Source organism: Ranitomeya imitator, chromosome 1, assembly GCF_032444005.1.
Source record: "Ranitomeya imitator isolate aRanImi1 chromosome 1, aRanImi1.pri, whole genome shotgun sequence".
NCBI lineage: Eukaryota > Metazoa > Chordata > Amphibia > Anura > Dendrobatidae > Ranitomeya > Ranitomeya imitator.
Window position 1 is genome coordinate 450,198,359 of NC_091282.1, and position 144,179 is coordinate 450,342,537.

Genomic DNA, 144,179 nt, shown 5'->3' on the forward strand with positions numbered 1-144,179 from the left:
TGTGGAAACATGTGCGGACCAAGCACGTGGTGGAGTTACAAAAACACACTGAAGACCTGGGCCAAACAACAGCGGCACCTACCACCTCTTCAACTCGTGTTGTAGCCTCTTCCTCCAGCTCACACACAGCTGGTTCGGCTTCCTCCCAGGATCGCCATGGAAGAACCTCTGGCACTGTTGTCAAGAGACCCAGTGTAATTCCACCCACAGCACCATGTTCCCAGTCATCCTCACACTTCCAGCCCAGTCTACAGCCATCGGTAGCACAGGCATGGGAGAAAAGGCAGGCATTCTCGGCAAACCACCCCTGAGCACAGGCTCTGAATGCTGGCATTGCAAAACTACTGTCCCTTGAAATGCTGTCATTCAGGCTGGTGGAGACTGACAGCTCATGGCAGACAAAATGACTAGTGATAAAAAATTCCCCATTAAATGTCACCTGCTTAACCCAGCAGAAAGTACATCGGCGTCTAAAAATCACTAAAATTGACAAATCTCCGGGCCCGGATGGGATACATCCCCGAGTACTGCAGGAATTAAGTATAGTCATTGATAGACCATTATTTTTAATCTTTAAAGACTCCATAATAACAGGGTCTGTACCACAGGACTGGCGTATAGCAAATGTGGTGCCAATATTCAAAAAGGGGACAAAAACTGAACTCGGTAATTATAGGCCAGTAAGCTTAACATCTACTGTGGGTAAAATCCTGGAGGGCATTCTAAGGGATGCTATACTGGAGTATCTGAAGATGAATAACCTCATGACCCAGTATCAGCACGGGTTTACTAGGGGTAGGGATCTTTCATGTCAGACTAATCTGATCAGCTTCTATGAAGAGGTAAGTTCCGGACTCGACCAAGGGAACCCAGTGGACGTAGTGTATATGGACTTTTCAAAAGCTTTTGATACGGTGCCACATAAAAGGTTGATACATAAAATGAAAATAATGGGGATAGGGGAAAATATGTGTGGGTTAAGAGCTGGCTCAGGGATAGGAAACAAAGGGTGGTTATTAATGGAGCAAGTTCGGACTGGGTCGCGGTTAGCAGTGGGGTACCACAGGGGTCAGTATTGGGCCCTCTTCTTTTTAACATATTTATTAATGACCTTGTAGATTCAGAGCAGAATTTCAATATTTGCAGATGACACTAAACTCTGCAGGGTAATCAATACAGAGGAGGACAATTTTATATTACAGGATGATATATGTAAACTAGAAGCTTGGGCTGATAAATGGCAAATGAGCTTTAATGAGGATAAATGTAAGGTCATGCACTTGGTAGAAGTAATAAGATGTATAACTATGCGCTTAATTCTAAAACTCTGGCAAAAACCGTCAATGAAAAAGACCTGGGTGTATGGGTGGATGACAAACTCATGTTCAGTGGCCAGTGTCAGGCAGCTACTACAAAGGAAAATAAAATAATGGGATGCATTAAAAGAGGCATAGATGCACATGAGGAGAACATACTGTAATTTTACCTCTATACAAGTCACTAATTTGACCACAATTAGAATACTGTGCACAGTTCTGGTCTCCAGTGTATAAGAAAGACATAGCTGAACTAGAGCGGGTGCAGAGAAGAGCGACCAAAGTTATTAGAGGACTGGGGGGTCTGCAATACCAAGATAGGTTATTACACTTGGGGCTATTTAGTTTGGAAAAACGAAGACTAAGGGGTGATCTTATTTTAATGTATAAATATATGAGGGGACAGTACAAATATCTTTCTGATGATCTTTTAATCATAGACCTAAGACAGGGACAAGGGGGCATCCTCTACGTCTGGAGGAAAGAAGGTTTAGGCATAATAACAGACGCGGGTTCTTTACTGTAAGAGCAGTGAGACTATGGAACTCTCTGCCGTATGATGTTGCAATGAGTGATTCATTACTTAAATTTAAGAGGGGATTGGATACCTTTCTTGAAAAGTATAATGTTGCAGGGTATATATACTAGATTCCTTGATAGGGCGTTGATCCAGGGAACTAGTCTGATTGCCGTATGTGGAGTTGGGAAGGAATTTTTTCCCCAAAGTGGAGCTTACTATTTGCCACATGGGTTTTGTTTTGCCTTCCTCTGGATCAACATGTTAGGGCATGTTAGGTTAGGCTACGGGTTGAACTAGATGGACTTAAAGTCTTCCTTCAACCTTAATAACTATGTTACTATGTTACCTTCCGTAACTTGATGGCATTGGCAGTCCCACAATATAACGTGCCCAGCCGCTTTTATTTCAGCAGGCAAGCCGTCCCTGACCTGCAAAAGCATGTGGAGGGAAACATTAAACATACGCTACTAAACGCCGTCAGTAGCAAGGTCCACCTCACCACTGATGCATGGACCAGTCAGGGTCGATACCAACAGGGACGATACCTGTCCCTCACTGCCCATTGGGTTAATGTTGTGGAACCGGGTACAGATCTTGCGAGTGGCGCTGTACGTGTTCTGCCAACTCCAAGGATTGCAGGAATCCAGTCTGTACACATTGCCTCCTCCTCATACTCTAGTTCCTCAGAATCATCGCTGCAGGAGCCGTCACGGTCTACCTCCACCTTGACCTGTGAATGCTTACCTGTTATGATCGATATGAGCACAGCCGTGGCCAAACGTCAACAGGCCGTACTGAAATTAATTTCTTTGGGGAATCGAAGCCACACAGCGCAGGAGCTCTGGAATGCCATCAAGCAGGAGAGCGACGTGTGGTTTGTGCCAGCGAATCTCCAGCCAGGCATGGTAGTGTGTGACAATGGCGGAAATCTGGTGGCAGCTCTGGCCCTAGGCAACCTCACTCACATCCCATGTTTGGCACATGTGCTCAACTTGGTCGAGGTTTTTGAGGGACTATCCGGATCTTGATGCACTGCCGCACAAGGTCCGCTTAGAGTGTGCTTACTTGCGGCGTTCCAGCATGACAAGATCGCGCATTGCAAATCTGCAGCGTCGATTCCGCCTTCCGGAACATCGCATCATATGTGACCTACCCACCAGGTAGAATTCAACGTTACATATGTTGGAGCGGTTGTGTGAGCAGCAGCCAGCAGTAATTAAGTACCAGCTGCATCAGGCACAAAGAAGTCACACTGCGCGCCGTTCAGACTTCACAACCACTGAGTGGGGCCACTATGAAGGACATCTGCCAGGTTTTGCGTGCCTTTGATGATTCCACGCGGATGGCGAGTGCAGATGATGCACTAGTCAGCATGACTGTCCCCCTTATCTGCCTGCTTGAAATAACACTGCAAGTGCTAAGGGATGATGTTGTGGAAGAGGTGGAGGTTGAGGAGTCACAAATGCCATCTGCTTCTGGACAGTCTGCGCGACGTGGTTCCTCGCAAAGGCCAGGGCAGGGGACACTTTGTGAGGAGGATGAGGAGGAGTCAATGGAGGAGGAAGACATCTCTCCAGAGGAGGGAGTTAAACAATTCTCCAGTAGTCAGTCATGCTGCAGTGCCTGAGAAACGACCGCCACATCGCCCACATTCTCAACACGGCTGATTATTGGGTGTACACCCTCCTAGATCCTTGCTACTGGGACAACTTTCATAGCCTCATAACACCGTTGAACCGGGAGCGTAAAACGCGGGAGTACCAAGACACACTGGTGCAGTCCATCATCTTCTCCAGTCCAATCGAGAGGAGTTCTGCTAGTGCTTTACAAAGCAGCTCTGTGCGTCCAGGCAGTAGAGGAAGCTCAGCACAAACAGGGAGCAGAAGCAGTAACTCAGCACAAGGCAAGACCAGTATGGCCCAACAGTGGCAAAGTTTTGTGTGCCCGCCACAAATGTCTACACCATCACAGACGGCTCCAGTCAGCAGGAGGCAGCGTTTCCATCAGATGGTAACAGACTACATGGCTTGCCCTCTCGGTGTACTCCCAGACAGCTCTTCCCCCTTCAAGTTTTGGGTCTCTAAGCTGGATACATGGCCAGAGCTTAGCCAGTATGCATTGGAGGTGCTGGCTTGCCCTGCTGCTAGTGTATTATCGGAACGCATCTTTAGTGCCACAGGTGGTGTACTAACAGACCTTACTTTTCTGAAAATGAACAAGGCCTGGATCTCGCAGGAATTTGCCACTCCTCTTCCAGATTAAATACTTGGTTGGCAACAGTATCCAGGTCTCCTATTGTGTTCATGTTTCTACCACCTGAACTCTAATCCCTGGGCTCTAACACCACCAGTTGCTGCTCAGAAGTGCCATCTGCACAGTCAACACATGACCCAGTGTTATTGGGTTTCAGTGACGTCAGCTGATCCCCTGCTGTGTATCTGGCAATTTCTCCTGCTTCGTCCACACTCACACTACTTCAGATATTAAACTTGCTCCTCCGCCTACACCCTGATTGACCTTAGGCTCCAACACCACCAGTTGGTGCTCGGAAGTGCTGTCTGCACAGAGAAAAACACTAGCTCCTGTATTAGTGGGGTTCAGCAACATCAGCTGCTCCCCTGCTGTGTGTGCAGCAATAGCTAAAGTCTGTTCCTCCTGCTTTCCCTGGGCACAAACACCGCCAATTGGTGCCCGGAAGTGCTGTCTGCACAGTCAACAGTCACTCCTCTGTTATTGGATTTCAGCAATGTCAGCTGTTCCCCTGCAGTGTGCGTGGCAATAGCTAAAGTCTGCTGTTACAGAACCCCCGGCACCAAAAATATGTTATGCAGTATATATTATGTATAATAGGTTCCATGTGAAATGCATCAGTCCACAGGCTGCGCCCCTGGACAAGATATTCTCTTTCTGACCTTCCCCCACCTTTGTAATTCCCACAGTAAATAGCGGCAGGCTCCGGCCCCCTGCGGCTATTGTAATGTATGTCTGGCCAGCTGTTTTCCTATAGGCCTGCCCTGTGTATCTGTGTTATATATTCTGTGTGCTGTAAATAAAGGTTATTCTTAGACTGGAAATATGTGGGGTAGCAGTCAGCTTTTATATGCTCTCACGTAATCAAGGAAGTCCAGCCAGCATCCTTCATTCAGAATCCAGCAAAAGCAGATTGGACCTCCTGAAACACGGGGTGGTACTGAAAAAGGTACCCCAGCTTGGTAGACCCCGTTACACTGGTGGCAGCAGTGGGATTTGAACCCACGCCTCATCTCTACTGCAGGGTTTGGGCTATAGAACGCCAGTCTGTTCTTTTCCTCCCTCTGGAATTCAGTCTCCTCCACGTTCACATTGGGGGGCGCTGCACTGTCGTGTTCCATGATGGCTGCTATCAAATCCGCTTTTGTTTTGTTGCTGGCGATTAACCCTCGGGCTTCCACCAGATCTTTTAATGTAGTCCTCTTTAACTTCTGGTAGTTGTCTTCCATTCATTCCTTTCCTCCTGTAGAAGGGGTATCTATTGTACCCTATTGTACCCTATGTGCTAGAATTCCGGGACCGCCTAAGGAGCTGACCTAGGCTGTACGTGGGAACATGCAGGTGGCCCAGCAGCGCCAGTGCGTATGGTACGATCGGAGGGCCAGAGAGCGCACCTTGGAAATAGGGCAGAAGGTCCTGGTGTTAGAGCCCACTAGGCAGAACAAGTTCCAAGCTGCATGGCAGGGGCCCTACCAGGTAGTGGGGAAAATAGCCGACACCACCCCCGGGTTATCCGCATGTTCCACGTGAATATGCTGAAGCCCTATCGGGAGCGCCCTGAAGAGGTAGTGGCCATCTGTGCACCTGAAGCAGAGGATTTAGTCGGACTTCCCTTGCCTGATGTTTTAGGGGAGAGGACTCAGTCTAAAACATGGGACCAGGTACACTGGGGTGAAGACTTCGGTCCCCGGGAGAGACAGCAGGCGGAGGTGTTGTTGAGGCAGAGACAGAGGATGTTTTCGGAGAAACCCGGGTACACTCACCTGGCACAACACAAGGTTGAGACCCAGGATCAGACCCCCCTGCGACAACCCCCCTTCCGCGTCCCTGAGTCTGTACAAGAAGGGATGCGACAAGAGATACAAGATATGTTGCTTTTAGGGGTCATTGAAGAGTCAGATAGTCCCTGGGCATCCCCTGTAGTGTTAGTGCTCAAGAAGGATGGGAGTACACGGTTTTGTGTAGACTATCGTAAGCTCAATGAGAAAACAGTGACGGATATGTATCCCATGCCGCGTGTGGATGACTTGTTAGACTGGCTGGCAGGGGCAAAGTATTTGACCACCATCGATCTATGCAAAGGCTACTGGCAGATTCCCCTTAGTCCTGATGCTATTCCCAAGTCGGCATTTGTCACCCCGTTTGGCTTATTCCAGTTTCGAGTTATGCCATTCGGGATGAAGACTACCCCGGCGACCTTCCAGAGGCTGGCTGACCGGCTTCTGGATGGTCTCCAGGACTATGCATGTGCCTACCTGGATGACATCGCCATCTACAGCGCAACATGGGAAGAGCAGCTAAATCACCTAGAGACAGTATTAGACAGGATCCACAAGGCTGGAATCACCCTGAACCCAAACAAGTGTCACGTGGGCAAAGCAGAGGTTCAGTATTTAGGGCATTGGGTGGGAAGTGGGAAACAGAGACCAGAACCAGCCAAGATTGAGGCCATAGCCAAATGGCCCACCCCACGCACTAAAATCCAGGTCATGGCGTTTCAAGGGACAGCGGGGTATTATAGGAAATTCGTTCCCAATTACAGCAGTGTGGCCAAGCCCCTCACTGATCTGACCCGTAAGAACCAACCCCGCCAGGTAACCTGGACCCCAGAGTGTGAGGAAGCCTTCCGCCAGCTAAAGGACGCCCTCACCAATACCCCTGTATTGGCCGCACCCGATCCAACTAAACGTTTCCTTGTCCACACAGATGCTTCTATGTTTGGATTGGGGGCAGTACTAAGCCAAGTCGGGCCGGACGATCAAGAACACCCGGTAGCTTACCTGAGTCGGAAACTACTGCCCCGTGAAGTGAGCAATGCGGCCATCAAGAAGGAGTGCCTGGCAATAGTATGGGCACTCAAAAAGTTACAACCATATTTGTATGGACGACAGTTTTCCCTCCTAACGGACCATAATCCCCTAGTCTGGCTTAATCGGGTCTCCGAAGACAATGCCAGATTACTGCGGTGGAGTTTAGCCCTACAACCTCTGGCCTTCACCATCCACTACAGACCCGGCAAACAAAACGGTAATGCCGATGGACTAAGTCGACAAACGGAACTCGTACCAACCCCATAAACTTCGGTCATCCCCAAACCGATCCGTCAATGATCAGACTGTGTATGTCGATCGCGTCGCTGAAAAGGGGAGCCGTGTTACAGAACCCCCAGCACCAAGAATATGTTATGCAGTATATATTATGTATAATAGGTTCCATGTGAAATGCATCAGTCCACAGGCTGCGCCCCTGGACAAGATATTCTCTTTCTGACCTCCCCCCACCTTTGTAATTCCCACAGTAAATAGCAGCAGGCTCCGGCCCCCTGCGGTTATTGTAATGTATGTCTGGCCAGCTGTTTTCCTATTGGCCTGCCCTGTGTATCTGTGTTATATATTCTGTGTGCTGTAAATAAAGGTTATTCTTAGACTGGAAATACGTGGTGTAGCAGTCAGCTTTTATATGCTCTCACGTAATTAAGGAAGTCCAGCCAGCGTCCTTCATTCAGAATCCAGCAAAAGCGGATAGGACCTCCTGAAACAAGGGGTGGTACTGAAAGAGGTACCCCAGCTTGGTAGACCCCGTTACATCTGCTCCTCCTGCTTTCCCTGGGCACAAACGCCGCCAGTTGGTGCCCGGAAGTGCTGTCTGCATAGTCAACAGTCGCTCCTCTGTTATTGGGGTTCAGTAACATCAGCTTTTCCCCTGCTGTGTGTGTGGCAATAACTAAAGTCGGCTCCTCCTGCTTTCCCTGGGCACAAACACCGACAGTTGGTGCCCAGAAGTGCTGTCTGCACAGTCAACAGTCGCTCCTCTGTTACTGGGGTTCAGTAACGTCAGCTGTTCCCCTGCTGTGTGTGCAGCAATAACTAAAGTCTGCTCCTCCTGCTTTCCCTGGGCTCCAACACCGCTAGTTGGTGCCCAGAAGTGCTGGCTGCACAGAGAAAAACACTCACTCATGTGTCAGTGGGGTTCAGTAACGCCAGCTGCTCCCCCGCTGTGTATCCGGCAATGTGTCCAGCGACCGCCACGCTGGCACACCAACAGACATTAAACTGCCTCCCGTGCAGGCCTCGGCCTACACTCTGCTCCTCCTGGATTCCCTGGGCACAAACACCGCCAATTGGTGCCTGGAAGTGCTGGCTGCACAGAGAAAAACACTCGCTCATGTGTCAGTTGGGTTCAGTAACGCCAGCTGCTCCCCTGCTGTGTATCTGGCAACATGTCCGGCGACCGCCATGCTGACACAACATCAAATATTAAACTGCCTCGAGTGCAGGCTTTGGCCTACACTCTGCTCCTCCTGCTGTCCCTGGGCTCCAACACCGCCAGTTGCTGCTCAGAAGTGTCTTTGGCACTTGTACCTTCTGCTCTCCATCCTGGTTTTTAGTACCGTCAGCTGGTTCCGGGCAGAGCATTTGGCTTAGGTGTCTCCTTCTGGGTATCCGAGTTCCACCAACGTCAGGTGGTCCTTGGTAGTGCTTTCTAGCTTGGGTACCTCCTGCTTAGTAATCGGGTTCCAGTAACGTCAGCTGGTCCTTGGTTGTTCCATTGGCTCTTGTACCTTCGGCTAGCCATCCGGGTTCCAGTACCGTCAGCTGGTTCTCGTCAGGGTCTTTTGCTCTTGTACCTTCTGCTCCCCATCCTGGTTCCAGTACCGTCAGCTGGTTCCGGACAGAGCCTTTGGCTTAGGTGCCTCCTTCTGGGTATCTGAGTTCCACCAACGTCAGGTGGTCCTTGGTAGTGCTTTCTGGCACGGGTACCTCCTGCTTAGTAACTGGGTTCCATTAACGTCAGCTGGTCCTCGGTTGTTCCATTGGCTCTTGTACCTTTGGCTAGCCATCCGGGTTCAAGTACCGTCAGCTGGTTCTCGTCAGGGTCTTTTGCTCTTGTGCCTTCTGCTCCCCATCCTGGTTCCAGTACCATCAGTTGGTTCCGGGCAGAGCCTTTGGCTTAGGTGCCTCCTTCTGGATATCCGAGTTCCACCAACGTCAGGTGGTCCTTGGTAGTGCTTTCTGGCACGGGTATCTCCTGCTTAGTAACCGGGTTCCAGTAACGTCAGCTGGTCCTCGGTTGTTCCATTGGCTCTTGTACCTTCGGCTAGCCATCCAGGTTCCAGCACCGTCAGCTGGTTCTCGCCAGGGTCTTTTGCTCTTGTACCTTCTGCTCCCCATCCTGATTCCAGTACCGTCAGCTGGTTCCGGGCAGAGCCTTTGGTTTAGGTGCCTCCTTCTGGGTATCTGAGTTCCACCAACGTCAGGTGGTCCTTGGTAGTGCTTTCTGGCACCGGTACCTCCTGCTTAGTAACCGGGTTCCAGTAACGTCAGCTGGTCCTCGGTTGTTCCATTAGCTCTTGTACCTTCAGCTAGCCATCCGGGTTCAAGTACCGTCAGCTGGTTCTCGTCAGGGTCTTTTGCTCTTGTACCTTCTGCTCCCCATCCTGGTTCCAGTACCATCAGTTGGTTCCGGGCAGAGCCTTTGGCTTAGGTGCCTGTTATGATAAGGTAATTCAGTACCACAATGGACATAGAGGTCAGAGCACATACAGTGACCTGACAATAACCCAAAAACATAGAACGAGCTCTGAGACGTGGGAACTCTGCTGACCGCAATCCCTAATCCTCACCAACCACACTAGAGGCAGCCGTGGATTGCGCCTAACGCTCCCTATGCAACTCGGCACAGCCTGAGAAACTAGCTAGCCTGAAGATAGAAAATAAGCCTACCCTGCCTCAGAGAAACACCCCAAAGGAAAAGGCAGCCCCAACACACAATGACCGTGAGTTAAGATGAAAAGACAAACGTAGAGATGAAATAGATTTAGCAAAGTGAGGCCCGACTTTCTGAACAGAGCGAGGATAGGAAAGTTAACTTTGCGGTCAACACAAAACCCTACAAAAACCACGCAAAGGGGGCAAAAAGACCCTCCGTACCGAACTAACGGCACGGAGGTACACCCTCTGCGTCCCAGAGCTTCCAGCAAGCAGAAAAAAAACAAATAGACAAGCTGGACAGAAAAAGACAGCAAACAAAATAGCAAAGCGGAACTTAGCTATGCAGAGCAGCAGGCCACAGGAACGATCCAGGAGGAAACAGGTCCAATACTAGAACATTGACTGGAGGCCAGGATAAAAGCACTAGGTGGAGTTAAATAGAGCAGCACCTAACGACTTCACCACATCACCTGAGGAAGGAAACTCAGAAGCCGCAGTACCACATTCCTCCACCAACGGAAGCTCACAGAGAGAATCAGCCGAAGTACCACTTGTGACCACAGGAGGGAGCTCTGCAACAGAATTCACAACAGGTGCCTCCTTCTGGGTATCCGAGTTCCACCAACGTCAGGTGGTCCTTGGTAGTGCTTTCTGGCACGGGTACCTCCTGTTTAGTAACCGGGTTCCAGTAACGTCAGCTGGTCCTCGGTTGTTCCATTGGCTCTTGTACCTTCGGCTAGCCATCCAGGTTCCAGCACCGTCAGCTGGTTCTCGCCAGGGTCTTTTGCTCTTGTACCTTCTGCTCCCCATCCTGATTCTAGTACCATCAGCTGATTCGGGGCAGAGCCTTTGGTTTAGGTGCCTCCTGCTGGGTATCCGAGTTCCACCAACGTCAGGTGGTCCTTGGTAGTGCTTTCTGGCATGGGTACCTCCTGCTTAGTAACCGGGTTTCAGTAACGTCAGCTGGTCCTCGGTTGTTCCATTGGCTCTTGTACCTTCGGCTAGCCATCCTGGTTCCAGTACCATCAGCTGGTTCTCGTCAGGGTCTTTTGCTCTTGTACCTTCTGCTCCCCATCCTGGTTCCAGTACCGTCAGCTGGTTCCTTGCAGAGCCTTTGGCTTAGGTGCCTACTTCTGGGTATCCGAGTTCCACCAACGTCAGGTGGTCCTTGGTAGTGCTTTCTGGCACGGGTACCTCCTGCTTAGTAACCGGGTTCCAGTACCGTCAGCTGGTTCTTGTCAGGATCTTTTGCTCTTGTACCTTCTGCTCTCCATCCTGGTTCCAGTACCGTCAGCTGGTTCCGGGCAGAGCCTTTGGCTTAGGTGCCTCCTTCTGGGAATCCGAGTTCCACCAACGTCAACGTCACCATCTATGAAGAAGATGAAGAAGTTGATTATGAAGAAGAATAATAGTTGAATAAAAAGAATATGAAGAATGTAAAAAAATAATAATACGAAGAAGGTGAAGAAGAAGAAGAAGATGAATAAGGTGAAGGAGAAGTTGATGGAAAAGATGCTGCTGCTGAGGATGATGAAGAACAAAGTGTGGGAGAAGTTAAAAAGAAGGTAAACAGCATGGAAGTAGTGAAACATAACTATCTGACAAAATATAAAAAATCTTAACATAGTCAATATCTTTGTAACTCCGAACGTCTTAAAAAAAAAAAAAAAAATTCCTGCTATTCCATTTGATTGGGCTAAACCCCTATGCCTTTAATGTCTCCTCCACCTCCCCCAATACATCCCACATTAGGGCAGTCCCAGACGTCCAGATAATTCCGGTACCGGAAAAATCGGTACCGGAATTATCCGTGTCCGTGTGCCCGTGCGTTTCTGTGGCACATCAGTGTGGCACACGTGCGGCACACGTGTGCCGCCCATGTGCCCACTGGGTACCACACGCACCGTGCAGGAGACAGCGCTAAAATTTAGCGCTGTCCCCAGCATCTGGTGCTGAATCCGTGATTCATATCCTCTCTGCAGCAGCGTTTGCTGTAAAGAAGATATGATAAATCTAAGAATAAGGCTGGTTTCACACGTCAGTGGCTCCGGTACGTGAGGTGACAGTTTCCTTACGTACCGGAGCCACTGACACACGTAGACACATTCAAATCAATGCATCTGTGCAGATGTCATTGATTTTTTGCGGACCATGTCTCCGTGTGCCAAACACGGAGACATGTCAGTGTTCGTGGGAGCGCACGGATTACACGGACCCATTAAAGTCAATGGGTCCGTGTAAAACACATACCGCATTCGGACGTTGTCCGTGTACAGTCCGTGTGCCATGCAGGAGACAGCGCTACAGTAAGCGCTTTCCCCCTATAGGTATTGGCCGGCACTGCTTCCTGTCCTGGCCGCACCTTCTCCTGTATGATCGGTCACGTGGGGCCGCCGATTACAGTCATGAATATGCGGCTCCACCTCCCATAGGGGTGGAGCCGTATAATCATCACTGTAAATGAGCGGCCTCACGTGACCGCTCATACAGTAGAAGGTGCGGCCAGGACAGGAAGCAGCGCCGGCCAGCGAGGGAGCCGGGTGAGTATTTTAAGAACAGCGGGCAGGTGCACAGTGGGTGGGAGGGGGGTGGGGACATGGACCTTTTTTTTAAACACCAGAAACACAAAAAAAAAAGATTTATCATATCTTCTTTACAGTAAATGCTGCTGCAGAGAAGATATGAATAGCGGATTCAGCACCAGTGGGGGGGACAGCGCTTACTGTAGCGCTGTCTCCTACACGGCACACGGACTGCACACAGACAACGTCCGTGTGCGGTACGGGTTTTACACGGACCCATTGACTTTAATGGGTCTGTGTAATCCGTGCGCTCCCACAAACACTGACATGTCTCCGTGTTTGGCACACGGAGACACGGTCAGGAAAAAAAATCAATGACATCTGCACAGATGCATTGATTTGAATGAGTCTACGTGTGTCAGTGGCTCCGGTACAGTACCGGAGCCACTGACGTGTGAAACCGGCCTTATTCTTAGTTGTTTTCCTTCATGTAGAATTAACCTACAAGGAAAGAAAGGGTTTATTTTAATTCCGATATTTTTGTCCCATTGACTTGCATTGGTATCGGGTATCGGTATCGGCGATATCCGATATTTTTTGGATATTGGCCGATCCAATCCAATACCGATACTTCTGGATATCGGAAGGTATCGCTCAACACTGGCTACAAGTTCTCCTGAAATGATAGGTCCTCTTTAACCCCTTCATGACCAGAGGTATTTTTGTTTTTGCATTTTCGTTTTTTGCTTCCCTTCTTCTTAGAGCCATAGCTTTTTATTTTTCTGTCAACATGGCCATCTGAGGGCTTACTTTTTTTGCGGGATAAGTTGTACTTTTGAACACCAGCATTGGTTTTAACATATTGTGTACTGGAAATTGGTAAAAAAAAAGTGTGGTGAAATTGCAAAAAAGTGCAATTCCACATTTTTTTTCCATTTATTTTTTACCATATTCACTAAATGCTAAAACTGACCTGCCACTATGATTCCCCAGCACATTACAAGTTCATAGACACCAAACATGTCTAGGTTCTTTTTTATTTAAGTCGTGAAGAAAAATTCAAACTTTGGTAAAAAAAAAAATGGTGCCATATTCCGAGACCTGTAGCATCTCCATTTTTTATGATTTATGGCTGGGTGAGGTCTTATTTTTTGCATGCTAAGCTGTCGTATTTATTTATATCATTTTTTTGTGTAGATGCAATCTTTTGATCGCCCATTATTGCATTTTATTGCAATGTAGCTGTGAACAAAAAAACATAATTCCGGCGTTTTGAATTTTCTTCTTGTTACGCTGCTTACCGATCTGGCTAATTCTTTTTTTATATTAAAAGAACCGGACATTCTGGATGTGGCAATACCAAATATGTGTATGTTTGATTTTTTTTTTTATAGTTTTATTTTGAATTGGGCGAAAGAAGGTGATTTGAACTTTTATATTTTTTTATATTTTTAAAAATAATTATTTTAATTTTGCATTCTTCAATAGTCTCCATGGAAGACTAGAAGCTGCAATTGTCTGATCAGCTCTTCTACATACAGATGATGATCAGATTGCTTGTGTGTAGCAGAAATGCTCACTTGCTATAGCAATCCGGCTATGACAACCACAAAGGTCTGTTCCACCGAAGCCCTCATTTCCCTGTCATAAAACTCGCGATTCCACCCACGGCTGTTAGCGGCACATGTCAGCTGTTCAAAACAACTGATATGTTCTGGGAAAAATGTGGGCTCAGTGCCAGAGCCCACATTAAAGGGAGAGATTCTGACGTGGCCTTACTATTACGCCCAACGTCGGAAAGGGGTGAAAGTACAACTTTCACCATTAGGGATGGGCAGCCCTCTGGATTTTCAGGTTCGGTCTAACTGTAGTCCAAATACCAAAGGCATGGCTATGATGGCTCCAGAAGTGCCTACAGCCAAAAAGCTTGTTGACTAGCTGCGCTGCAGCCTATCTACAAGCTTTATTCGACACCAAACCCGAACAGTAAAGCGAATTTCTGGAAAAAAGTCCATGTTCGCAGTTTGGCACAAGACACCAGCTGTCCGGAACAAACCCCAAAGTTTACAATTCAGATTCGCTCATCCCTTGTCACCATGTCAAAAGTGGACAGTTTGCGCTCTTATATTAACCTGGTTCTCTCCTGAGGATGCCTTCTTGATTTTTTTTTTAATCTGCCATATAGTTCCAAAGATATGGGCCTCTTTATTCAGTGTTGCTTTTTATGGTTTTTATCAAGGGGGTGAAGCTTACAGTGTAATAATGCAGAGCAGCCTAAAGACGAGCCCCCAAGAAATACTGTGAACAATGCCCCATTAAAGACAATAAAAATTGGCACGAAAGAAAAAGGCCATATTTGTGGAACTGTATGATAGATTTATCCCTTCAAGACTGGGCAATTTTTAGTTTTTGAACTTTTATTTTTTGCTCCCCTTATTTTCAGAACCATAACTTTTAGATTTTTCCCGTCGACTTAGCAATATGAGGGCTTGTTTTCTGCAGGACAAATTGTACTTTTGAATGACACCACCCATTTATCGTGTGGCATAATAGGAACAATACAAGCCCAAAACATCACTGCTTTAAGAGGAGATCTGCATGGAGGAATGGGCCAACATACCAACAACAGTATGTGCTAACCTTGAGAAGACTTACAGAAAATGTTTGACCTCTGTCATTGCCAACAAAGGATATATAACAAAATATTGAGAATGGCGTAGCTAGGGTTTTAATTCGAGGGTGGGGGTGAAACTTCTGAGTGGGCCCCTAACAAGGTAACCTTCATTACAACTCGGTGACACGCCCTAATAGTGGGGGAAGACCTCAGCAGATGACTGCACTATTATTAAAGATAATCTCTATATAAAGACCAATACTGATATTACTGCCTTATAGTCAGTGGTAAATACCAGCCCCATAGAACATATAAGAGATCACAGCACAGCTACAGATAGTGACTTACCGCTGACGTCCTTTCTGATGGAATCGTTCACTTTTCCTGTCTTTTCCATCTGGCCCAGACCGACATGACAACTTCTTTCAGCCACGACTCGGCTGCAGAGAAAACAACAAAGACACTTCTCATTAGTGATGAGCGAGCATTAAAATGCTTGGGTGCTTGTTGCTCGGGTTGAGCAAATTGGAATACTCTGGTACTCGACCCGAGCAACGAGTCCAATGTAAGTCTATGGGAGACCCGAGTATTTTTACCTCGATCCCCCGGGGGTCCTTTTAAGGTCTAAAAACGTCTGAAAATGATGGAAACACTGCTCAAATGACACATTAACCTCATGGGGATCGCCCCTGGAAGCATTCCTGACTCTTAGTTCACAGTTTTGACAATTTTTTCCGAGATTCATGCCATTTTTCCCGATGCCACAAAAAACACACTAAAATGAAACAAAAATGGATTTTGCTGGGTAATATGTTAAGGTACATCCTTTGCAGGTTAATGACTTGCCTGTAAGGCCAAATAATTAACTCCAGACCAAAAATTTCCTCCCCCACTTGGGCTTAGTTCAAACACAGCGTTTTTGAAGCATTTTTCAACTTTAACATTGCTTTCAACCACTACAAATGCATTCACTGGGAAATGTCATTGTAACATTCAACACCCCTATCTGGCCATGTGGTGTGTGACACATAAGCAGACACATCTTGCTTCATTTATGAAGGAGGGGCTCTTTAAGTCACAGAGCCTATTTTTACCGGTGCATCAGGTGGCATTAATCTTCTTAAAGGGCCATTATTAAACAGTGGGTCTCCTAAACTGTTGTAGCTTAGGCTGTCAGTGGATGGGCTGCCAAGAATTACAACGCACCACAATACACCCTTTCATAAGATATCAAGGAATGCAAGGCCTGCCCTGCTACCAATTCATATGCACCCCAATAAGCCTTTGAACCCACATACTGGATGGGCCCTTGCAAATCCACTTCACAATATTCATTTTATGCTCCATACTCCTTTGTTTTACACATTGGCAGGAAGGCGAGCCCTGCTGAATAGTCATATGCACCCCATTACGCCTTGGAACCCACATACTGGATGGACCCATGAAAATCCACTTCACAATATGCATTTTGTACTCCCGTACTCCTTTGTTTTACACATTGACAGCAAGGTCGGCCCTGCTGCATAGTCAGTCATATTAATCCCAAGATCCGACATTTAATTGGCAATAGCACTTCAAATATACATAATTACCAAAACTTACCTAAAAAGGTATTGACACAAGGAGTAGTGAATAAAACAATTTTTTTTATTAACATAATGTTAAAAACAACTTATTTAGTATAAAACAGACAGAGAGATGGAAAGGAAATTATAGGACCTCCAAGGAAAAATCAGGATGTGACACAACCACATCCTTCTACTGTATTCCCTTTCAGCCTCTTGACCCAGGTAATTATTGATTATACCTTTGCTGCTCTATTACATCTTGTTTCATTCCATATCCTTTACTTTCCATGCATCGCACATCATTCCATACGTGCCTGCCACCTGGTGACTGTTTCTTGTAATTACAACCCAGGACCCTTCCATGTCATAATACAGACTGTGATTTGTTCTACTTCTGTTTTGAGCGGTTTTCAGCAATCGTAATGTAATGTGAATATAATACCTGTGGTTACTACTTAGGCTTCTTTTGGTTTCTGTTCTCTTTGGGATAGGGGACTAAGAGGTGAAATTCTGAGACGCTGTGACGTCCATCACCTTCTTTAAATATACCCTTTAATCTCCTTCAGGGAACATTCTCCACAAGCAGACATATTAACAAAAAAGTGCTATCCTCTTGTGTCACACCGGAGGTCCTACAATTTCCTTTCCATCTCCCTGTCTGTTTTATACTAGCAGCCCTGCTGCATAGTCAGTCATATGCACCCCATTACGCCTTGGAACCCACATACTGGATGGGCCCATGAAAATCCACTTGTATTTTTTAATGGTATGATGGTTCCCTCTTTGCAGAATTATTTACCGGAGAATTTGGCAATTTTATTTGACATGTTTTTAACACTAAGGTTCAGATACGGCTTTAAAGAAGGCTAATACTTGCAATACAAGGCAATTTTATTGAAAAGTACAAAATTCAAGGAATAGTATGATTGAATAGTGTGAGTGTGTATACTTTTCTATATGTTAACATACAAAGGTTAATAAGTATATACAGTACAGACCAAAAGTTTGGACACACCTTCTCATTGAAAGATTTTTCTGTATTTTCATGACTATAAAAATTGTAAATTCCCACTAAAGTCATCAAAACTATGAATTAACACATGTGGAATTATATGTCTTATATTCTAGCTTCTTCAAAGTAACCACCTTTTGCTTTGATGACTGCTTTGCACACTCTTGGCATTCTCTTGATGAGCTTCAAGAGGTAGTCACCGGAAATGGTTTTCACTTCACAGGTATGCCCTGCCAGGTTTAATAAGTGGAATTTCTTGCCTTATAAATGGGGTTAGGACTATCAGTTGTGTTGTGCAGAAGTCTGGTAGAAACACAGCTGATATTCCTACTGAATAGACTGTTAGAATTTGTATTAGGCCGGTTTCACACGTCAGTGGCTACGGTACGTGAGGTGACAGTTTCCTCACGTACCAGAGACACTGACTCACGTAGACACATTAAAATCAATGTGTCTCTGCTAGTGTTGAGCATTCCGATACCGCAAGTATCGGGTATCGGCCGATACTTGCGGTATCGGAATTCCGATACCGAGATCCGATATTTTTGTGATATCGGGTATCGGTATCGGAAGTGTAAAATAAAGAATTAAAATAAAAAATATTGTTATATTCACCTCTCCGGCGGCCCCTGGACATCAGCGGGAGGATCCGGCGTCCGGCACGGCTTCTTTCTTCAAAATGCGCGCCTTCAGGACCTGTGGAATGACGTCCCGGCTTCTGATTGGTCGCGTGCCGCCCATGTGACCGCCACGCGACCAATCAGAAGCCGCGACGTCATTCCTCAGCTAAAGTCCTAGAATGAGCGCCTTCTAGGACCTGAGGAATGACGTCGCGGCTTCTGATTGGTCGCGTGGCGGTCACATGGGCGGCACGCGACCAATCAGAAGCCGGGACGTCATTCCACAGGTCCTGAAGGCGCGCATTTTGAAGAAAGAAGCCGTGCCGGACGCCGGATCCTCCCGCTGATGTCCAGGGGCCGCCGGAGAGGTGAATATAACAATATTTTTTATTTTAATTCTTTATTTTACACTTTAATATGGATCCCAGGGCCTGAAGGAGAGTTTCCTCTCCTTCAGACCCTGGGATCCATGAGGATACATTCCGATACTTGATGTCCCATTGACTTGTATTGGTATCGGATATCGGTATCGGCGATATCCGATATTTTTCGGGTATCGGCCGATACTATCCGATACCGATACTTTCAAGTATCGGACGGTATCGCTCAACACTAGTCTCTGCACATGTCAGCGTGTTTTCACGGACCGTGTGTCCGTTTGAAAAACACGGAGACATGTCAGTGTTCGTGGGAGCGTACGTATTACACGGACCCATTAAAGTCAATGGGTCCGTGTAAAACACGTACCGCACACAGATGCTGTCCGTGTACAGTCCGTGTGCCATGCAGGAGACAGCGCTACAGTAAGTGCTGTCCCCCCAGCGTGGTGCTGAAGCCGCCATTCATTTCTTCTCTCCAGCAGCATTCGCTGGAGAGAAGATATGAAAAGTCTTTTTTTTTTGTCTTTTTTGGTGTTTAAAAAAAGATCCCTGTCCCCAACCCCCTACCCCCCCCCCCCCCTACCTCCCCCGCTGTGAATAAAATACTTACCCGGCTCCCTCACTGCTTCCTCTCCTCGCCGCAGCTTCTCCTCTACAGCCCATGTAGTATATTGCCCAGCCACATAGTATATTGCCCAGTGACGTAATATATTGCCCAGTGACGTAGTATATTGCCCAGTCACGTAGTATATTGCCCAGCCACGTAGTATACTGCACAGCCCTCGTAGTATATTGCCCAGCCACATAGTATATTGCCCAGTTACGTAGTATATTGCCTAGTGACGTAGTATACAGCACAGAGCCGCGTAGTATATTGCACAGCCCACGTAGTATATTGCCCAGTCACGTAGTATATTGCACAGTCACATAGTGTATTGCACAGCGACGTAGTATATTGCCCAGCCACGTAGTATATTGCCCAGCCACGTAGTATATTTCCCAGCCACGTAGTATATTGCCCAGTGACGCAGTATATTGCCCAGTGACGTAGTATATTGCCCAGCCACGTAGTATATTGCACAGCCCACGTAGTATATTGCCCAGCCACATAGTATATTGCCCAGTTATGTAGTACTAGATTGTGGCCCGATTCTAACGCATCGGGTATTCTAGAATATGCATGTCCCTGTAATATATGGACAATGATGATTCCAGAATTTGCGGCAGACTGTGCCCGTCGCTGATTGGTCGAGGCAACCTTTATGAGATCATCGTCGCCATGGCAACCATTATGACATCATCGTCGCTGTGCCTGTTGCTGATTGGTCGAGGCCTGGCGGCCTCGACCAATCAGACGCGGGATGTCTACGTCCTTTATGACATCATCGTTGCTGTGCCCGTTGCTGATTGGTCGAGGCCTGGCGGCCTCGACCAATCAGAGACGCGGGATTTCTACGTCGATGCTGTGCCGGTCTCTGATTGGTCGAGGCCTGGCGGCCTCGACCAATCAGAGAGCAGGGATTTCCAGGACAGACAGACAGACAGACGGAAAAACCCTTAGACAATTATATATATAGATATTGCCCAGTTACATAGTATATTGCCCAGTGACGTAGCATACAGCACAGAGCCACGTAGTATATTGCACAGCCCATGTAGTATATTGCCCAGTCACGTACTATATTGCACAGTGACGTACTATATTGCCCAGTTACGTAGTATATTGCCCAGCCACGTAGTATATTGCCCAGTGACGTAGTATACAGCATAGAGCATATTGCCCAGCCACGTAGTATATTGCTCAGTTACGTAGTATATTGCCCAGTCACGTAGTATATTGCCCAGTCACGTAGCATATTGCTCAGCCACGTAGTATATTGCCCAGTCACGTAGTATATTGCCCAGTCACGTAGCATATTGCTCAGCCACGTAGTATATTGCCCAGTCACGTAGTATATTGCCCAGTGACGTAGTATATTGCCCAGCCACATAGTATATTGCCCACCGACGTAGTGTACAGCACAGAGCATATTGCCCAGTCTCGTAGTATATTGCCCAGTCACGTAGTATATTGGCCAGTCACGTAGTATATTGCCCAGTCACGTAGTATATTGGCCAGTCACGTAGTATATTGGCCAGTCACGTAGTTTATTGCCCAGCTATGTAGTATATTGCCCATCCACGTATGTCACAGGTTAAAAAAAAAAAACACATATACTCACCTTCTGAGGGCCAGTTGTATTTCGATCACATGACTGTGACGTCATGGCAGGTCCTTGTTGTGCAGGACCTGTGATGACGTCGCGGTCACTTGACCATGACGTCATGGCAGGTCGTTCTCGCGCAGGGCCTGTGATGACGTCGCGGTCACATGACCGTGACGTTGTGGCAAGTCCTTCTCACACAGGTCCTTCTCCCATACCACCGGAACCTGCCAGTTGCATGGAGCGGTCACCGGACCATAGCCAGGAGCGGGAAAGGCGGCGGAAGGTGAGTATATAATAATTTTTTATTTTTTTAATTATTTTTAACATTAGATGTTTTTTCTATTGACGCTGCATAGGCAACATCAATAGTAAAAACTTGGTCACACAGGGTTAATAGCGGCGGTAACAAAGTGAGTTACCCGCGGCATAACGCGGTCCGTTACCGCTGGCATTAACCCTGTGTGAGCGGTGACTGCGGGGAGTATGGATCAGGCGCCGGGCGCTGACTGCAGGGGAGGGACTAATCGGAGTGTGGCCGTCGCTGATTGGTCGCGGCAGCCATGACAGGCAGCTGGCGAGACCAATCAGCGACTTGGATTCCATGACAGACAGAGGCCGCAACCAATGAATATCCGTGACAGACAGAAGGACAGACAGACAGACAGAAAGACGGAAGTGACCCTTAGACAATTATATAGTAGATGTGAGGTGGGGATAGGTGTGGGTGGGGTACATAGCAATCTGCATTGTTTATGGTTCCTTATGTATTGTTGTGATATTTTACCTTTTCTATGAAAAAATAAAATGATATGACTATTTTTATTAGATATAATTAGTTTGCTCCTCTTGTCCCCCTATTATCGCACTATATGGGTATACAGCAGGGTGTGTACATATATATACTGTACATTATATGGGTATACAGCAGGGTGTGTATATATTACATAGGTATGTAACATGCTGCACAGGAGCTGGTGGATGGAACGCCACACAGCACAGGATGATGTCACGTGACTGTGATGTCACAATAGACTCCAGAGACCGGAACTCAGAGATAACGTGACGTGACATCACAGGAAGTCAGAACACAGAGACCAAATGACCAGGACAGCAGCTCAGGTAACAGAGGGATGAGAGTAAGCAAGGTAAGTCCACAGGAGATTCTCTGAGACAGATGGTTCCCATGACAGGAGCTTGTGAAGTATTGGACAACTAGTGATGGGCAGTGTGGATTTCTGGCAGTCTATGTCAGCCGCAGACAGCAACTATTTTAATCCTATATATTTTAAATATATATATTTATAGTGATATACAGCAGAGTGTGTATATATTACACAGAAGTAAAGCATGGGGCGTAGATATATATACACACATTATAGGGGTATACAGCAGGGTGTGTATATATTACACATGTATACAGCAGGAGGTGTACATATATATACATTATAGGGATATACAGCAGGATGTATATAAATTACTCAGGTATATAGCAGGGGGTGTACATATATATACTGTATATACATTATAGTGGTATACAGCAGGGTGTTTATATATTACTCAGGTATATGGCAGGGGGTGTACATAAATATACTGTACATTATAGAGGTATACAGCAGGGTCTGTATATATTACTCAGGTATATAGCAGGGGGTGTACATATATATACTGCACATTATAGGGGTATACAGCAGGGTGTGTACTGTATATATTAGTCAGGTATAGAGCAGGGGGTGTACATATATATACTGCACATTATAGTGGTATACAGCAGGGTCTGTATATATTACTCAGGTATATAGCAGGGGGTGTACATATATATACTGCACATTATAGGGGTATACAGCAGGGTCTGTATATATTACTCAGGTATATAGCAGGAGTGTTCATATATATATATATATATATATATATATATATATATATACATTATAGGGGTATACAGCAGGATGTGAATATTTTACTCCGGTATATAGCAGGGGGTGTACATACAGTACAGACCAAAAGTTTGGACACACCTTCTCATTTAAAGATTTTTCTGTATTTTCATGACTATGAAAATTGTAAATTCACACTGAAGGCATCAAAACTATGACTTAACACAAGTGGAATTATATACTTAACAAAAAAGTGTGAAACAACTGAAATTATGTCTTATATTCTAGGTTCTTCAAAGTAGCCACCTTTTGCTTTGATGACTGCTTTGCACAATCTTGGCATTCTCTTGATGAGCTTCAAGAGGTAGTCTCCGGATATGGTCTTCCAACAATCTTGAAGGAGTTCCCAGAGATGATTAGCACTTGTTGGCCCTTGTGCCTTCACTCTGCAGTCCAGTTCACCCCAAACCATCTCGATTGGGTTCAGGTCTGGCGTAGCACCCCATCACTCTCCTTCTTGGTCAGATAGCCCTTACACAGCCTGGAGGTGTGTTTGGGGTCATTGTCCTGATGGTCCAACTGAAGTCCTAAATGATGGTCCAACTAAATGCAAACCGAATGGAATAGCATGCCGCTGCAAGATGCTGTGGTAGCCATGCTGGTTCAGTATGCCTTAAATTTTTAATAAATCCCCAACAGTGTCACCAGCAAGGCACCCCCACACCATCACACCTCCTCCTCCATGCTTTACGGTGGGAACCAGGCATGTAGAGTCCATCTGTTCACCTTTTCTTTTCTTGATGGTTTTTGCAACTGCACTTGAGGACACTTTCAAAGTTTTCCCAATTTTTCGGACTGACTGACCTTAATTTCTTAACGTAATGATGGCCACTTGTTTTTCTTTACTTAGATGCTTTCTTCTTGCCATAATACAAATTCTAACAGTCTATTCAGTAGGACTATCAGCTGTGTATCCACCAGACTTCTGCATAACACAACTGATGGTCCCAACCCCATTTATAATGCAAGAAATCACACTTATTAAACCTGACAGGGCACACATGTGAAGTGAAAACCATTTCCAGTGACTACCTCTTGAAGCTCATCAAGAGAATGCCAAGAGTGTGCAAAGCAGTCATCAAAGCAAAAGATGGCTACTTTGAAGAACCTAGAATATAAGACATATTTTCAGTTGTTTCACACTTTTTTGTTAAGTATATAATTCCACATGTGTTAATTCATAGTTTTGATGCCTTCAATGTGAATATACAATTTTCATAGTCATGAAAATACAGAAAAATCTTTAAATGCGAAGGTGTGTCCAAACTTTGGGTCTGTACTGTACATATACTGTACATTATATGGGTATACAGCAGGGTGTGTATATATTACTCAGGAATAAAGCAGGTGTGTACATATATACTGTACATTATAATGGTATACAGCAGGGTGTGTATATATTACCCAGGTATATAGCAGGGGTGTACACATATATACTGTACATTATATGGGTATACAGCAGGGTGTGTATATATTACTCAGGCATATAGCAGGGGTGTACATATATATACTGTACATTATAGTGGTATACAGCAGGGTGTGTATATATTACTCAGGCATATAGCAGGGGTGTACATATATATACCGTACATTATATAGGTAAACAGCAGGGTGTATATATTACTCAGGCATATAGCAGGGGTGTATATATATATATATACTGTACATTATAGTGGTATACAGCAGGGTGTGTATATATTACTCAGGTATATAACAGGTAGTGTACATATATATACCGTACATTATATAGGTATACAGCAGGGTGTGTATATATTACTCAGGTATATAGCTGGGGTGTACATATATATACTGCACATTACATGGTGTGAGGCTGTGGCCTCTGATACAGCTAGGGGGCGCTGTTTGTTCTCCCCAGAATGTGCATGCAGACGGATGAAGTCCATAGGTGTGCATGAGAGTCACGGATCTCTGGTCTGGGTTTTCCAGGTGGCTGAAGGCCACAGGTTTGTGTGTGTTTAAAAACCCTGCAGTAAGGGGTATGGTGTGTCAGGTGTCTGGCCAGGTCAGGCCAGGGTTGCGAGGTGCACATCAGTGTCAGGCCGGCTTCACACTTGCGAGTTTTACGGACGTAAGAGCGCAGAAACTACGTCCGTAAAACTCGCAAAACATACGGCACAATTATTCTCTATGCCCCTGCTCCTATCTGCCGTATTAAACTGATCAGTATTATACGGCTTTCTACGGCCGTAGAAAATCGCAGCATGCTGCGTTTGTCACCGTATTGCGCAAATAAAACGTCAATGAAAGTCTATGGAAGCCTGAAAAATACGGAATACACACGGACCAGCAGTGTGACTTGCGAGAAATACGCAGCGGCGTTAGCGAGAAAAGCCGGTAATTCAGTGCAGTGTACAGTAAAATCACACTGACAGCTTACAGTAGAATAAGTAGAATAAATGTGTACACATAGAATAGGTATATATATATATATATATATATATATATATATGTCAGTGAGACACATATATGTATATATATTAATATTTCTTCCAGCGCTAGACAGCTTTAAAGCCGGTAATTCAATTACCGGCTTTTGCTTTCTCCTTCTTAAACCCGACATGATATGTGTTGTGAATTCTGTGGCTGAATTCACTCCTGTGGTCACAAGTGGTACTGCAGCTTCTGAGCTTCCTCCCTCAGGTGTTCTGGTGAGCTCGTTAACTGCTTCATTACTTAACTCCGCCTGATGCTGCTATCCTTGCTCCTTGTCAATGTTTCAGTGTTGGATCTGAGCTTCTCCTGATTGTTCCTGTGACCTGCTGCTCTGTATAGCTAAGTGCTTTTTGCTTTTTTGTTGCTTTTTTTCTGTCCAGCTTGTCTTTTGTTTTGCTGGAAGCTCTGAGACGCAAAGGGTGTACCGCCGTGCCGTTAGTTCGGCACGGTGGTTTTTTTTGCCCCTTTGCGTGGTTTTGCTTTAGGGTTTTTTGTAGACTGCAAAGTTCGCTTTACTGTCCTCGCTCTGTCCTAGAATATCAGGCCCCACTTTGCTGAATCTATTTCATCCCTACGTTTTGTCTTTTCATCTTACTCACAGTCATTATATGTGGGGGGCTGCCTTTTCCTTTGGGGAATTTCTCTGGGGCAAGTCAGGCCTATTTTTCTATCTTCAGGCTAGCTAGTTTCTTAGGCTGTGCCGAGTTGCCTAGGTAGTTGTTAGGCGCAATCCACAGCCGCTTTTAGTTGTGTTTAGGATAGGATCAGGTGTGCAGTCTACAGAGTTTCCACGTCTCAGAGCTCGTTCTTGTATTTTTGGGTATTTGTCAGATCACTGTGTGCGCTCTGATCGCTAAGCACACTGTGTTTCTGGATTGCCTTCATAACACCTGTCATTAGCAAACATAACAGTACAAGGAGCCAAAACTAATGATTCTCAATAGAGGGAAAGAAAAAGTTCTGACATCATTTTTTTTTTTTTTTTTTCTGCTCTGTGTTCACTTTTTCTTTTTCCCCTAGACATTTGGGTGATTCTGGACACAGGTGTGGACATGGATATTCAGGGTCTGTGCTCTTCAATGGATAATCTCGTTATAAATGTACAAAAAATTCAAGATACTATTGATCAGAAATCTATGTTACAACCAAGAATTCCTATTCCTGATTTGTTTTTTGGAGATAGAACTAAGTTTCTAAGTTTCAAAAATAATTGTAAGCTATTTCTGGCCTTGAAACCTCATTCTTCTGGTAATCCTATTCAACAGGTTTTGATTATTATTTCTTTTTTGCGCGGCGACCCTCAAGACTGGGCATTTTCTCTTGTGCCAGGAGACCCTGCATTGAGTAGTGTCGATGCGTTTTTCCTGGCGCTCGGATTGCTGTACGATGAGCCTAATTCAGTGGATCAGGCTGAGAAAAATTTGCTGGCTTTGTGCCAGGGTCAGGATGATATAGAAGTATATTGTCAGAAATTTAGGAAATGGTCAGTACTCACTCAGTGGAATGAATCTGCGCTGGCAGCTTTGTTCAGAAAGGGTCTCTCTGAGGCTCTTAAGGATGTCATGGTGGGATTTCCTATGCCTGCTGGTTTGAATGAGTCTTTGTCTTTGGCCATTCAGATCGGTCGACGCTTGCGCGAGCGTAAATCTGTGCACCATTTGGCGGTACTGCCTGAGGTTAAACCTGAGCCTATGCAGTGCGATAGGACTATGACTAGAGTTGAACGGCAGGAATACAGACGTCTGAATGGTCTGTGTTTCTACTGTGATGATTCCACTCATGCTATTTCTGATTGTCCTAAGCGCACTAAGCGGTCCGCTAGGTCTGCCGTCATTGGTACTGTACAGTCCAAATTCCTTCTGTCCATTACCTTGATATGCTCTTTGTCGTCGTTTTCTGTCATGGCGTTTGTGGATTCGGGCGCTGCCCTGAATCTGATGGATTTGGATTATGCTAAACGTTGTGGGTTTTTCTTGGAGCCTTTGCGGTGTCCTATTCCATTGAGAGGAATTGATGCTACACCTTTGGCCAAGAATAAACCTCAATACTGGGCCCAGCTGACCATGTGCATGGCTCCTGCACATCAGGAAGTTATTCGCTTTCTGGTGTTGCATAATCTGCATGATGTGGTCGTGTTGGGGTTGCCATGGCTACAAACCCATAATCCAGTATTGGATTGGAATTCCATGTCGGTATCCAGCTGGGGTTGTCAGGGGGTACATGGTGATGTTCCATTTTTGTCGATTTCGTCATCCACCCCTTCTGAGGTCCCAGAGTTCTTGTCTGATTATCAAGATGTATTTGAAGAGCCCAAGTCCGATGCTCTACCTCCGAATAGGGATTGTGATTGTGCTATCAATTTGATTCCTGGTAGTAAATTCCCTAAAGGTCGATTATTTAATTTATCCGTGCCCGAACACGCCGCTATGCGCAGTTATGTGAAGGAATCCCTGGAGAAGGGACATATTCGCCCATCGTCATCACCACTGGGAGCAGGGTTCTTCTTTGTAGCCAAGAAGGATGGTTCGCTGAGACCGTGTATTGATTACCGCCTTCTTAATAAGATCACTGTTAAATTTCAGTATCCCTTGCCATTGTTATCTGACTTGTTTGCTCGGATTAAGGGGGCTAGTTGGTTCACTAAGATAGATCTTCGTGGTGCGTATAATCTGGTGAAAATCAGGCAAGGAGATGAATGGAAAACTGCATTCAATACGCCCGAGGGTCATTTTCAGTATCTAGTGATGCAGTTCGGACTTGCCAATGCTCCATCTGTGTTTCAGTCTTTTATGCATGACATCTTCCGTGAGTATCTGGATAAATTCCTGATTGTTTACTTGGATGACATGTTGATCTTCTCAGATGATTGGGAGTCTCATGTGAAGCAGGTCAGAATGGTTTTTCAGGTCCTGCATGCTAACTCTTTGTTTGTGAAGGGATCAAAGTGTCTCTTCGGTGTGCAGAAAGTTTCATTTTTGGGGTTCATCTTTACCCCTTCTACTATCGAGATGGATCCAGTTAAGGTCCAAGCCATCCAGGATTGGATTCAGCCGACATCTCTGAAAAGTCTGCAAAAGTTCCTGGGCTTTGCTAATTTTTATCGTCGCTTCATCTGTAATTTTTCTAGCATTGCCAAACCATTGACCAATTTGACCAAGAAGGGTGCTGATTTGGTTAATTGGTCTTCTGCTGCTGTGGAAGCTTTTCAGGAGTTGAAGTGTCGTTTTTGTTCTGCCCCTGTGTTGTGTCAGCCAGATGTTTCTCTTCCGTTCCAGGTCGAGGTTGATGCTTCTGAGATTGGAGCAGGGGCGGTTTTGTCACAGAGAGGTTCTGATTGCTCAGTGATGAAACCATGTGCTTTCTTTTCCAGGAAGTTTTCGCCCGCTGAGCGTAATTATGATGTGGGCAATCGAGAGTTGCTGGCCATGAAGTGGGCATTCGAGGAGTGGCGTCATTGGCTTGAAGGAGCTAAGCATCGCGTGGTGGTATTGACTGCTCATAAGAACTTGACTTATCTCGAGTCTGCCAAGCGCTTGAATCCTAGACAGGCCCGTTGGTCGTTATTTTTTGCCCGCTTCGACTTTGTGATTTCGTACCTTCCGGGCTCTAAAAATGTGAAGGCGGATGCTCTGTCTAGGAGTTTTGTGCCCGACTCTCCGGGGTTATCTGAGCCAGCGGGTATCCTCAAGGAAGGAGTCATTGTGTCTGCCATCTCCCCTGATTTGCGGCGGGTGCTGCAAAAATTTCAGGCGAATAAACCTGATCATTGTCCAGCAGAGAAACTGTTCGTCCCTGATAGGTGGACTAATAAACTTATCTCTGAACTTCATTGTTCGGTGTTGGCTGGTCATCCTGGAATCTTTGGTACCAGAGAGTTAGTGGCTAGATCCTTCTGGTGGCCATCTCTGTCACGGGATGTACGTACTTTCGTGCAGTCCTGTGGGATTTGTGCTAGGGCTAAGCCCTGCTGTTCTCGTGCCAGTGGGTTGCTTTTGCCCTTGCCGGTCCCAAAGAGGCCTTGGACACATATTTCGATGGATTTCATTTCTGACCTTCCCGTTTCTCAAAAGATGTCAGTCATTTGGGTGGTCTGTGATCGCTTTTCTAAAATGGTCCATCTGGTGCCCTTGGCTAAATTGCCTTCCTCCTCTGATTTGGTACCTTTGTTCTTTCAGCATGTGGTTCGGTTGCATGGCATTCCTGAGAATATTGTTTCTGACAGAGGTTCCCAGTTTGTTTCAAGGTTTTGGCGAGCCTTTTGTGGTAGGATGGGCATTGACCTATCCTTTTCCTCGGCTTTCCATCCTCAGACTAATGGCCAGACCGAACGAACCAATCAGACCTTGGAAACATATCTGAGATGTTTTGTTTCTGCAGACCAGGATGATTGGGTGTCCTTTTTGCCGTTGGCTGAGTTCGCCCTTAATAATCGGGCCAGCTCGGCTACCTTGGTTTCTCCATTTTTTTTGCAATTCTGGGTTCCATCCTCGTTTCTCTTCAGGACAGGTTGAGTCTTCGGACTGTCCTGGTGTGGATTCTGTGGTGGATAGGTTGCAGCAGATCTGGACTCAGGTAGTGGACAATTTGATCTTGTCCCAGGAGAAAGCTCAACTTTTCGCTAATCGCAGACGCCGTGTGGGTCCCCGACTTCGTGTTGGGGATCTGGTTTGGTTATCTTCTCGTCATATTCCTATGAAGGTTTCCTCTCCTAAATTTAAACCTCGTTTTATTGGTCCGTATAGGATTTCTGAGGTTCTCAATCCTGTGTCTTTTCGTTTGACCCTCCCAGACTCCTTTTCCATACATAATGTATTCCATAGGTCGTTGTTGCGGAGATACGTGGCACCTATGGTTCCAACTGTTGAGCCTCCTGCCCCGGTTTTGGTGGAGGGGGAATTGGAGTATATTGTGGAGAAGATTTTGGATTCTCGTGTTTCTAGACGGAAACTCCAGTATCTGGTTAAATGGAAGGGTTATGCTCAGGAAGATAATTCCTGGGTTTTTGCCTCTGATGTTCATGCTTCCGATCTTGTTCGTGCCTTTCATGCGGCTCATCCTGGTCGGCCTGGGGGCTCTGGTGAGGGTTCGGTGACCCCTCCTCAAGGGGGGGTACTGTTGTGAATTCTGTGGCTGAATTCACTCCTGTGGTCACAAGTGGTACTGCAGCTTCTGAGCTTCCTCCCTCAGGTGTTCTGGTGAGCTCGTTAACTGCTTCATTACTTAACTCCGCCTGATGCTGCTATCCTTGCTCCTTGACAATGTTTCAGTGTTGGATCTGAGCTTCTCCTGATTGTTCCTGTGACCTGCTGCTCTGTATAGCTAAGTGCTTTTTGCTTTTTTTGTTGCTTTTTTTCTGTCCAGCTTGTCTTTTGTTTTGCTGGTAGCTCTGAGACGCAAAGGGTGTACCGCCGTGCCGTTAGTTCGGCACGGTGGGTTTTTTTTGCCCCCTTTGCGTGGTTTTGCTTTAGGGTTTTTTGTAGACTGCAAAGTTCGCTTTACTGTCCTCGCTCTGTCCTAGAATATCGGGCCCCACTTTGCTGAATCTATTTCATCCCTACGTTTTGTCTTTTCATCTTACTCACAGTCATTATATGTGGGGGGCTGCCTTTTCCTTTGGGGAATTTCTCTGGGGCAAGTCAGGCCTATTTTTCTATCTTCAGGCTAGCTAGTTTCTTAGGCTGTGCCGAGTTGCCTAGGTAGTTGTTAGGCGCAATCCACAGCCGCTTTTAGTTGTGTTTAGGATAGGATCAGGTGTGCAGTCTACAGAGTTTCCACGTCTCAGAGCTCGTTCTTGTATTTTTGGGTATTTGTCAGATCACTGTGTGCGCTCTGATCGCTAAGCACACTGTGTTTCTGGATTGCCTTCATAACACCTGTCATTAGCAAACATAACAGATATGAGACCTGGTTTACATACAGTAAACCATCTCATATCACCATTTTTTTTGCATTTTCCACACTACTAATGTTAGTAGTGTGTATATGCAAAATTTGGCCGTTCTAGCTAGTAAATTAAGGGGTTAAATGGCGGAAAAAATTGGCGTGGGCTCCCGCACAATTTTCTCCGCCAGAGTAGTAAAGCCAGTGACTGAGGGCAGATATTAATAGCCTGGAGAGGGTCCACGGTTATTGCCCCCCCCCCTGGCTAAAAACATCTGCCCCCAGCCACCCCAGAAAAGGCACATCCGGAAGATGCGCCGCCTATTCTGGCACTTGGCCACTCTCTTCCCATTCCCGTGTAGCGGTGGGATATTGGGTAATGAAGGGTTAATGCCACCTTGCTATTGTAAGGTGACATTAAGCCAGATTAATAATGGAGAGGCGTCAATTATGACACCTATCCATTATTAATCCAATACTAGTAAAGGGTTAAAAAAATTCACAAACACATTATTAAAAATTATTTTAATGAAATAAAAACATAGGTTGTTGTAATATTTTATTGAACGCCCATTCCAATCACTGAAGACCCTCGTTCTGTAACAAAAAAACATAATAAACCAACAATATCCTTACCTTCCGCAGATCTGTAAAGTCCAACGATGTAAATCCATCTGAAGGGGTTAAAATATTTTGCAGCCACGAGCTTTGCTAATGCAACATTGCTCATGTCTGCAAAACCCCGGAGAATGTAGGTAAAGTAGGTCATTGACCTATATTTACCTGCATTTGCGGTGAGGCGACCTCTGCTGGCTGTTCCTAGATCGTGGGAACTTTCCTAGAAAGCTCCCAGGCTCGAGTTCATATGAGGACAACCAGCAGAGGGCGCCTCTTATGATCTCGATTTACATCATTGGACTTTACAGATCTGCGGAAGGTAAGGATATTGTTCGTTTATTATGTTTTTTTTGTTACAGAACGAGGGTCTTCAGTGATTGGATTGGGCGTTCAATAAAATATTACAACAACCTTTGTTTTTATTTCATTAAAATAATTTTTAATAATGTGTTTGTGTATTTTTTTAACCCTTTACTAGTATTGGATTAATAATTAACCCTTCATTACCCCATATCCCACCGCTACACGGGAATGGGAAGAGAGTGGCCAAGTGCCAGAATAGGCGCATCTTCCAGATGTGCCTTTTCTGGGGTGGCTGGGGGCAGATGTTTTTAGCCAGGGGGGGGCCCAATAACCATGGACCCTCTCCAGGCTATTAATATCTGCCCTCAGTCACTGGCTTTACTACTCTGGCGGAGAAAATTGTGCGGGAGCCCACGCCAATTTTTTCCGCCATTTAACCCGTTAATTTACTAGCTAGAACGGCCAAATTTTGCATAGACACACTACTAACATTAGTAGTGTGGAATATGCAAAAAAAATGGTGATATGAGATGGTTTACTGTATGTAAACCAGGTCTCATATCATGTCGGGTTTTAGGAAGGAGAAAGCAAAAGCTGGTAATTGAATTACCGGCTTTCTGCTATATCGCGCTGGATGAAATATTAACATATATATATATATGTGTCTCACTGACATATATATATATATATATATATATATATATATATATATATATATATATAGACAGTATATATGTTTGTTTGTTTTTTACACATGGATCCCTTGTATAGCCGTATGTCGGTTTTGCAAGCCTGCGATAAAAACACGCAGTACGGATGACATACGGATTACATACGGAGGATGCCATGCGCAAAAAACGCTGAAACACCCTGCCTACGGAGGAGCTACTGACCACTATTTTCGGGACTTTTCAGTGTATTACGGCCGTAATATATGGACCGTATTTTCATACGCTGAGTGTGAAGCCGGCCTCAGTCTGGTGTGTGCTGGTCTGCAGAGTGCATGGAGGCCAGCAGAGCCAGCACCCAGGGCAGCTGAATAGCCTGGCACCCGCAGCATACACAGAGATGCAAGTCGTCCATGGTACTGGTCTCGGATGTGGACAGTCCTGTGCCCAGAGGAGTCGGATGTGGACAGTCCTGTGCCCGGAGGTGGATGTCCTGTGCCCGTAGGAGTTGGATGTGGACAGTCCTGTGCCTGGAGGTGGATGTCCTTTGCCCGAATGAGTCGGATGTGGACAGTCCTGTGCCCGGAGGTGGATGTCCTGTGCCCGAATGAGTCGGATGTGGACAGTCCTGTGTCCGGAGGTGGATGTCCTGTACCCGAAAGAGGACTAGCATGTGCAACGATTGCAAACAGGTGGATATGGTGCCCAGCTGCTATCCGGAGGATATCCTGAACTGTGTACGACTGTGTGAGTAAAGAGTCTGTAAAGAGACTGTGATACAGCGATGCAGGACACCCACGAGAACTAGTCAGAGGAGGGCTGGCATGTGTAGTGTCTGCAACATATGAGGCTGTGTGTATGGAGACGTATAGAAACTGTGAGATGGCGTGCGGTCGCCCAGGGAAACTGGACAAGGGAAGTCTGGCCTGTTTAGGGACCACAAATCTAAAGTCATGTGATATGTATTGCTTTGAACTGGTGTAAACTGGTCACTGATAATATCCACTGAAGTTATATGCATTTATGTGAATTGGACTTTAATGCTGTGAAGAAACACATTAAAAGAGACTTTTGTGTTTGAATTTGTGGGTCACTGCTTCTTCACTGCGTACGATGCTACTGTAGCTTTACAATGGGTATACAGCAGGGTGTGTATATGTTAAAACAAAATCCAGCTCACCATACCGACATTCCCAAGAGCTCGGAGCACGGAGCCGCTGTGTCAGGGCGTAGACGAACAGGAAAGAGAAGGAGATCCAGCTCAACGAAATAGTGAAAAATCCATAGTTTATTTCACTTAAAATATAGTGAAAGGACAAAACATCAGCATACAAAAAAATATTTTAAAACCAAGGTCAACGCGTTTCCGGTGACTAAGCACCCTTAATCATGTGTATATGTTACATAGGTATATAGTAGGGGTGTACATACTGCACAGGAGCTGGTGGATGGAACCCCACACACAACACGGTATGATGTCACGTGACTGTGATGTCACAATAGACTCCAGAGACCGGAACTCAGAGATAAGGTGACGTGACATCACAGGAAGTCAGAACACAGAGACCAAATGGCCAGGACAGCAGCTCAGGTAACAGAGGGATGAGAGTAAGCAAGGTAAGTCCACAGGAGATTCTCTAGGACAGATGGTTCCCATGACAGGAGCTTGTGAAGTATTGGACAACTAGTGATGGGCAGTGTGGATTTCTGGCAGTCAGTTTCATCAGCCGCTGACAACAGCCATTTTAATTCCTATGAGACTGCAAGCGGCTTTTACTGGGTCGACGACACTCATCGCTCATATATATATTTATAGGGGTATACAGAAGGGTGTGTATATATTAAACATGTATACAGCAGGAGGTGTAAATATATATACATTATAGGGGTATACAGCAGGGTGTATATATATTACTCAGGTATATAGCAGGGGGTGTACATATATATAGATATATACACATTATAGAGGTATATATTAGGGTGTGTATATATTACTCAGGAATATAGCAGGTGGTGTAAATAAATGGCTTCCAATAATAGAGATAAAAAAGGAAAACAGCACAAAAATTAAAGAAAAATGGGCTTTAATGCCTGAACGGCGTGGCAACGTTTCGGATATGGTATCCTAACAGAGGGATGAGAGTAAGCAAGGTAAGTCCACAGGAGATTCTCTGGGGCAGTTGGTTCTCATGACAGGGACATGTGAAGTATTGGACACCTAGTGATGGGCAGTCCGGCCATTTTTTGGAGAGATCGATCATTTGGATTCCAAATGGATCCCAATTTATTACAGTATATGCTAATCTGTGTATAGAAATTATGGTAAAATCAACAGAATCAAAAGTTGATGAAACCCTTCCACCTACAGTCAGCCATTAGCAGAATTATTCAGGATGGATTTCTACATTCAGTTTCATCAGTCACGAACAACAGCTATTTTTGTCCCCATGAGATTGCGAGCAGCTCTCACTGGCTCGCCAGCACCCATCACTATGGCCAACCAACCTCTTTAAGCTTCAGAAAAATGTGACTAAGGCTCCTTTCACACTAGCGTCCGAATCTCCCCGTCGCAATGCGTCGGGGAGAGATTCCGACGCTAGCGTTTGCTGCATTGCACAATGGGTGCAACGGATGCATTTTTCCGGCGCATCTGCTGCCCCATTGTAAGGTGCGGGGAGGTGGGGGCGGAGTTCCCATGCGCGGTCGGAAAAAGCGGTCCGTCAGGAGAAAAAAACGTTATATGTAGCGGTTTTTTCTCCCGACGGTCCGCAAAAGCTCGACGGATGCGACGTGTGGCAATCCGTCGCAAATGCGTCGTCAATGCAAGTCTATGGGGAAAAAACGCATCCTGCAAGCACTTTTGCAGGATCCGTTTTTTCTGCAAAACGACGCATTGTGACGAATTGCAGAAAACGCTAGTGTGAAAGTAGCCTATATTGACTTTAATATGGATGGATGTGTCCTGGTAATATAGTAGTGTGTCCGATACCAGACTCACAGGAGTCGCTCAGGTCTGTGCACTCAGTATAAAGAATTCCTCCATTACTGGTGATCCCTGTGCAGGATCCAGGTTACAAAGTGTGAACACAAAGACATCACTGATATTCTGCTCCAGATGCCAAAAAGGTCTTCTCAGAAGCTGAAGTTTTCTCTGCAAGATTAAAGGGGTTTTCCACCAACAAAGTACATTTTAATTAAAAGATCTTGCAATAGTAATAAGTTCCACAATTGGATTTGTTAATAAAATGTTCCTGTGCTGAGATAATCTTATAAATGTGCCCCTGCTGAGTACTGTGTAATGGCCGTGTCTTAAGGTACTGTCACACTAGACGATATCGCTAGCGATCCGTGACGTTGGAGCGTCCTCGCTAGCGATATCGTCCAGTGTGACAGGCAGCAGCGATCAGGCCCCTGCTGGGAGATCGCTGGTCGGGGAAGAAAGTCCAGAACTTTATTTCGTCGCTGGACTCCCCGCAGACATCGCTGAATCGGCGTGTGTGACACCGATTCAGCGATGTCTTCACTGGTAACCAGGGTAAACATCGGGTAACTAAGCGCAGGGCCGCGCTTAGTAACCCGCTGTTTACCCTGGTTACCAGCGTAAAAAAACAAACAGTACATACTTACATTCAGCTGTCTGTCCCTTGCCGTCTGGTTCCTGCCTTGACTGCTGGCCATAAAGTGAAAGCAGAGCACAGCCACAGCGGTGAGTCACCGCTGTGTGACTCACCGCTGTGCTGTGCTTTCACTTTCACTTTGCGGCCAGCAGTCAGTGCAGGAACCAGACGGCAAGAGACAGACAGCTGAATGTAAGTATGTACTGTTTGTTTTTTTACGCTGGTAACCAGGGTAAACAGCGGGTTACTAAGCGCGGCCCTGCGCTTAGTTACCCGATGTTTACCCTGGTTACCGGGGACCTCGGGATCGTTGGTCGCTGGAGAGCTGTCTGTGTGACAGCTCTCCAGCGACCAAACAGCGACGCTGCAGCGATCCGGATCGTTGTCGGTATCGCTGCAGCGTCGCTAAGTGTGACGGTACCTTTACCGTGCAGGAACCATACCACATCATACCACAGCTCCTGGGCAGGGGAGGAAGCAAAAAAGTAAAAAGGCATTACAGCACGGGATCACAGCTGATTCTTTCTGTGGGGCAAAATATTTTACTGCCTATTTTTAACCCCTTAGTGACAGAGCCAATTTGGTACTTAATGACCGAGCCAATTTTTGCAATTCTGACCACTGTCACTTTATGAGGTTATAACTCTGGAACGCTTCAACGGATCCCGCTGATTCTGAGAATGTTTTTTCGTGACATATTGTACTTCATGTTAGTGGTAACATTTCTTCGATATTACTTGCGATTATTTATGAAAAAAACGGAAATATGGCGAAAATTTTTAAAATTTTGCAATTTTCAAACTTTGTATTTTTATGCCCTTAAATCAGAGAGATATGTCACAAAAATAGTTAATAAATAACATTTCCCACATGTCTACTTTACATCAGCACAATTTTGGAAACAAATTTTTTTTTTGTTAGGGAGTTATAAGGGTTAAAAGTTGACCAGCAATTTCTCATTTTTACAACACCATTTTTTTTTAGGGACCACATCACATTTGAAGTCATTTTGAGGGGTCTATATGATAGAAAATAACGAAGTGTGACACCATTCTAAAAACTACACCCCTCAAGGTTCTCAAAACCACATTCAAGAAGTTTATTAACCCTTTACGTGCTTCACAGGAACTGAAACAATGTGGAAGGAAAAAATGAACATTTAACTTTTTTTTGCAAACATCTTAATTCAGAACCATTTTTTTTATTTTCACATGTGTAAAAACAGAAATGTAACCATAAATTTTGTTATGCAATTTCTCCTGAATACGCCAATACCCCATATGTGGGGGTAAACCACTTTTTGGACGCACCGCAGAACTTAGAATTGAAGGAGCGCCATTTGACTTTTTCAATGCAGAATTGGCTGGAATTGAGATCGGACGCCATGTCACGTTTAGAGAGCCCCTGATGTACCTAAACATTGAAACCCCCCACAAGTGACACCATTTTGGAAACTAGACCCCTTAAGGAACTTATCTAGATGTGTGGTGAGCACTTTGAACCCCCAAGTGCTTCACAGAAGTTTATAACGTAGAGCCGTGAAAATAAAAAATTGCTTTTGTTTACACAAAAATGATCTTTTCGCCCACAAATTCTTATTTTCACAAGGGTAACAGGAGAAATTAGACCACAAAAGTTGTTGTGCGATTTCTCCTGAATATGTCGATACCCCATATGTGAGGGTAAACCACTGTTGGGGCGCACCGCAGAGCTTGGAAGAGAAGGAGTGCCGTTTTACTTTTTCAACGTAGAATTGGCTGGAATTAAGATCGGACGCCATGTCGCGTTTGGAGAGCCCCTGATGTGCCTAAACAGTAGAAATCCCCCACAAGTGACCCCATTTTGGAAACTAGACCCCCCATGGAACTTATCTAGATGTGTGGTGAGAACTTTGAATGCCCAAGTGCTTCACAGAAGTTTATAATGCAGAGTCGTGAAAATAAAAAATATTTTTTTTTTCCACAAAAAAGATTTTTTAGCCCCCAAGTTTTTATTTTCACAAGGGTAACAAGAAAAATTGGACCCCAAAAGTTGTTGTCCAATTTGTCCTGAGTATGCTGGTACCCCATATGTGGGGGTAAACCACTGTTTAGGCGCACGGCAGAGCTCGGAAGGAAGGAGCGTCATTTTGGAATGCAGACTTTGATAGAATGGTCTGCGAGCATTATGTTGCGTTTGCAGAGCCCCTGATGAACCTAAACATTGAAACCCCCCACAAGTGACACCATTTTGGAAACTAGACCCCTTAAGGAACTTATCTAGATGTGTGGTGAGCACTTTGAATGCCCAAGTTCTTCACAGAAGTTTGGAATGCAGAGTCGTGAAAATAAATTTATTTTTTTTTTTTCACAAAAAAGATATTGTAGCCCCCAAGTTTTTATTTTCACAAAGGTAACAGGAGAAATTGGACTGCAATAGTTGTTGTCCAATATATCCCGAGTACGCTGATGCACCATATGTGGGGGTAAACCACTGTTTGGGCGTATAGCAGAGCTCGGAAGGGAAGAAGCGCCGTTTTGGAATGCAGACTTTGATAGAATGGTCTGTGGGCATTATGTTGCATTTGCAGAGCCCCTGATGTACCTAAACAGTAGTAACCCCCCACAAGTGACCCCGTTTTGGAAACTAGACCCCCCAAGGAACTTATATAGATGTGTGGTGAGAACTTTGAATGCCCAAGTGCTTCACAGAAGTTTATAATGCAGAGTCATAAAAAAAAAATTAAAAAAAAAAAATTCCACAAAAAAGATTTTGTAGCCCCCAAGTTTTCATTTGCACAAGGGTAACACGAGAAATTGGACCCCAGAAGTTGTTGTCCAATTTATCCCGAGTACGCTGATGCCCCATATGTGGGGGTAACCCACTGTTTGGGCGCACGGCAGAGCTCAGAAGGGAGGGAGCACCATTTGACTTTTTGAGCGCAAAATTGGCTGTCGTGTTTGGAGACCCCCTGATGTACCTAAACAGTGGAAACCCCCCAATTCTAGCTCCAACCCAACTCCAACACACCCCTAACCCTAATCCCAACCTGATCCATAATCCTAATCACTAACCCTAACGATAATCACAACCCTTACCCCAAAACAACCCTAATGTCAACCCTAACCATAACCCTAATCAAAACCCAAAATCCAACACACCCCTAACCCTAACCTCAAACCTAACCCTAATCCCAATATACCCCTAATCACAACCCTAACCTTAACCCTAATCCCAAACCTAACCCTAATCCCAAGCGTAACCCTAATGCCAACCCTAACCCTAATACCAACCCTAATCCAAACCCTAACCCTAATCCCAACTCTAACCCTATCTTTAGCCCCAACCCTAGCCCTAACTTTAGCCCCAACCCTAAGGCTACTTTCACACTTGCGTCGTTTGGCATCCATCGCAATCCGTAGTTTTGGACAAGAAACGGATCCTGCAAATGTGCCCGCAGGATGCGTTTTTTGCCCATAGACTTGTATTGCCGACGGATCGTGACAGATGGCCACACGTCGCGTCTGTCGTGCACTGGATCAGTTGTGTTTTGGCGGACCGTCGGCACAAAAAAAGTCCAATGAAACGTTTTTTTGTACGTCGCATCCGCCATTTCTGACCGCGTATGTGTGGCCGTAACTCCGCCCCCTCCTCCCCAGGACATAGATTGGGCAGCGGATGCGTTGAAAAACTACATCCGCTGCCCACGTTGTGCACAATTTTCACAACGTGCGTCGGTATGTCGGGCCGACGCATTGCGACGGCCCCGTACCGACGTAAGTGTGAAAGAAGCCTAACCCTAAATTTAGCCCCAACCCTAATCCTAAATTTAGCCCTAGCCCTACCCCTAACCCTACCCCTAACCCTACCCCTAACCCTAGCCCTAACCCTAGCCCTAACCCTAGCCCTAACCCTACCCCTAACCCTACCCCTAACCCTAGCCCTAACCCTAGCCCTAACCCTACCTGTTGTGAATTCTGTTGTCGGGCTCCCTCCTGTGGTCATGAATGGTACTTCGGCTGGTTCTGTCCATGGACTTCCTCTGGTGGGTGTTTCTGAGTTTCCTTCCACAGGTGACGAGGTTGATTCGTTAGCTGGCTGTTCTATTTAACTCCACTTAGATCTTTGCTCCATGCCACCTGTCAATGTTCCAGTATTGGTCTAGTTCACTCCTGGATCGTTCTTTTGACCTGTCTTCCCAGCAGAAGCTAAGTTCCTGCTTGTTTTTCTTTGGTTTGCTATTTTTCTGTCCAGCTTGATATTTTTATTGTTGTCTTGCTTGCTGGAAGCTCTGGGACACAGAGGGAGCGCCTCCGCACCGTGAGTCGGTGCGGAGGGTCTTTTTGCGCCCTCTGCATGGTCTTTTTGTAGGTTTTTGTGCTGACCGCAAAGCAACCTTTCCTATCCTCAGTCTGTTCAGTAAGTCGGGCCTCACTTTGCTAAATCTATTTCATCTCTGTGTTTGTATTTTCATCTTTACTCACAGTCATTATATGTGGGGGGCTGCCTTTTCCTTTGGGGAATTTCTCTGAGGCAAGGTAGGCTTTATTTTTCTATCTTCAGGGCTAGCTAGTTCCTTAGGCTGTGCCGAGTTGCATAGGGAGCGTTAGGAGCAATCCACGGCTATTTCTAGTGTGTGTGATAGGATTAGGGATTGCGGTCAGCAGAGTTCCCACGTCCCAGAGCTCGTCCTTTATTATCAGTAACTATCAGGTCATTCCGTGTGCTCTTAACCACCAGGTCCATTATTGTCCTGACCACCAGGTCATAACACCTAACCCTAGCCCTACCCCTAACCCTACCCCTAACCCTACCCCTAACCCTACCCCTAATTTTAGCCCCAACTGCTGTTCTCCTACCGGCCAGCAGATGGAGACAGATGGCGGGCGCACTGCGCATGCGCCTGCCATTTTCTTTTCCCCGGCAGCCAGGAGGAGCAGCAGGAGGACCCAGGGACACAGGTGAGTATGCTAGGGTCCCCGAATCCCCCTATTTCTCTGTCCTCTGATGTGCGATCACATCAGAGGACAGAGAATTACACTTTACTTTTTTTTTATTTTGCGGTCGCCGGTAAACAGTTAATTACCGGCGATCGCAAACAGGGGTCGGTAAAACCGACACCGATCATGTTCTTTGGGGTCTCGGCTACCCCCGGCAGCCGAGACCCCAAAGATTCCCCCGGTGCCGGCCGGCGGACGCACTGCGCATGCGCCCTCCATTTTGAAGATGGCGGCGCCCACCGGGAGCCACGAGGAGCATCGGGGGAGATAGGTGAGTATTGGGGGGCTACCTGGGACCCCTTTTCTCTGTCCTCCGATGTGCGATCACATCGGAGGACAGAGAAATTAAAAAGAGATCGCGTTTTTTTTTTTTTTTTGCGATCGCCGGTAAACGGTTAATTACCGGCGATCGCAAATGCGGGGTGGGTAAAAAAAAACCTGAATCATGTTCTCTGGGGTCTCGGCTACCCCAACGGCAGCCGAGACCCCGGAGAAAATCCGACTCTGGGGGGCGCTATTCACTTTTTCCACAGCGCCGTTAATTAACGGCGCTGTGGTTTAAGTACCATTAGCGGCCGCCGTTAAAAGGCGTATCGGCGGTCGCTAAGGGGTTAAGCAATGTTTTACCTCAAAGAAAGAGTCAGCTGTGATCACCGGCTATAATGTCTGTATACTCTTTTACTTCCGCCCCTGCCCAGGAGATGTATCATGATCAGACTATGTCAGTACATAACAGGGGCACATTTATATGATTATAATATGATTAACATTTTTTTAAACACATCCAATTGGGGAAATTATTATTATTCAAAGCTGTATTAATTGAAATGTTGATTAAAATTAACTGTTGATGGGAAAACCCCTTTAAATAATTCCTGGAGGGGAAAACGATAAAGAAAAAAAGTCTGGAAATGCTATTCAGTATAGAACAAATGGGTTCCAGTATCTGTGTTGGTGTTTGCCCTCCACCCCAGCCTATGTGTGTTGATTTACCCAGCACCTATGTGTTGGGGAAATTATTATTATTCAAAGCTCTATTAATTGAAATGTTGATTAAAATTAACTGTTGGTGGGAAAACCCCTTTAAATGATTCCTGGAGGGGAAAATGATAAAGAAAAAAAAAAAATCGTGAAAAGCTTTTCAGTGTGGAACAAATGGGTTCCAGTATCTGTACACCAACACCAACGTTTGCCCTCCAGCCCAGCCTATGTGTGTTGATTTACCCAGCACCTATGTGTTGGATTCTGGCCTCCTACTCGTAGGGTGCCAGAGGTCAAACCCCAACTTGGAGGGTAGCGGAGCTCACACCTCAGCTTGGAGGGTATCGGAGGACATTCTCCAACTCATAGAGTACCGTAAGCCAAAACCTAACTCGGAAGATATTTGAGGCCAAACCGCAGCTCGTAGAGTACCAGAAGCCAGACCTCAAGAGTCCTCACCCCCAACTCTTATGGTATCGGAGGCCACACCCCAATTTGGAGAGTACTCAAAGGCCAAACCCCAATTTGGAGGGTACCAGATGCCACACCCCAACTCGGAGGGTAAAGGAGGCCACACCCCAACTCGGAGGGTAAAGGAGGCCACACCCCAACACGGAGGGTACTCGGAAGCCACACCCCAACTTGGAGCGTGCCCGGAGGCCACATCCCAACTCGGAGGGTATTGGAGTCACCACAACAACTCAGGGTATTCAGAGGCCACACCCCAATTTGGAGGGTACCGGAAACCCCACCCCAGCTCGGAAGGTATTGTAGGCCACACCCCAGCTTGGAGGGTATTAGAGGCCACACCCCAATTCGGAGGATAATCAGAGGCTACACCCCAATTCAGAGGGAACAGGAGGCCACACTCCAAGAGGCCATGCCCCAATTCGTAGGGTACCTTAGGCCACACCCCAACTCGAAGGGTACCAGAGGCCATACCCCAACTCAGAGGCTAACGGAGGCCACAACCCAACTCTGAGGGTTTTCTGAGGCAACACCCCAATTCGGAGAGTACAGGAGGCTACACCCCAATTTGGAGGGTACCAGAGGGCATCACCACAATTGGGAGGGTACCGGAGGCTACTCCCCACACATAGGGTACTGGAGGGCATCCCCCATTCTGGAGAGTACCGTAAACAACACCCCAACTCCGAGGGTATCGGACGCCACACCCCAGCTAGGAGGGTAGTGGAGGCTACACCCCAAGAGGCCACACCCCAATTCAGAGGGTACCAAAGGCCACACCCCAACTTGGAGGGTACGAAGGCTACATCCCAGCTCGGGGTACTGGAGGCCACACCCCAACTCGGAGGGTATCGAAGGCCAAACCCCAACTCTGAAGGTAGCGGAGGCCACACTCCAACTCAGAGAGTATCTTGAAGGTACTGGAGGCCACATCTCAACTCGGAGGGTATCGAAAGCCACACCCCAAGAGGCCATACCCAAACTCAGAGAGTACTGTAGGTCACACCCTAACTCGAAGGATACCAGAGGCCACATCCCAACTCTGAGGGTATTCGGAAGCCACACCCCAATTCGTAAGGTACAATAAGCTAAACCGCAATTTGGAGGATACCAGAGGTCACACCACAATTCAAAAGGTATCGGAGGCCACACCCCAATTCCGAGGGTACCAAAGGCCACACCCCAACTTGGAGGGTGCCGGAGGCCACACCTCAACTCCGTGGATACCGAAGGAAACACCCCACCCCAGTATTTGGAGGCCACACCTCAATTTGGATGTTACAGGTTGCTACACCCCAATTTGGAGGGTACCAGATGTCACACCCCAATTTTGAGGGTCCCGGAGGCCACACCCCAACTTGGAGAGTACCGGAATCCACACCCCAATTCAGAGGGTAGCAGAAACAACACCCCAAGTCGAAGGATATTGGAGGTCACACCCCAAGAGTCCACATTCCTACACGGAGGGTACTGGACACCACACTCCAATTCCGAGGCTAATCGGAGTCCACACCCCAATTCACAGGGTACCGGAGGCCACACCCCAACTCGGAGGGTAACATAGGCCACATCCCAACTCAGAGAGTAGCGTTGGCCACACCCCATCTTGGAGGGTACCGGAGGAAACACCCCAACTTGGATGATACGAAGGCTACATCCCAACTCAGAAGGTATCGGAGGCCACACCCCAAATCAGAGGATATCGGAGGCCACACCCAAATCAGAGGATATCGGAGGCCAAACCCCAACTCGGAGGATAGTGGAGGCCCTACCCCAACTCGTATGGTACCAGAGGCCATACCCCTACTCGGAGGGTACTGGAGGCCACACCACAGCTCGGAGTGTATTCGGAGGCCACACTCCAATTCAAAGGGTACCAGAAACCACACCCCAACTCGGAAGATATCAGAGGTCACACCCCAGCACGGAGGGTATTGGAGGCCACACCCCAGCTCAGAGGGTATTAGAGGCCAAACCCCAAAAGTCCTCACCCAACTTGGTGGGTACTTGAGACCACACCCCAATTCAGAGGTTAATCAGAGGCCACACCCCAATCTGGAGGGTAACGGAGGCCACACCCCAAGAGGCTACACCCCCAACTCGGAGAATTGCAAAGGCCACAACCCAACTTGGAGGGTACCAAAAGTCACACCCCAACTCGTAGGGTATCGGAGACCACTCCCCATCTTGGAGGGTACGGAAGCTGCAGCCCATTTCGGAGGGTATCAGAGGTCATACCCCAGCTTGGAGAGTATCGGATGCCACACCCCAAGAGGCCACACTCCAACTCGTAGGGTATTAGAGGCCACACCCCAACTCAGAGGGTATCGGAGGCCAAACTCCAGCTCAAAGGGTACCGGAGGCCACACCCCAAGAGGCCTTACCCGAACTCAGAGGGTACCGTAGGTCACACCCTAACTCGGAGGGTACTAGAGGCCATACCCCAACTTTGAGGGTATTAGGAGGCCACACCCCAATTCTGAGGGTACAGGAGGCTACACCGCAATTTGAAGGGTACCAGAGGTCACACCACAATTTGGAGGGTACCGGAGGCCACACCCCAACTCAGAGGATACCGGAGGCCACACCAAATTCAGAGAGTACCGGAATCCAAACCCCAACTCAAAGGATATCAGAGGCCACACCCCAGCTCGGAGGGTACCGGAGGCCACACTCCAAGAGTCCACACCTCAAGTCGGAGGGTACTGGAGGCCACACCCCAATTTGGAGGGTACCAGAAACCACACCCCTTCTCGGAGGGTAACGGAGGTCACAACCCAAGACGCCAAGCTCCAGCTCGAAGGGTACCAGAGGCCACACCCCAAGAGGCCATACCCAAACTCCGAGGGTACCGTAGGTCACACCCTAACTCAGAGGGTACCAGAGGCCATACCCCAACTCGGAGGGTACCGGAGGCCACACCCCAACTCTGAGGGTATTAGGAGGCCACACCCTAATTCGGATGGTACTAGAGGCCACACCCCAATTTGGAGGGTAATCGGAGGCCACACCCCAATTCAGAAGGTAGCAGAGGCCACACACCAAGAGGCCACACCCCAACTCGGAGGGTATCATTGGCCACACCCCAACTCGAAGGGTACCGGAGGCCACACCCCACCTTGTAGGGTACTGGAGGAAATACTCCAACGTGGATGGTACGGAGGCCACACCCCATCTCAGGGTACCAGAGGCCACACCCCAACTCAGAGGGTATCGGAGGCCAAACCCCAACTCGGAGGATAGCGGAGGCCCCACCCCAACTCGGATGGTACCAAAGGCCATACCACTTCTCGAAGGGTACCGGAGGCCAAATCCCAATTCAGAGGGTATCGGAGGCCAAACTCCAACTCGAAGGGTACCAGAGGCCACATCCCAACTCTGAGGGAATTTGGAGGTTACACCTCAATTCGGATGTTACAGGTTCCTACATCCCAATTTGGAGGGTACCTGAGGTCACACCCCAATTTGGAGGGTACTTGAAGCCACACCCCAATTTGGAGGGTACCAGAAACCACACCCCTTCTCGGAGGGTAACGGAGGTCACAACCCAAGAGGCCAAGCTCCAGCTCGAAGGGTACCAGAGGCCACACCCCAAGAGGCCATACCCAAACTCCGAGGGTACCGTAGGTCACACCCTAACTCAGAGGGTACCAGAGGCCATACCCCAACTCGGAGGGTACCGGAGGCCACACCCCAACTCGGAGGGTACCGGAGGCCACACCCCAACTCGGAGGGTACCGGAGGCCACACCCCAACTCTGAGGGTATTAGGAGGCCACACCCTAATTCAGAGGGTACTGGAGGCCACACCCCAATTTGGAGGGTAATCGGAGGCCACACCCCAATTCAGAAGGTAGCGGAGGCCACACACCAAGAGGCCACACCCCAACTCGGAGGGTACCATTGGCCACACCCCAACTCGAAGGGTACCGGAGGCCACACCCCACCTCGGAGGGTACTGGAGGAAATACCCCAACTTGGATGGTACCGGAGGATACACCCCAACTTGTATGGTACGGAGGCCACACCCCATCTCAGGGTACCAGAGGCCACACCCCAACTCAGAGGGTATCGGAGGCCAAACCCCAACTCGGAGGATAGCGGAGGCCTCACCCCAACTCAGATGGTACCAGAGGCCATACCACTTCTCGAAGGGTACTGGAGGCCAAATCCCAATTCAGAGGGTATCGGAGGCCAAACTCCAACTCGGAGGGTACCAGAGGCCACATCCCAACTCTGAGGGAATTTGGAGGTTACACCTCAATTCGGATGTTACAGGTTCCTACACCCCAATTTGGAGGGTACCTGAGGTCACACCGCAAATTGGAGGGTACTTGAAGCCACACCCCAATTTGTAGGGTACCAGAAACCACACCCCTTCTCGGAGGGTAACAGAGGTCACAACCTAAGAGGCCAAACTCCAGCTCGAAGTGTACCGGAGGCCACACCCCAAGAGGCCATACCCGAACTCCAAGGGTACCGTAGGTCACTGTTGTGAATTCTGTTGTCGGGCTCCCTCCTGTGGTCATGAATGGTACTTCGGCTGGTTCTGTCCATGGTCTTCCTCTGGTGGGTGTTTCTGAGTTTCCTTCCACAGGTGACGAGGTTAATTTGTTAGCTGGCTGCTCTATTTAACTCCACTTAGATCTTTGCTCCATGCCACCTGTCAATGTTCCAGTATTGGTCTAGTTCTCTCCTGGATCGTTCTTGTGACCTGTCTTCCCAGCAGAAGCTAAGTTCCTGCTTGTATTTTCTTTGGTTTGCTATTTTTCTGTCCAGCATGCTATTTTTATTGTTGTCTTGCTTGCTGGAAGCTCTGGGACGCAGAGGGAGCGCCTCCTCACCGTGAGTCGGTGGGGAGGGTCGTTTTGCGCCCTCTGCGTGGTCTTTTTGTAGGGTTTTGTGCTGACCACAAAGCAACCTTTCCTATCCTCAGTCTGTTCAGTAAGTCGGGCCTCACTTTGCTAAATCTATTTCTTCTCTGTGTTTGTATTTTCATCTTTACTCACAGTCATTATATGTGGGGTGCTGCCTTTTCCTTTGGGGAATTTCTCTGAGGCAAGGTAGGCTTTATTTTTCTATCTTCAGGGCTAGCTAGTTCCTTAGGCTGTGCCGAGTTGCATAGGGAGCGTTAGGAGCAATCCACGGCTATTTCTAGTGTGCGTGATAGGATTAGGGATTGCGGTCAGCAGAGTTCCCACGTCCCAGAGCTCGTCCTTATTTATCAGTAACTATCAGGTCATTCCGTGTGCTCTTAACCACCAGGTCCATTATTGTCCTGACCACCAGGTCATAACAGTACAGGTGGCCCAAAGTACTAATGCATCTCAATTGAGGGATAAGAGAAGTTCTGAGACGATTTTTTTTTCTTTGCAGTGTGTTTTGTCTCTCTTTTCCCCTTTACCTCTGGGTGGTTCAGGACACAGGTGTAAACATGGACATTCAAGGTCTGTCCTCTTTGATGGATAATCTCACTATAAGTGTACAAAACATTCAAGATTTTGTGGTTCAGAATCCGATGTCAGAGCCTAGGATTCCAATTCCTTATTTGTTTTTTGGTGATAGATCTAAGTTCTTGAATTTCAAAAATAATTGTAAATTGTTTCTTGCCTTGAAACCTCGCTCCTCAGGTGACCCTGTTCAACAAGTAAAGATCATTATTTCTTTGTTACGTGGTGACCCTCAAGACTGGGCATTTTCCCTTGCGCCAGGAGATCCGGCATTGCGTGATGTTGATGCGTTTTTCCTGGCGCTTGGATTGCTTTTTGACGAACCTAATTAAGTGGATCAGGCAGAGAAAATCTTGCTGGCTCTGTGTCAGGGTCAGGATGAAGCGGAGATATATTGTCAGAAGTTTAGAAAGTGGTCTGTGCTCACTCAGTGGAATGAATGTGCCTTGGCAGCAATCTTCAGAAAGGGTCTCTCTGAAGCCCTTAAGGATGTCATGGTGGGATTTCCCATGCCTGCTGGTCTGAATGAGTCTATGTCTTTGGCCATTCAGATCGATCGACGCTTGCGTGAGCGTAAAGCTGTGCACCATTTGGCGGTACTATCTGAGCATGGGCCTGAGCCTATGCAATGTGATAGGACTTTGACCAGAGCTGAACGGCAAGAACACAGACGTCGGAATGGGCTGTGTTTTTACTGTGGTGATTCCACTCATGTTATCTCCGATTGTCCTAAGCGCACTAAGCGGTTCGCTAGGTCTGCCACCATTGGTACGGTACAGTCTAAATTTCTATTGTCCGTTACTCTGATTTGCTCTTTGTCATCCTATTCTGTTATGGCATTTGTGGATTCAGGCGCTGCCCTGAATTTGATGGACTTGGAGTATGCTAGGCGCTGTGGTTTTTTCTTGGAGCCCTTGCAGTATCCTATTCCATTGAGAGGAATTGATGCTATGCCTTTGGCCAAGAATAAGCCTCAGTACTGGACCCAATTGACCATGTGCATGGCTCCTGCACATCAGGAGGATATCCGCTTTCTGGTGTTGCATAATCTGCATGAAGTGGTCGTTTTGGGGTTGCCATGGCTACAGGTTCATAATCCAGTATTGGACTGGAAATCTATGTCTGTGTCCAGGTGGGGTTGCCAGGGGGTACATGGTGATGTTCCATTTTTGTCTATTTCGTCTTCCACTCCTTCTGAAGTTCCAGAGTTTTTGTCGGATTATCGGGATGTATTTGATGAGCCCAAAGCCAGTGCCCTACCTCCTCATAGGGATTGCGATTGTGCAATTAATTTGATTCCTAGTAGTAAGTTTCCTAAGGGCCGATTGTTCAATTTATCTGTGCCAGAACACGCCACTATGCGGAGTTATATAAAGGAATCCTTGGAGAAAGGCCATATTCGCCCGTCGTCATCACCGATAGGAGCAGGGTTCTTTTTTGTGGCCAAGAAGGATGGTTCTTTGAGACCTTGTATTGATTACCGCCTTCTTAATAAAATTACAGTCAAATTTCAGTATCCTTTGCCGTTGCTGTCTGATTTGTTTGCTCGTATTAAAGGGGCTAGTTGGTTCACCAAGATAGATCTTCGAGGGGCGTATAATCTTGTGCGTATTAAACAAGGCGATGAATGGAAAACAGCATTTAATACGCCCGAGGGCCATTTTGAGTACCTGGTTATGCCATTCGGGCTTTCCAATGCTCCATCAGTATTTCAGTCCTTTATGCATAACATCTTCCGAGAGTACCTGGATAAATTCCTGATTGTGTATTTGGATGATATTTTGGTCTTTTCGGATGATTGGGAGTCTCATGTGAAGCAGGTCAGAATGGTGTTCCAGGTCCTTCGTGCGAACTCCTTGTTTGTGAAGGGGTCAAAGTGTCTCTTTGGAGTTCAGAAGGTTTCATTTTTGGGGTTCATTTTTTCCCCTTCTACTATCGAGATGGACCCTGTTAAAGTCCAGGCCATTTACGATTGGACTCAGCCGACATCTGTGAAGAGCCTGCAAAAGTTCCTGGGCTTTGCTAATTTTTATCGGCGCTTCATCGCTAATTTTTCTAGTGTTGCTAAACCGTTGACTGATTTGACCAAGAAGAGTGCTGATGTGGTCAATTGGTCTTCTGCAGCTGTAGAGGCTTTTCAGGAGTTGAAGCGTCGTTTTTCTTCTGCCACTGTGTTGTGCCAGCCAGATGTTTCGCTCCCATTTCAGGTTGAGGTTGATGCTTCTGAGATTGGAGCAGGGGCTGTTTTGTCGCAAAGAAGTTCTGATGGCTCGGTGATGAAGCCATGTGCTTTCTTTTCTAGAAAGTTTTCGCCTGCTGAGCGTAATTATGATGTTGGTAATCGAGAGTTGTTGGCCATGAAGTGGGCATTCGAGGAGTGGCGTCATTGGCTTGAAGGAGCCAAGCATTGCGTGGTGGTCTTGACAGATCACAAGAATTTGACTTATCTTGAGTCTGCCAAACGGTTGAATCCGAGACAGGCTCGATGGTCGTTATTTTTCTCCCGTTTTGATTTTGTGGTTTCGTACCTTCCGGGCTCTAAGAATGTGAAGGCTGATGCCCTGTCAAGGAGTTTTGTGCCTGACTCTCCGGGTGTTCCTGAGCCGGCAGGTATTCTCAAAGAGGGGGTAATTTTGTCTGCCATCTCCCCTGATTTGCGGCAGGTGCTGCAAAAATTTCAGGCTGATAGACCTGACCGTTGCCCAGCGGAGAAACTGTTTGTCCCTGATAGATGGACTAGTAGAGTTATCTCTGAGATTCATTGTTCAGTGTTGGCTGGGCATCCTGGAATCTTTGGTACCAGAGATTTGGTGGCTAGATCCTTTTGGTGGCCGTCTTTGTCACGGGATGTGCGTTCTTTTGTGCAGTCCTGTGGGACTTGTGCTCGGGCTAAGCCCTTCATGTGCTCGTGCCAGTGGGTTGCTTTTGCCCTTGCCGGTCCCGAAGAGGCCCTGGATGCATATTTCTATGGATTTTATTTAGGATCCCCCCGTCTCTCAAAAGATGTCGGTCATTTGGGTGGTTTGTGATCGCTTTTCTAAGATGGTCCATTTGGTACCTTTGTCTAAATTGCCTTCCTCCTCTGATTTGGTGCCATTATTTTTCCAGCATGTGGTTCGTTTACATGGTATCCCGGAGAACATCGTTTCTGACAGAGGTTCCCAGTTTGTTTCGAGGTTTTGGCGATCCTTTTGTGCTAGGATGGGCATTGATTTGTCTTTTTCCTCGGCTTTCCATCCTCAGACAAATGGCCAAACCGAACGAACTAATCAAACTTTGGAAATATATCTGAGATGCTTTGTTTCTGCTGATCAGGATGATTGGGTGTCCTTTTTGCCGTTGGCTGAGTTCGCCCTTAACAATCGGGCCAGCTCGGCTACTTTGGTTTCGCCGTTTTTCTGCAATTCTGGTTTCCATCCTCGTTTCTCTTCAGGGCAGGTTGAGTCTTCGGACTGTCCTGGTGTAGATACTGTGGTGGATAGGTTGCAGCAGATTTGGACTCATGTGGTGGACAATTTGACATTGTCCCAGGAGAAGGCTCAACGTTTCGCTAACCGCCGGCGCTGTGTGGGTCCCCGACTTCGTGTTGGGGATATGGTTTTGTTGTCGTCTCGTTATGTTCCTATGAAGGTTTCCTCTCCTAAGTTTAAGCCTTGTTTCATTGGTCCGTATAAGATTTCTGAGGTTATCAATCCTGTGTCATTTCGTTTGTCCCTTCCTGCTTCTTTTGCCATCCATAATGTGTTCCATAGGTCGTTATTGCGGAGATACGTGGCGCCTGTGGTTCCATCCGTTGATCCTCCTGCCCCGGTGTTGGTTGAGGGGGAGTTGGAGTATGTGGTGGAGAAGATTTTGGATTCTCGTATTTCGAGACGGAAACTCCAGTACCTGGTCAAGTGGAAGGGTTATGGTCAGGAAGATAATTCCTGGGTTTTTGCCTCTGATGTTCATGCTGCCGATCTGGTTCGTGCCTTTCATTTGGCTCATCCTGGTCGGTCTGGGGGCTCTGGTGAGGGTTCGGTGACCCCTCCTCAAGGGGGGGTACTGTTGTGAATTCTGTTGTCGGGCTCCCTCCTGTGGTCATGAATGGTACTTCGGCTGGTTCTGCCCATGGACGTCCTCTGGTGGGTGTTTCTGAGTTTCCTTCCACAGGTGACGAGGTTAATTCGTTAGCTGGCTGCTCTATTTAACTCCACTTAGATCTTTGCTCCATGCCACCTGTCAATGTTCCAGTATTGGTCTAGTTCTCTCCTGGATCGTTCTTGTGACCTGTCTTCCCAGCAGAAGCTAAGTTCCTGCTTGTATTTTCTTTGGTTTGCTATTTTTCTGTCCAGCTTGCTATTTTTATTGTTGTCTTGCTTGCTGGAAGCTCTGGGACGCAGAGGGAGCGCCTCCGCACCGTGAGTCGGTGCGGAGGGTCTTTTTGCGCCCTCTGCGTGGTCTTTTTGTAGGGTTTTGTGCTGACCGCAAAGCAACCTTTCCTATCCTCAGTCTGTTCAGTAAGTCGGGCCTCACTTTGCTAAATCTATTTCTTCTCTGTGTTTGTATTTTCATCTTTACTCACAGTCATTATATGTGGGGGGCTGCCTTTTCCTTTGGGGAATTTCTCTGAGGCAAGGTAGGCTTTATTTTTCTATCTTCAGGGCTAGCTAGTTCCTTAGGCTGTGCCGAGTTGCATAGGGAGCGTTAGGAGCAATCCACGGCTATTTCTAGTGTGCATGATAGGATTAGGGATTGCGGTCAGCAGAGTTCCCACGTCCCAGAGCTCGTCCTTATTTATCAGTAACTATCAGGTCATTCCGTGTGCTCTTAACCACCAGGTCCATTATTGTCCTGACCACCAGGTCATAACAGGTCACACCCTAACTCGGAGGGTGCCAGAGGCCGCACCCTAACTAGGAGGGTATTGGAGGCGACACCCCAGCTCAAACGGTACCGGTGAACACAACCCAAGAGTCCACACCCCAACTCAGAGGGTACTGGAGACCACACCCCAATTCGGAGGGTACCAAAGGCCACACCCTCAACTCAGAGGGTATCAAAGGATACACCACAAATCGGAGGGTACCCGTCAGCCGCACCCCCACTCCGAGGGTACCTTAGCTCGGAGGTTACACCCCAAGAGTCCACACCCCAACTCGGAGGGAACTAAAGGCCACACTCCAACTCAGAGGGTACTGGAGGCCACACCCCAGCTCGGAGGGTAACGTAGGCCACACCACAACTCAGAGGGTACCAGGAGGCCACACCACATCTTGGAGGGTTTTGGAGACCACACCCAGCTCGTAGGGTACCAGAGGTTACACCCCAACTTGGAGGGTAGCTGAGGCCACACCTCAGCTTGGAGGGTACCGGAGGACACTCTCCAATTCGGCTCACACCCCAATTCAGAGGATAATCGGAGGCCACACCCCAATTCAGAGGATACAGGAGGCCACACCCCAAGAGGCCATGCCCAAATTCGGAGGGTAACGTAGGCCAAACCCCAACTCGGAGGGTTATAGAGGCCATACCCCCACTCAGATGGTACCGGAGGCTACAACCCAACTCTGAGGGTTTTCTGAGGCCACACCTCAATTCGGAGGGTACAGGAGGCTACACCCCAATTTGAAGGGAACCAGAGGGCATCACCACAATTTGGAGGGTAGCAGAGGCCACGCCCCAACATGTAGGGTATTGGAGGCCACACCCCAATTTGGAAAGTACCAGAAACCACACCCCAACTCAGAGGGTATCGGAGGCCACACCCCAGATAGGAGGGTAATGGAGGCAACACCTCAAGAGGCCATACCCCAATTCTGAGGGTACCAAAGGCCACACCCCAACTTGGAGGGTATAAAGGCTACATACCAACTCGGGGGGTACTGGAGGCCACACCCCAATTCGGAGGGTATCGGAGGACAAACCCCAACTCTGAGGGTAGCGGAGGCCACACTCCAACTCAGAGACTACCTTTGAAGGTACTGGAGGTCACACTTCAAATCGGAGGGTATCGGAGGCCATACTCCAGCTCGAAGGGTACCGGAGGTCACACCCCAAGAGGCCATACCCTAACTCGGAGAGTACTGTAGGTTACACCCTAATTCGATGGGTACCATAGGCCATACCCTAACTCTGAGGGTATTCGGAGTCCACACCCCAATTCAGAGGCTACAGGAGGCTAAACCGCAATTTGGAGGCTACCAGAGGTCACACCACAATTCAGAGGGTACTGGAGGCCACACCCTAACTCGGAGAGGTACCGGAGGCCACACCGCAGCTCGGATGGTACCAGAGTAAACACCCCAACTTGTATGGTATGGAGGCTTCACACCAACTCTGAAGGTATTTGGAGGCCACACCTCAATTTGGATGTTACAGGTTGCTACACCCCAATTTGGAGGGTACCAGAGGTCACACCCCAATTTGGAGGTTACCGGAGGCCACAACCCAACTCGGAAAGTACCAGAATCCACACCCCAACTCGGAGGGTACCAGAGAAAACACCCCAACTTGGATGGTACGGAGGCTACACCCCAACTCAGGGTACCGGAGGCCACACCCCAACTCGGTAGGTATCAGAGGCCAAACCCCAACTCGGATGGTACCGAAAGCCATACCCCTATTCGGAGGGTACCTGAGGCCACACCCCAATTCGGAGGGTACCAGAAATCACAACCCATCTCGGAGAGTCCTCACTCCAACTCAGAGGGTACGGGAGGCCACACCCCAATTCGGAGGTTAATCAGAGACCACACCCCAATTCGGAGGGTACCGGAGGCCAAACCGCAGCTCGAAGGGTACCAAAAGCCACACCCCAACTTGAAGGGCACCTGCGGTCACACCCCAGCTCTCAGGGTGTTTGGAGGCCACACTTCAATTTGGATGTTACAGGTAGCTACACCCCAATTTGGAGGGTACCAGAGATCACACCCCAATTTGGAGGGTACCGGAGGCCACACCTCAACTCGGAGAGTACCGGAATCCAACTCAGAGGATACCAGAGGCCACACCTCAATTCGGAGGGTAGCGGAAACCACACCCCAACTCGAAGGGTATCGGAGGCCACACACCAAGGGTCCTTATTCCAACCCGGAGGATACTGGACACCACACCCTAATTCCGAGGGTAATCGGAGGCCACATCCCAATTCGCAGGGTACCGGAGGAAACACCCCAACTTGGATAATACGGAAGCTACATCTGCCCCCAGCCACCCCAGACAAGGCACATCTGAAAGATGCGCCTATTCTGGCACTTGGCCACTCTCTTCCCATTCCCGTGTAGCGGTGGGATATGGGGTAATGAAGGGTTAATGCCACCTTGCTATTGTAAGGTGACATTAAGCCAAATTAATAATGGAGAGGCGTCAATTATGACACCTATCCATTATTAATCCAATACTAGTAAAGGGTTAAAAAAAACACACACACACATTATTAAAAATTAATTTAATGAAAAAAACACAAAGGTTGTTGTATTAATTTATTCTACTCTCAATCCACTCACTGAAGACCCTCGATCTGTAAATCAAAAAAAAATAATAAACCAAGAATATACATACCTTCCGAGGATCTGTAAGGTCCAACGATGTAAATCCATCTGAAGGGGTTAAAATATTTTGCAGGCAGGAGTTCTGTTAATGCAGCGCTACTCCTGCCTGCAAAACCCCAGCGAATGAAGGTAAAGTAGGTCAATGACCTATATTTAGCTTAATTTGCGGTGAGGTGCCCTCTGCTGGCTGTTCCTAGATCGTGGGAACTTTCCTAGAAAGCTCCCAGGCTCGAGTTCATATGAGGACAACCAACAGAGGGCGCCCTCTTATGACACAAATGAAGCTAAATATAGGTCATTGACCTACTTTACCTTCATTCGCTGGGGTTTTGCAGGCAGGAGTAGCGCTGCATTAACAGAACTCCTACCTGCAAAATATTTTAACCCCTTCAGATGGATTTACATCGTTGGACCTTACAGATCCTCGGAAGGTATGTATATTCTTGGTTTATTATTTTTTTTTTATTTACAGATCGAGGGTCTTCAGTGAGTGGATTGAGAGTAGAATAAATTAATACAACAACCTTTGTGTTTTTTTCATTAAATTCATTTTTAATAATGTGTGTGTGTTTTTTTTAACCCTTTACTAGTATTGGATTAATAATGGATAGGTGTCATAATTGACGCCTCTCCATTATTAATTTGGCTTAATGTCACCTTACAATAGCAAGGTGGCATTAACCCTTCATTACCCCATATCCCACCGCTACACGGGAATGGGAAGAGAGTGGCCAAGTGCCAGAATAGGCGCATCTTCCAGATGTGCCTTTTCTGGGGTGGCTGGGGGCAGATGTTTTAGCCAGGGGGGGGCCAATAACCATGGACCCTCTCCAGGCTATTAATATCTGCCCTCAGTCACTGGCTTTACCACTCTGGCGGAGAAAATTGTGCGGGAGCCCACGCCAATTTGTTCCGCCATTTAACGCCTTAATTTACTAGCTAGAACGGCCAAATTTTGCATATACACACTACTGACATTAGTAGTGTGGAATATGCAAAAAAAATGGGGATATGAGATGGTTTACTGTATGTAAACCAGGTCTCATATCATGTCGGGTTTAGGAAGGAGAAAGCAAAAGCCGGTAATTGAATTACCGGCTTTCTGCTATATTGCTCTGGATGAAATATTAATATATATACATATGTGTCTCAATGACATATATATATATATATATATATATATATATATATATACCTATTCTATGTGTACACATTTATTCTACCTATTCTACTGTAAGCTGTCAGTGTGATTTTACTGTACACCGCACTGAATTGCTGGCTTTTCTCTCTAACAGCACTGCGTATTCCTCGCAAGTCACACTGCTGGTCCGTGTGTAATCCGTATTTTTGGGGCTTCCATAGACTTTCATTGACGTTTTATTTGCGCAATACGGTGACAAACGCAGCATGCTGCGATTTTCTACGGCCGTAGAAAGCCGTATAATACTGATCAGTTTAATACGGCAGATAGGAGCAGGAGCATAGAGAATAATTGTGCCGTATTTTTTGCGAGTTTTACGGACGTAGTTTCTACGCTCTTACGTCCGTAAAACTCGCAAGTGTGACGCCGGCCTTAGGGTGAGGCCTCCAGTACCTCCGAGTTGGGGTGTGGCATTCGGTACCTTTCTGGCACCCTCGGAGTTGGGGTGTAGCCTTTGAGTACCCTCCCAGTTGGGTGTGGCTTACAGTACCCTACGAGCTTGGGTGTGGCCCCCGTTACCCTTCGAGTTGGCATGTGGCCTCCTGGCACCCTTCGATTTGGGATGTGGCCTACTGGCACCCTCTGAGTTGGGGTGTGGCCTCCGGGTACCCTTCAAATTGGGGTGTGGCCTCTGGTTCCCTGCGAGTTGAGGTGTGGCCTGTTACCCTTGTAGTTGGGGTGTGGCCTCAGGCACCTTCTGAGTTGGGGTGTGGACTCCAGTAGTCCCCGAGTTGTGATGTGACGTATGGAATCCTCTGCGGTGTAGCCTCTTGAGGTGTGGCCTCGTGTATCTCCGAGCTGGGCTGCGGCCTCCAGTACCCTCAGAGTTGCGGTGTGGCCTTTTGAGGTGTGGCCTCCTGTACCCTATGAGCTGGCGTGGGGCTTCCAATGCCCTCCGAGTTGGGGTATGGCCTCCGGTACCCTATGAATTGGGTTGTTGAATCCAGTACCCTCCAAATTGGGGTGTGGCCTTTGAGTACACTCCAAAATAGTATGTGGCCTCCAGTACCCTCTAAGTTGGGGTGTGGACTCTTGAGGTGTGGCCTCCGTTAACCACCGATTTGGGGTGTATTTTCAAGTACAGGAGGCGATACCCCAATTCAGAAGGTACCAAAAGCCACACTCTAACATGGAGGGTATCAGAGGCCACATCCCAACTCAGAGGGTGACCGGAGGCCACACTCCAACTCAGAGGGTAACGGAGGCCACAGCCCGGGCCAAGACAGAGTGTACCAAGTCCAAACCGCAACTTGGTGGGTACTGGAGGCCACAGCACAATTTGGAGGGAACCCGGAGGCAACACTCAAACTCAGAGGGTGCCTGGAGGCCACACCCCAACTCGGAGGGTAACGGAGGTCATGCCCCTTCTCTGAAAGTTTCTGAAGGCCACGCCACAACTAGAAGGGTAATGAAGACAATGTTGACCCCAGCTCGTAGGGTACCGGAGGCTACACCCCAAATCGGAGGGTATCCTAGGGCCACACCCAAACTCCGAGGGTACCTTGAAGGTACTGGAGACCAAACGACAAATGGGAGGGTATCGGACGCCACACCCCAGTTTGAAGGGTACCGGAGGCCACATCCCAACTCTAAGGGTGTTCGGAAGCCACACCCCAATTCAGAGGGTACCGGAAACCATACACCATCTCGGAGGGTATCGGAGGCCACACCCCAAGAGGCAATACCCCAGCTCAGAGGGTACCAGAGGCCACACCAAACTCAGAGGGTACCAGACGCCATACCCCAACTCGGAGGTATTGGAGGCCACACCCCAACCCGAAGGGTATTCGGAGGCCTCACCACAATTCGGAGGGTACCGCTAACCACACCCCAACTTGAAGGGTAGTGGAGGCCACACCGCAGCTCAGAAGGTATTGGAGGACACACCCCAAGAGTTGTTACCCCATCTCGGATGGTAATGGAGGACACACCCCAATTTGGAGAGTAATCGGAGGCCACACCCTAATTCGGAGTACAGGAGGCCACGCCCCAAGAGGTCACACCCCTACTTGGAGGGTACCGGAGGCCACACCCCAACTTGGAGGGTACAGAGTCTACATCCAAACTCAGAGGGTACCGGAGGCCACAACCCAATTCGGAGGGTATCGGAAGCCAAGCCCAACTCAGAGGGTAGCAGAGGCCACACCATAACTCAGAGAGTACCTTGAAGGTACTGGAAGCCTCACCTCAAGTTGGAGGGTATTGTAGGCCATACCCCAGCTTGAAGGGTATCGGATGCCACATGCCCCAAGATGCCATGCCCCAACTCTGAGGGTACATTAGGCCACACTCCAAATCGGAGGGTACAAGAAGCCATACACCAACTCGAGGATATCGGAGGCCACACCCCAACTCTGAGGGTATTCGGAGTTCACACCCCAATTCAGAGGGTACGGGAGGCTACACTCCAATTTGGAGGTTACCAGAGGTCACACCACAGTTCAGAGGGTAATGGAGGCCACGCCACAACTCGTAGTGTATCAGAGGCCACACCGCAGCTCGGAGGTTACCGGAGGCCACACCCCAACTTGGAGGGTACCAAAGGCCATACCCCAACTTGGAGGGTACCGGAAGCCACACCACAACTCAGAGGGTATCATCAGAGTCCTCACTTCAACTCGGAGGGTACTGGAGGCCACACCCCAATTTGATGGGTACCGGAGGCCACAGCTCAAGAGACCACACCCCAATTCGGAGGGTACTGGAGGCAACACCCCAGCTCGGTGGGTACTAAAAGCCACACGCCAACTTGGAGGGTACCGGAGGTCACATGCCCCAAGATGCCATGCCCCAACTCTGAGGGTACATTAGGCCACACTCCAACTCGGAAGGTACAAGAAGCCATACGCCAACGCGAGGGTATCGGAGGCCACACCCCAACTCTGAGGGTATTCGGAGTTCACACCCCAATTCGGAGGGTACGGGAGGCTACACTCCAATTTGGAGGTTACCAGAGGCCACGCCACAACTCGTAGTGTATCAGAGGCCACACCCCAGCTCGGAGGTTACCGGAGGCCACACCCCAAGAGGCCACACCCCAACTTGGAGGGTACCAAAGGCCACACCCCAACTTGGAGGGTACTGGAGGCCACACCCCAACTTGGAGGGTACCGGAGGCCCAACCCCAACTTGGAGTGTACGATGGCTACACCCCAACTCGGAGGTTAGCGAAGGCCATACCCCAACTCGGAGGATTACCGGAGGCCACACCCTAACTCTGAGGATATTCAGAGGCCACACCCCAATTCGAAGGTTACAGGAGGCTACACCCCAATTTGGAAGGTAACAGAGGTCACACCACAATTCGGATGGTATTGGAGGCCACACCTCAACTAGAAGGGTACCATAGGCCAAATCCCAATTCGGAGGGTATCGGAGGCCAAACCCCAACTCAGAGGGTACCAGAGGCCACACCCCAACTCTGAGGGTATTTGGAGGCCACACCTCAATTTGGATGTAACAGGTTGCTACACCCCAACTCGGAGGGTACCATAGGCCACACCCCAATTCGGAAGGTACCCGAGGAAACACCCCAACTTAGATGTACGGAGGCTACACCCCAACTCAGAGCACCGGAGGCCACACCCCAACCCGGAAGGTATTGGAGTTCAAACCCCAACTCGGAGGATAGTGGAGGCCCCACCCCAACTCGGATGGTTCCGAAAGCCATATACCTATTCGGAGGGTACCGGAAGCCACACCACAACTCAAAGGATATTCGAAGGCCAAACCCCAATTCGGAGAGTACCAGAAACCACACCCCAACTCAGAGGGTACCATAGATCACACCCAGACTCATCAGGTACTGAAGGCAACACAACAATTCTAAGGGTACTCAAAGGCCAAACCCCAATTCAGAGTGTACTGGAGGACAAACCCCATTTCTGAGGGTACCAGGGGTCACACTCCAACTCAGAGGACATTGGAGGCAACACCCCATTTAGGAGGGTTCCAGAAACCACATCCCAGCTCAAAGGGTACAGGAGGTCACACTCCGACTTGGAAAGTACCCAAGGCCACACCCCAATCCAGAGGGTACCGAATGCCACACCCCAACATGGAGGATAGCGGAGGCCACACCCCAAATTGAAGGGTATTGAAGGCCACACCAAAACACGGAGGGTACCTTATGCTACACCCCAACTCGGAGGGTAGCAGAGACCATACCCCAAATTGGAGGGTATTGGAGGCCACACCCAAACATGGAGGGTACCCAGAGGCCATACCCCAAAATGAAGGGTGTCGCAGGCCACACACCAACTCAGAGGGTACCAGAGGCAACACCTCAATTTCGAAGGTTACAGATGGCACCCCCCCCAACTCAGAGTGTAACTTAAGCCACACCCCAACTCGTAGGGTAGCTGAGGCCACACACAAACTTGGAGGATACCTGGATGCCACAACACAACTTGGAGAGTGCAAGGAGGCCACATAATTAAAATTCAGAAAAAGCTGCTTGGGAATGACTGCACAGCTATTCCAGAAAAGAAGCCATAAGTTAGCTGAACGTGTTTTGAGCACACATGGTGCTCTTTGTCCACAGCATAAACTTGAATAGCCCAACAAGACATATAAAAGCAAATTCAACAGGTGTATAGCCATGAAAATAATTAACTCTACCCCAACAGATGCTATTGGACATCCAAAACATGTGATCATTAGAACAGGTATGAGGAAAAAAAAATCTCAGAAAAGAGATGATGTTACACTACTAATATTCTATCATTGTCTCTGTATTCCACATTTATCTTTTCAGGTGGATAATTGTACCTGACTGTGCAGTATTCGTGGTATGTTTATACATTCATGTGCAATGATTTTTTTTTTTTTTTTGCTGTTGAATTTGCTTTTATATGTCTTGTTGGGCTATTCAAGTTTATGCTGTGGACAAAGAGCACCATGTGTGCTCGAAACGCGTTCAGATAACTTATGGCTTCTTTCCTGGAATAGCTGTGCAGTCATTTCCAAGCAGCTTTTTCTGAATTTTAATTATGTGGAAATAAATTTGATGATTTTTTATTCTGGAGCTGGATTTTCTTCTTACTTATTCAATATTGGACGTTGGGCGGTGGCGTTTTCCTTGCTCGGATGTTCCTGTAGACTTTCATGCATTTGCTGATGGGGGTTAGCTGAAACCTAACCTTTTTCATTGTTCAAGGAGTCCACACCCCAAATCAGAGCATACCAAAGGCCAGACCCCAACTTGTAGGCTACCAGATTCCACACCCCAATTCGGTGGGTAACTTCTGAATTGTGTTGTTGCCTCCCGTACCCTCTGAGATGGGGTGTGGCCTCTGGTACCCTCTAAGTTGGGCTGTTGCCTCTGCTACCCGAGTTGGGGTTTGGCCTCCAGTACCCTCTGAGTTGGGGTGTGGCCTCCGGTACTCTTCAAGTTGGGGTGTGGCCTCCAGGACGTTCTGAGTTGAGGTGTGTTTGGGGTGTATTTTCCAGTACAGGAGGCGATACCCCAATTTGGAGGGTACCGAAAGCCACACTACAACATGGAGGGTATCGGAGGCCACATCCCAACTCAGAGGGTACCCGGAGGCCACACTCCAACTCGGAGGGTAACGGAGGCCACAACCCGGGCCAAGACAGAGTGTACCAAGGCCAAACCGCAACATGGAGGGTACTGGAGGCCACAGCACAACTTGGAGGGAACCCGGAGGCAACGCCCAAACTCAGAGGGTGCCTGGAGGCCACACCCCACCTCGGAAGGTAACGGAGGTCACGCCCCTTCTCTGAAAGTTTCTGAAGGTCACGCCACAACTAGAAGGGTAATGAAGACAATGTTGACCCCAGCTTGTAGGGTACCGGAAGCTACACCCAAAATCAGAGGGTATCCTAGGGCCACACCCAAACTACGAGGGGACCTTGAAGGTACTGGAGACCAAACGCTAAATGGGAGGGTATCGGAAGCCACACCACAACTTGAAGGGTACCGGAGGCCACACCCCAACTCTAAGGGTGTTCGGAAGCCACACCCCAATTCAGAGGTTACTATAGAGGAAACTATACACCATCTCGGAGGGTATCGGAGGCCACACCCCAAGAGGCCATACCCCAGCTCGGAGGGTACCAGACGCCATACCCCAACTCGGAGGTATTGGAGGCCACACCCCAACTCGGAGGGTATTCGGAGGCCTCACAACAATTCGGAGGGTACCGCTAACCACACCCCAACTCGAAGGGTAGCGGAGGCCACACCCAAGCTCAGAAGGTATTGGAGGACACACCCCAAGAGTTGTTACCCCATCTCGGATGGTACTGGAGGCCACACCCCAATTTGGAAGGTACAGAGTCTACATCCAAACTCAGAGGGTACCGGAGGCCACAACTCAACTCGGAGGGTATCGGAAGTCAAGCCCAACTCGGAGGGTAGCAGAGGCCACACCATAACTCAGAGAGTACCTTGAAGGTACTGGAAGCCTCACCTCAACTTGGAGGGTATTGTAGGCCATACCCCAGCTTGAAGGGTATCGGATGCCACATGCCCCAAGATGCCATGCCCCAACTCTGAGGGAACATTAGGCCACACTCCAACTCGGAAGGTACAAGCCATACGCCAACTCGAGGGTATCGGAGGCCACACCCCAACTCTGAGGGTATTCGGAGTTCACACCCCAATTCGGAGGGCACGGGAGGCTACACTCCAATTTGGAGGTTACCAGAGGTCACACCACAATTCAGAGGGTAACGGAGGCCACGCCACAACTCGTAGTGTATCGGAGGTCACACCCCAGCTCAGAGGTTACCGGAGACCACACCCCAAGAGGCCACACCTCAACTTGGAGGGTACCAAAGGCCACACACCAACTTGGAGGGTACTGGAGGCCATACCCTAACTCGGAGGGTACCGGAGGCCCAACCCCAACTTGGTGTGTATGATGGCTACACCCCAACTCGGAGGTTAGCGAAGGCCATACCCCAACTCGGAGGATTACCAGACGCCACACCCCAACTCTGAGGATATTCAGAGGCCACACCCCAATTCGAAGGTTACAGGAGGCTACACCACAATTTGGAAGGTAACAGAGGTCACACCACAATTCGGATGGTATTGGAGTTTAAACACCAACTCGGAGGATAGTGGAGGCCCCACCCCAACTCGGATGGTATTTGGAGGCCACACCTCAATTTGGATGTTACAGGTTGCTACACCCCAACTCGAAAGGTACCATAGGCCACACCCCAATTCGGAAGCTACCGGAGGAAACACCCCAACTTAGATGTATGGAGGCTACACCCCAACTCAGAGCATCAGAGGCCACACCCCAACCCGGAAGGTATTGGAGTTCAAATCCCAACTCGGAGGATAGTGGAGGCCCCACCCCAACTCGGATGGTTCCGAAGGCCATATACCTATTCGGAGGGTACCGGAAGCCACACCACAACTCGAAGGGTATCCGAAGGCCAAACCCCAATTTGGAGGGTACCAGAAGCCACACCCCAACTCAGAGGGTATCAGAGTTCTCATTTCATCTCGGAGAGTACTGGAGGCCACACCCCAATTTGATGGGTACCGGAGGCCACAGCTCAAGACACCACACCCCAATTCGGAGGGTACCAGAGGCAACACCCCAGCTTGGTGGGTACCAAAAGCCACACCCCAATTTGGAGGGTACCGGAGGTCACATGCCCCAAGATTCCATGCCCCAACTCTGAGGGTACATTAGGCCACACTTCAACTCGGAGGGTACAAGAAGCCATACGCCAACTCGAGGGTATCGGAGGCCACAACCCAACTCTGAGGGTATTCGGAGTTCACACCTCAATTCGGAGGGTACGGGAGGCTACACTCCAATTTGGAGGTTACCAGAGGTCACACCACAATTTAGAGGGTAACGGAGCCCACACCACAACTCGTAGTGTATTGGAGGCCGCACCCCAGCTCGGAGGTTACCGGAGGCCACACCCCAAGAGGCCACACCCCAACTTGGAGGGTACCAAAGGCCACACCCCAACTTGGAGGGTACTGGAGGCCATACTACCTAATTCAGAGGGTACCGGAGGCCCAACCCCAACTTGGAGTGTACGATGGCGACACCCCAACTCGGAGGTTAGCAAAGGCCATACCCCATCTTGGAGGATTACCGGAGGCCACACCCCAACTCTGAGGATATTCAGAGGCCTCACCCCAATTCGAAGGTTACAGGAGGCTACACCCAATTTGGAAGGTAACAGAGGTCACACCACAATTCGGATGGTATTGGAGGCCACAACTCAACTAGGAGGGTACCGGAAGCCACACCCCAATTTAGAGGATCCCAGCTCAAAGGGTATTGGAGGCCACACAGCAAGAGTACATACCCCAACTCGGAGGGAACTCGATGCCACACCCAAATTCCGAGGGTAATCAGAAGTCACACCCCAATTTGGAGGTTATCGGAGACCACACCTCAAGAGGCCACACCCCAACTCAGAGGGTATCAGAGACCACACCACAGCTCGGAGGGTACTGGAGGCCATGCCCAATTCAGAGGGTAATTGGAGGCTACACCACAATTCGGAGGTTAGCGAATGCCAAACGCCAACTCAGACAGTACCTTGAAAGTACTGTAGGCCACACTTCAACTCGGAGGGTATCTGAGGCCATACCCCAGCTTGATTGGTATCGGACGCCACATGCCAAGAGGCCATGCCCCAACTCAGAGGATAGCATAGACCACACCCCAACTCTTAGGGTAGCAGAGGCCATACCCCAACTCAGAGGATACTGGAGGCCACACCCCAATTCGATGGTTACAGGAGGCTACACCCCAATTTGGAAGGTAACAGGTCACACCACAATTCGGATGGTACTGGAGGCCACACCTCAACTAGGAGGGTACCAGAAGCCACACCCCAATTTAGAGGGTACCAGAAACCACACCACAGCTCGGAGGGTACTGGAGGCCATGCCCTAATTCGGAGGGTAATCGGAGGCTACACCACAATTCGGAGGGAACCGGAGGACACACCTCAAGAAACCACAGCCCTGCTCGAAGGGTACCAAAGGCCACACCCCCACTCGGAGGGTACCAGAGGCCACACCTCAACTCGGATTGTACTGGAGGCCACACCCCATCTTGGAAGGTACAAAGGCTACAAACCAACTCAGAGGGTACCGGAGGCCACACCGCAGCTCGAAGGGTACCGGAGGCCACACCCCAGCTTGGAAAGTAAAGGAGACCAGACCCCAATCCGGAGGGTACCAGATGGCACACCCCAACTCGGAGTTTCTTAGGCCACTCCCCAAGTCAGAGGGTAGCAGAGGCCACACCCCAAATTGGAGGGTATCTGAGGCCACATTGAAACACAGAGCGTACCTTATGCCACACACCAACTTGGAGAGTAGCGGAGATGACACCCCAAATTGGAGGGTATCGGAGGCCACACCCAAACACGGAGGGTACCCAGAGGCCACACCCCAACTCCGAGAGTATTCGGAGGCTACACCCAAAATCGGAGGGTATCAGAGGCCACACCCCAAGTCAGAGGGTACCGCAGGCCACACACCAACTCGGAGGGTACCAGAGGCCTCACCCCAAATTGGAACCTTCCAGATGGCACACTCCAACTCAGAGGGTACCTTAAGCCACACCCCAACACGTAGGGTAGCGGAGGTCTTACCCCAACTCATAGGGTAGCTGAGACCAAACACCAATGTGGAGGGTACTTGGAAGCCACAACACAATTTGGAAAGTGCAAGGAGGCCACACCCCAAATCGGAGGGTACCACAGGCCACACCCCAACTTGTAGGCTACCAGATTCCACATCCCAATTTGGATGGTACCTTCCGAATTGTGTTGTCGCTTCCAGTACCCTCTGAGATGGGGTGTGGCCTCTGGTACCCTCCGAGTTGGGATGTGGCCTCCGGTACCCTCCGAGTTGGGCTTTTGCCTCCGCTTCCCTCTGAGTTGGGGTTTGGCCTCCGATACATTTTGAGTTGGGGTGTGGTTTTCAATACCCTCTGAGTTGGGGTGTGGCCTCCGGCACTCTTCAAGTTGGGGTGTGGCCTTCAGGACGCTACGAGTTGATTTGTGGCCTCCGGTAATCTCCAAGTTGGAGTGTGGCCTACGATACCCTCTGAGTGGGGTGTGGCCTCATTGAGTGTGGCCTCCAGTACCCTCCGACCTGGGGTGTGACCTCGCATACCCTCTCACACCCTCCAAGTTGGGGCTCCGATGCCCTATGAATTGGGGTGTTGCCTCCGCTACCCTCCAAATGGGGGTGTGGCCTCTGAGTACCCTCCGAATTGGAGTGTGGCCTCCAGTACCCTCCTAGCTGGAGTGTGGACCCTTGGTTTGAGGCCCCCGGTACCCTCCGAGCTGGGGTGTGGTTTCCGGTACCCTGCAAATTGGGGTGTGGCCTCCAGTACGGTCCGAGCTGGGGTGTGGCATCCAAAACCCTATGAGTTGTGGTGTGGCCTCTGTTACCCTCTGAGCTGGGGTGTGGTCTACAGTATGGTATGAGCTAGGGTGTGGCCTCCAATACCTTCCGAGTTAAGGTGTGGCCTCCGATACCCTCCGAGCTGGGGTGTGGATTCTGGTACCCTCTGAATTGGGGTGTGGCCTCCAGTACGGTCCAAGCTGGGGTGTCACGTCCGATACCCTACAAGTTGGGGTGTGGCCCCTGTTACCCTCTGAGCTGGGGTGTGGCCTATGGTATGGTCTGAGCTGGGGTGTGGCCTCCAATACCCTCCGAGTTAGGGTGTGGCCTCTGATACCCTCTGAGTTGTGGTGTGGCCTCTGGTACGTTCCAGGCACCCTCCAAGATGGGGTGTGGCCTCCAGGTACCCTCTGGTTTGGGGTGTGGCCTCCAGTACCCTCCGAGTTGGTGTGTTGCCTTCGGTACCCTCTGAAATGTGGCGTGGCCTCCGGTACCCTCCGATTTGGGGTGTGGCCTCTGGTACCCTCCGAAATGGGGTGTGGCCTCTGGTACCCTCCGAAATGGGGTGTGACCTCTAGTACCTCCCAAGTTGTTTTGTGGCCTCCGATACCCTCCAAGTTGGGTGTGGCTTCTTGGGGTCTGGTCTCTGGTACCCTGCAAGCTGGGGTGTGGCCTCCGATACCCTCCGAGTTGGGGTATGGCCTGCGGTAACTTCCTGGCACCCTACGAGTTGGGGTGTGGCCTTTGGGTACCCTCCCGGTTGGGGTGTGACCTACAGTATCCTATGAGTTGGGGTGTGGCATCCGGTACCTTTCTTACACCCTCAGAGTTGGGGTGTAGCCTTTGGGTACCCTCCCAGTTGGGTGTCGCTTACAGTGCCCTACGAGTTGGGGTGTGGCCTCCGGGTACCCTGCAAGCTGGGGTATGGCCTCGAGTACCTCCGAGCTGGGGTGTGGCATCCGCTACCTTCATGGCACCCTCGGAGTTGGGGTGTGGCCTTTGGGTACCCTCCGAGTTGGGGTGTGGCCTACATTACCTTACGAGTTGGGGTGTGGCCTCCGGTACCCTTCGATTTGGGGTGTGGCCTACTGGCACCCTCTGAGTTGGGGTGTGGCCTCCGGGTACCCTCCAAGTTGAGGTGTGGCCTCTGGTACCCTGCGAGTTGGGGTGTGACCTTCAGTACCCTCTGGGGTTGGGTGTGGTTTCCGGTACCCTCAAAGTTGTGATGTGGCCTCTGGTACCCTCCAAGTTGGGGTATGGCCTCCGTTATCATCCGATTTGGGGTGTGGTTTCTGGCTTTCTCCAATTTGGGGTCTGGTGTCTGAAACCCTCCAATTTTGGGGTGTGGCCTCCAGTACCTTCCGAGTTGGGGTGTGGCCTCCAGTAGTCTCCGAGTTGTGGTGTGGCCTATGGTGCCCTCTGAGTTGGGGTGTGGCCTTTTGGGGTGTGGCCTCTGGTTCCCTCCAAGCTGGGGTGTGGCCTCCAGTACCCTCCGAGTTGCGGTGTGGCCTCTTGAGGTGTGGCCTCCTGTACTCTATGAGCTGGGGTGTGGCTGCCAATGCCTTCCGAGTTGGGGCATGGCCTCTGGTACCCTACGAATTGGGGTGCAGCCTCCGGTACCCTCCGAATTGGGGTGTTGCTTTCGAGTACCCTCCAAAATGGGGTGTGGCCTCCAGTACCCTCCAAGTTGGGGTATGGACTCTTGATGTGTGGCCTCCGTTAACCACCGATTTGGGGTGTATTTTCCAGTACAGGAGGCGATACCCCAATTCTGAGGGTACCGAAAGCCACACTCCAACATGGAGGGTATCGGAGGCCACACTCCAACTCAGAGGGTAACGGAGGCCACAACCCTGCCACAACACTCTTTTCCAAGGCCGAACCGCAACTTGGAGGGTACTGGAGGCCACAGCACAACTTGGAGGGAACCCGGAGGCAACGCCCCAACTCAGAGAGTGCCTGGAGGCCACACCCCAACTCGGAGGGTAACGGAGGTCACGCCCCTTCTCTGAAAGTTCCTGAAGGCCACGCCACAACTAGAAGGGTAATGAAGACAATGTTGACCCCAGCTTGTAGGGTACCGGAGGCTACACCCCAAATCGAAGGGTATCCTAGGGCCACTCCCAAACTACGAGGGTACCTTGAAGGTACTGGAGACCAAACGCCAAATGGGAAGGTATCGGAAGCCACACCCCAGCTTGAAGGGTACCGGAGGCCAGGGCCGGAGTCAGCACCCGGCGCACCCGGGCAAATGCTGGGGCCCTGGCGAGACGGGGGGCCCATTTAAGGTAGTAACTGATCGGTACTATACTACACTCAGGGGCGTAATTAATGAGGTCGCAGCTGCGACGGGGCCCGCTCAGTCCATCAAAGAAGCAGCCGACTCCTGCGTCCGTGTCATTTCCGGTCCTGTACATTGTGGGGGAGTATTGGGTGTACTCACCAGCTTCAGAATGTGCAGTGCGCATGCTCCGGAGCTGACCAGTACACCCCCACAATGCACAGGACCGGAAATGACACACTGCAGCGTCACATACGGTAGAACTCTGTGTCTGCACATCCTTCACTGCTGTGTCCTGTGTCCACCTTTATTCAGATGGTAAGTTGGCAATCACCACAGAGGACAGAGACAGAGGGGCAAGAAGCCAGTACAGTCTGTGTAGGGGAGCAGGAGTCAGATGTCAGACACAAGCCTCCTCTCAGGGACATTCAGTTTCCCTGAATGAAACAGTCCACAGAGAACCTTTCCCACATTTGTATCCAGAGACTGGAGTAGGACAGTGGGGGGCAGAGACTGTCACCTCCATCTGCAGAGGACAGAGATCTCCTCATTTGATTGATATCAGGTTTAAGGGAGAAAACTGTAAAAAAGGGAAAATCTTTAGTAATTTGACCAGAGGGAGGCGACCTGTGAGGAGAATCCCGCCCCGCCTGCTCACAGGCTCCTGGTGGAGGGAACAGGAAGGAGGGGGTGTCTACTGGGCTTATTGGAATGAGAAGCTGGAGAATTTGTCCATCTCCAAAATCCACACCACCACCTTCGGGGAAGGCTCTCTAAAAAAAAATTAACACCCCCCTAATTCTGTGGAGCTAATGCAATAAATAGAAGTAGCTGCGGGGGGCTCAGAGTGCGAACTTGTAACTTCCCAGCCTACAATGAAGGCAGAGACCCCGATGTCTGACACTGCCCCGACCTGTGGCAGATAATGTGGCTTTGACCTGACTGCAAACCCTTTCCCCAAAAAATCTGCAACCCTGGGAGAAGTAGGAATGACAGCTCCATCTCCTCCAGAGCGGCTTCTGCTCCCAGCTCTAGTGCCCATGTGTGGGGCTGGTGCTGGCGGCTTCACCGAGGGGTGCAGCAACAGATGGGACCCAGCTGCAGCCCTACATGTGAGTATTAGCCTGGCCATGTAGAAGAGCTCAGCTAGTCCTTTGGTGCAAGTCGGCAATTGGAAATAATCATGTCTTACTGACATAGCAGAGCTGAGTTTGTCCTTTAGTACAAGTCTGTGCATTGTATATCATCTATATTACAGACAGCAGAGCTGAGTTTGTCCTTTAGTACAAGTCTGCTTATTGGAAACCTCAAACTATGGCTGACATAGCAGAGCTGAGTTTGTCCTTTTAGTACAAGTCTGTGCTTTGGAAATCTCATATGTATGAGTTTTTTCTTTATACCCCAGTGAGATACAGACACAGCCGAGCTAACTATCATTTATTATCTGACCAAAGTCATCTTGATATCACATGAAGTTATAGATGTACCAGAGCTGTTTGTCATTTGGCATACATGGCAAAAACCTCAGGGAAAATGTGAATTTGGGTGGAAAATATTTTGGCATGGGGGGGGGGCCCATTTGAAAGTTCGCACCGGGGTCCATAACTTTGTAGTTACGCCACTGTACGTGGCTGTGTTATATACTATGCGGGCTGTGTTATATGCTACATGGCTGTGTTTTATACTACGTGGTCTGTGCAATATACTACGTGGCTGTGTTATATGCTATGTGGCTGTGCTATATGCTACGTGGGCTGTTTTATATGCTACGTGGCTGTGCTATATTTCTCTGCTGTATCTGTGCATCATGAATCATGGTATGTGTTAACGGGGGGGCCCACTGAGACTCTTTCGCCCGGGGTCCTCAAAAACCTAGATCCGGCCCTGCCGGAGGCCACACCTCAACTCTAAGGGTGTCCGGAGGCCACACCCCAATTCAGAGGGTACTGGAAACCATACACCATCTCGGAGGGTATCGGAGGCCACACCCCAAGAGGCCATACCCCAGATCGGAGGGTACCAGAGGCCACACCAAACTCAGAGGTTAACAGATGCCATAATCCCACCCAGGACAACATCTGTTGTGAATTCTGTGGCTGAGTTCACTTCTGTGGTCACAAGTGGTATTGCAGTCTCTGGGCTTCCTCCCTCAGGTGTTTTGGTGAGCTCGTTGGCTGCCTTGCTATTTAGCTCCACCTGAGTCTGTCTTCCTTGCTCCTTGTCAATGTTCCAGTGTTGGATCTGAGCTACTGCATCTTTCCTTGGGCCTGCTGCTCTGCTAGATAAGTGCTTCTAGTTTGTTTTCTGTTTTTTCTGTCCAGCTTGCTATTAACTTTTGCTGGAAGCTCTGAGAAGCAAAGGGGTGCACCGCCGTGCTGTTAGTTCGGCATGGTGGGTCTTTTTGCCCCTTTGCGTGGTTTTCGTTTTAGGGTTTTTTGTAGACTGCATAGTTCTCTTTGCTATCCTCGCTCTGTCTAGAATATCGGGCCTCACTTTGCTGCATCTATTTCATTCCTACGTTTGTCTTTTCATCTTGCTAACAGTCATTATATGTGGGGGCTGCCTATTCCTTTGGGGTATTTCTCTGAGGTAAGTCAGGCTTGTATTTCTATCTTCAGGCTAGTCAGCTCCTCAGGCAGTGTCGAGTTGCATAGGTAGTGTTAGGCGCAATCCACTGCTGCTTATAGTTGTGTGAGGATAGATCAGGTACTGCAGTCTACAGAGATTCCACATCTCAGAGCTCGTCCTATTGTTTTTGGTTATTGCCAGATCTCTGTATGTGCGCTGATTACTGCACGCTGTGTTGCCTGATTGCCAGCCATAACAGTACAAGGAGCCACACCAATGATTCCCAATAGAGGGAAAAAAGAAATCCTGACATCATTTTTTTTTCTTAGCTCTGTCTTCAGCCTTTTTTTTCCCCTAGACATTAGAGTGCTTCAGGACACAGCTGTGGACATGGATATTCAGGCTCTGTGCTCCTCAATGGATAATCTCGTTGTAAATGTACAAAAGATTCAAGATACTATTGATCAGAAATCGATGCTAGAACCAAGAATTCCGATTCCTGATTTGTTTTTTGGTGACAGAACTAAGTTCCTGAGCTTCAGAAATAATTGTAAGCTATTTTTGGCCTTGAAACCTCATTCTTCTGGTAATCCTATTCAACAGGTTTTGATTATTATTTCTTTTTTGCGCGGCGACCCACAGGACTGGGCGTTTTCTCTTGCACCAGGAGATTCTGCATTGAGTAATGTTGATGCATTTTTCCAGGCGCTGGGATTGCTTTACGATGAGCCTAATTCAGTGAATCAGGCTGAGAAAAATCTGCTGGCTTTATGCCAGGGTCAGGATGATGTAGAAGTATATTGTCAGAAATTTAGGAGGTGGTCAGTACTCACTCTGTGGAATGAATCTGCACTAGCGGCCTTGTTCAGAAAGGGTCTCTCTGAAGCTCTTAAGGATGTAATGGTGGGATTTCCTATGCCTGCTGGTTTGAATGAGTCTATGTCCTTGGCCATTCAGATCGGTCGTCGCTTGCGCGAGCGTAAATCTGTGCACCATCTGGCGGTATTGTCTGAGAGTAAACCTGAGCCTATGCAGTGCGACAGGACTATGACTAAAGTAGAACGGCAAGAACACAGACGTCTGAACAGACTGTGTTTCTATTGTGGTGATTCTACTCATGCTATTTCTAATTGTCCTAAACGCACTAGGCGGTTCGATAGCTCTGCCGTTATTGGTACTGTACAGTCCAAATTCCTTTTGTCCATTACCTTAATGTGCTCTTTGTCATCGTATTCTGTCATGGCGTTTGTGGATTCAGGCGCTGCCCTGAATCTGATGGATTTGGATTATGCTAAACGTTGTGGATTTTTCTTGGAGCCTTTGCGGTGTCCTATTCCGTTGAGAGGAATTGATGCTACACCTTTGGCCAAGAATAAGCCTCAGTACTGGGCCCAGCTGACCATGTGCATGGCTCCTGCACATCAGGAAGTTATTCGCTTTCTGGTACTGCATAATTTGCATGATGTGGTCGTGTTGGGGTTGCCATGGCTACAAACCCATAATCCAGTATTGGATTGGAACTCTATGTCGGTAACCAGCTGGGGTTGTCAGGGAGTACATGGTGATGTTCCATTTTTGTCAAATTCGTCATCCATTCCTTCTGACATCCCAGAGTTCTTGTCGGACTTTCAGGATGTATTTGAAGAGTCCAAGTCTGATGCCCTACCTCCGCATAGGAATTGTGATTGTGCTATGACCAGTGGGGTACCAGGTACCAGCGCTGTGACCAGTGGGGTACCGCAGGGGTCAGTATTGGGACCTGTTCTCTTCAACATATTCATTAATGATCTGGTAGAAGGTTTACACAGTAAAATATCGATATTTGCAGATGATACAAAACTATGTAAAGCAGTTAATACAAGAGAAGATAGTATTCTGCTACAGATGGATCTGGATAAGTTGGAAACTTGGGCTGAAAGGTGGCAGATGAGGTTTAACAATGATAAATGTAAGGTTATACACATGGGAAGAGGGAATCAATATCACCATTACACACTGAACGGGAAACCACTGGGTAAATCTGACAGGGAGAAGGATTTGGGGATCCTAGTTAATGATAAACTTACCTGGAGCAGCCAGTGCCAGGCAGCAGCTGCCAAGGCAAACAGGATCATGGGGTGCATTAAAAGAGGTCTGGATACACATGATGAGAGCATTATACTGCCTCTGTACAAATCCCTAGTTAGACCGCACATGGAGTACTGTGTCCAGTTTTGGGCACCGGTGCTCAGGAAGGATATAATGGAACTAGAGAGAGTACAAAGGAGGGCAACAAAATTAATAAAGGGGATGGGAGAACTACAATACCCAGATAGATTAGCGAAATTAGGATTATTTAGTCTAGAAAAAAGACGACTGAGGGGCGATCTAATAACCATGTATAAGTATATAAGGGGACAATACAAATATCTCGCTGAGGATCTGTTTATACCAAGGAAGGTGACGGGCACAAGGGGGCATTCTTTGCGTCTGGAGGAGAGAAGGCTTTTCCACCAACATAGAAGAGGATTCTTTACTGTTAGGGCAGTGAGAATCTGGAATTGCTTGCCTGAGGAGGTGGTGATGGCGAACTCAGTCGAGGGGTTCAAGAGAGGCCTGGATGTCTTCCTGGAGCAGAACAATATTGTATCATACAATTATTAGGTTCTGTAGAAGGACGTAGATCTGGGTATTTATTATAATGGAATATAGGCTGAACTGGATGGACAAATGTCTTTTTTCGGCCTTACTAACTATGTTACTATGTTACTATGTTACTATCGATTTGATTCCTGGTAGTAAATTCCCTAAGGGTCGTCTATTTAATTTGTCCGTACCTGAACACACCGCTATGCGCAGTTATGTGAAGGAGTCCCTGGAGAAGGGACATATTCGCCCATCGTCGTCACCATTGGGAGCAGGGTTCTTTTTTGTAGCCAAGAAGGATGGTTCGCTAAGACCGTGTATTGATTACCGCCTTCTTAATAAGATCACTGTTAAGTTTCAGTATCCCTTGCCATTGATTTCTGACTTGTTTGCTCGGATTAAGGGGGCTAGTTGGTTTACTAAGATTGATCTTCGTGGTGCGTATAATCTGGTGAGAATCAGGCAGGGAGATGAATGGAAAACGGCATTTAATACGCCCGAGGGTCATTTTGAGTATCTGGTGATGCCGTTCGGACTTGCCAATGCTCCATCTGTTTTTCAGTCTTTTATGCATGACATTTTCCGTGAGTATCTGGATAAATTCTTGATTGTTTACTTGGATGACATTTTGATCTTCTCAGATGATTGGGAGTCTCATGTGAAGCAAGTCAGAATGGTTTTCCAGGTACTGCGTGCTAATTCCTTGTTCGTGAAGGGATCAAAGTGTCTCTTCGGTGTGCAGAAAGTTTCATTTTTGGGGTTCATCTTTTCCCCTTCTACTATCGAGATGGATCCGGTTAAGGTTCAGGCCATCCAGGATTGGACTCAGCCGACATCTCTAAAAAGTCTGCAGAAATTCCTGGGCTTTGCTAATTTTTATCGTCGCTTCATCTGTAATTTTTCTAGCATTGCCAGACCATTGACCGATTTGACCAAGAAGGGTGCTGATTTGGTTAATTGGTCTTCTGCTGCCGTGGAAGCTTTTCAGGAGTTGAAGCGTCGTTTTTGCTGTGCCCCTGTGTTGTGTCAACCTGATGTTTCTCTTCCGTTCCAGGTCGAGGTTGATGCTTCTGAGATTGGTGCAGGGGCGGTTTTGTCACAGAGAGGTTCTGGTTGCTCAGTGTTCAAACCATGTGCTTTCTTTTCCAGGAAATTTTCTGCTGCTGAGCGTAATTATGATGTGGGCAACCGAGAGTTGCTGGCCATGAAGTGGGCATTCGAGGAGTGGCGTCATTGGCTTGAGGGTGCTAAGCATCGCGTGGTGGTTTTGACTGATCATAAGAACCTTACTTATCTTGAGTCTGCCAAGCGCTTGAATCCTAGACAGGCCCGTTGGTCGTTATTTTTTGCTCGTTTTGATTTTGTGATTTCATACCTTCCGGGCTCTAAAAATGTGAAGGCGGATGCTCTGTCTAGGAGTTTTGTGCCCGACTCTCCGGGGTTATCTGAGCCGGCGAGTATCCTCAAGGAAGGAGTCATTGTGTCTGCCATCTCCCCTGATTTGCGGAGAGTGTTGCAGAAATTTCAGGCTAATAAACCTGATCGTTGTCCGGCCGAGAAACTGTTCGTCCCTGATAGGTGGACTAGTAAAGTTATCTCTGAACTTCATTGTTCGGTGCTGGCCGGTCATCCAGGAATCTTTGGTACCAGGGAGTTGGTTGCTAGATCCTTCTGGTGGCCATCTCTGTCACGGGATGTGCGTGCTTTTGTGCAGTCCTGTGGAATTTGTGCTAGGGCTAAGCCCTGCTGTTCACGTGCCAGTGGGTTGCTTTTGCCCTTGCCGGTCCCGAAGAGGCCTTGGACACATATTTCGATGGATTTCATTTCTGACCTTCCCGTTTCTCAAAAAATGTCGGTCATTTGGGTGGTCTGTGATCGCTTTTCTAAAATGGTCCATCTGGTGCCCTTGGTTAAATTGCCTTCCTCCTCTGATTTGGTGCCTTTGTTCTTCCAGCATGTGGTTCGTTTACATGGCATTCCTGAGAATATTGTTTCTGACAGAGGTTCCCAGTTTGTCTCGAGGTTCTGGCGAGCCTTTTGTGGTAGGATGGGCATTGACCTATCTTTCTCCTCGGCCTTCCATCCTCAGACTAATGGCCAGACCGAACGAACCAATCAGACCTTGGAAACATATCTGAGATGTTTTGTTTCCGCTGACCAGGATGATTGGGTGTCATTTTTGCCGTTGGCTGAGTTCGCCCTTAATAATCGGGCCAGCTCGGCTACCTTGGTCTCTCCATTTTTCTGCAATTCTGGGTTCCATCCTCGTTTCTCTTCAGGACAGGTTGAGTCTTCGGACTGTCCTGGTGTGGATTCTGTGGTGGACAGGTTGCAGCAGATCTGGACTCAGGTAGTGGACAATTTGACCTTGTCCCAGGAGAAGGCTCAGCTTTTCGCTAATCGCAGACGCCGTGTGGGACCCCGACTTCGTGTTGGGGATCTGGTTTGGTTATCTTCTCGTCATATTCCTATGAAGGTTTCCTCTCCTAAATTTAAACCTCGTTTTATTGGTCCGTATAGGATTTCTGAGATTCTCAATCCGGTGTCTTTTCGTCTGACCCTCCCAGACTCCTTTTCCATACATAATGTATTCCATAGGTCGTTGTTGAGGAGATACGTGGCACCTATGGTTCCATCTGTGGAGCCTCCTGCCCCTGTTTTGGTGGAGGGGGAATTGGAGTATATTGTGGAGAAGATTTTGGATTCTCGTGTCTCTAGACGGAAACTCCAGTATCTGGTCAAATGGAAGGGTTATGCTCAGGAAGATAATTCCTGGGTTTTTGCCTCTGATGTCCATGCCCCAGATCTTGTTCGTGCCTTTCATGTGGCTCATCCTGGTCGGCCTGGGGGTTCTGGTGAGGGTTCGGTGACCCCTCCTCAAGGGGGGGGTACTGTTGTGAATTCTGTGGCTGAGTTCACTTCTGTGGTCACAAGTGGTATTGCAGTCTCTGGGCTTCCTCCCTCAGGTGTTTTGGTGAGCTCGTTGGCTGCCTTGCTATTTAGCTCCACCTGAGTCTGTCTTCCTTGCTCCTTGTCAATGTTCCAGTGTTGGATCTGAGCTACTGCATCTTTCCTTGGGCCTGCTGCTCTGCTAGATAAGTGCTTCTAGTTTGTTTTCTGTTTTTTCTGTCCAGCTTGCTATTAACTTTTGCTGGAAGCTCTGAGAAGCAAAGGGGTGCACCGCCGTGCTGTTAGTTCGGCACGGTGGGTCTTTTTGCCCCTTTGCGTGGTTTTCGTTTTAGGGTTTTTTGTAGACTGCATAGTTCTCTTTGCTATCCTCGCTCTGTCTAGAATATCGGGCCTCACTTTGCTGAATCTATTTCATTCCTACGTTTGTCTTTTCATCTTGCTAACAGTCATTATATGTGGGGGCTGCCTATTCCTTTGGGGTATTTCTCTGAGGTAAGTCAGGCTTGTATTTCTATCTTCAGGCTAGTCAGCTCCTCAGGCAGTGTCGAGTTGCATAGGTAGTGTTAGGCGCAATCCACTGCTGCTTATAGTTGTGTGAGGATAGATCAGGTACTGCAGTCTACAGAGATTCCACATCTCAGAGCTCGTCCTATTGTTTTTGGTTATTGCCAGATCTCTGTATGTGCGCTGATTACTGCACGCTGTGTTGCCTGATTGCCAGCCATAACAAACATCTGCAAAGAGTTTGTATGTTCTCTCCGTGTTTGCGTGGGTTTCCTCCGGGCACTCCGGTTTCCTCCCACATTCCAAAGACATACTGATAGGGATTCTAGATTGTGAGCCCCATCAGGGACAGTGATGATAATGTGTGCAAACTGTAAAGCGCTGCGGAATATGTTAGCGCTATATAAAAATAAAGATTATTATTATACCCCAACTCGGAGGTATTGGAGGCCACACCCCAACTCGGAGGGTATTCGGAGGCCTCACCACAATTCGGAGGGTACCGCTAACCACACCCCAACTCGTAGGGTATCGGAGGCCACACCCCAGCTCAGAAGGTATTGGAGGACACACCCTAAGTGCTGTTACCCCAACTCGAATGGTACTGGAGGCCACACCCCAATTTGGAGGGTAATCGGAGGCCACACCCTAATTCGGAGTACAGGAGGCCACACCCCAAGAGGTCACACCCCTACTTAGAGGGTACCGGAGGCCACACCCCAACTTGGAGGGTACAGAGTCTACATCCAAACTCAGATGGTACCGGAGGCCACAACCCAACTTGGAGGGTATCGGAAGTCAAGCCCAACTCGGAGGGTAACAGAGGCCACACCATAACTCAGAGAGTACCTTGAAGGTACTGGAAGCCTCACCTCAACTTGGAGCGTATTGTAGGCCATACCCCAGCTTGAAGGGTATCGGATGCCACATGCCCCAAGATGCCATGCCCCAACTCTGAGGGTACATTAGGCCACACTCCAACTCGGAGGGTACAAGAAGCCATACGCCAACTCAAGGGTATCAGAGGCCACACCCCAACTCTGAGGGTATTTGGAGTTCACACCCCAATTCAGAGGGTACGGGAGGCTACACTCCAATTTGGAGGTTACCAGAGGTCACACCACAATTCAGAGGGTAACGGAGGCCACGCCACAACTCGTAGTGTATTGGAGGCCACACCCCAGCTCAGAGGTTACCGGAGGCCACACCCCAACTTGGAGGGTACCAAAGGCCACACCCCAACTTGGAGGGTACTGGAGGCCATACCCTAACTCAGAGGGTACCGGAGGCCCAACCCCAACTTGGAGTGTACGATGGCTACACCCCAACTCGGAGGTTAGCGAAGGCAATACCCCAACTTGGAGGATTACCAGAGGCCACACCCCAACTCTGAGGATATTCAGAGGCCACACCCCAATTCGAAGGTTACAGGAGGCTACACCCCAATTTGGAAGGTAACAGAGGTCACACCACAATTCGGATGGTATTGGAGGCCACACCTCAACTAGGAGGGTACCGGAAGCCACACCCCAATTTAGAGGGTACCAGAAACCACACCCCAGCTCACAGGGTATTGGAGGCCACGCAGCAAGTGTACATACCCTAACTCGGAGGGAACTCAATGCCACACCCAAATTCCGAGGGTAATCGGAAGTCACACCCCAATTTGGAGGTTATCGGAGACCACACCTCAAGAGGCCACACCCCACACAATTCAGAGGTTAGCGAATGCCAAGCGCCAACTCAGACAGTACCTTGAAAGTACTGTAGGCCACACCTCAACTCGGAGGGTATCTGAGGCCATACCCCAGCTTGAACAGTATCGGAGGCCACACCCCAAGAGGCCATGCCCCAACTCAGAGGATAGCATAGGCCACACCCCAACTCAGAGGGTAGCAGAGGCCATACCCCAACTCGGAGGATACCGGAGGCGACACCCCAACTCTGAGGATATTCGGAGGCCACACCCCAATTCGATGGTTCCAGGAGGCTACACCCCAATTTGGAAGGTAACAGGTCACACCACAATTCGGATGGTATTGGAGGCCACACCTCAACTAGGAGGGTACCGGAAGCCACACCCCAATATAGAGGGTACCAGAAACCACACCCCAGCTCAAAGGGTATTGGAGGCCACGCAGCAAGTGTACATAACCCAACTCGGAGGGAACTCAATGCCACACCCAAATTCCGAGGGTAATCGGAAGTCACACCCCAATTTGGAGGTTATTGGAGACCACACCTCAAGAGGCCACACCCCAACTCGGAGGGTATCGGAGACCACACTACAGTTTGGAGGGTACTGGAGGCCACGCCCCAACTCTGAGGATATTCGGAGGCCACACCCCAATTCGATGGTTTCAGGAGGCTACACCCCAATTTGGAAGGTAACAGGTCACACCACAATTCGGATGGTATTGGAGGCCACACCTCAACTAGGCCATGCCCCAACTCAGAGGATAGCATAGGCCACACCCCAACTCAGAGGGTAGCAGAGGCCATACCCCAACTCGGAGGATACCAGAGGCCACACCCCAATTCGATGGTTACAGGAGGCTACACCCCAATTTGGAAGGTAACAGGTCACACCACAATTTGGATGGTATTGGAGGCCACACCTCAACTAGGAGGGTACCGGAAGTCACACCCCAATTTAGAGGGTACCAGAAACCACACCCCAGCTCAAAGGGTATTGGAGGCCACACAGCAAAAGTACATACCCCAACTCGGAGGGAACTCGATGCCACACCCCAATTCCGAGGGTAATCAGAAGTCACACCCCAATTTGAAAGTTGTTGGAGGCCACACCTCAAAGGGCCACACCCCAACTTGGAGGGTATCAGAGACCACACCACAGTTCGGAGGGTGATGGAGGCCACGCCCCAATTCGGAGGGTACCAGAAACCAAACTCCAACACGGAGAGTATCAGAGACCACACCACAGCTCGGAGGGTACTGGAGGCCATGCCCAATTCAGAGGGTAATTGGAGGCTACACCACAATTCGGAGGGAACCGGAGGCCACACCTCAAGAAGCCACAGCCCTGCTCGGAGGGTACCAAAGGCCACTCCCCCACTTGGAGGGTACCAGAGGCCACACCTCAACACGGATTGTACTGGAGGCCACACCCCATCTTGGAGGGTACAAAGGCTACAAACCAACTCGGAGGGTACCGGAGGCCACACCGCAGCTCGAAGGGTACCGGAGGCCACACCCCAGCTTGGAAAGTAAAGGAGACCAGACCCCAATCCGGAGGGTACCAGATGACACACCCCAACTCGGAGTTCATCTTAGGCCCCTCGCCAAGTCAGAGGGTAGCAGAGGCCACACCCCAAATTGGAGGGTATCTGAGGCCACATTGAAACACAGAGGGTACCTTATGCCACACCCTAACTTGGAGGGTAGCGGAGACGACACCCCAAATTGGAGGGTATCGGAAGCCACACCCAAACAAGGAGGGTACCCAGAGGCCACACTCCAACTCGGAGAGTATTTGGAGGCCACACCCAAAATCGGAGGGTATCAGAGGCCACACCCCAACTCAGAGGGTACCGCAGGCCACACACCAACTCGGAGGGTACCAGAGGCCTCACCCCAAATTGGAGCCTTCCAGATGGCACACTCCAACTCAGAGGGTACCTTAAGCCACACCCCAACTCGTAGGGTAGCGGAGGTCTTACCCCAACTCATAGGGTTGCTGAGGCCAAACACCAACGTGGAGGGTACCTGGAGGCCACAACACAATTTGGAAAGTGCAAGGAGGCCACATCCCAAATCGGAGGGTACCAGAGGCCACACCCCAACTTGTAGGCTACCAGATTCCACACCCCAATTTGGATGGTACCTTCCGAATTGTGTTGTGGCCTCCAGTACCCTCTGAGATGGGGTGTGGCCTCTGGTACCCTCTGAGTTGGGATGTGGCCTCCAGAGCCCTCCGAGTTTGCCTTTTGCCTCCGCTACCCTCTGAGTTGGGGTTTGGTCTCCGATACATTTTGAGTTGGGGTGTGGCCTTCAATACCCTCTGAGTTGGGGTGTGGCCTCCGGTACTCTTCAAGTTGGGGTGTGGCCTCCAGGATGCTACGAGTTGATTTGTGGCCTCCGGTAATCTCCAAGTTGGAGTGTGGCCTCCAGTACCCTCCGACCTGAGGTGTGACCTCGCATACCCTCTCACACCCTCCAAGTTGGGGCTCCGATGCCCTATGAATTGGGATGTTGCCTCTGCTACCCTCCAAATGGGGGTGTGGCCTCTGAGTACTCTCCGAATTGGGGTGTGGCCTTCAGTACCCTCCTAGCTGGAGTGTGGACCCTTGGTTTGTGGCCTCCGGTACCCTCCGAGCTGGGGTGTGGTTTCCAGTACCCTGCGAATTGGGGTGTGGCCTCCAGTACGGTCCGAGCTGGGGTGTGGCATCCAATACCCTATGAGTTGTGGTGTGGCCTCTGTTACCCTCTGAGCTGGGGTGTGGCCTACAGTATGGTATGAGCTAGTGTGTGACCTCCGATACCTTCCGAGTTAAGGTGTGGCCTCCGGTACCCTCCGAGCTGGGGTGTGGATTCCGGTACCCTCTGAATTGGGGTGTGGCCTCCAGTACGGTCCAAGCTGGGGTGTGGCGTCCGATAACCTACAAGTTGGGGTGTGGCCTCCAATACCCTCTGAGTTAGGGTGTGGCCTCTGATACCCTCTGAGTTGTGGTGTGGCCTCCGATACTTTCCAGGCACCCTCCGAGATGGGGTGTGGCCTCCAGGTACCCTCTGGTTTGGGGTGTCGCCTCCAGTACCCTCCGAGTTGGTGTGTGGCCTTCGATACCCTCAGAAATGTGGTGTGGCCTCCGGTACCCTCCGATTTGGGGTGTGGCCTCTAGTACCCTTCGAAATGGGTTGTGACCTCTAGTACCCCCCTAGTTGTGGTGTGGCCTCCGGTGCCCTCCAAGTTGGGTGTGGCTTCCTGGGGTCTGGTCTCTGGTACCCTGCAAGCTGGGGTGTGGCCTCCGATACCCTCCGAGTTGGGGTATGGCCTCCGGTACCTTCCTGGCACCCTCCGAGTTGGGGTGTGGCCTTTGGGTACCCTCCCAGTTGGGGTGTGGCCTACAGTATCCTATGAGTTGGGGTGTGGCCTCAGCTACCTTTTGAGTTTGGGTGTGGCCTCCTGGCACCCTTTGATTTGAGATGTGGCCTGCTGACACCCTCTGAGTTGGAGTGTGGCCTCCGGGTACCCTCAAAGTTGGGGTAAGGGCTTCCGGAACCCTGCGAGTTAGGGTGAGGCCTCCAGTATCTCCGAGTTGGGGTGTAGCATCCAGTAGCTTTCTGGCACCCTTGGAGTTGGGGTGTAGCCTTTGGGTACCCTCCCAGTTAGGGTGTGGTTTACAGTACCCTACGAGTTGGGGTGTGGCCCCTGTTACCCTTCGAGTTGGCGTGTGGCCTCCTGGCACCCTTCGATTTGGGATGTGGCCTCCGGTACCCTCTGAGCTGGGGTGTGGAATCCGGTACCCTCCAAATTGGGGTGTGGCCTCCAGTACGGTCCAAGCTGGGGTGTGGCGTCCGATACCCTACAAGTTGGGGTGTGGCCCTTGTTACCCTCTGAGCTGGGGTGTGGCCTATGGTATGGTCTGAGCTGGGGTGTGGCCTCCAATACCCTCCGAGTTAGGGTGTGGCCTCCAGGTACCCTCTGGTTTGGGGTGTGGCCTCCAGTACCCTCCGAGTTGGTGTGTGGCCTTCGGTACCCTCTGAAATGTGGCGTGGCCTCCGGTACCCTCCGATTTGGGGTGTGGCCTCTGGTACCCTCCGAAATGGGATGTGACCTCTAGTAACCCCCCAAGTTGTGGTGTGGCCTCCGATACCCTCCAAGTTGGGTGTGGCTTCTTGGGGTCTGGTCTCTGGTACCCTGCAAGCTGGGGTGTGGCCTCCGATACCCTCCGAGTTGGGGTATGGTCTCTTGGGGTGTGGCCTCCGGTACCCTTTGAGCTGGAGCTTGGCCTCTGAGATGGGGTGTGGTTTCCAGTATCCTCCGAATTGGGGTGTGGCTTCAGGTACCCTCCAAATTGGGGTGTAGCAACCTGTAACATACAAATTGAGGTGTGGTTTCCAACTACCCTCAGAGTTGAGGTGTGACCTCTGGTACCCTCCGAGTTGGGGTTTGGCCTCCGATACCCTCCGAGTAGGGGTATGGCCTCTGGTACCATCCGAATTGGGGTGGTGTCTCCGCTATCATCCGAGTTGGGGTATGGCCTCAGATACCCTCCAAGTTGGGGTGTGGCCTCTGGTACCCTGAGATGGGGTGTGGCCTCCGTACCATACAAGTTGGGGTGTTTCCTCCGGTACCCTCCGCGTTGGGGTGTGGCCATTGGTACCCTCCGAGTTGGTGTTTGGCCTCTTGGGGAGTGACCTCCGGTACGCTTTGAGCAGGGGTATGGCCTACGATACCCTCTGAGTTGAGGTGTGGCCTCCAGTAACTTCAATGTACTCTCTGAGATGGGGTGTGGCATCTGATACACTTCGAGTTGGGGTTTGGCTTCCGATACCCTCCGAGTTGGGGTGTAGCCTCTGTACCCTCCAAGTTGGGGTGTGGCCTCCAGTATAATCCGAGTTGGGGTGTGGCCTCCGATACCCTCCAAGTTGCGGTGTGGCTTTTGGTACCCTCCGAGCTGGGGTGTGGCCTCCAAGACCCTCCAAATTGGGGTGTGGTCTCCGATTACCCTACGAATTGGGGTGTGGCCTCCAGAACCCTCTGAGTTGGAGTGAGGACTCTGATACCCTCCGAGTAGGGGTTTGATTTCTGGTATCCTCCAAATTGGGGTGTTGCCTCCGAATACCCTTCGAGTTGGGGTATGGCCTCCGGTACCCTCTGAATAGTGGTATGCCTCCGGTACCATCGGAGTGTGGGTGGGGATTCCGCTATCCTCCGAGTTGGGGTTTGGCCTCCGATACCTTCCGGGTTGAGGTGTGGTCTCCAGTACCCTGAGTTGGGGTGTAGCCTCCGTACCATCCAAGTTGGGGTGTTTCCTCCGGTACCCTCCAAGTTGGGGTGTAGCCTTCCGGTAACCTCCAAGTTGGGGTGTAGCCTATGGTACCCTCTGAGTTGGGGTGTGGCCTCTTGGTGTGTGGCCTCTGCTACCCTCTGAATTGGGGTGTGGCCTCCGATTACCCTCCAAATTGGGGTGTGGCCTCCCGTACCCTCCGACTAGAGGTGTGACCTCTGGTACCCTTCAAATTGCGGTGTAGCCTCCTGTACCCTCCGAATTGGGGTGTGGCCTCCTAATACCCTCAAAGTTGGGGTGTGGCCTCCAGTCCCCTCCAAGTTGGAGTATGGCCTCTAGTATCCTCTGAGTTAGGGTGTGGCCTACGGTACTCTCCGAGTTCGGGTAAGGCCTCTTGGGGTGTGGCCTCCGGTACCCTTCGAGCTGGAGTTTGGCCTCCGATACCCTCTGAGTTGGAGTGTGGCATCTGATATCCTCCGAGTTGGTGTGTGGCCTCTTGGGTGTGGCGTCCGATGCTCACCGATCTGGGGTATGGCCTCTTGTACCCTCTGAGTTGGGGTGTGTCCTCCGATACCCTTTGAGATGGGGTGCAGCTTCCATACCCTCCAAGTTGGGGAGTGGTCGCCAATACCCTACGAGTTGGGGTGTGACTTTTGGTACCCTCCAAGTTGGGTTGTGGCTTTTGGTTTTCTCCGTGTTGGGGTGTAGCTTCTTGGAGTGTGGCTTCCGGTATCCTCCAGATTAATGTGTGGCCTCTAATTACCCTCTGAATTGGGGTGTGGTCTCAAGTACCCTCCAAGTTGGGTGAGGACTCTTGGGGTTTGGCCTCCAATACCCTCTGACCTGGGGTGTGGCCTCCAATACCCTCCATGCTAGGGTGTGACCTCTGATATCTTCCGATTTGGGGTGTGGTTTCTGGTACCCTTCGAATTGGAGTGTGGCCTCCAAATACACTCCGAGCTGGGATGTGGCCTCCAGTACTCTCTGAGTCCCTGGTATGGCCTCCGATACTCTCCGAGTTGGGGTAGGGCCTCCGCTATCCTCTGAGTTGGGATGTAGCCTCCATATCAACCAAGTTGGGGTGTTTCCTCCGATACTCTCCGAGTTGGAGTGTGGCCTCCAGTTACCTCTGAGCTGGGGTGTGGCCTTTGGTACCCTCCAAGTTGGGCTGTGGCCTCTTGGGGTGTGGCCTCCGCTACCCTCCGGATTGGGTTGTGGCCTCCGATTACCCTCCGAATTGGGGTGTGGACTACAGTACCTTCTGAGTTGTGTTGAGGACTCTTGGGGTGTGGCCTCCAATATCCTCTCAGCTGGAGTGTGGCCTCCAATACCCTCTGAGCTGGGGTGTGACCTCTGATACCCTCCGAGTTGGGGTGTGGTTTCTGGAACCCTTCGAATTGGGGTGGGGCCTCCACTATCCTCCAAGATGGGGATTGGCCTCCGATTCCCTTCGAGTTGGGGTGTGGCCTTTGGTACCCTCTGAGTTGGGGTTTGGCCTCTTGGGGTGTGGTCTCCGAAACCCTCCGAATTGGAGTGTGGACTACAGTACCCTCCGAGTTGGGGTGAGGACTCTTGGGGTGTGGCCTCCAATACCCTCTGAGCTGGAGTTGAGGTGTGGCCTCCGGTCCCCTCCAAATTGGGGTATAGCCTCCGATTACCCTCCGAATTGGGGCATGGCCTCCATTACCCTCTGAGCTGTGGTGTGTTCTCTGATTCCCTGAAAGTTGAGTGTGGTTTCTGGTACCCTTCAAATAGGGGTACCCTTCGAGTTGGGGTGTGGCCTCTGATTACCCTCCGAATTGGGGTGTGGACTACAGTACCTTCCGAGTTGTGTTGAGGACTCTTGGGGTGTGGCCTCCAATACCCTCTGAGCTGGAGTGTGGCCTCCAATACCCTCTGAGCTGGGGTGTGACCTCTGATACCCTCCGAGTTGGGGTGTGGTTTCTGGAACCCTTCGAATTGGGGTGGGGCCTCCACTATCCTCCAAGATGGGGATTGGCCTCCGATTCCCTTCGAGTTGGGGTGTGGCCTTTGGTACCCTCTGAGTTGGGGTTTGGCCTCTTGGGGTGTGGTCTCCGAAACCCTCCAAATTTGGGTGTGGACTACACTGCCCTCCGAGTTGTGGTGTGAACTCTTGGGGTGTGGCCTCCAATACCCTCTGAGCTGGAGTGTGGCCTCCAATACCCTCTGAGCTGGGGTGAGGCCTCCGCTATCCTCCAAGTTGGGGATTGGCCTCCAATTCTCTTCGAGTTGGGGTCTGGCCTTTGGTACCTTCTGAGTTGGGGTGTTGCCTCAGTACCATCCAAGTTGGGGTGTTTCCTCCGTTACCCTCTGAGATGGGGAGTGGCCAATGGTACCATACACTGAGTTGGGGTGTGGCCTCCGTTACCCTCCAAATTGGAGTGTGACCTCTGGTACCCTCCAAATTGGGGTGTAGCCTCCTGTAACCTCTGAATTAAGGTGTGGCCTCCAAATTCCCTCTGAGATGGGGTATGGCCTCTGGCACCCTCTGAGTTGGGATGTGGCCTACGCTATCCTCTGGGGCATGGCCTTTTGGCATGTGGCCTCCGGTACCCTTTGAGCTGGGGTATGGCTTCCAATACCCTACGAGTTGAGGTGTGGCCTCCAGTACCTTCAAAGTACTCTCTGAGTTGCTAGGTGTGGCCTACGCTACCCTCTGAGTAGGGGCATGGCCTCTTGGCATGTGGTCTCCGGTACCATTTGAGCTGGGGTTTCGCCTCCGATACCCTCCGAGTTGGGGGGTGGCCTCCAAAATTCTCCAAGTTGGGGTAGGGCTTCCAAGACGATCCAAGTTGGTGTGTGGCCTTTGGTACCCTCTGAGTTGGGGTGTGGCCTCCTGGGGTGTGACCTCCGATACCCTCCGAGTTGGGGTGTGGTTTCCGGTACCCTCCGAATTGGGGTGTGACCACTGGTACCCTCCAAATTGGGGTGTACCTCCTGTAACCTCCGAATTGGGGTGTGGCCTGCGAATACCCTCATCGTTGGGGTGTGGCCTCCGGTACCCTCTGAGTTGGGGTATGGCCTTTTGGGGTGAGGCCTCTGGTAACCTTTGAGTTGGGATATGGCCTCCAATACCCTCCATGTTGAGGTGTAGCCTCAAGTACCTTCAAGGTGCTCTCTGAGTTGAGGTGTGGCCTCCGCTTCCCTTTGAATTGGAGATTGGCCTCCGATACCCTCTGAGTTGGGGTGCATCCTCCGTACCCTTCAAGGTGAGGTTGGTCTCCCAACCCTCCAAGTTGGGGTGTGGCCTCTTGTGGTGTGGCCTCCGGTACCGTCCAATTACCATCGAATTGGAGTGTGGCCTCCAGCACCCTCCGAGTTGGGGTGAGGACTCTTGCTTGGGGTGTGGCCTCAAATACCCTCTGAGCTGGTGTGTTGCCTCCGATACCTTCTGAGTTGGGGTGTGGTTTCCGGTTCCCTCTGAATTGGGGTGAGGCCTCTGAATAATTTCCGAGTTGGGATGTGGCCTCCGGTGCCCTCCAAGTTGGGGTATAGCCTCCGTTATCCTCCGAATTGGGGTGTGGCCTCCGGTACCCTAAGAATTGGGGTGCGGCCTTCGAGTACCCTCCGAATTGGGGTGTGGCCTCCGGTACACTCTGAGTTGGGGTGTGGACCCTGATACCCTCCGAGTTAGGGTGTGGTCTACGGTACCCTCTGATTTGGAGAGTGGCCTCCAGTACCCTCTAAGCTGAGGTGTGGCCTCAACTACCCTCCAAGCCAACTTTGGTGTGACCTCTGGTACCCTCCGAGTTGGATGTAATCTCCGATACCCTCAGAGTTGGGGTGTGGACACTTGAGGTGTGGCCTCCTGTACACTCCGAGCTGGGATGTGGCCTCCAATACCCTCCGAGATGGGGTGTTGCCTCCAGTACCTTCCGAGTTGGGGTGTGACATCCGCTAGTCTTCGAATTGAGGTGTGGCCTTTGGTATCCTCCAAGTTGGGGTGTGGCATTTGGCATTCTCCGAGTTGGGGTGTGGCCTCTTGGGGTGTGGCCTCTGGTACCCTCCAGAATAGGGTGTGGCCTCCGATTACCTTCCGAATTGGGATGTGGCCTACAGTACTTTCTGAGTTGCGGTGAGGACTCTTGGGGTGTGGCGTCCAATACCCTCTGAGATGGGGTGTGGCCTCCAATACCCTCTTAGATGGGGTTTGACCTCTGATACCCTCCGATTGGGGTGTGGTTTCTGGTACCATCCCAATTGGGGCGTGGCCTCCGAATACCCTACGAGTTGCGTTGTGGCCTCCGGTACCCTCCGAGTAGGGGTATGGCCTCTGGTACTATACAAGTTGGGGTGGGGCCTCCTCTTTCCTCCAAGTTGGGGTTTGGCCTCTGATTCCGTTCGAGATGGGGTGTGGCCTTTGGTACCCTCTGAGTTGGGGTGTAGCCTCCGTACCATTCAAGTTGGGGTGTTTCCTCCAGTGTGGTGTGGTGTGTAGCTTCTTGGGGTGTGGCTTTCGTTACCCTCCGAATTGGGGTGTGGCTTCCGATTACCCTTGGAATTTGGGTGTGGTGTCCAGTACCCTCCGGGTTGGAGTGTAGACTTGTGGTGTGGCCTCAGATACCCTTCGAATTAGGGTGTGGCCTCCGATACTCTCCGAGCGGGGGTGAGGCCTCCGATACCCAACGAGTTAGGGTGTGACCTATGGTACCCTCCTAATTGGGGTGTAGCCTCCTGTACCCTTCGTATTGGAGTGTGGACTCCGTATACCCTCAGAGTTGGGTTGTGGCCTCCGGTACCCCCCGAGTTGGGTTATGTCCTCTGGTACCCTCTGAGTTGGTGTGTCGCCTACGGTACCCTCGAAATTGGGGTGTGGCCTCCAGTACCATCCGAGTTGGGGTAACAACTCTTGGAGTGTGTACACCCTCCAATACCTTCTGAGCTGGGGTGTGGCCTCCGCTATCCTCCAAATTAGGGTGTGGTTAGCGGTACCCTCCGAATTGGGGTGAGGCCTCTGAATACCCTCCAAGTTGGGTTGTGGTCTCCAATACCTCTGAGTTGGGGTATGGCGTTTGGTACCCTCTGAGTTTGGTGTGGCCTCTAACTCTGGTACCCTCTGAGTTTGGTGTGGCCTCTGGTACCCTCTGAGTTGGTGTGTGTCCTCTTGGAGTGTGGCCTCTGGTACTCTTCGAGCTGGTTTATGGCCTCCAATACCCTCTGAGGTGAGGTGTGGCCTCCGGTACTCTCCGAGTTGGAATGCAGCCTCTGTACCCATCAAGTTGGGGTGTGGTCTATGGTACCCTTCCAGTTGAAGTGTGGCCTCCTGAGGTATGGCCTTCGATTACCCACGGAATTGGGGTATGGTGTGCCCTCTGAGCCTGAAACCCTTCGAGTTAGGGTGTGGCTTACGGTACCCTCCAAATTCGGGTGTGGCCTCCTGTACCTTCCTAGTTACCTTCCTCCGATACCCTCCGAATTGTGGTGTGACCTCTGTTACCTTCCAAATTGGGGTGTAGCCTCCTGTAACCTCCGAATTGGAGTGTGGCCTCCGAATACCTTCAGAGCGTGGGTGTGGCCTCTGGTACCCTCCAAATTGGGGTATGGCCTCTGGTACCCTCCAAGTTGGGGTGTGGCCTACACTATCCTCTGAGTTTGGGCATGGCCTCTTGGGGTGTGGCCTCCGATACCCTTCGGGCTGGGGTATGTCCTCAGATACCCGCTGAGTTAAAGTGTGGCCTACATTACTTTCAAGGTACTCTCTGAGTTGGCGTGTGGCCTTCGCTAACCTTCGAGTTGGGGTGTAGCCATCATACCATTCAAGTTGGGATTAGGGCTCCGGTACCCTCCGAGTTGGGGTATGGCCTTTGGTACCCTCCAAGTTGGGGTGTGGCCTCTTGGGGTGTGGCATCCGGTAGCCTCCAAGCTGGGGTGTGGCCTCTGATACACTACGAGTTGTGGCGTGGCCTCCGTTACCCTCCGAATTGTGGTGTGACCTCTGGTAACCTCCAAATTGGGGTGTAGCCTTCCGTACCCTCCGAATACCCTCAGAGTTGAGGTGTGGCTTCCGATACCCTCAAGTTGGCATATGACTTCTTGTACTCTCCGAGTTGGGGTGTGGCCTAATGTACCCTCAGAGTTTGAATTGAGAGTATTGAGACCCAACTGACCACTACCTTGAGTAATACTGAATTCGCCACACTGAAAAGTAAGGTGGACTCCATACTTACAACACACCAGAGAACTCTCGAAGAAAGAAAACAGACTAAATTCCAAAGGGACACGGAAGATTATCTCACCAACAACGTCTACAAATGGGAGGACCCATTCCCCAGACCCCAGAGGCCAAGATATCGCCGTACACCAGGAGGGAATTACCACTCCGGGGGCTCCTCACCTGCAGCGGGATCCTCTGCAGGATCCGGCAGCGAAACTGGCGGGGCAGAGACATCAGGTCTCCGTTTTTTAGGACAAAACGCACGCCAACCCGGAGGTCAAGGAAGAAGGGACAGGGACCGCCACATGACTCTCAGATCCCAGATAGGAGTCCAAACTCGGTAGTGAATATTTCTAACTATACTCTTTCTCCCTTAGAATTAAAAGTATTAAATATGGGTCTATCCTTCTGCCCAACTCCTAAGTGGGATTCCTTTCAACTTGAAAGGGATCTACAGAGTTTTTATAGGAATATCAGACTTAAGGTACACTTCGAGGATTCTACTAATCCTATCAGACCTATTTCAACATTGTCACATACTGAGGGACCCAGAATTACAATTGACCAACTTGGTCTTAGGAATCAGAGTACTTTTATTCCATCTAAGTCGAACCATGCCGTAGAGACTTTTGTCAATCTACTGGACAGAGATATTAAGAAAACTCTGCATGACCAACGATTAGGTTTCCTCCCTGTCTGCCACAATCTTGATCCGCTTGAAAAACAAGCTTTGAACTCACTATGTGAGAATAAAAATATCATTATTAAACCGGCGGACAAGGGGGGAGCCATCGTGGTCATGGATAAATGCTACTATGTATCTGAAGTGAGGAGGCAGCTCGCTGACACGACAACGTACAAAAAGATTTAGAATGACCCTACCCATGCCATACGTCAAAAGATCACAAGGATAGTTGACAAACACCTGCAACTCAAGACCATCGATAGCAAAACAAAAACATACCTCATCAATCACCATCCAGTGACCCCTGTCCTATACATCTTGCCCAAGATCCACAAGGATCTCCAAAATCCCCCTGGTCGCCCTATTGTGGCATCAACTGATTCTATTCTTAATCCACTATCCATATTCCTTGAAAAGCTCCTTACACCCTACACCAGAGTCACAAAGTCCTTTATACTGGACACTGGGGATTTTCTAAAAAAATTTGCAACATGAGGAGGATACCTAGCGATAGCCTCCTATGTACGTACACTAGATGTAAATAGCCTATATACATCTATCACCCATGATATGGGCATTGAAGCAGTGTCCCAAACCCTCAGTGAGGCCAACCTAGACGAGGGTACTCAAGAGCTTTGCATAGATCTCCTTAATCTAGTACTCAGGGAGAATTTTTTCATATTTGAGGATGATTTTTTCTTGCAGACATGCAGCACGGCAATGGGGTCCAACGTGGCCCCGGCCTACGCCAACCTGTACATGGATCGCTTCGAACGGGACTTTGTGTACACAAACCCCGTTTTTCAGCAGCATGCTCTCGCCTGGTATAGATACATAGACGATCTTTTTTGCGTATGGCGGGTCGACCAGACTAGCCTCCTAGAATTCTACGACACCATCAATAATGTCAGACCTGAACTGTCCTTCACATTGGTCCACCACAGGGATGAAGTGACCTTCTTAGACATTAAGATTATCAAAGACCCAAACGGTAACTTAAGCACTGACATCTTCACAAAACCGACCGACTGTAATAGCCTTTTGCTATATAACAGCTGTCATCCCAGGTCCATCAAAAACAGTCTCCCCAGATCACAATTTAAAAGGGTAACCAGAATTGTTTCCAATCCTTCAACTAGAGAAATGAGGCTACAAGAAATGGCTAATAAGTTTAATGCCCGCCAGCATCCTTTGGATCTCCTCAACACTGAATCCTCTAGAGCCCTCCATGACTCTGACAATATAAACTCAGGGGTACAAGAACAAAAAAATCCACGACTGCCCTTTGTACATAATCACCATCCCACAATGAATAAAATACATAACCTGATCCGAGGACACTGGCCCCTTCTCAGCAAGGCCTATCCCAATATCCCTATCTTTAAAGATCCTCCTTTAATATGTACCAGACGACCTAAGAGCATACGGGATAAAGTAGTAAGGGCAGACCTAGGATCACACAAAACATCATCAACTAGAACTTTGACTGGCCTAAGTAGAACAGGCACTTTCCCCTGTTTAAGTTGCAGGTGCTGCTCCAACGTCATTAAAGGCAATGAGATTGTTCATCCGCGGACTGGGAAATCATATCCCATCAAGGAACATTACACCTGTGATACAAACTACGTGGTCTATATTATCAAGTGCCCTTGCGGGTTATTATATGTGGGGAAAACGACTCAGGCCATTAGATCGAATATCTAGCTATAAGTCTACAATTAGATGCGAAAAAGTATGGCTACCATTACCACTACATTTTAAGGAGGCAAGACATAATGTGTCACAACTTAGGTTCCAGATCATAGAAAGAGTCCCTCGCCCGAGAAGGGGAGGGAACCATATTCAGTTGTTGAAACAGCGGGAAACCTTCTGGATTTATACCCTTGATAGCCTTCACCCTAGGGGATTGAACCGTGAGATAGACTGGCTAATATGATTTACTTTATTTTTCTAGACTTAACCTACTGCACTAGTAGCCTCATCCTTCTGCACACTAGAGACGGTAAGACACATACCCCATAGCCCCCTTTTTATGACAGTACCGAGTTTTTTATTTTTTCCAATTTTTCCATTTATTATTTTCCCCATTTCATTTTTTTACTTTATTTGATCCATTTTTTTCATTTTCATTTTTTTATTCATTTTGTATTCATCATTTTTTTCATCTTTTTCTTTCATTTTTTTCATTCATTTATTTCATCCATTTTTTCATTCATTTCATTTTTTCATTCATTTCATTCGTTTCATTTCCATTTCATTTATTGGGTTCTTTTCATTTTATTTTATTTATTTATTTATTTGGTTTGGACTCCTACCATGCATATGTATTTAACCATGTAACTGCATTCTTCTTGTACTGTACTGCTCACTATGTATTGCCGTTTGTATTGATGTTTCTCTCTCAGCCACATAGCGCTCCTTTGTTTTACATTGCAGTTTCTTTCCCTTAGGGGGAATACATATATCTGCACAGCATAGTTTTCCTCCATGCCTCTCCCACACCTAAACAGCGTCCCCCATGTGATTCTCCCCTACATACATGGCACTTCACAAGCGCCTGCAGGTTTCTTTTGTCCTCTTTGCAGTAGCGTTTCATATGCAGCGCTGGTTCCGCCCCCTCCACTATCCCTATAGCCCCTGCAGGACAGGCTCCGATGTCCTTTTGGTCATCGGCTGGCCTGGGCTTGCATACACTGCGGAGGCCCAGGCATTCTGTGGCTGATCGATCTGGCTCCGCTCCTACTGCGCACGTGCGAACGGCCGAAGTCGCCACTGCGCATGCGCCGGCGTCCCTGCACTCATTTTGGACGCACTACCACCCAGGGCCATAAATAGGTGCCTTCTCGGCACTTTCCAACAGCGCTACTCCATGCAGTGACACTGTGAGTGTCTGCTCATCCCACTTGCCCATCAACGCTGGTCCTGGCCACTTTTTTTTTTTTTGCTGCATATACATTGCCAATAGCATTGAAGGTGCTTATGTGCTCTCATCATCTCATTCTCCCCCCTTCCCCCCCCCTTCCCCCCCCCCTTCTTGTTTTAGTTATACTGATTCCCCCACATTGCTGGTTGAAAACTCCTCTAAAGTATCCAACTCTTGCTCTGGCTGGTTTCTTAAAGTGCACAGGTAGTTATGTTTTTACTTTGGATCTACCACCTACATGTTACTTACACACTGGTATATTTAGCGTATCTATATTTACCCATACAGCCATTGGTACATATACCGGTCTGCTCCCCACCACGGCGACTACGGCATCATTAATATTAAGGTGATGTACATACATTTGAATCTATACAATATAGCCCCTAGGGTGGTATTATTTTCGTTCAGGCCATTATTTATCCCAGAGAGTATATCTTACCTATTGATGGTCTTGGGCCTGTGTACACCTTTACACATCTGCCGAGCCAGGGCTACTTACGTTTTGATCTTACCTGAGGTCATATCAGCACCACTAATGCAGCTGTACAGCTCATTTTGTCCTATTACCCGTTACAGGTTTGCCTACCTTTATTTTTGGCTGACACCCCAGCAGCACTATTTACACATTCGAGGGAAGGAACTTCTACCTAAGGGTACGCTGGACTATCATTCTCTACCGTCTCTTCTTTAATAACTGTCTAGTGTGCATCTCTCATGCTCCATTGCTTTTGTTCCTTGTTAGTTATCGATGGTACGATACTATATGGCCTCCATTTCCTTGATACAGTCTTGACATGTTTTCTGAACTGTATATATGTATATATGTATTATTGTCCTTGTCATGTACATAGTTATTTACTACGTTTTATTCTATTTGTTTCAGCGATTTAGTGAACAAGGCCACGGGTTGGCCGAAACGTTTTATGCTTATCGCTTCACCTGAACATTTACTCAATAAAATTATTCACATGAACCGAATACCTTCATCGTACGAGTGCAGTGATTATATATTCTATCCCTCGGAGTTTGGGCATGGCATCTTGGAGTATGTGGCCTCTGGTACCCTTCAAGCTGGGGTATGGCCTACGATACCCTCCAAGTTGAGGTGTGGCCTCCAGTACCTTTAAGGTACTCTCTGAGCTATGGTGTGGCCTCTGCTACCCTCCGAGTTGGGCTTGACCTCCAGTACCCCCTGAGTTTGGATGTAGACTCTTTTCCCTCCAATTTGGGGTGTGGCCTCCAGTACCCTCCAAGTAGGGGTATGGACTCTTGGGGTGTGGCCTCCTGTACTCCAAATTGGGGTGTGGCCTCTGATTACCCTCCAAATTGGGGTGTGACCTCCAGTACCATCCGAGTTGTGGTAACAACTCTTGGGGTGTGTCCTCCAATACCTTCTGAGCTGGGGTGTGGCCTCCGGTACCCTCAAAATTGGGGTGTGGTTAGCGGTACCCTCTGAATTGGGGTGAGGCCCCCGAATACCCTCCGAGTTGGGGTGTGGCCTCCAATTCCTTCGAGTTGGGGTATGGCATCTGGTACCCTCTGAGTTTGCTGTGGCCTCTGGTACCCTCCGAGTTGGGGTATGGCCTCTTGGGGTGTGGCCTCCAATACCCTCCGAGATGGTGTATGGTTTCTGGTACCCTCTGAATTGGGGTGTGGCTTCCAAATACCCTTAGAGTTGGGGTGTGGCCTCTGGTACCTTTGAAGCTGGGGTGTGGCCTCCGATACCCTCCCATTTGGCGTTTAGCCTCCAGTACCTTCAACGTACCCTCAGAGTTTGGGTGTGGCCCTAGGATACCCTTCGATTTGTGGTGTAGCCTCCGGTACCCTACGAGCTGGGGTCAACATTGTCTTCAGTACCCTTCGAGTTGCGGCGTGGCATTCAGAAACTTTCAGAGAAAGGACGTTGCCTCCGGGTTCCCTCCAAGTTGGGGTGTAGCCTCCAGTACTCTCTGAGTTGCGGTTTGGCCTTGGTACACTCCGTGTTGGGTTGTGGCCTCCGTTACCCTCCGAGTTGGAGTGTGGCCTCCAGTCACCCTCTGAGTTGGGATGTGGCCTCCGATACCCTCCATGTTGGAATTGGGGTATCGCCTCCGGTACTGGAAAATACACCCCAACTCGGTGGTTAATGGAGGCCACACCTCAAGAGTCCACACCCCAACTTGGAGGGTACTGGAGGCCACACCCCATTTTGGAGGGTACTCGAAGGCCACACCCCAATTCAGAGGGTACCGGAGGCAGCACCTCAATTCGTAGGGTACCGGAGGCCATGCCCCAACTCGGAGTGCATTGGCAGCCACACCCCAGCTCATAGAGTACAGGAGGCCACACCTCAAGAGGCCACGCCGCAACTCGGGAGGGTACTGGAGGCCACACCCCAAAAGGCCACACCCCAACTCAGAGGGCACCATAGGCCACATCACAACTCGGAGACTACTGGAGGACACACCACAATTCGAAAGGTGCCGGAGGCCACCCCCCAAAATTGGAGGGTTTCGGACGCCACCCCAAAAGGCCACACCCCAACTCAGAGGGCACCATAGGCCACACCCCATCACGGAGGGTACGGGAGGCCAAAACACAATTCGGAAGGTACCAGAGGCCACATCCCATCACGGAGCGTACGAGAGGCCAAAACACAATTCGGAAGGTACCCACCAAATTGGCGTGTGGGATCTGGTAGCCTACAAGTTGCGGTGTGGCCTCTGGTACGCTTCGACTTGGGGTGTGGCCTCCTTGCACTCTCCAAGTTGTGTTGTTGCCTCCATGTACCCTCCAAGTTGGTGTGTGGCCTCAGCTACCTTAAGAGTTGGGGTGTGGCTTAAGGTACCCTCTGAGTTGGGGTGTGCCATCTGTAACCCTCCAAATTGGGGTGTGGCCTCTGTTACCCTCCGTGTTGGGGGTGTGGCCTCCGATACCCTCCAATTTGGTGTGTGGACTCTGCTACCTTCCAAGTTGGTGTGTTGCATCTGGTACCCTCCGAGTTGGGGTATGGCCTAAGGTACCCTCCGAGTTGGGGTGTGCCATCTGGTACCCTACGGATTGGTGTGTGGCCTTGGGTACTTTCCAAGCTGGGGTGTGGCCTCCGGTGCCCTTCAAGCTGGAGTGTGGCCTCCGATACCCTCTGAGTTGGGGTGTGGTTTCTGCTACCCTCCGAATTGGGGTGTGGCATCCAATACCCTCTGAGTTAAGTTGTGCCCCCTGGTACCCTCAGAAATGGGGTTTGGCCTCCAGTACACTCTGAATTGGGGTTTGGCCTCTGAGTACCCTTAGAGTTGGTGTATTTCCTTCAATACCTGATGAGTCTGGGTGTGTTCTATGGTACCCTCTGAGTTGGGGTGTGGCCTCTGGTACCCTCCAAGTTGGGGTGTGGCCTCTGGTATGCTTCTAGCTGGGGTGTGGCCTCTGGTACCCTCCGAGTTGGGGTGTGGCCTCCAGTACCCTCTGAGATGGGGTGTGTACCCTTTGAGCTGGGGTGTGGCCTCCAGTACCCTCTGAGATGGGGTGTGTACCCTTTGAGCTGGGGTGTGGCCTCCAGGCACCCTCTGAGTTTGGGTGTGGCCTCCAGTATCCTCTGAGATGGGGTGTGACATCCGATACCCTCTGAGTCAGAGTGTGGCCTCCAGTACACTACTAATTGTGGTGTGGCCTCCGATACCCTCTGAATTGGCATGTGGCCTCCAAGTATCCTCCGAATTGGGGTGTGGCCTCCAGCACCCTCTGAATTGAGGTGTGGCCTCTGAGTACCCTCAGGGTTGGGGTGTGGCCTTCGGTACCCTTTGAGTTTGGGCGTAACTTACGGTACATTCTGGGTTGGGGTGTGGCCTTCGGTACCCTTTGAGTTTGGGCGTAACTTACGGTACATTCTGAATTGGGGTGTGGCCTCTGATACCCTTCGGTTTGGGAAGTGGCCTCCGATACCCTCCAAGCTGGGGTGTGGCCTCCGATACCGTCTGAGTTGGGGTGTGGCCTCTGGGTACCCTCCAAGTTGAGATGTGGCCTCCAGTACCCTCCAAGCTGGGGTGTAGCTGCGGAAATCCCTCCACGTTGGGGTATGGTCTACGGTACTCTCAGAGTTGGGGTATGGCCTCCTGGGGAGGGCCTCCAGTACCCTTTGAGCTGGGGTATGGCCTCCGGTACCCTCCGAGTTGAGCTGTGGCCTCCAGTAACTTCAAGGTACTCTCTGAGATGGGGAGTGGCCTCCGATACCCTCCAAGTTGGGGTGTAGCCTCTGTACCCTCCAATTTGGGGTGTGGCCTCCGGTACAATCCGATTTGGGGGTGTGGCTTTTGGTACCCTCTGAGCTGGGGTGTGGCCTCCGCTACCCTCAGAATTTGGGTGTGGCCTCTGATTACCCTCCAAATTGTGGCGTGGCCTCCAGTACCCTCCAAGTTGGAATGAGGACTCTGATATCCTCCAAGTTGGGGTGTGGTTTCTGGTACCCTCCAAATTGGGGTGTGACCTCCGAATACCCTTCGAGTTGGGGTGTGGCCTCCGGTACCCTCCGAATGGTGGTATGGCCTCCGGCACCATCCAAGTTGGGGTGTGACCTCCGCTATCCTCCGAGTTGGGGTTTGGCCTCCAATACCTTCCGGGTTGGGGTGTGACCTCCGATACCCTGAGTTGGGGTGTAGCCTCCGTACCATCCAAGTTGGGGTGTTTCCTCCAGTGTCGTCTGAGTTGGGGTGTGGCCTCTGGTACCCTTCGAGTTGGGGTGTGGCCTATGGTACCCTCCGAGTTGGGGTGTGGCCTCTTGGTATGTGGCCTCTGCTACCTTCTGAATTGGGGTGTGGCCTCAGATTACCCTCAAAATTGGGGTGTGGCCTCCAGTACCGTCCGACTTGAGGTGTGGACTCTTGGGGCCTTCGGTATCCTCCGAGCTGGGGTGTGGCCTCCGATACCCTTTGAGTTGGGGTGTGGATTTCGGAACCCTCTGAAATTGGTGTGGCCTCCCGTACCCTCTGAGTTGGGGTGTGGCCTCCAATACCCTCCGAATTAGGGTGTGGCCTCCTAATACCCTCAGAGTTGGAGTGTGGCCTCCGGTACCCTCCGAGTTGGGGTATCGCCTCTGGTACCCTCCGAGTAAAGGTGTGACCTATGGTACCCTCTGAGTTCGGGTATGGTCTCTTGGGGTGTGGCCTCCGGTACCCTTCGAGCAGCAGTTTGGCCTCTTGGGTTGTGGCCTCCGTTACCCTCTGAGATGGGGTGTGGTTTCCAGTATCCTCCGAATTGGGGTGTGGCTTCAGGTACCCTCCAAATTGGGGTGTAGCAACCTGTAACATACAAATTGAGGTGTGGTTTCCAACTACGCTCAGAGTTGAGGTGTGACCTCTGGTACCCTCCGAGTTGGGGTTTGGCCTCCGATACCCTCCGAGTAGGGGTATGGCCTCTGATACCCTACGAGATGGGGTGTGGCCTCTTGGGTATGGCGTCCGATGCTCTCCGATCTGGGGTTTGGTGTTATGACCTGGTGGTTAGGAGCACCCGGAATGACCTGATAGTTAAACCTCATACAGGACGAGCTCTGGGATGTGGGAGCTCTGCTGACCGCAAGCCCTAATCCTATCACACACACTAAAAATAGCCGTGGAGCGCTCCTGACGCTCCCTAGGCGCCTCGTCACAGCCTAAGATCTAGCTAGCCCTAGAGATAGAAAATAAAGCCTACCTTGCCTCAGAGAAATTCCCCAAAGGTAAAGGAAGCCCCCCACATATATTGACTGTGAGTAAAGATGGAAGTCACAAACGCAGAGATGAAACAGGTTTCAGCAAAGGGAGGCCAGACTTACTAAATAGACAGAGGATAGGAAAGGTAACTTTGCGATCAGCACAAAAACCTACAAAAGACCACGCAGAGTGTGCAAAAAAGACCTCCGCACCGACTCACGGTGCGGAGGGGCCACTCTGCATCCCAGAGCTTCCAGCTAGCAAGGCAAAATCATGATAACCAGCTGGACAAGAAAACAATGAACAAATAATGACTATCAGGAACTTAGCTTCTGCAAGAGAAGGCAGGTCACCAGAGAGATCCAGGAGCGAACTGAACCAATGCAAAAACATTGACAGCTGGCATGGAGTAACGATCTGAGAGGAGTTAAATAGAGCAGCCAACCAAAGGATAACCCACGTCACCTGTGTAAGGAACCTCAGAAGCAGCAGCTTCACTCATAGCCACCAGAGGGAGCCCACAGACAGAACCAGCCGAAGTACCACTCACGACCACAGGAGGGAGTTTGACAACAGAATTCACAACATTACCCCACCCTTGAGGAGGGGTCACCGAACCCTCACCAGAGCCCCCAGGCCGATCAGGATGAGCCAAATGAAAGGCACGAACAAGATCGGCAGCATGAACATCAGAGGCAAAAACCCAGGAATTATCTTCCTGACCATAACCCTTCCACTTGACCAGGTACTGGAGTTTCCGTCTCGAAACACGAGAATCCAAAATTTTCTCCACCACATACTCCAACTCCCCCTCGACCAACACCGGGGCAGGAGGATCAACGGAGGGAACCATAGGCGCCACGTATCTCCGCAACAAAGACCTATGGAACACATTATGGATGGCAAAAGAAGCTGGAAGGTCCAAACGAAATGACACAGGATTAAGAACTTCAGAAATCTTATATGGCCCAATGAAACGAGGCTTAAACTTAGGAGAGGAAACCTTCATAGGAACGTCACGAGATGACAACCAAACCAAATCCCCAACACGAAGTCGGGGACCAACACAACGCCGGCGGTTAGCGAAACAATGAGCCTTCTCCTGGGACAATGTCAAATTGTCCACCACATGAGTCCAAATCTGCTGCAACCTGTCCACCACCGCATCCACACCAGGACAGTCCGAACGCTCAACCTGCCCTGAAGAGAAACGAGGATGGAAACCAGATTTACAGAAAAAAGGAGAAACTAAAGTAGCCGAGCTGACCCGATTATTAAGGGCAAACTCAGCCAAAGGCAAGAAGGACACCCAATCATCCTGATCAGCAGAAACAAAGCATCTCAGATATGTCTCCAAAGTCTGATTAGTTCGTTCGGTTTGGCCATTAGTCTGAGGATGGAAAGCCGAAGAAAAAGACAAATCAATGCCCATCTTAGCGCAAAGGGACCGCCAAAACCTCGAAACAAACTGGGAACCTCTGTCCGAGACGATGTTCTCTGGAATGCCATGCAAACGAACCACATGCTGGAAAAACAATGGCACCAAATCAGAGGAGGAAGGCAATTTAGATAAGGGTATCAAATGGACCATCTTAGAGAAGCGATCACAAACCACCCAAATGACCGACATCTTTTGAGAAACAGGGAGATCAGAAATAAAATCCATGGAAATATGCGTCCAGGGCCTCTTCGGGATCGGCAAGGGCAAAAGCAACAGCAACCCACTGGCACGAGAACAGCAGGGCTTAGCCCGAGCACAAGTCCCACAGGACTGCACAAAAGAACGCACATCCCGTGACAAAGAAGGCCACCAAAGGGATCTAGCCACCAAATCTCTGGTACCAAAGATTCCAGGATGACCAGCCAACACCGAACAATGAACCTCAGAGATAACTCTACTAGTCCATCTATCAGGGACAAACAGTTTCTCCGCTGGACAACGGTCAGGTCTATCAGCCTGAAACTTCTGCAGCACCCGCCGCAAATCAGGGGAGATGGCAGACAAAATTACCCCCTCTTTAAGAATACCCGCCGGCTCCGGAACACCCGGAGAGTCAGGCACAAAACTCCTTGACAGGGCGTCAGCCTTCACATTCTTAGATCCCGGAAGGTATGAAACCACAAAATCAAAACGGGAGAAAAAGAGCGACCATCGAGCCTGTCTAGGATTCAACCGTTTGGCAGACTCGAGATAAGTCAAATTCTTGTGATCCGTCAAGACCACCACGCGATGTTTAGCTCCTTCAAGCCAATGTCGCCACTCCTTGAATGCCCACTTCATGGCCAACAACTCCCGATTGCCCACATCATAATTGCGCTCAGCAGGCGAGAATTTTCTAGAAAAGAAGGCACAGGGTTTCATCACCGAGCCATCAGAACTTCTTTGCGACCAAACATCCCCTGCTCCAATTTCAGAAGCATCAACCTCAACCTGAAAAGGGAGAGAAACATCTGGCTGGCACAACACAGGGGCAGAAGCAAAACGACGCTTCAACTCCTGAAAAGCCTCTACAGCCGCAGAGGACCAATTGACCACATCAGCACCTTTCTTGGTCAAATCAGTCAACGGTTTAGCAATACTGGAAAAATTAGCGATGAAGCGACGATAAAAATTAGCAAACCCCAGTAATTTCTGCAAGCTCTTCACAGATGTCGGCTGAGTCCAATCGTGAATGGCCTGAACTTTAACAGGGTCCATCTCGATAGTAGAAGGGGAAAAAATGAAACCCAAAAATGAAACCTTCTGAACTCCAAAGAGACACTTTGACCCCTTCACAAACAAGGAATTCGCACGAAGGACCTGGAATACCATTCTGACCTGCTTCACATGAGACTCCCAATCATCCAAAAAGACCAAAATGTCATCCAAGTATACAATCATGAATCTATCCAGGTACTCTCGGAAGATGTCATGCATAAAGGACTGAAACACAGATGGAGCATTAGAAAGCCCGAATGGCATAACCAGGTACTCAAAATGGCCCTCGGGCGTATTAAATGCCGTTTTCCATTCATCACCCTGTTTAATTCGCACAAGATTATACGCACCACGAAGATCTATCTTGGTGAACCAACTAGTCCCCTTAATCCGAGCAAATAAATCAGACAGCAGCGGCAAAGGATACTGAAATTTGACTGTGATCTTATTAAGAAGGCGGTAATCAATACAAGGTCTCAAAGAACCATCCTTCTTGGCCACAAAAAAGAACCCTGCTCCCAATGGTGACGACGACGGACGAATATGACCCGTCTCCAAGGATTCCTTTATATAACTCCGCATAGCGGCGTGCTCTGGTACAGATAAATTAAACAGACGACCCTTAGGAAACTTACTACCAGGAATCAAATTACTAGCACAGTCGCAATCCCTATGAGGAGGTAGGACACCAGATTTGGGCTCTTCAAATACATCCCGGTAATCTGATAAAAACTCAGGGACTTCAGAAGGAGTGGAGGGCGAAATTGACAGCAATGGAACATCACCATGTACCCCCTGACAACCCCAGCTGGACACAGACATAGATTTCCAATCCAACACTGGATTATGGACCTGTAGCCATGGCAACCCCAAAACGACCACATCATGCAGATTATGCAACACCAAAAAGCGAATATCCTCCTGATGTGCAGGAGCCATGCACATGGTCAATTGAGTCCAGTACTGAGGTTTATTCTTGGCCAAAGGCGTAGCATCAATTCCTCTCAATAGAATAGGACACTGCAAGGGCTCCAAGAAAAAACCACAGCGCCTGGCAAACTCCAAGTCCATCAAATTCAGGGCAGCGCCTGAATCCACAAATGTCATTACAGAATAGGACGACAGAGAGCAAATCAGAGTAACAGACAAAAGAAATTTAGACTGTACCGTACCAATGGTGGCAGACCTAGCGAACCGCTTAGTGCGCTTAGGGCAGTCGGAGATAGCATGAGTGGATTCACCACAGTAAAAACACAGCCCATTCCGACGTCTGTGTTCTTGCCGTTCAGCTCTGGTCAAAGTCCTATCACACTGCATAGGCTCAGGCCTATGCTCAGAGAATACCGCCAGATGGTGCACAGCTTTGCGCTCACGCATGCGCCGATCGATCTGAATGGCCAAAGACATAGACTCATTAAGACCAGCAGGCGTGGGAAATCCCACCATGACATCCTTAAGGGCTTCAGAAAGACCCTTTCTGAAAATTGCCGCCAGGGCACACTCATTCCACTGAGTAAGCACAGACCACTTCCTAAACTTCTGACAGTACACCTCCGCTTCATCCTGACCCTGACACAAAGCCAGCAAGATTTTCTCTGCCTGATCCACTGAATTTGGTTCATCATAAAGCAATCCAAGCGCCAGAAAAAACGCATCAACATCACGCAATGCAGGATCTCCTGGCGCAAGGGAAAATGCCCAGTCTTGAGGGTCACCACGCAACAAAGAAATAATGATTTTTACCTGTTGAACGGGGTCCCCAGAGGAGCGGGGTTTCAAAGCTAGAAACAGTTTACAATTATTTTTGAAATTCAAGAACCTAGATCTATCCCCAGAAAATAAGTCAGGAATAGGAATTCTAGGCTCTAACATAGGATTCTGAACCACAAAATCTTGAATGTTTTGCACCCTTTCAGTGAGATGATCCACACAAGAGGACAGACATTGAATGTCCATATCTACACCTGTGTCCTGAACCACCCAAAGGTCTAGGGGAAAAGAAAGACAAAACACTGCAAAGAAAAAAAAATGGTCTCAGAAGTTCTCTTATCCCTCTATTGAGATGCATTAATACTTCGGGCCAGCTGTACTGTTATGACCTGGTGGTTAGGAGCACCCGGAATGACCTGATAGTTAAACCTCATACAGGACGAGCTCTGGGATGTGGGAGCTCTGCTGACCGCAAGCCCTAATCCTATCACACACACTAAAAATAGCCGTGGAGCGCTCCTGACGCTCCCTAGGCGCCTCGTCACAGCCTAAGATCTAGCTAGCCCTAGAGATAGAAAATAAAGCCTACCTTGCCTCAGAGAAATTCCCCAAAGGTAAAGGAAGCCCCCCACATATATTGACTGTGAGTAAAGATGGAAGTCACAAACGCAGAGATGAAACAGGTTTCAGCAAAGGGAGGCCAGACTTACTAAATAGACAGAGGATAGGAAAGGTAACTTTGCGATCAGCACAAAAACCTACAAAAGACCACGCAGAGTGTGCAAAAAAGACCTCTGCACCGACTCACGGTGCAGAGGGGCCACTCTGCATCCCAGAGCTTCCAGCTAGCAAGGCAAAATCATGATAACCAGCTGGACAAGAAAACAATGAACAAAAAATGACTATCAGGAACTTAGCTTCTGCGAGAGAAGGCAGGTCACCAGAGAGATCCAGGCGCGAACTGAACCAATGCAAAAACTGTTGTGAGTTCTGTTTTTGGGCTCCCTCTGGTGGTTACTGATGGTACTGGGTGACTTGTGTTCTCTGCGGTCTCTGGTGTCCACCTGTTCCATCAGGTTATGGGAGTTTCCTATTTAACCTGGCTTTTTTGTCATTTCCTCGCCGGCTATCAATGTAATCAGCGTGTCTTTTACCTCTGCTCCCTGCGTCTGTTATCTTCAGGACAAGCTAAGTTTTGATTTTCCTGTTCCACGTTTTGCTTTATTTTTGTCTTAGTCCAGCTTGCAGATATGTGATTCCTTGCTGCTGGTTGCTCTAGTGGGCTGAAATTACTCCTCATGTTCCATGAGTTGGCACATGAGTTCAAGTAATTTCAGGATGGTTTTTTGAAGGGTTTTTCGCTGACCGCGCAGTTCTCTTTTGTATCCTCTGCTATCTAGCTTTAGCGGGCCTCATTTTTGCTGATTCTATTTTCATAACTACGTATGTGCTTTCCTCTCATTTCACCGTTATTACATGTGGGGGGCTGCTATTTCTGTGGGGTGTTTCTCTGGAGGCAAGTGAGGTCTGTGTTTCTTCTAATAGGGGAAGCTAATCCTTCGGCTGGCGCGAGACGTCTAGGAATCATCGTAGGCACGTTCCCCGGCTACTGCTAGTTGTGTGTTTAGGTTCAGGATCGCGGTCAGCTCAGGTTCCATCACCCTAGAGCTTGTTTTGTTTTTGTGCTTGTCCTTTTGTGATCCCCTGCCATTGGGATCATGACAGTATAGCCGGCCAGAAAAAATTGGTCATCGTTTTGGCTGAAGTAGGAGGAAAAGTAGTCTGAGGAAGTTTTTTTTTTTTTTTTTCCCTCCTCAGTGTTTGCTGCCTAGCCTTAATTGCAGCTTGGCTGCTTCTTTCCTCCTCTTAATCCTTGAATGGCTCTGACCTCAGCTGTTTATCATGGACGTCCAGAGTTTGGCTTCCAGCCTGAATAATCTTGCTGCTAAGGTTCAAAATATACAAGATTTTGTTGTACATACGCCTATGTCTGAACCTAGAATTCCTATCCCAGAGTTTTTTTCTGGAGATAGATCTAGTTTTCTGAATTTTAGGAACAATTGCAAGTTGTTTCTTTCCTTGAAATCTCGCTCCTCTGGAGACCCTGCTCAGCAGGTCAAGATTGTTATATCTTTCCTGCGGGGTGACCCTCAGAATTGGGCATTTGCATTGGCACCAGGGGATCCTGCGTTGCTCAATGTGGATGCGTTTTTTCTGGCATTGGGTTTGCTCTATGAGGAACCTAACCTAGAGATTCAGGCTGAAAAAGCTTTATTGGCTCTCTCTCAGGGGCAAGATGAAGCAGAAATATATTGTCAGAAATTTCGGAAATGGTCGGTGCTTACTCAGTGGAATGAGTGCGCTCTGGCTACAAAATTCAGAGATGGCCTTTCTGAGGCCATTAAAGATGTTATGGTGGGGTTCCCGGCGCCTACAGGTCTGAATGAGTCCATGACTATGGCTATTCAGATTGATCGGTGTTTACGGGAGCGCAAACCTGTGCACCATTTGGCGGTGTCTTCTGAACAGGCACCTGAGATAATGCAATGTGATAGAATTCAGTCCAGAAGTGAACGGCAAAATTATAGGCGGAAAAATGGATTGTGTTTTTATTGTGGTGATTCAGCTCATGTTATATCAGCATGCTCTAAACGCACAAAAAAGGTTGATAAGTCTGTTGCCATTGGTACTTTACAGTCTAAGTTCATTCTGTCTGTGACTCTGATTTGTTCATTATCATCCATTTCCGTCGATGCCTATGTGGATTCAGGCGCTGCCCTGAGTCTTATGGATTGGTCATTTGCCAGTCGCTGTGGGTTTAGTCTGGAACCTCTGGAAGTTCCTATTCCTTTGAAAGGAATTGACTCTACACCTTTGGCTATGAATAAACCTCAGTACTGGACACAAGTGACCATGCGTATGACTCCCGTTCATCAGGAGGTGATTCGCTTCCTGGTACTGTATAATTTACATGATGTCTTAGTGCTTGGTCTGCCATGGTTCCAAACTCATAACCCAGTCCTGGACTGGAAAACAATGTCTGTGTTAAGCTGGGGATGTCAGGGGGTTCATGATGATGCATCTCCGATTTCTATCGCTTCATCTACTCCTTCTGAGGTTCCGGTATTTTTGTCTGATTATCGGGAGGTTTTTGAGGAGCCTAAGCTCAGTTCGCTTCCTCCTCACAGGGATTGCGATTGTGCTATAGATTTGATTCCTGGCAGTAAATTCCCTAAAGGTCGTTTGTTCAATCTGTCAGTGCCAGAGCATACTGCTATGCGGAATTATGTTAAGGAGTCTTTGGAAAAGGGACATATCCGTCCATCTTCGTCCCCTTTGGGAGCAGGTTTTTTTTTCGTGGCCAAAAAAGATGGTTCCTTGAGGCCTTGCATAGATTATCGTCTTTTGAATAAGATTACAGTCAAATATCAGTATCCTTTGCCATTGTTGACTGATTTGTTCGCTCGCATTAAGGGGGCTAAATGGTTCACTAAGATTGATCTTCGGGGTGCGTATAATCTTGTGCGGATAAGGCAGGGTGAGGAGTGGAAAACCGCATTTAATATGCCTGAGGGCCATTTCGAGTATTTGGTGATGCCTTTTGGACTTTCTAATGCTCCTTCTGTCTTCCAGTCTTTTATGCACGATATTTTCCGTGAATATCTGGATAAATTTATTATCGTGTATTTGGATGATGTTTTGGTTTTTTCTGATGACTGGGAGTCTCATGTTCAGCAGGTCAGGAAGGTGTTTCAGGTCCTGCGGGCCAATTCTTTGTTTGTAAAGGGTTCAAAGTGTCTCTTTGGAGTCCAGAAGATTTCTTTTTTGGGGTATATTTTTTCCCCTTCTACTATTGAGATGGATCCCGTCAAGGTTCAGGCTATTTGTGACTGGACGCAGCCTACATCTCTTAAGAGTCTACAGAAGTTCTTGGGCTTTGCTAATTTTTATCGTCGCTTCATAACTAATTTTTCTAGTGTTGTTAAGCCTTTGACGGATTTGACTAAGAAGGGTGCTGATGTTACTGATTGGTCTCCTGCGGCTGTGGAGGCCTTTCAGGAACTTAAGCGCCGGTTTTCTTCTGCTCCTGTGTTGCGTCAGCCAGATACGTCGCTTCCTTTTCAGGTTGAGGTTGATGCTTCCGAGATCGGAGCGGGGGCGGTTTTGTCACAGAGAAGCTCCGATGGCTCAGTGATGAAGCCATGTGCGTTCTTTTCTAGAAAATTTTCGCCCGCTGAACGGAATTATGATGTTGGTAATCGGGAGCTTTTGGCCATGAAGTGGGCATTTGAGGAGTGGCGTCATTGGCTTGAGGGTGCTAGACATCGTGTGGTGGTCTTGACTGATCACAAAAATCTGATGTACCTTGAGTCTGCCAAGCGTCTGAATCCTAGACAGGCTCGTTGGTCACTGTTTTTCTCCCGTTTCAATTTTGTGGTTTCATACCTGCCAGGTTTAAAGAATGTGAAGGCGGATGCTCTTTCTAGGAGTTTTGTGCCTGACTCCCCTGGAAATTCTGAGCCCACTGGTATCCTTAGGGATGGGGTGATTTTGTCGGCTGTCTCCCCAGACTTGCGACGTGCTTTGCAGGAGTTTCAGGCGGATAAACCTGATCGTTGTCCGCCGGAAAGACTGTTTGTTCCGGATAATTGGACCAGTAGAGTCATCTCCGAGGTCCATTCTTCTGTGTTGGCAGGTCATCCTGGAATATTTGGTACTAGAGACTTGGTGGCCAGGTCTTTTTGGTGGCCTTCCTTGTCGAGGGATGTGCGTTCTTTCGTGCAGTCTTGTGGAGTTTGCGCTCGGGCTAAGCCTTGCTGTTTTCGGGCCAGTGGATTGTTGTCACCTTTGCCTATCCCGAAGAGGCCTTGGACGCACATTTCCATGGACTTTATTTCGGATCTCCCTGTCTCTCAAAAAATGTCCGTCATATGGGTTGTGTGTGACCGCTTTTCTAAGATGGTTCATCTGGTACCCTTGCCTAAGTTACCTTCCTCCTCTGAGTTGGTCCCTCTGTTTTTTCAAAACGTGGTCCGTTTGCATGGCATTCCGGAGAACATCGTTTCTGACAGGGGATCCCAGTTTGTGTCTAGATTTTGGCGGACGTTCTGTGCTAAGATGGGCATTGATTTGTCCTTTTCGTCTGCATTCCATCCTCAGACGAATGGCCAGACGGAACGAACTAATCAGACTTTAGAAACTTATTTAAGGTGTTTTGTTTCTGCTGATCAAGATGACTGGGTTTCCTTTTTGCCGCTTGCCGAGTTTGCCCTTAATAATCGGGCTAGTTCTGCTACCTTGGTTTCTCCTTTCTTTTGTAATTCGGGGTTTCATCCTCGTTTTTCCTCTGGTCAGGTGGAGCCTTCTGATTGTCCTGGAGTGGACATGGTGGTGGATAGGTTGCATCAGATTTGGAGTCATGTGGTGGACAATTTGAAGTTGTCCCAGGAGAGGGCTCAGCAGTTTGCTAATCGCCGTCGCCGCGTGGGTCCTCGACTTCTTGTTGGGGACTTGGTGTGGTTGTCTTCTCGTTTTGTTCCTATGAAGGTCTCTTCTCCTAAGTTCAAGCCTCGGTTCATCGGTCCCTATAGGATCTTGGAAATTCTTAACCCTGTGTCGTTTCGTTTGGATCTCCCGGCATCGTTTGCTATTCATAATGTGTTCCATCGGTCGTTGTTGCGGAAGTATGAGGTACCTGTTGTTCCTTCGCTTGAGCCTCCTGCTCCGGTGCTGGTGGAGGGTGAATTGGAGTATGTTGTGGAGAAGATCTTGGATTCTCGTGTTTCCAGACGGAAACTCCAGTATTTGGTCAAGTGGAAGGGTTATGGTCAGGAGGATAATTCTTGGGTGATTGCCTCTGATGTTCATGCTGCCGATTTGGTCCGTGCTTTTCATAGGGCTCATCCTGGTCGCCCTGGTGGTTCTCGTGAGGGTTCGGTGACCCCTCCTCAAGGGGGGGATACTGTTGTGAGTTCTGTTTTTGGGCTCCCTCTGGTGGTTACTGATGGTACTGGGTGACTTGTGTTCTCTGCGGTCTCTGGTGTCCACCTGTTCCATCAGGTTATGGGAGTTTCCTATTTAACCTGGCTTTTTTGTCATTTCCTCGCCGGCTATCAATGTAATCAGCGTGTCTTTTACCTCTGCTCCCTGCGTCTGTTATCTTCAGGACAAGCTAAGTTTTGATTTTCCTGTTCCACGTTTTGCTTTATTTTTGTCTTAGTCCAGCTTGCAGATATGTGATTCCTTGCTGCTGGTTGCTCTAGTGGGCTGAAATTACTCCTCATGTTCCATGAGTTGGCACATGAGTTCAAGTAATTTCAGGATGGTTTTTTGAAGGGTTTTTCGCTGACCGCGCAGTTCTCTTTTGTATCCTCTGCTATCTAGCTTTAGCGGGCCTCATTTTTGCTGATTCTATTTTCATAACTACGTATGTGCTTTCCTCTCATTTCACCGTTATTACATGTGGGGGGCTGCTATTTCTGTGGGGTGTTTCTCTGGAGGCAAGTGAGGTCTGTGTTTCTTCTAATAGGGGAAGTTAATCCTTCGGCTGGCGCGAGACGTCTAGGAATCATCGTAGGCACGTTCCCCGGCTACTGCTAGTTGTGTGTTTAGGTTCAGGATCGCGGTCAGCTCAGGTTCCATCACCCTAGAGCTTGTTTTGTTTTTGTGCTTGTCCTTTTGTGATCCCCTGCCATTGGGATCATGACAAAAAACATTGACAGCTGGCATGGAGTAACGATCTGAGAGGAGTTAAATAGAGGAAAAGAAAAAGCAACGAAGATCAGCTCACCTCCTCTCAGGCCCAGCGCACGGATCATGCAGTGCAGCAAGTAGTTTGAAGAGAAAGCAGAAGTCCAGCGCGGGTGATGTCCATAAAAAATACCTTTTATTCCATATTCGTTAAAAGCACATAAATCCAGAGTCCATCTTCATATCCATAGACACAAAAACGGGTGATTCCTACCAGTGACAGTCACAGGTTTAAAGTGCATTAAAATCATACGCGTTTCAACGGTCGTGCCGCCTTACTCATTGTAAGCTAGCAAGGCAAAATCATGATAACCAGCTGGACAAGAAAACAATGAACAAATAATGACTATCAGGAACTTAGCTTCTGCAAGAGAAGGCAGGTCACCAGAGAGATCTAGGAGCGAACTGAACCAATGCAAAAACATTGACAGCTGGCATGGAGTAACGATCTGAGAGGAGTTAAATAGAGCAGCCAACCAAAGGATAACCCACGTCACCTGTGTAAGGAACCTCAGAAGCAGCAGCTTCACTCATAGCCACCAGAGGGAGCACACAGACAGAACCCGCCGAAGTACCACTCACGACCACAGGAGGGAGTTTGACAACAGAATTCACAACAGTTTGGCCTCTGGTACCCTCCAAGTTGGGGTGTGTCCTCCGATACCCTTCGAGATGGGGTGCAGCTTCCATACCCTCCAAGTTGGGGAGTGGTCGCCAATTTGACCTTACGAGTCGGGGTGTGACTTTTTACCCTCCAAGTTGGGTTGTGGCCTTTGGTATTCTCCGAGTTGGGGTGTAGCTTCTTGGGGTGCGGTTTCTGGTACCCTCCGAATTGGGGTGTGACCACTGGTACCCTCCAAATTGGGGTGTACCTCCTGTAACCTCTGAATTGGGGTGTGGCCTGCGAATACCCTCATAGTTGGGGTGTGGCCTCCGGTACCCTCTGAGTTGGGGTATGGCCTTTTGGGGTGAGGCCTCTGGTAAGCTTCGAGCTGGGGTATGGCCTCCAATGCCCTCCATGTTGAGGTGTGGCCTCAAGTACCTTCAAGGTGCTCTCTGAGTTTAGGTGTGGCCTCCGCTACCCTTTGAATTGGAGATTGGCCTCCGATACCCTCTGAGTTTGGGTGCATCCTCCGTAGTCTTCAAGGTCAGGTTGGTCTCCCAACCCTACGAGTTGGATTGTGGCCTTTGGTACCCTCCAAGTTGGGGTGTGGCCTCTTGCGGTGTGGCCTCCGATACCATCCAATTACCATAGAATTGGAGTGTGGCCTCCAGCGTCCTCCGAGTTGGGGTGAGGACTCTTGGGGTGTGGCCTCAAATACCCTCTGAGCTGGTGTGTTGCCTCCGATACCTTCTGAGTTGGGGTGTGGTTTCCGGTTCCCTCTGAATTGGGGTGAGGCCTCTGAATAATTTCCGAGTTGGGATGTGGCCTCCGGTGCCCTCCAAGTTGGGGTAAAGCCTCCGTTACCCTCCGAATTGGGGTGTGGCCTCCGGTACCCTAAGAATTGGGGTGCGGCCTTCGAGTACCCTCCGAATTGGGGTGTGGCCTCCGCTAGTCTTTGAATTGAGGTGTGGCCTTTGGTATCCTCCAAGTTGGGGTGTGGCATTTGGCATTCTCCGAGTTGGGGTGTGGCCTCTTGGGGTGTGGCCTCAGGTACCCTCCAGAATGGGGTGTGGCCTCCGATTACCTTCCCAATTGGGATGTGGCCTACAGTACTTTCCGAGTTGTGGTGAGGACTCTTGGGGTGTGGCGTCAAATACCCTCTGAGATGGGGTGTGGCCTCCAATACCCTCTTAGATGGCATGGTTTGACCTCTGATACCCTCCGAGTTGGGGTGTGGTTTCTGGTACCATCCCAATTGGGGTGTGGCCTTTGATACCCTCTGAGTTGGGGTGTTTCCTCCAGTACCCTCCGAGATGGGGTGTGGCCAACGGTACCCTTCGGGTTAGGGTGTGGCCTTTGATACCCTCGTAGTTGGTGTGTAGCCTATTGGGGTGTGGCTTTCGTTACCCTCCGAATTGGGGTGTGGCTTAAGATTACCCTCGGAATTTGGGTGTGGTGTCCAGTACCCTCCGTGTTGGAGTGTAGACTCTTGTGGTGTGGCCTTAGATACCCTTCGAATTGGGGTGTGGCCTCCGATACCCTCCGAGCAGGGGTGAGGCCTCCGATACCCTACGAGTTAGGGTGTGACCTATGGTAACCTCCGAGTTGGGGAGTGGCCTACGTTACCCTAAGAATTGTGGTGTGACCTCTGGTACCCTCCTAATTGGAGTGTAGCCTCCTGTACCCTTCATATTGGAGTGTGGACTCCGAATACACTCAGAGTTGGGTTGTGGCCTCCGGTACCCTCCGAGTTGGTGTGTCGCCTACGGTACCCTCCAAATTGGGGTGTGGCCTTCAGTACCATCGGAGTTGGGGTAACAACTCTTGGGGTGTGTCCTCCAATACCTTCTGAGCTGGGGTGTGGCCTCCACTACCCTCCAAATTGGGGTGTGGTTTACCGTACCCTCCAAATTGGGGTGTGGCCCCCTGTACCTTCCTAGTTTGGGTGTGGCCTCCGATACCCTCCGAATTGTGGTGTGACCTCTGTTACCTTCCAAATTGGGGTGTAGCCTCCTGTAACCTCCGAATTGGAGTGTGGCCTCCGAATATCTTCAGAGTTGGTGTGTGGCCTCCGGTACCCTCCGATTTGGGGTATGGCTTCTGGTACCCTCCAAGTTGGGTTGTGGCCTACACTATCCTCTGAGTTGGGGCATGGCCTCTTGGGGTGTGGCCTCCGATACCCCTCGAGCTGGGGTATGTCCTCCGATACCCTCTGAGTTAAACTGTGGCCTACAGTACTTTCAAGGTACTCTCTGAGTTGGCGTGTGGCCTTCGCTAACCTCCGAGTTGGGGATGGGCCTCCGATACCCTCCAAGTTAGGGTGTGGCCTCCGGTACCCTCCAAGATGGGGTATGGCCTTTGGTACCCTCCAAATTGAAGTGTGGCCTATTGGGGTGTGGCCTCCGGTAACCTCCAAGCTGGGGTGTGGCCTCCGATACACTACGAGTTGTGGCGTTGCCTTCGTTACACTGCGAATTGTGGTGTGACATCTGGTAACCTCCAAATTGGGGTGTAGCCTCCCGTACCCTCCGAATTGGGGTGTGAACTCAGAATACCCTCAGAGTTGGGGTGTGGCCTCCGATACCCTCAAGTTGGCGTATGACTTCTTGTACTCTCCGAGTTGGGGTGTGGCCTAATGTACCCTCGGAGTTGGGGCATGGCATCTTGGGGCATGTGGCCTCTGGTACCCTTCAAGCTGGGGTATGGCCTACGATACCCTCCAAGTTGAGGTGTGGCCTCCAGTACCTTCAAGGTATTCTCTGAGTTATGGTGTGGCCTCTGCTACCCTCCGAGTTGGGCTTGACTTCAGATACCCTCCGATTTGGGGTGTGGCCTCCAGTACCCCTGAGTTTGGATGTAGACTCTTTTCCCTCCAAGTTGGGGTGTGGCCTCCGGTACCCTCCAAGTAGGGGTATGGCCTCTTGGGGTGTGGCCTCCTGTACTCTGAATTGGGGTGTGGCCTCCGATTACCCTCCAAATTGGGGTGTGACCTCCAGTACCATCCGAGTTGTGGTAACAACTCTTGGGGTGTGTCCTCCAATACCTTCTGAGCTGGGGTGTGGCCTCCGCTACCCTCCAAATTGGGGTGAGGTTAGCGGTACCCTCTGAATTGTGGTGAGGCCTCCGAATACCCTCCGAGTTGGGGTGTGGCCTCCAATACCTCCGAGTTGGGGTATGGCATCTGGTACCCTCTGAGTTTGGTGTGGCCTCTGGTACCCTCCGAGTTGGGGTATGGCCTCTTGGGGTGTGGCCTCCGATGGTGTATGGTTTCTGGTACCCTCCGAATTGGGGTGTGGCTTCCGAATACCCTTAGAGTTGGGGTGTGGCCTCTGGTACCCTTCAAGCTGGGGTGTGGCCTCCGATACCCACCCATTTGGCGTTTGGCCTCCAGTACCTTCAACGTACCCTCGGAGTGTGGGTGTGGCCCTAGGATACCCTTCAATTTGGGGTGTAGCCTCCGGTACCCTACGAGCTGGGGTCAACATTGTCTTGAGTACCCTTTGAGTTGCGGCATGGTCTTCAGAAACTTTCAGAGAAGGGGTGTGACCTCCGTTACCCTTCGAGTTGGGGTGTAGCCTTCAGGCACCCTCTGAGTTGGGGCGTTGCCTCCGGGTTCCCTCCAAGTTGGGGTGTAGCCTCCAGTACTCTCTGAGTTGCGGTTTGGCCTTGGTACACTCCGTGTTGGGTTGTGGCCTCCGTTACCCTCCGAGTTGGAGTGTGGCCTCCGGGCACCCTCTGAGTTGGGATGTGGCCTCCAATACCCTCCATGTTGGAGTGTGGCCTCTGGTACCCTCCGAATTGGGGTATCGCCTGTTATGACCTGGTGGTAAGGACAATAATGGACCTGGTGGTTAAGAGCACACGGAATGACCTGATAGTTACAAATAATATAGGACGAGCTCTGAGACGTGGGAACTCTGCTGACCGCAATCCCTAATCCTATCACACACACTAGAAATAGCCGTGGATTGCTCCTAACGCTCCCTATGCAACTCGGCACAGCCTAAGGAACTAGCTAGCCCTGAAGATAGAAAAATAAAGCCTACCTTGCCTCAGAGAAATTCCCCAAAGGAAAAGGCAGCCCCCCACATATAATGACTGTGAATAAAGATGAAAATACAAACACAGAGATGAAATAGATTTAGCAAAGTGAGGCCCGACTTACTGAACAGACTGAGGATAGGAAAGGTAACTATGCGGTGAGCACAAAAAACTACAAAAAGACCACGCAGAGGGCGCAAAAAGACCCTCCGCACCGACTCACGGTGCGGAGGCGCTCCTTCTGCGTCCCAGAGCTTCCAGCAAGCAAGACAAAAATCAAAATACCAAGCTGGACAGAAAAACAGCAAACCAGAGATAAACAAGCAGGAACTTAGCTTCTGCTGGAAAGACAGGTCACAAGAACGATCCAGGAGTGAACAAGACCAATACTGGAACATTGACAGGTGGCATGGAGCAATGATCTAAGTGGAGTTAAATAGAGCAGCCAGCTAACGAATTAACCTCGTCACCTGTGGAAGGAAACTCAGAAGCCGCAGTCGAAGTACCATTCATGACCACAGGAGGGAGCTTGACAACAGAATTCACAACAATCGCCTCCGATACTGGAAAATACACCCCAACTCGGTGGTTAACAGAGGCCACACCTCAAGAGTCCACACCCCAACTTGTAGGGTACTGGAGGCCACACCCCATTTTGGAGGGTACTTGAAGGCCACACCCCAATTCAGAGGGTACCGGAGGCAGCACCTCAATTCGTAAGGTACCGGAGGCCATGCCCCAACTCAGAGTGCATTGGCAGCCACACCCCAGCTCATAGGGTACAGGGGGCCATACCTCAAGAGGCCACACCGCAACTCGGGAGGGTACTGGAGGCCACACCCCAAAAGGCCACACCCCAACTCAGAGGGCACCACAGGCCACATCACAACTCGGAGACTACTGGAGGCCACACCACAATTCGGAAGGTGCCGGAGGCCACACCCCAAAATTGGAGGGTTTCGGACGCCACACCCCAAATCGGAGAGTACCAGAAGCAACATTCCAAATCGGATGATAACGGAGGCCACACCCCAACTTGGAGGGTACCAGAGGCAACACCCCAACTTTGAGGGTATTGTAAGCCACACCCAAACCCAGAGGGTTCCGAAGGTCACACCCCAACTCGCAGGGTACCAGAGGCCACAACCCAACTTGGAGGGTACCCGGAGGCCACACCCCAAACTCAGAGGGTGCCAGTAGGCCACACCCCAAATCAAAGGGTACCGGAGGCCACACCCCAACTCATAAGGTACTGTAAGCCTCACCCCAACTGGGAGGGTACCCAAAGGCCACACCCCAACTCCGAGGGTGCCATGAAGGTACTGGAGGCCACACCCCAGCTTGCAGGGTACCTGTGGGCCTAGGCCACACTTTAGCTCGGAGGGTACTAGACGCCATACCCCAACTTTGAGGGTACCCAAAGGCCACACCCCAACTCGGAGGGTACTGGAGGCCAAACCCCAACTCAGAAGGTACGCGGAGGTAACACCCCAACTCGGTGGGTGTCATATGCCGCACCCCAACTCGAAGGGTACCCCGGAGGCCACACCCCAACTCGGAGGGTATCAGAGGCTACACCCCAGCTCGCAGGGTACCAGAGACACACCCCAAGAGGCCACACCCATCTTGGAGGGTACCGGAGGCCACGCTCCATCTTGGAAGGTGCCAGATGCCAAGCCCCAAATTGGAGGATACCGTAGGCCACACCCAAACTCTGAAGTTACTTGGAGTCCACACCCCAATTCGGAGGGTATCGGAGGCTACGCCACAATTCAGAGGGTACCGAAGGCCACACACAAACTCGGAGGGTACTGGAGGCCACACCCCAAACCAAGGGTACCTGGAACCCACACCCCATTTCGGAGGGTGCCTGGTAGGTATTGAAGTCCACACCCAAACTCAGAGGGTGTCGGAGGCCACACCTCAGCTCAGAAGGTACCAGATGCCACACCCTAACTCATAGGGTACTGGAGGACACACACCAGCTCACACCATACCGGAGGCCACACCCCAGCTCAGAGGGTAACAGAGGCCACAACCCAACTCGTAGGGTATCGGACGCCACACCCCAGCTTGGACCGTACTGGAGGCCACACCCCAATTTGGAGGGTACCGGAAACCACACCCCAGCTTAGAGGGTAGCGGAAGCCACAAACCAAGAGTCCACACCCCAACTATGAGGGTACTGGAGGCTACACCCCAATTCGGAGGGAACTCAGGGGCCACACCTCCATTTGGACGGTACTGGAGGCCACATTGCAAGAGGCCACACCCCAACTCAGAGGGTGCGGTAGGCCATACCCCAATGTGGAGAGTAGCGGAGACCACACCTCAACTCAGAACGTCCTGGAGGCCACACCCCAACTCAGGTAGCACAGGCAACAGCCCAACTCGGAGGGTACTAGAGGCCACACCTCGAGTCCACACCCCAACTTGGAGGGTCCTTGAGGCCACACCCCATTTTGGAGGGTACTCGAATGCCACACTCCAATTGGGAGGGTGCTGGAGGCAGCACCCCAATGCGTAGGGTACCGGAGGCCATACCCCAAATCAGAGGGTATTGGCAGTCACACACCAGCTCATAGGGTACAGGAGGCCACACCTCAAGAGGCCACACCACAACTCGGAGGGTACTGGAGGCCACACCCCAGCTCAGAGGGCACCTGAGACCACACCCCAACTCGGAGGGCATTGGCAGCCACACCCCAGCTCATAGGGTACAGGAGGCCACACCTCAAGAGGCCACACCACAACTCGGAGGGTACTGGAGGCCACACCCCAGCTCGGAGGGCACCAGAGGCCACACCCCAAAAGGCCACATCCCAACTCGGAGGGCATTGGCAGCCACATCCCAGCTCATAGGTACAGGAGGCCACACCTCAAGAGGCCACACCACAACTCGGAGACTACTGGAGGCCACACCTCAACTTGGAAGGTGTCGGAGTCCACACCCCAACATCAAAGGGTTTCGGAGGCCAAACCCCAACTCAGAGTACTCCTGAAGCCACACCCCAAAACGAAGGATAAAGGAGGTCACAACCCAACTTGGAGGTTACCAGAGGCCACACCCCAACTTTGAGGGTACCAGAGGCCACACCCCAACTCGCAGGGTACCAGAGGCCACACCCCAACTAGGAGGGTATTGGAGGCCACACCCCAATTCGGCAAGTACTCAGAGGCCACACCTGCATTTGGAGGGTACCCGAAGCAACACCCCAATTCGTAGGGTATCGGAGCCCCAACTTGGAGGGTATGAGAGGCCACACTCTGGTTTGGAGGGTACGGGAGGCCACACTCCAAGAGGCCACACCTCAACTCAGAGGGTAACGTAGGTCACACCCGAACGTGGAGAGTAACAGAGACTCAGAACATGCTGGAGGCCACACCCCAACTTGAAGAGTATCGGAGGCCACACCCCAACTCAGAGGGTACTGGAGGCCAAACCCCAACTCGGAGGGTAGCAGAGGCAACAGCCCAACTCGGAGGGTACCAGAGGCCAAACCCAACTCGGGAAGTAATCGGAGGCCACATCCTAACTCGGAGGGTACCAGAGGCCACACCCCATCACGGAGGGTATGGGAGGCCAAAACACAATTCGGAAGGTACCAGTGGCCACATCCCATCACGGAGGGTATGGGATGCCAAAATACAATTCGGAAGGTACCCACCAAATTGGGGTGTGGAATCTGGTAGCCTACAAGTTGCGGTGTGACCTCTGGTATGCTTTGATTTGGGGTGTGGCCTCCATGCACTCTCCAAGTTGTGTTGTTGCCTCCAGGTACCCTCCAAGTTGGTGTGTGGCCTCAGCTACCTTAAGAGTTGGGGTGTGGCTTAAGGTACCCTCTGAGTTGGGGTGTGCCATCTGTAACCCTCCAAATTGGGGTGTGGCCTCTGGTGCCCTCTGAGTTGGTGTGTGGCCTGCGGCACCCTCCGTGTTGGGGTGTGGCCGCCGATACCCTCCAATTTGGGGTGTGGACTCTGCTACCTTCCAAGTTGGGGTGTTGCATCCGGTACCCTCCGAGTTGGGGTGTGGCCTCTGAGTACCCTTAGAGTTGGTGTATTGCCTTCAGTACCTGACGAGTCTGGGTGTGTTCTACGGTACCCTCTGAGTTGGGGTGTGGCCTCTGGTACCCTCCAAGTTGGGGTGTGGCCTCCAGTACCCTCTGAGATGGGGTGTGACATCCGATACCCTCTGAGTCAGAGTGTGGCCTCCGATACACTACTAATTCTGGTGTGGCCTCCGATACCCTCTGAATTGGCATGTGGCCTCCAAGTATCCTCCGAATTGGGGTGTGGCCTCCAGCACCCTCTGAATTGAGGTGTGGCCTCTGAGTACCCTCAGGGTTGGGGTGTGGCCTTCGGTACCCTTTGAGTTGGGGCGTAACTTCCGGTACCCTCCAAGTTGGGGTGTGGTTTCTGGTACCCTTCGAATTGGGGTGTGACCTCCGAATACCCTTCGAGTTGGGGTGTGGCCTCCTATACCTTCCGGGTTGGGGTGTGACCTCCGATACCCTGAGTTGGGGTGTAGCCTCCGTAACATCCAAGTTGGGGTGTTTCCTCCAGTGTCCTCCGAGTTGGGGTGTGGCCTCCGGTACCCTTCAAGTTGGGGTGTTGCCTATGGTACCCTCCGAGTTGGGGTGTGGCCTCTGATACCCTTTGAGTTGGGGTGTGGATTCCGGTACCCTCTGAATTTGGTGTGGCCTGCGCTACCCTCCGAATTAGGGTGTGGCCTCCTAATACCCTCAGAGTTGGGGTGTGGCCTCCGGTACCCTCCGAGTTGGGGTATGGCCTCTGGTACCCTCTGAATAAAGGTGTGACCTATGGTACCCTCCAAGTTTGGGTATGGTCTCTTGGGGTGAGGCCTCCGGTACCCTTCGAGCTGGAGTTTGGCCTCTTGGGTTGCGGCCTCCGTTACCCTCTGAGATGGGGTGTGGTTTTCAGTATCCTCCGAATTGGGGTGTGGCTTCAGGTACCCTCCAAATTGGGGTGTAGCAACCTGTAACATACAAATTGAGGTGTGGTTTCCAACTACCCTCAGAGTTGAGGTGTGACCTCTGGTACCCTCCGAGTTGGGGTTTGGCCTCCGATACCTTCCGAATTGGGATTTGGCCTCCGGTACACTCCGAGTAGGGGTATGGCCTTTGGTATCCTCCGAGTTGGGGTGTGGCCTCCTGGGGTGTGACCTCCGATACCCTCCGAGTTGAGGTGTGGTTTCCGGTACCCTCCGAATTGGGGTGTGACCACTGGTACCCTCCAAATTGGGGTGTACCTCCTGTAACCTTCGAATTGGGGTGTGGCCTGCGAATACCCTCATAGTTGGGGTGTGGCCTCCGGTACCCTCTGAGTTGGGGTATGGCCTTTTGGGGTGAGGCCTCTGGTAACCTTCGAGCTGGGGTATGGCTTCCAATACCCTCCATGTTGAGGTGTGGCCTCAAGTACCTTCAAGGTGCTATCTGAGTTCAGGTGTGGCCTCCGCTACCCTTTGAATTGGAGATTGGCCTCCGATACCCTCTGAGTTGGGGTGCATCCTCCGTACCCTTCATGTTGAGGTTGGTCTCCCAACCCTACGAGTTGGATTGTGGCCTTTGGTACCCTCCAAGTTGGGGTGTGGCCTCTTGCGGTGTGGCCTCCGATACCATCCAATTACCATCGAATTGGAGTGTGGCCTCCAGCACCCTCCAAGTTGGGGTGAGGACTCTTGGGGTGTGGCCTCAAATACCCTCTGAGCTGGTGTGTTGCCTCCGATACCTTTTGAGTTGGGGTGTGGTTTCTGGTTCCCTCCGAATTGGGGTGAGGCCTCCGAATAATTTCCGAGTTGGGATGTGGCCTCCGGTGCCCTCCGAGTTGGGGTATAGCCTCCGTTACCCTCCGAATTGGGGTGTGGCCTCCAGTACCCTAAGAATTGGGGTGCGGCCTTTGAGTACCCTCCGAATTGGCGTGTGGCCTCCGTACACTCTGAGTTGGGGTGTGGCCCCAGCTTCCCTCTGAGTTAGGGTGTGGTCTACGGTACCTTCTGATTTGGAGAGTGGCCTCCAGTACCCTCTAAGCTGAGGTGTGGCCTCAACTACCCTCCAAGTTGGGTGTGACCTCTGGTACCCTCCGAGTTGGATGTAATCTCTGATACCCTCAGAGTTGCGGTATGGACACTTGAGGTGTGGCCTCCAGTACCCTCCGAGTTGGGGTGTGGCATCCGCTAGTCGTCAAATTGAGGTGTGGCCTTTGGTATCCTCCAAGTTGGGGTGTGGCATTTGGCATTCTCCGAGTTGGAGTGTGGCCTCTTGGGGTGTGGCCTCTGGTAACCTCCGGAATGGAATGTGGTCTCCGATTACCTTCCGAATTGGGATGTGGCCTACAGTACTTTCCGAGTTGCGGTGAGGACTCTTGGGGTGTGGCGTCCAATACCCTCTGAGATGGGGTGTGGCCTCCAATACCCTCTTAGATGGGGTTTGACCTCTGATACCCTCCGAGTTGGGATGTAGTTTCTGGTACCATCCCAATTGGGGTGTGGCCTCCGAATACCCTACGAGTTGGGGTGTGGCCTCCGGTACCATCCGAGTAGGGGTATGGCCTCTGGTACTATAAGAGTTGGGGTGGGGCCTCCTCTTTCCTCCAAGTTGGGGTTTGGCCTCTGATACCGTTCGAGATGGGGTGTGGACTTTGGTACCCTCTGAGTTGGGGTGTAGCCTCCATACCATTCAAGTTGGGGTGTTTCCTCTAGTACCCTCCGAGATGAGGTGTGGCCAACGGTACCCTCCGGGTTGGGGTGTGGCCTTTGGTACCCTTGTAGTTGGTGTATAGCCTCTTGGGGTGTGGCTTTCGTTACCCTCCGAATTGGGATGTGGCTTCTGATTACCCTTGGAATTTTGGTGTGGTGTCCAGTACCCTCCGGGTTGGAGTGAAGACTCTTGTGGTGTGGCCTCAGATACCCTTCGAATTGGGGTGTGGCCTCCGATACCCTCCGAGCGGGGGTGAGGCCTCTGATACCCTACAAGTTAGGGTGTGACCTATGGTACCCTCCGAGTTGGGGAGTGGCCTACGTTACCCTAAGAATTGTGGTGTGACCTCTGGTACCCTCCTAATTGGGGTGTAGCCTCCTGTACCCTTCGTATTGGAGTGTGGACTCCGAATACCCTCAGAGTTGGGTTGTGGCCTCCGGTACCCTCCGAGTTGGGTCATGTCCTCTGGTACCCTCCGAGTTGGTGTGTCGCCTACGGTACCCTCCAAATTGGGGTGTGGCCTCCAGTACCATCCAAGTTGGGGTAACAACTCTTGGGGTGTGTCCTCCAATACCTTCTGAGCTGGGGTGTGGCCTCCGCTACCCTCCAAATTGGGGTGTGGTTAACGGTACCCTCCGAATTGGGGTGAGGCCTCTGAATACCCTCCAAGTTGGGGTGTGGCCTCCAATACCTCCGAGTTGGGGTATGGCGTTTGGTTCCCTCTGAGTTTGGTGTGGCCTCTGGTACCCTTCGAGTTGGTGTGTGGCCTACGGTACCCTCCGAGTTGGGGTATGTCCTCTTGGAGTGTGGCCTCTGGTACCCTTCGAGCTGGTTTATGGCCTCCAATACCCTCTGAGGTGAGGTGTGGCCTCCGGTACTCTCCGAGTTGGGGAGCAGCCTCTGTACCCATCAAGTTGGGGCGTGGTCTACGGTACCCTTTGAGTTGAAGTGTGGCCTTCTGAGGTATGGCCTCCGATTACCCTCAGAATTGGGGTATGGCGTCCAGTACCCTCCGAGTCCAAAACCCTTCGAGTTGGGGTGTGGCTTACGGTACCCTCCAAATTGGGGTGTGGCCCCCTGTACCTTCCTAGTTTGGTGTGGCCTCCGATACCCTCCGAATTGTGGTGTGACCTCTGTTACCTTCCAAATTGGGGTGTAGCCTCCTGTAACCTCCGAATTGGAGTGTGGCCTCCGAATATCTTCAGAGTTGGTGTGTGGCCTCCGGTACTCTCCGATTTGGGGTATGGCCTCTGTGTTATGAAAGGCAATTCAGTACTACAATGGACATAGCGGTCAGAGCACATACAGTGATCTGACAATAACCCAAAATCATAGAACGAGCTCTGAGACGTGGGAACTCTGCAGACCGCAATCCCTAATCCTATCCAAACAACACTAGAGGCAGCCGTGGATTGCGCCTAACTCTGCCTATGCAACTCGGCACAGCCTGAGAAACTAACTAGCCTGAAGATAGAAAATAAGCCTACCTTGCCTCAGAGAAATACCCCAAAGGAAAAGGCAGCCCCCCACATATAATGACTGTGAGTTAAGATGAAAAGACAAACGTAGAGATGAAATAGATTCAGCAAAGTGAGGCCCGACTTTCTTAACAGATCGAGGATAGAAAAGGTAACTTTGCGGTCTACACAAAACCCTAAAGAAAACCACGCAAAGGGGGCAAAAAGACCCTCCGTACCGAACTAACGGCACGGAGGTACACCCTTTGCGTCCCAGAGCTTCCAGCAACAAATTAGACAAGCTGGACAGAAAAAATAGCAAACAAGTAGCAAAGAAGAACTTAGCTATGCAGAGCAGCAGGCCACAGGAATGATCCAGGGAAAAGCAAGTCCAACACTGGAACATTGACAGGAAGCCAGGATCAAAGCATTAGGTGGAGTTAAGTAGAGAAGCACCTAACGACCTCACCAGATCACCTGAGGGAGGAAACTCAGAAGCCGCAGTACCACTTCCCTCCACCAACAGAAGCTCACAGAGAGAATCAGCCGAAGTACCACTTGTGACCACAGGAGGGAGCTCTGCCACAGAATTCACAACACCTCTGGTACCCTCCAAGTTGGGGTGTGGCCTACACTATCTTTTGAGCTGGGGCATGGCCTCTTGGGGTGTGGCCCCCGATACCCCTTGTAACGGGGTCTACTGTGCTGTAGTACCTCTTTCAGCACCCCCCGTGTTTCAGGAGGTCCACTGTGCTTTTGCTGGATTCTGAATGAAGGACGCTGGCTGGAATTCCTTGATTACGTGAGAGCATATAAAAGCTGACTGCTACTCCACGTATTTCCAGTCTAAAAGAACACACTTTATTCACAGCACACAGAATATATAACACAGATACACAGGGCAGGCCAATAGAAAAAGCAGGCCAGACATACATTACAATAGCCGCAGGGGCCCGGAGCCTGCTGATATTTACTGTGGGAATTACAAAGGTGGGGGAGGTCAGAAGGAGAATATCTTGTCCCCTCTGACCAGGGGCGCAGCCTGTGGACTGATGCATTTCACATGGAACCTATTATACATAATATATACTGCATAACATATTCTTGGTGCTGGGGGTTCTGTAACACGGCTCCCCTTTTCAGTGACGCGATCGGCATACACAGTCTGATCCTTTACGGATCGGTTTGGGGATGACCGAAGTTTATGGGGTTGTTACAAGTACCGTTTGTCGACTTAGTCCATCGGCATTACCGTTTTGTTTGCCGGGTCTGTAGTGGATGGTGAAGTCCAGAGGTTGTAGGGCTAAAATCCACCGCAGTAATCTGGCGTTGTCTCCAGAGACCCGATTAAGCCAGACTAGGGGATTATAGTCCGTTAGGAGGGAAAACTGTCATCCATACAAATATGGTTGTAACTTTTTGAGTGCCCATACTATTGCCAGGCACTCCTTCTCGATGGCCGCATAGCTCACTTCACGGGGCAGTAGTTTCCGACTCAGGTAAGCTACCGGGTGTTCTTGGCCGTCCGGCCCAACTTGGCTTAGTACTGCCCCCAATCCAAACATAGAAGCGTCTGTGTGAACCAGGAAACGTTTAGTTGGATCGGGTGCGGCCAATACAGGGGTATTGGTGAGGGCGTCCTTTAGCTGGCAGAAGGCTTCCTCACACTCTGGGGTCCAGGTTACCTGGCGGGGTTGGTTCTTACGGGTCAGATCAGTGAGGGGTTTGGCCACGCTGCTGTAATTGGGAACGAATTTCCTGTAATACCCCGCTGTCCCTAGAAATGCCATGACCTGGGTTTTAGTGCATGGGGTGGGCCATTTGGCTATAGCCTCAATCTTGGCTGGTTCTTGTCTCTGTTTCCCTCTTCCCACCCAATGCCCTAAATACTGAACCTCTGCTTTGCCCACGTGACACTTGTTTGGGTTCAGGGTGATTCCGGCCTTGTGGATCCTGTCTAATACTGTCTCTAGGTGATTTAGCTGCTCTTCCCATGTCGCGCTGTAGATGGCGATGTCATCCAGGTAGGCACACGCATAGTCCTGGAGACCATCCAGAAGCCGGTCAGCCAGCCTCTGGAAGGTCGCCGGGGCAGTCTTCATCCCGAATGGCATAACTCGAAACTGGAATAAGCCAAACGGGGTGACAAATGCCGACTTGGGAATAGCATCAGGACTAAGGGGAATCTGCCAGTAGCCTTTGCATAGATCGATGGTGGTCAAATACTTTGCCCCTGCCAGCCGGTCTAACAAGTCATCCACACGCGGCATGGGATACGCATCCGTCACTGTTTTCTCATTGAGCTTACGATAGTCTACACAAAACCGTGTAGTCCCATCCTTCTTGGGCACCAACACTACGGGGGATGCCCAGGGACTATCTGACTCTTCAATGACCCCTAAAAGCAACATCTCTTGTATCTCTTGTCACATCCCTTCTCGTACAGACTCAGGGATGCGGAAGGGGGTTTGTCGCAGGGGGGTCTGATCCTGGGTCTCAACCTTGTGTTATGCCAGGTGAGTGTACGCGGGTTTCCCCGAAAACATCCTCTGTCGCTGCCTCAACAACTCCTCCACCTGCTGTCTCTCCCGGGGACCTAAGTCTTCACCCCAGTGTACCTGGTCCCATGTTTTAGACTGAGTCATCTCCCCTAAGACATCAGGCAAGGGAAGTCCGGCTAAATCCTCTGCTTCAGGTGCACAGATGGCCACTACCTCTTCAGGGCGCTCCCGATAGGGCTTCAGCATATTCACGTGGAACATGCAGATAACCCTGGGGTCGTCACAATCGGCAACATTATAGGTGGTGTCAGCTATTTTCCCCACTACCTGGTAGGGCCCCTGCCATGCAGCTTGGAACTTGTTCTGCCTAGTGGGCTCTAACACCAGGACCTTCTGCCCTATTTCCAAGGTGCGCTCTCTGGCCCTCCGATCGTACCATACGCGCTGGCGCCGCTGGCCCACCTGCATGTTCCCACGTACAGCTTGGGTCAGCTCCTGTAGGCGGTCCCGGAATTCCAGCACATAGGGTACAATAGGTACCCCTTCTATGATGCCCTCCCCTTCCCAGTGCTCTAGCACTAAGTCTAGGGGTCCCCTTACCTGTCTCCCGTATACCAGTTCGAATGGGGAGAACCACGTGGATTCTTGGGGTACCTCTCGATAGGCAAACAGGAGGTGAGGCAAGAATTTCTCCCAGTCCCTGTAGGTCCTGGTAAAAGTCTCAATGAGTTGTTCTAACGTCCCGTTAAAGCGTTCACACAACCCATTGGTTTGCGGGTGGTACGGGGCGCTTCTAATGGACTTTACGCCGCACATCTTCCACAGTTGGTTGGTCACCTCTGCTGTAAACTGGGTACCCTGGTCTGAGATAATCTCCCGGGAAAATCCAACCCGTGAGAAAACCTGGAGCAGGGCAGCCGCCACTGTCTCTGCCAGTATGTTAGGTAACGCAACCGCCTCTGGATACCGTGTGGCATAATCTACCACTGTCAGTATATACCTTTTCCCTGACGGACTGGGTTTGGCTAACGGCCCTATCAGATCGACCGCTACTCGGCTAAATGGTTCCTCCACAATGGGGAGGGGGCGTAATTTGGCCTTGCATCGATCTCCTCTCTTGCCAATGCGCTGGCAACTGTCACAGGTCTGGCAATATTGACGAACATCATAGGTTACCCCTGGCCAAAAGAAGTTTTGTGTCAGACGACGCCTGGTGTGACTGACGCCGAAGTGCCCGGCCAAGGGTATGTCATGAGAGATTCGCAGTAACTCCTGCCTATACTTCTTGGGAACTACCAGCTGTCGTTTTATAGTGGGGCTCGTCCCTGTGTGGTGCTGCTCTGTGATCCGGTAGAGGAGTCCCTGCTTCCATATAAACTGTTCCCCTTCCAGTACCCCTCTCCCCTCCTGTGCCTTCCCGCGATATCCCTCCAATGAAGGATCCTCGAGTAACTCCCTCTTAAATTCATCTGGGGTGGCCCAAGAAATGTGTCTGGCTATGGGAATATGTGTAGGGCTGGGATGTCTTACCTTGGCCTCCTCTGAGTGTGATTCCACCTCCGCAGCTCGAGCTTGTCTCCGGGTGGTCACAGGATATGTCTCAGCCAGAGGGGCAGCCAAGAAGGCAGACAACATGGGCCCCAAGTCATTTCTCAGCAAAACGTCTGCAGGCAAATCCTCCATCAAGCCTACCTCAACAAGGCCATCCCCCAACTCCCCAGTTCAGGTGAATCCTGGCAGTGGGTAGTCGATGTATGGCTCCCCCTGCTACACGGACTGCCACTGTCCGGTCCGTCTTCTCTTGGTCCCGGACGAGATGATGCTTCACAAGGGTCAAAGTTGCTCCAGAATCTCTTAGTCCCTGCATGCGTTTCCCATTAACCCTCACGACCTGTCGATGCTGTTGTCGATTATCTGCCCGGGCTGCCTGCACGGGGTCTACTTCATGCAGCATTTCCTCCATGTCTTCCACCCCTTGGTTAGTTGTAGCCCCCAATGCCGGGTCAGCTTCGCCTTGGTAGCAGTGTACAGCGGCCCGGTGGAAGGTAGCTGTTCCCGCCTTTGGCCACTGGGTATGCTGAGTCCAGTTGGGACATTGTCTTTGCAGGTGGCCCAGCTGACGGCAGGTGTGGCATCGCGCCCCAGGGGAACTGTGGTAGGCCGGATTTCTAGCTGGTCCCCCTACAATCTTCAGTGGTTTGGGGCCCTCCAGGTCCATGGGCGGACCCCTAGTGACCATCTTTGATCCGGACAACTGAGGCCTCCTGGCGTCATGATGTTCATCGGCCAGATGAGCGGCTTCCTCAAGAGTCATTGGCCGCCTGTCCTGAAGCCATTCCTGTGTCTCGGGGTTTAGTCCATTAAAGAATCGTTCTAACAAGAAGAGCTGGAGGACGTCCTCCTTAGTGGTTGCTTGGCTCCCTTGTACCCACTGTAGCAGTGACTGCCGTAATATACAGGCCCATTCAGCGTGGGTATCGGTTACTCGTTTTATAAGTCCGCAGAACTTTTGGTGGTATGCCTCTGGTGTCAGCGCATACCGGGCCAAGATCACTTCTTTGATCCGCTCATAGTCCATACAGTCCTCATCAGGTACCGTGCGATAGGCATCCGCTGCCCGGCCTGTCAGCTTGCTGGCCAGAATCTGAACCCGTTCCTCCGGCTTCATTTGATGAAGGGCACACTGCTGCTCAAAGTCCTGCAGAAAGCCATCAATGTCTTCCTCTGCCTCACCCAACTGTTGGAAGGCATTATACTGGATCTTTTTGTGGCTTACTGTTGAAGGTACCTGGGCGGAGGCCAGAGCTCCCCTTGCTCGCTAACTCTCCTCTCTCCACTCTGCCATCTCCATCTTGGCCAGCTCCACTTTGGCCCGCTCTACCATCTCCATCTTGGTTAGCTCTATCCTGGTCCGCTCGGCCATCTCTTCCTTCAGATCAGTACGCACATCAGCCATCACCTCTCGTATGATCTCTACTGCAGGGTTTGGGCTATAGAACGCCAGTCTGTTCTTTACCTCCCTCTGGAATTCAGTCTCCTCCACGTTCACATTGGGGGGCGCTGCACTGTCGTGTTCCATGATGGCTGCTATCAAATCCGCTTTTGTTTTGTTGCTGGCGATTAACCCTCGGACTTCCACCAGATCTTTTAATGTAGTCCTCTTTAACTTCTGGTAGTTGTCTTGCATTCATTCCTTTCCTCCTGTAGAAGGGGTATCACATCCCGCTGTCTGCCACCAGTGTAACGGGGTCTACTGTGCTGTAGTACCTCTTTCAGCACCCCCCGTGTTTCAGGAGGTCCACTGTGCTTTTGCTGGATTCTGAATGAAGGATGCTGGCTGGAATTCCTTGATTATGTGAGAGCATATAAAAGCTGACTGCTACTCCCACGTATTTCCAGCCTTAAAGAACACACTTTATTCACAGCACACAGAATATATAACACAGATACAGAGGGCAGGCCAATAGAAAAAGCAGGCCAGACATACATTACAATAGCCGCAGGGGCCCGGAGCCTGCTGATATTTACTGTGGGAATTACAAAGGTGGGGGAGGTCAAAAGGAGAATATCTTGTCCCCTCTGACCAGGGGCGCAGCCTGTGGACTGATGCATTTCACATGGAACCTATTATACATAATATATACTGCATAACATATTCTTGGTGCTGGGGGTTCTGTAACACCCCTCGAGCTGGGGTATGTCCTCGGATACCCTCTGAGCTAAAGTGTGGCCTACCGTACTTTCAAGGTACTCTCTGAGTTGGCGTGTAGCCTTCGCTAACCTCCGAGTTGGGGTGTAGCCATTGTACCCTCCAAGATGGAGATGGGCCTCTGGTACCCTCCGAGTTAGGGTGTGGCCTCTGGTACCCTCCAAGATGGGGCATGGCCTTTGGTACCCTCCAAGTTGGGGTGTGGCCTCTTGGGGTGTGGCCTCCGGTAACCTCCGAGCTGGGGTGTTGCCTCCAATACACTACAAGTTGTGTCGTGGCCTCCGTTACCCTCCAAATTGTGGTGTGACCTCTGGTAACCTCCAAATTGGGGTGTAGCCTCCCGTACCCTACGAATTGAGGTGTGAACTCTGAATACCCTCAGAGTTGGGGTGTGGCCTCCGATATCCTCAAGTTGGAGTATGACTTCTTGTACCCTCCGAGTTGGGGTGTGGCCTTATGTACCCTCGGAGTTGGGGCATGGCATCTTGGGGCATGTGGCCTCTGGTACCCTTCAAGCTGGGGTATGGCCTACGATAGCCTCCAAGTTGAGGTGTGGCCTCCAGTACCTTCAAGGTACTCTCTGAGTTATGGTGTGGCCTCTGCTACCCTCCAAGTTGGGCTTGACTTCCGATACCCTCCAAGTTGGGCTGTGGCCTCTTGGGGTGTGGCCTCCTGTACTCCAAATTGGGGTTTGGCAACCGATTACCCACCAAATTGGGGTGTGGCCTCCAGTACCATCCTAGTTGTGGTAACAACTCTTGGGGTGTGTCCTCCGAATACCCTCCGAGATGGGGTGTGGCCTCCAATACCTCCGAGTTGGGGTATGGCATCTGGTATCCTCTGAGTTTGGTGTGGCCTCTGGTACCCTCCGAGTTTGTGTGTGGCCTACGGTACCCACCGAGTTGGGGTATGTCCTCTTGGAGTGTGGCCTCTGGTACCCTTCGAGCTGGTTTATGGCCTCCGATACCCTCCTAGTTGAGGTGTGGCCTCCAGTACCTTCAAGGTACTCTCTGAGTTAGGGTGTGGCCTCGGCTACCCTCCTTAATGGGGTTTGGCCTCCAATACCCTCTGAGGTGAGGGGTGGCCTCTAGTACCCTCTGAGTTGGGGTGCAGCCTCCATACCCATCAAGTTGGGGTGTGGTCTACGGTACCCTTCCAGTTGAAGTGTGGCCTCTTAAGGTGTAGCCTCCGAAACCCCCTGAATTGGGGTGTGGCCTCCGATTACCCTCGGAATTTGGGTGTGGTGTCCAGTATCCTCCTGGTTGGAGTGAAGACTCTTGTGGTGTGGCCTCAGATACCCTTCGAATTGGGGTGTGGCCTCCGATACCCTCCGAGTGGGGGTGAGGCCTCTGATACCCTACAAGTTAGGGTGTGAGCTATGGTACCCTCCAAGTTGGGGAATGGCCTACCTTACCCTAAGAATTGTGGTGTGACCTCTGGTACCCTCCTAATTGGGGTGTATCCTCCTGTACCCTTCGTATTGGAGTGTGGACTCCGAATACCCTCAGAGTTGGGTTGTGGCCTCCGGTACCCTCCGAGTTGGGTTATGTCCTCTGGTACCCTCCAAATTGGGGTGTGGCCTCCAGTACCATCCAAGTTGGGGTAACAACTCTTGGGGTGTGTCCTCCAATACCTTCTGAGCTGGGGTGTGGCCTCCGCTACCCTCCAAATTGGGGTGTGGTTAACGGTACCCTCCGAATTGGGGTGAGGCCTCTGAATACCCTCCAAGTTGGGGTGTGGCCTCCAATACCTCCGAGTTGGGGTATGGCGTTTGGTTCCCTCTGAGTTTGGTGTGGCCTCTGGTACCCTCCGAGTTGGTGTGTGGCCTACGGTACCCTCCGAGTTGGGGTATGTCCTCTTGGAGTGTGGCCTCTGGTACCCTTCGAGCTGGTTTATGGCCTCCAATACCCTCTGAGGTGAGGTGTGGCCTCCAGTACCTTCAAGGTACTCTCTGAGTTAGGGTGTGGCCTCGGCTACCCTCCTTAATGGGGTTTGACCTCCAATACCCTCTGAGGTGAGGGGTGGCCTCTGGTACCCTCTGAGTTGGGGTGGAGCCTCCGTACTCATCAAGTTGGGGTGTGGTCTACGGTACCCTTCCAGTTGAAGTGTGGCCTCTTAAGGTGTAGCCTCCAAAACCCCCTGAATTGGGGTGTGGCTTCCGATTACCCTCAGAATTTGGGTGTGGTGTCCAGTACCCTCCTGGTTGGAGTGAAGACTCTTGTGGTGTGGCCTCAGATACCCTTCGAATTGGGGTGTGGCCTCCGATACCCTCCGAGTGGGGGTGAGGCCTCTGATACCCTACAAGTTAGGGTGTGAGCTATGGTACCCTCCAAGTTGGGGAATGGCCTACGTTACCCTAAGAATTGTGGTGTGACCTCTGGTACCCTCCTAATTGGGGTGTATCCTCCTGTACCCTTCGTATTGGAGTGTGGACTCCGAATACCCTCAGAGTTGGGTTGTGGCCTCCGGTACCCTCCGAGTTGGGTTATGTCCTCTGGTACCCTCCGAGTTGGTGTGTCGCCTACGGTACCCTCCAAATTGGGGTGTGGCCTCCAGTACCATCCAAGTTGGGGTAACAACTCTTGGGGTGTGTCCTCCAATACCTTCTGAGCTGGGGTGTGGCCTCCGCTACCCTCCAAATTGGGGTGTGGTTAACGGTACCCTCCGAATTGGGGTGAGGCCTCTGAATACCCTCCAAGTTGGGGTGTGGCCTCCAATACCTCCGAGTTGGGGTATGGCGTTTGGTTCCCTCTGAGTTTGGTGTGGCCTCTGGTACCCTCCGAGTTGGTGTGTGGCCTACGGTACCCTCCGAGTTGGGGTATGTCCTCTTGGAGTGTGGCCTCTGGTACCCTTCGAGCTGGTTTATGGCCTCCAATACCCTCTGAGGTGAGGTGTGGCCTCCAGTACCTTCAAGGTACTCTCTGAGTTAGGGTGTGGCCTCGGCTACCCTCCTTAATGGGGTTTGGCCTCCAATACCCTCTGAGGTGAGGGGTGGCCTCTGGTACCCTCTGAGTTGGGGTGGAGCCTCCGTACTCATCAAGTTGGGGTGTGGTCTACGGTACCCTTCCAGTTGAAGTGTGGCCTCTTGAGGTGTGGCCTCCGATACCCCCTGAATTGGGGTGTGGCCTCCGATTACCCTCGGAATTGGGGTATGGCGTCCAGTACTCTCCGAGCCCGAAACCCTTCGAGTTAGGGTGTGGCTTACGGTACCCTCCAAATTGGGGTGTGGCCTCCTGTACCTTTCTAGTTTGGGTGTGGCCTCCGATACCCTCCGAATTGTGGTGTGACCTCTGTTACCTTCCAATTGGGGTGTAGCCTCCTGTAACCTCCGAATTGGAGTGTGGCCTCCGGATACCTTCAGAGTGTGGGTGTGGCCTCTGATACCCTCCGAATTGGGGTATGGCCTCTGGTACCCTCCAAGTTGGGGTGTGGCCTACACTATCCTCTGAGTTGGGGCATGGCCTCTTGTGGTGTGGCCTCCGATACCCTTCGAGCTGGGGTATGTCCTCGGATACCCTCTGAGTTAAAGTGTGGCCTACAATACTTTCAAGGTACTCTCTGAGTTGGTGTGTGGCCTCACCGGTACCCTCCGAGTTAGGGTATGGCCTTTGGTACCCTCTAAGTTGGGGTGTGGCCTCTTGGGGTGTGACCTCCGGTAACCTCTGAGCTGGGGTGTGGCCTCCAATACCCTCCATGCTGGGGTGTGACCTCTGATATCTTCCGAGTTGGGGTGTGGTTTCTGGTACCCTTTGAATTGGAGTGTGGCCTCCGAATACACTCCAAGCTGGGATGTGGCCTCCAGTATTCTAGGAGTAGGTCTATGGCCTCCGATACTCTCCGAGTTGGGGTAGGGCCTCCGCTATCCTCCGAGTTGGGATGTAGCCTCCGTATCATCCAAGTTGGGGTGTTTCCTCCGGTACCCTCTGATTTGGGATGTGGCCAATGGTACTCTATGAGTTGGAGTGTCGCCTTTGTTACCTCCGAGTTAGGGGTGTGGCCTCCAGTACCCTGCGAATTGGGGTGTGGCCTTCGATAAGCCTCGGAATTGGGGTGTGGTGTCCAGTACCCTCCGGGTAGGAATGTGGACTCTTCGGGTGTGACCTCCGATACCCTTCGAGTTGGGGTGTGGTTTCCGCTACCCTCTGAATTGGGGTGTGGATTCCGGTACTCTCCGAGTTGGGGTGTAGCCTCCCGTACCCTCCAAATTGGGGTGTGAACTCCGAATACCCTCAGAGTTGGGGTGTGGCCTCCGATACCCTCAAGTTGCCGTATGACTTCTTGTACTCTCCGAGTTGGGGTGTGGCCTAATGTACCCTCGGAGTTGGGGCATGGCATCTTGGGGCATGTGGCCTCTGGTACCCTTCAAGCTGGGGTATGGCCTACGATAGCCTCCAAGTTGAGGTGTGGCCTCCAGTACCTTCAAGGTACTCTCTGAGTTATATTGTGGCCTCTGCTACTCTCCGAGTTGGGCTTGACTTCAGATACCCTTCGAGTTGGGGTGTGGCCTCCAGTACCCCCTGAGTTTGGATGTAGACTCTTTTCCCTCTTAGTTGGGGTGTGGCCTCCGGTACCCTCCAAGTAGGGGTATGGCCTCTTGGGGTGTGGCCTCCGATTACCCTCCAAATTGGAGTGTGACCTCCAGTACCATCCGAGTTGTGGTAACAACTCTTGGGGTGTGTCCTCCAATACCTTCTGAGCTGGGGTGTGGCCTCCGCTACCTTCCAAATTGGGGTGTGGTTAGCGGTACCCTCTGAATTGGGGTCAGGCCTCCGAGTTGGGGTGTGGCATCTGGTACCCTCTGAGTTTGGTGTGGCCTCTGGTACCCTCCGAGTTGGGGTATGGCCTCTTGGGGTGTGGCCTCTGATACCCTTCGAGATGGTGTATGGTTTCTGGTACCCTCCGAATTGGGGTGTGGCTTCCGAATACCCTTAGAGTTGGGGTGTGGCCTCTGGTACCTTTCAAGCTGGGGTGTGGCCTCCGATGCCCTCCCATTTGGCGTTTGGCCTCCAGTACCTTCAACGTACCCTTGGAGTTTGGGTGTGGCCCTAGGATACCCTTCGATTTGGGGTGTAGCCTCCGGTACCCTACGAGCTGGGGTCAACATTGTCTTCAGTACCCTTCGAGTTGCGGCGTGGCCTTCAGAAACTTTCAGAGAAGGGGTGTGTTACAGAACCCCCCAGCACCAAGAATGTTATGCAGTATATGTATGTATAATAGTTTCCATGTGAAATGCATCAGTCCACAGGCTGTGCCCCTGGACAAGATATTCTCTTTCTGACCTCCCCCCACCTTTGTAATTCCCACAGTAAATATTGGCAGGCTCGGGCCCCCTGCGGCTATTGTAATGTAGGTCTGGCCTGCTGTGTTCCTATTGGCCTGCCCTGTGTATCTGTGTTATATGTTCTGTGTGCTGTAAATAAAGGTGGTTCTTAGACTGGAAATACGTGGAGAAGCAGTCAGCTTTTATATGCTCTCATGTAATCAAGAAATTCCTGCCAGCGTCCTTCATAAAGAATCTAGCAAAAGCAGAGTGGACGTCCTGAAACACGGGGTGGTACTGAAAGAGGTACCCCAGCTTGGTAGACCCCGTTACAGGGTGTGACCTACGTTACCCTCCGAGTTGGGGTGTAGCCTCCAGTACTGGAAAATACACCCCAACTCGGTGGTTAACGGAGGCCACACCTCAAGAGTCCACACCCCAACTTGGAGGGTACAGGAGGCCACACCCCATTTTGGAGGGTACTCGAAGGCCACACCCCAATTCAGAGGGTACCGGAGGCAGCACCTCAATTCGTAGGGTACTGGAGGCCATGCCCCAACTCGGAGTGCATTGGTAGCCACACCCCAGCACATAGGGTACAGGAGGCCACACCTCAAGAGGCCACACCGCAACTCGGGAGGGTACTTGAGGCCACACCCCAAAAGGCCACACCCCAACTCAGAGGGCACCATAGGCCACACCACAACTCGGAGACTACTGGAGGCCACACCTGTTATGGACCTGGTGGTTAGGAGCACCCGGAACTAACACAGAACAAGCTCTGGGAAGTGGGAGCTCTGCTGACCGCAACCCCTAATCCTATCACACACACTAGTAATAGCCGTGGAGCGTACCTAACTCTACCTAGACGCCTCTTCACAGCCTAAGAGCTAACTAGCCCTAGAGATAGAAAATAAAGCCTACCGTGCCTCAGAGAAATTCCCCAAAGGAAAAGGCAGCCCCCCCACATATATTGACTGTGAGTTAAGATGAAAGTCACAAACACAGGAATGAAACAAGTTTCAGCAAAGGGAGGCCCGACTTACTAAACAGACTGAGGATAGGAAAGGTATCTTTGCGGTCAGCACAAAAAACTACAAAAAGACCACGCAGAGTGTGCAAAAAGACCTCTGCACCGACTCACGGTGCGGAGGTGCCACTCTGCATCCCAGAGCTTCCAGCTAGCAAGGCAAAATCATGATAGCAAGCTGGACAAGAAAACAATGAACAAATAATAAACTAGCAGGGACTTAGCTTCTGCTGGAGTAGACAGGTCACTCCTGGAAAGATCCAAGAGCGAACTGAACCAGTACAAGAACATTGACAGCTGGCATGAAGTAACGATCTGAGTGGAGTTAAATAGAGCAGCCAGCCAAAAAATAAACTATGTCACCTGTGGAAGGAACCTCAGAAGCAGCAGCTCCACTCACAGCCACCAGAGGGAGTCCATGGACAGAACTCGCCGAAGTACCACTCATGACCACAGGAGGGAGTTCGATAACAGAATTCACAACACACACCCCAATTCGGAAGGTGGCGGAGGCCACACCCCAAAATTGGAGTGTTTTGGATGCCACACCCCAAATCAGAGAGTACCAGAAGCCACATCCCAAATCGGATGATAACGGAGGCCACACCCCAACTTGGAAGGTACCAGAGGCCACACCCCAACTTGGAGGGTACCAGAGGCAACACCCCAACTTTAAGGGTATCGTAAGCCACACCCAAACCCAGAGGGTACCGAAGGCCACACCCCAACTTGGAGGGTACCCGGAGGCCACACCCCAACTTTAAGGGTATCGTAAGCCACACCCAAACCCAGAGGGTACCAAAGGCCACACCCCAAATCGAAGTGTATCGGAGGCCACACCCCAACTCCGAGGGTGCCATGAAGGTACCGGATGCCACACCCCAGCTCGGAGGTACTGGAGGCCACACCCCTGCTTGCAGGGTACCCGTAGGCCACACTTTAGCTCGGAGGGTACTAGACGCCATACCCCAACTTTGGGGGTACCCGAAGGCCAAACCCCAACTCAGAAGGTACCCGGAGGCAACACCCCAACTTGGTGGGTGTCATATGCCGCACCCCAACTCGGAGGGTACCCAGAGGCCACATCCTAACTCGAAGGGTGTCTGGAAGGTACTGGAGGGTACACCTCAACTCAGAGGGTATCAGAGGCTACACCCCAGCTCACAGGGTACCAGAGACACATCCCAAGAGGCCACACCCAACTTGGAGGGTACCGGAGGCCACGCTCCATCTTGGAAGGTGCCAGATGCCAAACCCCAATTCGGAGGGTACCGTAGGCCACACCCTAACTCTGAAGTTACTTGGAGTCCACACCCCATTTTGGAGGGTATCGGAGGCTACGCCACAATTCAGAGTGTACCAGAGGCCACACCACAACTTGGAGGGTACCCCGAGGCCACACCCCAAACTCAGAGGGTGCCAGTAGGCCACACCCCAAATCGAAGTGTATCAGAGGCCACACCCCAGCTTGCAGGGTACCAGAGACACACCCCAAGAGGCCACACCCAACTTGGAGGGTACCGGAGGCCACGCTCCATCTTGGAAGGTGCCAGATGCCAAGCCCCAATTCAGAGGGTACCGTAGGCCACACCCCAACTCTGAAGTTAATTGGAGTCCACACCCCAATTCGGAGGGTATCGGAGGCTACGCCACAATTCAGAGGGTACCGGAGGCCACACACAAACTCGGAGGGTACTGGTAGCCACACCCCAGCTCAGAAGGTACCAGAGGCCACACCCTAACTCGTAGGGTCCTGGAGGACACACACCAGCTCACATCATACCGGAGGCCACACCCCAGCTCAGAGGGTAACAGAGGCCACAACCCAACTTGTAGGGTATCGGATGCCACACCCCAGCTTGGACCGTACTGGAGGCCACACCCCAATTTGGAGGGTACCGGAAACCACACCCCAGCTTAGAGGGTAGCGGAAGCCACAAACCAAGAGTCCACACCCCAACTATGAGGGTACTGGAGGCTACACCCCAATTCGGAGGGAACTCAGAGGCCACACCTCCATTTGGACGGTACCAGAGGCAACACCCCAATTCGTAGGGTATCGGAGCCCCAACTTGGAGGATACTGGAGGCCACACTGCAAGAGGCCACACCCCAACTCAGAGGGTGCGGTAGGCCACACCCCAATGAGGAGAGTATCGGAGACCACACCTCAACTCAGAACGTCCTGGAGGCCACACCCCAACTCGGGTAGCAGAGGCAACAGCCCAACTCGGAGGGTACCAGAGGCCACACTCCAATTTGGAGGGTCCTGGAGGCCACACCCCATTTTGGAGGGTACTCTAATGCCACACTCCAATTGGGAGGGTGCTGGAGGCAGCACCCCAATGCGTAGGGTACCGGAGGCCATACCCCAAATCAGAGGGCATTGGCAGCCACACACCAGCTCATAGGGTACAGGAGGCCACACCTCAAGAGGCCACACTGCAACTCGGAGGGCACCGGAGGCCACACCCCAAAAGGCCACACCCCAGCTCTGAGGGCATTAGCAGCCACATCCCAGCTCATAGGTAAAGGAGGCCACACCTCAAGAGGCCACACCACAACTCGGAGACTACTGGAGGCCACACCCCAACTCGGAAGGTGTCGGAGTCCACACCCCAAAATCGAAGGGTTTTGGAGGCCACACCCCAACTCGGAGAGTACCTGAAGCCACACCCAAAATGGAGGATAACAGAGGCCACACCCCAACTTTGAGGGTACCATAGGCCCCACCGAATCTCAGACGGTATCAGAGGCCCCACCCAAACACCCCAACTCGCAGGGTACCAGAGGCCATACCCCAACTTGGAGGGTACCCAGAGGCCACACCCCAACTCTGGGGGTGCCAGTAGGCCATAACCCAAATCAAAGGGTACCAGGAGGCCACACCCCAACTCAAAGGGTATCGGGGTCCACACCAGAACTCGTAGGGTACCGTAGGCCACACCCCAACTTTGAGTGTGCCAGGAAGGTACCGGATGCTACACCCCATCTCGGAGGCACTGGAGGCCACACCCCAGCTTGCAGAGTAACCAGAGGCCACACCCTAACTCGGAGGGTACCAGACGCCACACCCCAACATTGAGGGTACCCAAAGACCGCACGCCAACCCGGAGGGTACTGGAGGCCAAACCCCAACTCAGAAGGTACCCGGAGCATCCCAACTCGGAGGGTGTCATATGCCGCACCCCAACTCAGAGGGTACCCAGAGGCCACATCCCAACTTGAAGGGTACCAGAGACCACACCCCAAGAAGCCACACCCAACTTGGAGGGTACCGGAGGCCAAGTTCCATCTTGGAGGGTACCAGATGCCACACCCCAATTTGGAGGGTACCATAGGCCACACCCCAACTCTGAAGTTACTTGGAGTGCACACCCCAATTCGGAGGGTACCGGAGGCCACGCCACAATTCAGAGGTTACCGGAGGTCACACACCAACTCGGAGGGTACTGGAGGCCACACCTCAAACCAGAGCGTACCTGGAACCCACACCCCATCTCGAAGTGTGCCTGGAAGGTACCGGAGGTCACACCCCAACTCAGAGTGTGTCGGAGGCCACACCCCAGCTCAGAGGGTACCAGAGGCCACACCCTAACTTGGAGGTTATCTGAGGCCACACCCCAGCTCAGACCATACTTGAGGCCACACCCCAGCTCAGAGGGTAACAGGGGCCACACCCCTTCTCGTAGGGTATCGGACGCCACACCCCAGCTTGGACCGTACTGGAGGCCACACCCCAGCTCAGACCGTACTGGAGGCCACACCCCAACTCGGAGGGTAGCGGAGGCCACAAACCAAGAGTCCACACCCCAACTAGGAGGGTATTGGAGACCACACCCCAATTCGGCGAGTACACAGAGGCCACACCTCCATTTGGAGGGTACCGGAAGCAACACCCCAATTCGTAGGGTATTGGAGCCCCAAATTGGAGGGTATGAGAGGCCACACCCCAACTCAGAGGGTACCCTAGGTCACACCCGAACGTGGAGAGTAACAGAGACCACACGTCAACTCGGAACGTGCTGGAGGCCACAACCCAATTTGAAGAGTACCGGAGGCCACACCCCAACTCAGAGGGTACTGGAGGCCAAACCCCAACTTGGAGGGTAGCAGAGGCAACAGCCCAACTCGGAGAGTACCGGAGGCCAAACCCAACTCGGGGAGTAATCGGAGGCCACATCCTAACTTGGAGGGTACCAGAGGCCACATCCCATCACGGAGGGTACGGGAGGCCAAAACACAATTCGGAAGGTACCCACCAAATTGGGGTGTGGAATCTGGTAGCCTACAAGTTGCGGTGTGGCCTCTGGTACGCTTTGATTTGGGGTGTGGCCTCCTTGCACTCTCCAAGTTGTGTTGTTGCCTCCAGGTACCCTCCAAGTTGGTGTGTGGCCTCAGGTACCTTAAGAGATGGGGTGTGGCTTAAGGTACCCTCTGAGTTGGGGTGTGCCATCTGTAACCCTCCAAATTGGGGTGTGGCCTCTGGTACCCTCCAAGTTGGTGTGTGGCCTGCGGCACCATCCGTGTTGGGGTGTGGCCTCCGATACCCTCCAATTTGGGGTGTGGACTCTGCTACCTTCCAAGTTGGGGTGTTGCATCCGGTACCCTCCGAGTTGGGGTGTGGTCTAAGGTACCCTCCGAGTTGGGGTGTGCCATCTGGTACCCTCCGGATTGGTGTGTGGCCTCGGGTACTTTCTAAGCTGGGGTGTGGCCTCCGGTGCCCTTCGAGCTAGAGTGTGGCCTCCGATACCCTCTGAGTTGGGGTGTGGTTTCTGCTACCCTTCGAATTGGGGTGTGGCCTCCAATACCCTCTGAGTTAAGTTGTGCCCCCTGGTACCCTCAGAAATGGGGTTTGGCCTCCAGTACACTCTGAATTGGGGTTTGGCCTCTGAGTACCCTTAGAGTTGGTGTATTGCCTTCAGTACCTGATGAGTCTGGGTGTATTCTACAGTATCCTCTGAGTTGGGGTGTGGCCTCTGGTGCCCACCATGTTGGGGTGTGGCCTCCAATACCCTCCGAGCTGGGGTGTGGCCTATAAGACCTTCCGAGTTGGGGTGTGGTTTCCAATACCCTCTGAGTTGGGATGTGGCCTCCGGGCACCCTCCAATTTGGGGTGTGGCTTCCGATTACCCTCTGTGTTGGGGTGTGGCATCCGGTACCCTCCGAGTTGGGGTGTGGCCTCCTTTACCCTCCGAGTTTGGGTGTGGCATCTGGTACCCTCCTAATTGGGGTGTGGCCTTCGAGTACTCTCCGAATTGGGGTGTGTCTTCCGATACCCGAAGAGTTGGGGTGTGAACTCTTGAGGTCTGGCTTCCGGTACTCTCCGAGCTGCGGTTTGGCTTCCAATACCTTCCGAGTTAGGATGTGGCCTACGGTACTGTCCAAGTTGGAGAATGTCCTCCGATACCCTCCAAGCTGAGGTGTGAGCTCCGCTACCCTCCAATTTGGGGTGTGACCTCTGGTACCCTACGAGCAGGAGGCTAGAATCCAACACATAGGTGCTGGGTAAATCAACACACATAGGCTGGGCTGAAGGGCAAACATTGGTGTTGGTGTAGGTGTACAGATACTGGAACCCATTTGTTCCACACTGAAAAGCTTTTCCCGATTTTTTTTTTCTTTATCATTTTCCCCTCCAGGAATCATTTAAAGGGGTTTTCCCACCAACAGTTAATTTTAATTAACATTTCAATTAATAGAGCTTTGAATAATAATAATTTCCCCAACACATAGGTGCTGGGTAAATCAACACACATAGGCTGGGGTGGAGGGCAAACACCAACACAGATACTGGAACCCATTTGTTCTATACTGAATAGCATTTCCAGACTTTTTTTCTTTATCGTTTTCCCCTCCAGGAATTATTTAAAGGGGTTTTCCCATCAACAGTTAATTTTAATCAACATTTCAATTAATACAGCTTTGAATAATAATAATTTCCCCAATTGGATGTGTTTAAAAAAATGTTAATCATATTATAATCATATAAATGTGCCCCTGTTATGTACTGACATAGTCTGATCATGCTACGTCTCCTGGGCAGGGGCGGAAGTAAAAGAGTATACAAACATTATAGCCGGTGATCACAGCTGACTTTTTCTTTGAGGTAAAACATTGCTTAAAAATAGGCAGTGAAATATTTTGCCTCACAGAAAGAATCAGCTGTGATCCCGTGCTGTAATGCCTTTATACATTTTTGCTTCCTCCCCTGCCCAGGATCTGTGGTATGATGTGGTATGGTTCCTGCACGGTAAGACACGGCCATTACACAGTACTCAGCAGGGGCACATTTATAAGATTATCTCAGCACAGGAACATTTTATTAACAAACCCAATTGTGGAACTTATTACTATTGCAAGATCTTGTAATTAAAATGTACTTTGTTGGTGGAAAACCCCTTTAATCTTGCAGAGAAAACTTCAGCTTCTGAGAAGACTTTTTTGGCATCTGGAGCAGAATATCAGTGATGTCTTTGTGTTCACACTTTGTAACCTGGATCCTGCACAGGGATCACCAGTAATGGAGGAATTCTTTATACTGAGTGCACAGACCTGAGCGACTCCTGTGAGTCTGGTATCGGGCACACTACTACATTACCAGGACACATCCATCCATATTACAGTCAATATAGTCACATTTTTCTGAAGCTTAAAGAGGTTGGTTGGCCATAGTGATGGGTGCTGGCGAGCCAGTGAGAGCTGCTTGCAATCTCATGGGGACAAAAATAGCTGTTGTTCGTGACTGATGAAACTGAATGTAGAAATCCATCCTGAATAATTCTGCTAATGGCTGACTGTAGGTGGAAGGGTTTCATCAACTTTTGATTCTGTTGATTTTACCATAATTTCTATACACAGGTTAGCATATACTGTAATAAATTGGGATCCATTTGGAATCCAAATGATCGATCTCTCCAAAAAATGGCCGGACTGCCCATCACTAGTTGTCCAATACTTCACATGTCCCTGTCATGAGAACCAACTGCCCCAGAGAATCTCCTGTGGACTTACCTTGCTTACTCTCATCCCTCTGTTAGGATACCATATCCGAAACGTTGCCACGCCGTTCAGGCATTAAAGCCCGTTTTTCTTTCATTTTTGTGCTGTTTTCCTTTTTTTATCTCTATTATTGGAAGCCATTTGAACATTGGTTGGGAAAGCGCTGCACGACAACTGCTGTAATACGTGATGCTGTTCCAATTTTGACATATATATAT